At 35.2% G+C, this 139,486-nt stretch overlaps 20 protein-coding genes, 1 long non-coding RNA gene and 2 other non-coding genes across 26 annotated transcripts in view; 9 read left to right on the forward strand and 14 right to left on the reverse strand.

Moving 5' to 3' along the window:
• Nucleotides 1–4,082: 4,082 nt before the first annotated feature.
• On the reverse strand, nt 4,083–11,519 carry LOC110724851 (protein decapping 5-like). The gene is made up of 8 exons (XM_021904340.1): nt 11,114–11,519; nt 9,010–9,110; nt 8,362–8,433; nt 6,708–7,649; nt 6,471–6,542; nt 5,405–5,575; nt 5,204–5,314; nt 4,083–4,853 (listed from the first exon to the last, which is right to left on the reverse strand). The coding sequence occupies exons 1-8, from the start codon at nt 11,262–11,264 to the stop codon at nt 4,671–4,673; spliced, it is 1,803 nt and encodes a 600-aa protein (XP_021760032.1). The 5' UTR covers nt 11,265–11,519; the 3' UTR covers nt 4,083–4,670.
• A 2,426-nt stretch (nt 11,520–13,945) lies between these two features.
• On the forward strand, nt 13,946–23,512 carry LOC110724852 (histone acetyltransferase HAC1-like). The gene is made up of 16 exons (XM_021904341.1): nt 13,946–14,260; nt 14,910–15,012; nt 15,326–15,587; nt 15,673–15,867; nt 16,448–18,147; nt 18,934–19,233; nt 19,331–19,609; nt 19,756–19,884; nt 20,135–20,335; nt 20,467–20,609; nt 20,905–21,202; nt 21,502–21,641; nt 21,823–21,901; nt 22,079–22,414; nt 22,650–22,876; nt 22,964–23,512. The coding sequence occupies exons 1-16, from the start codon at nt 14,118–14,120 to the stop codon at nt 22,998–23,000; spliced, it is 4,572 nt and encodes a 1,523-aa protein (XP_021760033.1). The 5' UTR covers nt 13,946–14,117; the 3' UTR covers nt 23,001–23,512.
• A 298-nt stretch (nt 23,513–23,810) lies between these two features.
• Nucleotides 23,811–26,324, reverse strand: LOC110724853 (pentatricopeptide repeat-containing protein At3g29230-like). Its single transcript, XM_021904342.1, has one exon. It carries the CDS (start codon nt 26,087–26,089, stop codon nt 24,251–24,253), a length of 1,839 nt encoding a protein of 612 aa, XP_021760034.1. The 5' UTR covers nt 26,090–26,324; the 3' UTR covers nt 23,811–24,250.
• Nucleotides 26,325–33,116: 6,792 nt separating this feature from the next.
• LOC110724521 (putative disease resistance protein At3g14460) lies at nt 33,117–35,901 on the reverse strand. The gene is made up of 3 exons (XM_021903942.1): nt 35,710–35,901; nt 33,404–34,843; nt 33,117–33,290 (listed from the first exon to the last, which is right to left on the reverse strand). Exons 1-3 carry the CDS (start codon nt 35,899–35,901, stop codon nt 33,117–33,119), a joined length of 1,806 nt encoding a protein of 601 aa, XP_021759634.1.
• A 496-nt stretch (nt 35,902–36,397) lies between these two features.
• On the reverse strand, nt 36,398–38,243 carry LOC110724854 (protein CROWDED NUCLEI 1-like). Of its 2 annotated transcripts, none has more exons than XM_021904344.1 (4): nt 38,090–38,243; nt 37,588–37,726; nt 37,127–37,499; nt 36,398–37,007 (listed from the first exon to the last, which is right to left on the reverse strand). In XM_021904344.1, exons 3-4 carry the CDS (start codon nt 37,307–37,309, stop codon nt 36,777–36,779), a joined length of 414 nt encoding a protein of 137 aa, XP_021760036.1. In that variant the 5' UTR covers nt 37,310–37,499; nt 37,588–37,726; nt 38,090–38,243; the 3' UTR covers nt 36,398–36,776. The 2 variants fall into 2 exon arrangements, with proteins under 2 accessions (XP_021760036.1, XP_021760035.1); XM_021904343.1 differs by having other exon boundaries at nt 37,588–37,744.
• A 7,856-nt stretch (nt 38,244–46,099) lies between these two features.
• On the forward strand, nt 46,100–48,326 carry LOC110724855 (putative F-box/FBD/LRR-repeat protein At5g62970). 2 transcript variants are annotated; one of them, XM_021904345.1, is made up of 4 exons: nt 46,100–46,166; nt 46,315–47,172; nt 47,262–47,405; nt 47,850–48,326. In XM_021904345.1, exons 2-4 carry the CDS (start codon nt 46,429–46,431, stop codon nt 48,153–48,155), a joined length of 1,194 nt encoding a protein of 397 aa, XP_021760037.1. In that variant the 5' UTR covers nt 46,100–46,166; nt 46,315–46,428; the 3' UTR covers nt 48,156–48,326. The 2 variants fall into 2 exon arrangements, with proteins under 2 accessions (XP_021760037.1, XP_021760038.1); XM_021904346.1 differs by having other exon boundaries at nt 46,111–47,172.
• A 126-nt stretch (nt 48,327–48,452) lies between these two features.
• LOC110724856 (transmembrane protein 33 homolog) lies at nt 48,453–53,054 on the reverse strand. Its single transcript, XM_021904348.1, has 9 exons — nt 52,726–53,054; nt 51,125–51,242; nt 50,929–51,041; nt 50,389–50,514; nt 50,189–50,309; nt 50,012–50,096; nt 49,175–49,288; nt 49,034–49,073; nt 48,453–48,896 (listed from the first exon to the last, which is right to left on the reverse strand). Exons 1-9 carry the CDS (start codon nt 52,906–52,908, stop codon nt 48,744–48,746), a joined length of 1,053 nt encoding a protein of 350 aa, XP_021760040.1. The 5' UTR covers nt 52,909–53,054; the 3' UTR covers nt 48,453–48,743.
• Nucleotides 53,055–55,469: 2,415 nt separating this feature from the next.
• LOC110724858 (isoprenylcysteine alpha-carbonyl methylesterase ICME-like) lies at nt 55,470–61,302 on the forward strand. Its single transcript, XM_021904349.1, has 11 exons — nt 55,470–55,871; nt 57,009–57,085; nt 57,215–57,284; nt 57,545–57,625; nt 58,040–58,114; nt 58,241–58,342; nt 58,428–58,565; nt 59,222–59,287; nt 59,383–59,526; nt 59,622–59,712; nt 60,197–61,302. Exons 1-11 carry the CDS (start codon nt 55,603–55,605, stop codon nt 60,356–60,358), a joined length of 1,275 nt encoding a protein of 424 aa, XP_021760041.1. The 5' UTR covers nt 55,470–55,602; the 3' UTR covers nt 60,359–61,302.
• Nucleotides 61,303–61,343: 41 nt separating this feature from the next.
• On the forward strand, nt 61,344–64,499 carry LOC110724859 (protein GAMETE EXPRESSED 3-like). Its single transcript, XM_021904350.1, is given in 10 exon segments — nt 61,344–61,444; nt 61,662–61,846; nt 61,936–62,265; nt 62,345–62,591; nt 62,681–62,965; nt 63,054–63,140; nt 63,311–63,343; nt 63,424–63,474; nt 63,575–63,726; nt 63,850–64,499. Coding segments are annotated over 10 exon segments (2,007 nt in total). The 5' UTR covers nt 61,344–61,356; the 3' UTR covers nt 64,399–64,499.
• An 18,009-nt stretch (nt 64,500–82,508) lies between these two features.
• Nucleotides 82,509–87,546, reverse strand: LOC110724861 (proline-rich receptor-like protein kinase PERK8). The gene is made up of 9 exons (XM_021904353.1): nt 86,708–87,546; nt 85,258–86,155; nt 84,383–84,772; nt 84,062–84,148; nt 83,889–83,959; nt 83,608–83,690; nt 83,282–83,429; nt 83,030–83,191; nt 82,509–82,941 (listed from the first exon to the last, which is right to left on the reverse strand). The coding sequence occupies exons 2-9, from the start codon at nt 86,006–86,008 to the stop codon at nt 82,714–82,716; spliced, it is 1,920 nt and encodes a 639-aa protein (XP_021760045.1). The 5' UTR covers nt 86,009–86,155; nt 86,708–87,546; the 3' UTR covers nt 82,509–82,713.
• A 92-nt stretch (nt 87,547–87,638) lies between these two features.
• Nucleotides 87,639–90,395, reverse strand: LOC110724860 (probable endo-1,3(4)-beta-glucanase ARB_01444). The gene has a single exon (XM_021904351.1). The coding sequence runs from the start codon at nt 90,142–90,144 to the stop codon at nt 87,940–87,942; it is 2,205 nt and encodes a 734-aa protein (XP_021760043.1). The 5' UTR covers nt 90,145–90,395; the 3' UTR covers nt 87,639–87,939.
• Nucleotides 90,396–100,862: 10,467 nt separating this feature from the next.
• Nucleotides 100,863–104,382, forward strand: LOC110724864 (centrosomal protein of 164 kDa-like). Its single transcript, XM_021904356.1, has 6 exons — nt 100,863–101,288; nt 102,367–102,489; nt 102,942–103,121; nt 103,327–103,408; nt 103,614–103,678; nt 103,833–104,382. Exons 1-6 carry the CDS (start codon nt 100,998–101,000, stop codon nt 104,133–104,135), a joined length of 1,044 nt encoding a protein of 347 aa, XP_021760048.1. The 5' UTR covers nt 100,863–100,997; the 3' UTR covers nt 104,136–104,382.
• Nucleotides 104,220–106,593, reverse strand: LOC110724863 (protein trichome birefringence-like 19). Its single transcript, XM_021904355.1, has 2 exons — nt 105,976–106,593; nt 104,220–105,147 (listed from the first exon to the last, which is right to left on the reverse strand). The coding sequence occupies exons 1-2, from the start codon at nt 106,468–106,470 to the stop codon at nt 104,395–104,397; spliced, it is 1,248 nt and encodes a 415-aa protein (XP_021760047.1). The 5' UTR covers nt 106,471–106,593; the 3' UTR covers nt 104,220–104,394.
• Nucleotides 106,594–106,771: 178 nt separating this feature from the next.
• LOC110724862 (protein trichome birefringence-like 19) lies at nt 106,772–110,110 on the reverse strand. Its single transcript, XM_021904354.1, has 2 exons — nt 109,454–110,110; nt 106,772–107,927 (listed from the first exon to the last, which is right to left on the reverse strand). Exons 1-2 carry the CDS (start codon nt 110,021–110,023, stop codon nt 107,148–107,150), a joined length of 1,350 nt encoding a protein of 449 aa, XP_021760046.1. The 5' UTR covers nt 110,024–110,110; the 3' UTR covers nt 106,772–107,147.
• Nucleotides 110,111–111,620: 1,510 nt separating this feature from the next.
• LOC110724865 (protein trichome birefringence-like 19) lies at nt 111,621–118,157 on the reverse strand. Its single transcript, XM_021904357.1, has 2 exons — nt 117,364–118,157; nt 111,621–112,712 (listed from the first exon to the last, which is right to left on the reverse strand). Exons 1-2 carry the CDS (start codon nt 117,871–117,873, stop codon nt 111,891–111,893), a joined length of 1,332 nt encoding a protein of 443 aa, XP_021760049.1. The 5' UTR covers nt 117,874–118,157; the 3' UTR covers nt 111,621–111,890.
• A 4,780-nt stretch (nt 118,158–122,937) lies between these two features.
• Nucleotides 122,938–123,839, forward strand: LOC110724554. Its single transcript, XR_002512006.1, has 2 exons — nt 122,938–123,093; nt 123,309–123,839. It is a non-coding gene; the product is annotated as an uncharacterized LOC110724554 (long non-coding RNA).
• Nucleotides 123,840–126,528: 2,689 nt separating this feature from the next.
• Nucleotides 126,529–127,933, forward strand: LOC110724555 (probable endo-1,3(4)-beta-glucanase ARB_01444). Its single transcript, XM_021903969.1, has 3 exons — nt 126,529–126,601; nt 126,748–127,630; nt 127,675–127,933. Exons 1-3 carry the CDS (start codon nt 126,529–126,531, stop codon nt 127,931–127,933), a joined length of 1,215 nt encoding a protein of 404 aa, XP_021759661.1.
• A 470-nt stretch (nt 127,934–128,403) lies between these two features.
• TRNAN-GUU lies at nt 128,404–128,477 on the forward strand. The gene has a single exon. It is a non-coding gene; the product is annotated as a tRNA-Asn (tRNA).
• A 389-nt stretch (nt 128,478–128,866) lies between these two features.
• On the forward strand, nt 128,867–128,940 carry TRNAN-GUU. Its single transcript has one exon. It is a non-coding gene; the product is annotated as a tRNA-Asn (tRNA).
• A 156-nt stretch (nt 128,941–129,096) lies between these two features.
• LOC110724866 (tryptophan synthase beta chain 2-like) lies at nt 129,097–134,374 on the reverse strand. Of its 2 annotated transcripts, XR_002512077.1 has the most exons (8): nt 134,201–134,374; nt 133,269–133,593; nt 132,962–133,178; nt 131,944–132,481; nt 131,760–131,858; nt 131,322–131,597; nt 129,930–130,102; nt 129,097–129,607 (listed from the first exon to the last, which is right to left on the reverse strand). XR_002512077.1 is itself a non-coding variant. In XM_021904358.1 (7 exons), the coding sequence occupies exons 1-6, from the start codon at nt 134,259–134,261 to the stop codon at nt 131,341–131,343; spliced, it is 1,497 nt and encodes a 498-aa protein (XP_021760050.1). In that variant the 5' UTR covers nt 134,262–134,373; the 3' UTR covers nt 129,097–129,607; nt 131,322–131,340. The 2 variants fall into 2 exon arrangements, 1 of the variants encoding a protein (XP_021760050.1); XM_021904358.1 differs by lacking the exon at nt 129,930–130,102 and having other exon boundaries at nt 134,201–134,373.
• LOC110724556 (tetraspanin-9-like) lies at nt 129,320–130,187 on the reverse strand. The gene is made up of 2 exons (XM_021903970.1): nt 129,930–130,187; nt 129,320–129,607 (listed from the first exon to the last, which is right to left on the reverse strand). The coding sequence occupies exons 1-2, from the start codon at nt 130,185–130,187 to the stop codon at nt 129,320–129,322; spliced, it is 546 nt and encodes a 181-aa protein (XP_021759662.1).
• A 566-nt stretch (nt 134,375–134,940) lies between the features above and the next one.
• On the reverse strand, nt 134,941–137,269 carry LOC110724869. Its single transcript, XM_021904360.1, has 3 exons — nt 136,328–137,269; nt 135,706–136,077; nt 134,941–135,592 (listed from the first exon to the last, which is right to left on the reverse strand). Exons 1-3 carry the CDS (start codon nt 136,645–136,647, stop codon nt 135,085–135,087), a joined length of 1,200 nt encoding a protein of 399 aa, XP_021760052.1. The 5' UTR covers nt 136,648–137,269; the 3' UTR covers nt 134,941–135,084.
• Nucleotides 137,270–137,354: 85 nt separating this feature from the next.
• The window catches only part of LOC110724868 (probable 2,3-bisphosphoglycerate-independent phosphoglycerate mutase), a 4,182-nt gene continuing 2,050 nt past the window's right edge, over nt 137,355–139,486 (reverse strand). Inside the window, exons 4-6 of the mRNA XM_021904359.1 lie at nt 139,394–139,486; nt 138,621–138,893; nt 137,355–138,164 (exon numbers count right to left, since the gene is read on the reverse strand). The exon at nt 139,394–139,486 is cut by the window's right edge and continues 184 nt beyond it. Coding sequence (XP_021760051.1) covers nt 137,685–138,164; nt 138,621–138,893; nt 139,394–139,486 — 846 coding nt within the window. The 3' untranslated portion in view covers nt 137,355–137,684. The remainder of the gene's footprint in view (nt 138,165–138,620; nt 138,894–139,393) is intronic.

The raw sequence follows: 139,486 nt of genomic DNA on the forward strand, positions 1-139,486 counted from the left end.
TATAATATATTTGACAATATACTAGGGAAATATAGTCTATAATTTAGGAAGATAATTATCTCCTTTGACCATACATCAAATATATACTATATTTAACTCTTAAATTTGAGAATGATGCTCCTTTCTTTTGCTGGCCTGGACCGACTTGGTCTCCCTAGACAAAATGCTTTGATAAACAATTATAAGGTGGTCTAAGTTGCATTTAAGGTGATTTAAAATCGGGTGAGGAACAATTTGGGTTAAATTTAGGTCGGGTCAATAACAAGTCGAATTAATTTCGAGTCAGGTTAGTAACAGATCGAGTTGAATTTAAGGGTCGGGTAAATAATATGTTTGGTAAAATTCGGGTCGGGCCAATAACAAGTCGGGTTGAATTTGGGTCAGGTCAATAACAAGTCGGGTTGATTTCGGGTCGGGTTTGTAACAGATTGGGTTAAATTCAGGTCGGGTTAGGAACAGGTCGGGTTGAATTCAAGTTAGATTAGTGACAAGTCGGATTAAATTCGGGTTTTGACGGGTTAAAACGGGTTTGGGTCAATTTCGGTTCAAGTCGGGTTCGGTGCAAGTTAATTATTTTGGCCGTTGTAAACCGGTAAATTGGTTGTTTAAAAGCAAATTGGATGCTTCCACACACCCAATTGGACTCCCTGAAAGTATTAGGGACCATGGTAAACATTTTGGCAATTTTTATTTCCGTGAGAAAAAAAAGTCAAAAAATTCCAAAATTGTAGGCTAATATCCACGATTTTTGAGAAATTTTGGAGGTTTCGGGGCCCGGTGTCGAAATTTTTTGAAATTATTAGGGATACATCTCGGGGTCATATAATGTCGTTTGGAACCATATATGATCATTATTTGTTGTCATAAATGTTCGTGGTAGGCTTGAGTTAATTAAATCGGTGCAAGTTGTAAACCGGCAAATTGATCGTTTAAAGGCAAATTGGATGGTTCCACCCACCCAATTGGACTCCCGGAGGGTATTAGGGACCATGGTATACATTTCAGCAATTTTTATTTTTTGGCGAAAAAAGTCAAAAAATTTAAAAATTGAAGGCCAATATGCACGCTTTTTGTGAAATTTTAGAGGTTTCGGGGCCCGGTGTAGAAAGGTCTTGATATTTTAGGAGATACATATCGGGGTCATATTATTCCGTTTGAAACCATATATGATCACTATATGTTGTCATAAATGTTCGTAGTAGGCTTGAATTAATGAAATCCGTGCAAGTTATAAACCGGTAAATTGGTTGTTTAAAAGTAAATTGGATGGTTCCACCAATCCAATTGGACTCCTGGAGGATATTAGGGATCATATAATTCCGTTTGGAACCATATATGATCGTTATTTGTTGTCATAAATGTTCGTGGTAGGTTAGAGTTAATGAAATCGGTGCAAGTTGTAAACCGGTAGATTGGCCGTTTAAAGGCAAATTGGATGGTTTCAATCACCCAATTGGACTCTCGGAGGTCATTAGGAACCATGACAAACATTTCGGTAATTTTTATTTCTGGGCGAAAAAAGTCAAGAATTCCAAAATTAAAGGCTAATGTCCACGCTTTTGGAAAAAATATTGGAGGTTTCAGTGCCTGGTATCGAATAGCCTTGAGATTCTAGGGAATACATCTCGGGGTCATATAATGTCGTTTGGAACCATATATGATCATTATATGTTGTCATAAATTTTTGTGGTAGGCTTGAATTAATGAAATAGGTGCAAGTTGTAAACCGGTAAATTGGTCGTTTAAAAGCAAATTGGATGGTTCCACCCACCCAATTGGAATCCCGAAGGATATTAGGGACCATGGTAAATATTTTTGCAATTTTTATTTACGGGCGTAAAAAGGTCAAAAAATTTCAATATTGAAGGCTAATAATATGCACGCTTTTTGAGAAATTTTAGAGGTTTCGTGGCCCGGTGTAGAAAAGTCTTGATATTTTAGGGGATACATCTCGGGGTCATATAATGTCGTTTGGAACCATAAATGATCAGTATATGTTGTATAAATGTGTAGGCTTGAATTAATGAAATCCGTGCAAGTTGTAAAACGGTAAATTGGCCGTTTAAAGGCAAATGGGATGGTTCCACCAACCCAATTGGACTCCCAGAGAATATTAGGGACCATGGTAAATATTTCGGCAATTTTTATTTCCGAGCATAAAAAAGTCAAAAAAATACCAAAATTGAATACTAATATCCATGCTTTTTGAGAAATTTGGAGGTTTCGGGGTCCGGTTTCAAAAAGTTTTCAAATTCTTGGGGATACATCTCTAGGTTATAAAATGCCGATTGGAACCATATATGATCATCATTTGTTGTCATAAATGTTCGTGGTAGGCTTTAGTTAATGAAATCGGTGCAAGTTGTAAACCGGTAAATTGGTCGTTTAAAGGCAAATTGGATGGTTCCACCCACTCATTGGGACTCCCGGACGGTATTAGGGACCATGGTAAACATTTCGACAATTTTTATTTCCAGCCGAAAAAGAAAGTCAAAATTTTCAAAATTGAAGGCTAATATTCACGCTTGTTGAGAAATTTTGAAGGCTTTAGCGGCAGGTGTTGAAAAGTCTTGAAATTTTAGGGAATACATCTCAAGATCATATAATGTCGTTTGGAACCATATATGATCATTATTTGTTGTCATAAATTTTCGTGGTAGGCTTGAGTTAATGAAATTGATGCAGGTTGTAAACAGGTAAATTGGGTTGAATTTGGGGTCATGTTAATAGCAAGTCGGGTTGATTTCGGGTCGGGTTTGTAACAGGTTGGGTTAAATTCGGGTCAGGTTAGGAACGGGTCGGGTTGAATTCAGGTCTGGTTAGTAACAAGTTGGGTTAAATTCGGGTTTTGACGGGTTAAAACGGGTTTTTGTAAATTTCAATTCAAGTCGAGTTCGGTTCAGGTCAATAATTTATGGGTTACATTCAGATCGGGTCATCTCCTGGTCTGTTCATGTTCGGGTTCGGGTCTCACATACTCGGGTCTAGGGTTGTTTCAGGTCGGGTTTGAGTCACCATTTTTTCGAGTTCAGATGAGTCAGTTAATAATCGGGTTTGAGTCGGTATTTCGGGTCAGGTCAACTTTTGACAGCTCTAATCATAATAACAATGTAATCTATTTTGTACATTTAACTAGTAAATAAAAAGGAAAATTTTCACAAATAATTACTCGTAAAAAAATCCCTAGGCCGAGACTCTTAATTCAGACTCTACCACGTCAGCTTTCCACTAAGTTTAAATTATTTTTTAATTATAAGACTCATACCAGACTTTCTCCACTTTTAATACATTATCTCAAGACTCACTTTAGATTTACTATTTATATATCTATTTCTTTTATATAAATCAACAACTTTTTTGAGCTGGTGAGTTGCCAGCTCTTTATTGGCCAACAAAAAAAATCAGATTGCTTTTTGTAAATTTGTAGGGTCTTAAGATGAGTTTTAGAATTCAAAACTCATCTCAAGACTCTCCCTATAGTTTTGCACCACTTGATTGCAAAAACTATATAGTCTGGTATGTGAGTCTTGAGTTAAGACTCCACTCAAGACTCACCGATAAACTCACCCTTAGTCTAAATTGGTATAACGAAAGACATAAACAACATTGCCACTTTTAGATTTTATTTCTTTTCATTAATGTTTTTCGTCGTTTTAGTCTTCCATCGAATGTGAAGATGTTTAATCCATCAAAAGTTTGATAATTAAAATTAAAATGTTCAGATTAGATCTCTATCATACTTTCTTGCTTGTTGATTTCTTATTTATTATAAAAAAAAAAAAACCATGTATAATCAACGTCTTCTGCACCCTTTAAAATTTAACCACTACAATGCTTATACTTCGAAGTCTTCTTTTTTTTTTTTTACCAATTGTTGATAAGAATATGTAACACCCACATAATTTACTAGCTCAACGAGGTTGAATACATGTAAATATGTCATTGAACAGTGTAGATAAAGAAGAGGTTGAATTTCAAAGGTCGAAACGATGAAGAGAAAGGGTGGTAAAAAACTCAAAATAGGAGACGGTGAAATTGTAAATTATTGAATTGTCTTTGACACCAGCCAACACCAAAACTGATAAAACGGAAACTCATAAAACACTAATAAATGCAAACTTGTTTGAAACACAGAAATACAATACCAAAGCAATGGTCATCAAATTGCTCCCTTGACTAATGTACTCAATATCAAGTTCACAATTACTCAATTTACTCCAAGTACATGTCAATGACAACTGCAAACTACAGAGTTCAAAGTAACATAATTCATTGCCAGCATAAACGCATAACTTAGGTTTATTCTACTGCAGCAGATACTAAAATCATCTGCTGCTGAAGCCACCGCCAATTTTTGCCAGGAGTTACATAGAATCTACCTCAAACTAAACAGAATACATAAGATGTGAGCGATATGTGCCCATTAATTGCTCAGCTCATTACTCTAAAGAAGCAAGAGATTGTGAATCCTATGCCAGAATACCAACAATAAAGGAAAGTATCCTTCAATCTGCCAAACAAGGATATTGGGTTTAACCTAATTACGCCTATTGCCAAACCTCTAAATCTTGGTCTTGGGGTCTCTCTATAAACAAGCCAAACCACTATAACCACAAACGAGATCAGCAAACCTTAGCTTTTGCATCACTAGGATACTGTCAGTGTGCCAACTACATGGCACGGTACACATTATTCCCATAACCCTGCCCCTGCCCCTGCCCCTGCCCTTGCCCCCGCCCCCTTCCAACATAACCATAGCCATAACCCCTCCCGTAATAACCACCTCGTGATCTTCCACCACCGGGTCCTCGCCCACCTCGAAATCCCCTGTTTCTTGGGAAATTGCCAAACGTCTGCATGGATGAACACCGAGATTACAATTAGAAGTAAAACTCTGCATCAGAGAAGGAAAAAAAAAAAAAGAAAAAGAAAACCTAGTCGTCCAGCAAAACAACCACAAGCATATGAATTATACAAATACATCAACCTCAAGCAATTTAAAAAGCTGGGGAGTATCCAAAGGACTAACACCACCCAACAATGATCTGCCAAGGTTTGGGAAGGTCCAGATATATGCTTCCCTACAAGCCCCAACCAATACAGACTATACAATATAGATTATATACACCCCACCCTCCACCCCTCATGTTTTACAGCAATATGATCATTGTACAACAATAAACAAAGAGGGCAAGATCCATACCTCAGTATCTAGCCTCATTTGATCAGAAAACCGAGTCCTTCCATTACGAGATTCGCGATCAAGTGCATTGCAAGACAGGGTGTCAAAGAAATCGTCCTTCTTATAAACAGGCTACATCACAAAAATCAGTCAAGACATCAGAACTCGATATTAGTCATAGAAGGAAAACAGAATAAAATACGACACAGGAAGATAAAGCACCTTTGAATCATTTTGTAGCACATCAACATCATCTTCATCTTGATCCTCTAACCCATCATCAGCCTTCGATTTATTCTTACCCAGATGCCCCCACACCTCATCTTTCTTGAATTTCTCATTCATTGCCTCGAAATCAAAGTCTTCAGTGAAGTTGGCCACAGGACGAGAAAACTGCAAGAGCAGGCAAAGAATGGCAGTCAATTTACAAAGCTTTTGAATAATTAGCTATCTTGCTTGCTTTTCTCACCTTAATTAGGTATAGGAGCTAGGAAAGGCAGGATAATATTAGTAAAGAATAAAACATACATTTGATGAGGGAAGAAAGAAGATTTCAAAGCAAAAAATATCATACCCAACTATTAGATTAATAGTGCCCAAAAACTTAGTAATAGCCATTCTTTTCAATTACTTAAGAGAAAAATTTACAAGATAATCTCTCTACTGAACCATCACATGATAAAAAATTAATAAATGTAACTACTAAAAGTCTAAAAGCATACAGGATAAATCCAACTGCACTGGCTAAATAAGAACAAAACTGGGTTTAAAGTCATTTAACATGTACACATTAATAGTTGGGTTTAATATGATTTGGTGGCAAATCATGGGGGAATATTCCAATTAATTTTTCCTAAATTTAAATTTCTGACTGAGCCATCCCGACAATGGAGTTACACTACCAATTTACAGCCAAGGATATGTTCAATTCTGCTTATTTATAAATGCTTAATTAAGAAATGATCAGACCAGTGGAATTAATAAATCATCAAATTTCAGATATTTGGAAAGTACACATAGATACAAAAACCTAATGACATCTCATTAGATAATATTTAATGTTAAGGATTAGGGTATATATAAGGTCAAGTCAAATCCAGAGATCATATCAAATCAAAACTTCCTATGGAGGAAACAAAGATATAATTTCCAAACTTTACACACATACTTCTATTTCTCAAAAGACAAAAGGTGAAGTGTTAAACAAGCATACAGAATATGACCACCTTCACTCAAGTAGGATTCAAAAACAAAATGCATTGTAAGTGCTGTAAGAGGTAAGTGTTACCTCATTTCCTCCTCTTCTTCCTCCACGGCCACCCTGATTGACATAACGAGTTTGAGAAGGAAACCCATTTACCTATAGAAAAAGAGGCATCGAGCAGCTAAAGCATTAGCAAGTTTGCATACAAATCACAAGCACTTTTAAAGCAATATAGAGACTACTCTGCAGCTAATGATAAGAACGAAACAAGGAAAGAAAATTATGAACAGCGGTGAGAGTAACAGAACATCAAAAACTTACCTTTGAATTTGATGGTGAGGGAAGCGGCAAAAGTGGTGCCTGAGCTTCTGCTGTTCCTGGAGCATTCCCTGCTGTTGATGAAATTGTAGATGGTTGTGGTGATGACACCAAAGCAGGTACCTGAACCACTTCAACATCCTTCTGCTCTGTTTGTGCACTCTGGGATACGGTGGGTCCAGGTTGTAAAAATTGGCCTGGAGTCACCAGTGCAGGTGAAGTGGACTTCCCCCCAGCAGCAGATAGGGATTCAGAAAAGCTGTTGAAGGGCATAGTAGCAGTAGACATAGGTTTTGCCTGATTAGGGATCAACGGTCCAACAGTGCTTTTATCCAACACATTAGATGTGACAGGTGGCACAAGGGGCGAGTTAGTACTCTGGGATGATACAGCTTGAGCAGGAACCAAGGAGGGCATCCTATTAGTTGAGGAGTCTTGAGCTACCACAGAAGACTGATCAGGAAGCACATTGGATTGCATAGACACAGTGCTGCTAACAATAGGCTGTAGCAACAGAGGGGGAAAGTCCACGGATTGCGAATCTGGTATGTTGGAAGCTCCAGTGGGTATAGATGAATTCATTATTGGATACTGAATGGGTTGTTGAGCTCCAGCGGGTAGAGGCTGCATTGAGGGTGGCATTGAAAAACCTTGACCAGGTCGAACCAATGGCTGTTGTTGTGCCTGTTGGGAGCCTGAGGGTCCATAATATCCTTGATAATACATCGGCACAGAGATACCATTGACATTAGTTGTGGGTGGATTTGAAGGATTCCATTGAGCCAAAATTCCTCCAGGTGGATACATGGGGACACTGTTCTGATATGTAGTTATTGGAACTCCAGGCTGTGACATTTGGTTACTAAAATCTGACAAGGATCCAGCAGCAGAAGGAACGGAAGCAGTAGGAATACTTGAAGATGCAGTTGGAGTGGTATAGTGAGACTGTCCCAAGGAAGAAAATGTTATTCATAGCGTGTGCCATTTTAAGTATGTGCATGCTCAAATTTCAGTATAAGGAAAAATCTAGTTTTCAATTGAATTGCATGGAACTAACAATTTAAATATGTGCATGGTCAAATTTCAGTACAAGGAAATATCTATTTTTCAATTGAATTGCATGGAGTAGATGTCAATGTAGTGTCATCATTCGACAGCCATGCAAATTTGGAACATAGTAATAAAAGATCAAAAGGTGCAAAATGAGATGTCATCCAGAAATCATTTTCATATTTAACAGGAATCTCAGCATTAGAAGCAATTTGATTGAAGAAACTGACAGCAGGATGATGAACAGATATCAAGACAATCCAAAAAAGATTCAGATACCAAGGAATACCTTTCAGCAGATCACTTAGGAAATATAACCCATAGGAAACTACGATATTGCACATAATACATAATATATCTACAGTGAAGATTTCTAATTAGACAAAACTGAGAAAACAAGCAAAAAATAGCATTAACTTAGTATTAAGAGACAAGAAGATTCACAATAAATGTCAAACATTAACCCAACATACTCCTCTTCTTAATCTAGAACACAATACTTGATTAAAGCTTATAAAGGGATATCTTGACATAGTTCCTACTTCATTAAAATATGACCTGAGATTACTTGCGCTTGGACTTCTATAAGATTGTATTGACCAATTACCTGTATGATAGCTGGATCGCTATGAACTGGCGGAGCAGTCTGTACGGGTGGGGAAGATTTGACCTGCAAGTCCTGTACGAAAAGGAAAAAAAAAAGTAAAATTATTCAGCTTTACAATAATATCTTCGGAAATCTTTCCAACAATATTTATAAAAAAAAAAAAAAAAAAAAAAAAAAAAAAAAACAGTGCAAAATTACAAATGGCATGGTGCAAGGACAATGAGCTGAGGGGAAATTAAGGTGCCAAAAAAATTCAGTATAAGATGACTTGACTATACACTGGAGAATGTCTTACTAGAGTACAACATTGGAGAATAACTATACACTGTTTCCAATTCAGTATAAGATGACTTGACTGAAGGAAATGACAACTTAATGTATGCGTTACTTAATACCAGGCACCAAAAAGGAAAAATCTTTGCAATACAAGTAGTAGGTAAATGAAGTGCAATATAGTCAATGGATCAAGACTATAAGATGGCACATATTGATATATCATACAAATTACAAACTCAAAACACTCAGAAAGCAGCCAAAATATAACAAAGTATATAACATAATACGAGGTTGAAGGACAATTGTTGTTTACAAGATAATAGAATAGTTTCCCGTCCAAGAGTTTCAAGTTTCAAGCAAGGTTAAGTTTACCTTGATATCACTTCCTCTAAATACTATATATTCATAAACTTTGTCACTTGCAGGAACTTGTTGACCATCCTTTCTGCGACCTTCTGTTCCAAAAGATCGAACTGCAAAAATTATCATTATCAGGATCTTAATTTTTCAAGCAATGATAAACTTCTGTTAAGCACTAAGAAGCAAGTTATACTTAACTACATTCTAAAATGAACTCCAACTATTCATTGGACAACTTTTGGAAAAGAAACCGTACCAAATTAATGAGTAACATACCAAGATGAAGCACATTTGCAAAAATATCTGTCTATTTATTGAAGACATCTCAACAAGAAGATGAGCAACTTTAATTTACCATGTGGCAATTTGCAGGCATTGCAGCTGATAGACACGAGAAAAATGTCCATAATTGACAATAATTTCAATGAACAAGATTACTTGTAAGCAGAAAATTCTAAATCTCCAACTCCTTCCACCAATAAACCATTTTTCATTTGGTAACTAAAAAGAATCATAATGCAGCATAAAAAATTCTGACTTAGGTAGCTTTACGCAATTCCAGAGAAAACAGATATATAACCAACGATAAAACAGGTGGACATGGACAGTCACATGACATCACTCTTTTGCTCGACATCTCAGAGAGAATTTCTTACTTCTACTAATCACCAGAGTCATCCAATTAAACAAATCATTCAAGTCTAAAATCACACCGCATTACCTTTGAAGAAGCATCAACTTTAAAGCATGTTAAGAGGAATCAATTTTTAAATTTAAAGCACAAGCCTACAATATATAGCAAACTTTAACCAACACATGATCTACAACTCTACTACGTAACATCCCTGCTGGGCCAATAGGTTGTTATAACGGACATGAGGAGTGAGAAGACAGAAAAGCAACGAAACGCAAATTTCCGATAAATGATGCAGAAGCAGCTAACTACTCTGTCAAATCAAAGATACAAACAGCCAAGAGCCCAGGGCATCTAAAATCACGGTAAAGTAGTGAAAAACCCTCCATCTTTTTCCTTTTTTTTTTAAAAAAAAAAAACACGGAAATTTCAGTGTCAGGTCATAATTATTTTAAAATGGAAACAAACCTAGGAGAAAGCCCCATCCCAGATTCAATAGGTGAGCAATTCACAAGCCTTTCAAAGGTGCTAACCAAACTTCTTGTGTAAAGAGCAGCCTCTAGACCATTTCATCAGGAGTTATGGTAAGGAAAGGCATGGAAAGGAAGCCACTTTCTAGCTCTAGCTTTTGGTTTCATCAATTGTGTGGAGCAAGATGAAAATAAGAGAGCGGCAATCAAGTAATCTTTATAATAACTTCAATTCCTTCCCGAACTGATGCATTTTCTTATGGAAACAAAGCTAATAACTTAAATTCACTTAATTTATTCAAATTCTTTCAATTCCAAGATTTCCAACCATTTTAACCAACTAACATCGCTACCTCCCTTCCATTTATCTCTCCTCCGTTCTCTCCTTTCAAACTGACCAACCAACTTCTCTTCCTATCTTTCCCTCCCATCCCCTCCTCTTCCTTTCCTTTCTAATCTATTATCTTTTTAATCCAAATAAAAACTAGTTAAGCTAAGCTCTGTCAAAAGTTCCACCTAAACCAAAGCGAACGCCATATCAGACCGGAATAGTTGGAATGCCTCTCGAGGCTTACCATATCAGACCGAATAGGTGGAATGCTTCTAAAGTAAGCTTCGGAGACCTGGACCTTATAACAAAAGAATCTTATCCTTCAAATTAGAGGCGCAACCATCAAACAACAAATCCAAATAATCAAACTTTCGAATTTATGTAATCGTAACATTAAACACTTGAAAATCTTAGCAAAGAACAGAAACACAACAATTAAAAAAAAAAAAAAATCTACATCTTCAAATTTCCTCAAGTACAAAGAACTCATGTCCTATAACATTTAATCAAATCCTAGTATTCAACCTCAATATCAAAATATTCATCCTTAACCCTAACATCAAATAAACAAAACCTAACCAACTAACAATCAATCAATTCAACAAAAACAAATGAAAATCAACGCGAAAAAAAACCTAAAAAATCGACAAAACAATCGCAAGAAACTAAAGAGTTTAATACCATTGCGAAGACCGATGCTAGCTTCATCGGTATTGATATTGAAGAGAATGCCTTCGTATCGGATTTCAGACTTGGAAGTTAAGCTAATCAAACTGCCGAGATAAGAATCTGCGGAACCAGTAGCAGCAGATCTAGAAGCTTCGGCCGCCATTGTTGTTCGCTACTATCGAACACTGGAAGCGAGGAGAGAAAGTGAGAGAAAAAGATCGCTGATTGATTGATTGATTGATTGAATTAAATTTTTGATTTTCTGGATTTGTGAATTTTGTTTTCGGAGAAAAATGGGATGAGGGAGACAAACCCTATATGTCTCTTTCAATGTTTGGAAAATTAAGGACTATTTCTTCTTTGGGTTGAAGATTCATTTTATAAGGATTTTCTTGACTTTTTTATGATTTTTTTTAGAGTAATTAATAATTGCATGGATAATAGTTTTTTTTTTTTTTTTTTTTTTTTTTTTTTTTTTTTTTTTTTTTCTTTTTCTAAGAGCTTGTTTGGCATCAGTTTTGGTTTTCAGTTTTCTGTTTTTTTGAAAACCAAAAACAGGAAACAAGAAAAAGGTGTTTCCACTTTTTTGTTGTCAGTTTTCAAAATTATCATAATTTTAATAAGTTTATATAATTTTTTATTCATTATGAGACACATATCATATACTTTTAAATAACAAAAAACCAAAAAACAAAAAATCACAGCAATGCCAAACGAACAGTTAAGTCTTCAGCTTATTTTCAATTTAATTAAGCTCAAATCAATTTTGTTCCTAATTTCCTTCTCTCATAAAATATTCAATTCAGTTCCGTTCAGTTTACTGAACAAACCCTAAGTTTGTAACAATAACTTTTAAGCGCGTTATTTTGTCAGAAAATACTTTTTACAAAAAAATGACACATTAGGATCTCAAAATATATTTTTGTCGGGTGGAGTCTTTGCTCAGATTTACAACCATTGACTCACTTTCCGACGTTTACATGCAAAACATGTGTGTTATCAAACGTCTTAATTGTCTCCCTTTCTTCTTTGCGGCCACCATATTTGCCATCTCACTACCATTTCATTGCCATTCGATCATATTCCCAATTCCCATCACCATCTTACATAAAATCATGCATAAGGAATTAAACGTAGGGAAGGAATCAAGCAAGGAAGCTAAAGAGGGTTGTTTGGGACTTTGAGGTGTTGTCCTTACTAGGTCTATGTGGTAGAAATAACGGAGAAGATAGCACAAGAGGGAGAGTGATAGACTTATAGTGAAGAAATAAAAAGCAATAATGTAGCAGGTTATGGTGGTTTAACCGTTTAAGGAGTATGTAAGCATAATGGTAAGGTGATTGTGTGAGTTGGTAGCGTGGCTATCACAAACCCTTTGTGGTGGCTTGAGATCGATGGTGATGGTTAGGTGGTAAAAATGGTGGTTAGTGTTGGTATAGTAGCTATTAAATGGTGGGGGTACAAGGCTAGGGATGGCGGACATGGTGGATGACTGGATGGGGAAAGAAAAAGGAAAAATATGAAGTTATATGGTAAAACTATGATGGTTTTGGCCGGAAAGTATAGGTCAATGACAAAAAAAAAAAAAAAAAAAAACGACTTACGAGTATGGTATTTTTTGAGTCCTACAAAATTTTCTTTTAATTTATACTTTTACATTCCCTTCGTATTTAATTAATTATTTCCGTTCCTTTAACGATCATATTTAAATAGTTGCTCAATTTTCTTTTTTTGAAAACTTTTAACAATATTTACTATTTTCTTCTTCATTAGAGGTCGGTCATCTCATATCATATTTTAATGCGCGTATTTACACCCACTTTCGTTTTTTCAAATTTTTATATTTTTCAATCTACCACACTTTAATAATAAACTAACCTTCTGGCCCGTGCAATGCACGGGTTATTCATATAAAATTGTATTGAGAGATAAGTGAGGAAATATCAGTAAGTCATTATAGGGTATAATTATTAATATGTAATCGGAAAAATTATATTGAGAGATAAGTGAGGAAATGTTATTAAGTCATTATAGGGTGCATGTAATCGGAAACATGATTAAAGAAATTAAAATTTTGGACTTTAATCGAAAAAGAGGCTTAAATAGAAGGTGGAAGGACTGGAAGGGTTAAAATTAAAAAGAGAATAGAAAAGGGTTAAATTAAAGAGGAGAGATGAAGTGTGTACGAAAAATGAATTATAAGTTTAATGAAAGAATTTAAAAAATGGTGTAATAAAAAATTAATAGTGTAAGATGACATGTGACACTATGGTTAGAGAAGTGTAATAGAATGAATGGGGACATGTGTCTTTCTTAATTTTCTGGTTATACTTTTTAAATACTAAGTATAGATATAGATATAGATATAGATTAATGCTTTTCTATTATTCCTCTTTTAAGGCCCCGTTCTATTCACCTTATTTTTGCCGAATTGAAATTATTTTTACTGAAACAAAATTATATTGCTAAACTTAAATTATTTTTACTGAACTTAAATTAATATTATTGAACTGAAATTTTTTTGTTGAACTGAAATTATTTTTTTTTTACTGATTTTCTATTATAATTCATCTGTAAGAAAACTGAATTTTACTGAACTTATTTTTTCTGAACTGAAATTATTTCTACTAAACTGAACTTAATTTCACTGAACTGTACTTATTTTTACTTAACTGAAATTATTTTGGCTTAACACCGTGTTCAAAAGACTTGGATCAATTATTTAAACCCGAAGGAAATACTGTATACACCGTATAAAAAATCAACTTCTTGTTAGGTCAATACGAGTACACTTGTACTATAAGTATACAAGTACTTGTACACACTTTAGATTTGGCGGTCTTATTTGATACGGAGTACAATATCTTTTTGCCCTAGAATTTCCCCCAATTCCTCAAAACTTGGGTTTCAATTTTTTTTTCTTGATTTTAATTTCTCATCGCCTTTTCTTAATTCTTTCATGAATTGAAATTTTTATACCAATTTGATTTGTCGCTGTGCTTCGCGTTATGTGATCATGGCGAGTATTCACTATTCTCCCGCTTTCAATTTGTCGGAAGACGGAAAATTAGGGTTTTGTCGCCCCGAATCGGATCCCCAATTCAATTGGCGCAACAATCCAAATATTGATTCGTATCGTGAACTCGTTAGAAACAGAATGTTGGTGATGTTTCCCTTTTTTCTTTTTCCATTCCAATTTTTTGCTATAATTTTAACTCCAATTTAGGTATTATTATTATTATTGTTGAATTTCATTTATGATCATAGTTATGATATGATTATATATAAGCATATTGGAGATCAACTGGGTCTTTTTTTAATATTCTGAATTAATGAAAGTGATTGAATTACACTATTAATTAATTTTTTGTAAAGGTGCTGTTTTTATGTTAAGGTGTTAGATGGCATGTTTCTGGGATTTAGGCGGGAAATTTACATATTATTTTGTTCTTCACAAATTTCCATTACCATTTAAGGATGTTATTGGACATTTATGAAGTAAAACACAAGTTTGGATATGTGATTACATTACTATGGAGATTAGGATAAATCTTGCTGGCCTAATTACACGCAATCCTATTCCCATTACCGCTTTTTACAAATGGCTACCAAATGGGTCATGCAAGTAGTTTTTAGCACTGAGGTAATTGATCGTAAAACTTGAATTATCTCATACATAGTACTACAAGTAGTATATATGGTGTATTTGGAATAACTTAATCATCTTTGAGAGCTTTACCTTTCCTTTTAAACAGGGCTGTGAAATATTTCTTCTATTGATTTTTTTTTTTGTTTTCCATTTTTAAAGCCAGGTGTTTCTTGCCCAATATGCATTTCAGCAGTATGCGTTACAAATCCCTTTTGTTGCTGCCAGTCTGGAAAATCAAATCTTCATGGATGCTCTTTCCGAGGTCTACTGTCTTTATCTTTCTTTTTTCTTTTATTTTCTTGAACTTTTAATAGTTTACTGTGTTGATTGACTAGTATTGTAGTATTTGCACTACTTTTTTTCATGAAATTTAATCATCTTTGCATTGTGAACTGAGGATAGCTTGTGCTTTATTTTTCTTGCCCAAAAGTGTTCTTACGTATTGATCTTAAAAATTTACTGCATTTGGAAATTGGTTTTAGTGGATTAAATCTGAATGTCTGTCTTTTAGTGAAAATGTATTGATTTTTCCCCTTCCATTGTAGTTTATTAAGAGTAACATTTATTTGTTTCAGAATGACTACCTGGATCAACAGAATTTTCTTGATCGCCTTATGAAGGTAATTAAACGGAGTTGGGAGTCCGGTCAGCATGAAGCAATGCATACCACTACATCACTACCAAAAAATGTTTCTGCTTCAACCCTTGCAACGAAAAATATTTTTTGCAAAAACATTGATAAGCCACACCATGATAAATATGTTAGTGATGATGCTTGCTTTAAGTCGGATCATGCACCAGAGCTTTTAGCTGATGTACCCTGGAGTAGGATATATGGTAATGAATCTAGTTGTTGTATAGATTAAAAAAATAATAATATTATTTCTTTTATGTCTTAGTGTTGGGCATGTGTTTTTTGCAGGATCACAAAAATGTATATTGGATGCCAATGTGTGGCAACCTGAGCTGGTGCTACCTAATAATTATTCTTCTGGGATGGGTTTTTTTAATGCTGATTCTGGTGATAGTGAAATTACCTATACTGGAAGTGGGTTGCAGTATGATTCTGAGGCATCCTTTGAGAGTCATTGCAATCAATACCAGAACTCTGCCAAAGGTGTGCTTTCTTTTCTTTTCTTTTTTTTCCCCCTCTTTTTAATTTATTATTTATTTATTTTTTAACGTATCTACCTCAGTAGCTGTAAATCATCCTCTCTGTCGCTTGCAATCTTTTATAACGGGGCTTTTCATATTGGTTGTTGTCTTCACTACCCACAACTACTTTCTGAATTGTTCTCGCTCTCTCTTGCTGAAGTATTCACTTTGTTATACTACAAAGAAAGTGATGAGTTGTAGTAATATAGCATCAGTGTTCTTTAGCTAGATATATTGATAGACTGAACTAAACATCTTCATTTTTTGGCTGCATTGATATGGTATTGTTTGAGGTGATTTTGAAATCTTTCAGCACGGTGGTATCTTCATTCTTACCACCGTGCTGAGTGTTTTTTCTGGACAATTCTTGTCATAGGATTTTAATTAGCTTTACTCTTTTCCAAGTTGTGATTTGATCTTGCTCACGTGCTTCATCAAGAATAAGATAATGAGCATAGAAACTATGGGAAGAACTCTGTTCCTTTGTATGTAATGAATGAAATCGGTTTTTCTTTGTCTGACTTGTCTCTTTGGTTCATAAGGTGAAACGAATTTCAACATCTTTAGTGACCAGAATGATCCTTCTTTGTATTCACCTGCTACGGTGAGGGAGAACTTGAAATTTGAAGTGTCCACTGTCTCTGATGGTTTGCATATGCGACAGCCAGTTCTGGGACCCCTGCAGTTTAATCAACCGCTCCTACATTGTGATGGACACTTTACGGAGATTAAAACTGTTGGAAGCTTACCAGTGCAAAATAGAAATTTGTATACCTCTCCGCGCGCCACATCAACCCCTAGAGATACACAGCAGCTTTCTAAGCAGACGGAGAATCTCAACATCCTATACAGTTATATTAATTACAAAAAAGATGGGCATAAAGTTCCCTTTTTGGAATACATACATTCACTGAAGTGCAAAGATGGCTGTGAATGTGAGACATATAGGGGGTTGCTTACACATTACGACAGTTGTGGCTCTGCTGACTGTGATACTTGTGGATCTGCTGCAAGGGGTTTTATACAATCTGGATTAAGAAATCAAGGAAATGGCTTTGTTAGGCTGACACATGGTAATGATTCTGGCAAGAGAGTCCGTGCTAACACTTCTGAAGACTTTATATACTCTGCAAAATTAAGGAAGTTGGATTCGTCTCCTAGACGTGATTCACCATGTGATGTTTCTGCATTAAGTGAGGAGCCATTCAGTCCTTCAGGACCTTTGAACTTTGAGCAACTGTCTAAATCCCCAGTAATGGCTACTCCTGTTAACCCAGGGGAAAATGCTTATATTACCACTAGTCATACTGATGATGTTTTAAGAATTAGTGAATCTGACAACAGTCATCTGGACGATGCTCTGGGATTCAAATATGGGGATGCTATCATTCCTTCTGAAGGCCCGTCTTTTGATTGTTCGCAGAAGGTTGAAAGAGTCTCTTGTCATATTGATGATGCTGCAAGAATAAGTCTACAAGGTAATGTCACCATTTCCTTGTATGATACTCGTGGAAGTAACTCTGGTGATGCTACCAATTTTGCCGATCATCCATCTGCTGATTCCTGTCAGAAGGAGATTGAACCTGTAGTCAATGAACTCAAAGATACAGTTCCTGACCCTGGTTGTGATTTGCCATCTGATTATGTTCCATACCTGTTTGAAGACAAGTCTATTGCTCAAAGGGTAGAGTTTATACCACGGAGTGATTCAGAAGATATTCATCAGACAGCTGGTTCTAGGACTCGGATGAAGGGATTTAAGTCTGTGGATGCTATCATTCCTTCTGAAGACCCGTCTTCTAATTGTTCGCAGAAGGCTGAAAGAGCCTCTTGTCATATTGATGATGCTGCAAGAATTAGTCAACAAGGCAATGGTGCCACTGCCTTGTATGATACTTGTGGAAGTAAATCTGATAATGCTACCAATTTTGCCGACGATCCATCTGCTTATTCCTATCAGAAGGAGATCGAACCTGTAGTCGATGAACTCAAAGATACAGTTTCTGACCCTGGTTGTGATTTGCCATCTGATTATGTTCCAAACCTGTTTGAAGACAAGCCTATTGCTCAGAAGGTAGAGTTTATCCCACGGAGTGATTCAAAAGAAATTCATCAGATAGCTGGTCCTAGGACTCGGATGAAGTCAGAAAAACAAAAGGTGGATGGCATCAGTTTAATTGACTTTTTCACGCCTGAGGAAATCAAACGACATTTGTCTAGTCTCAAGCAGAGAGATGATCAGGTAATTCCCCTTTTTCATTAGATATATATCCAAAGTAGGCATTATAGCTGTAATCCAGGCTGTCTCTCAGTGAAAACCTTTTTGAAAAAAAAAAAAATTCTCGGAGGGGGAATTTTTTTGTACCTTCAAGAGGTTTTGCTGGTGTTGTGCTGTTGTCTAATTGATGGTATTTATATTTTATATTTTTGATATCCAAGTCCTTTGTTTTCGATGTATTATTAGGTGTAGCACAATAATCTGCAATTATAGTCCTTAATATTTGGACTAATTTGTTTGAAATGCTTCTCCAGGCTCAGCTATTACAACTTGGATTGAAAAGTTTTTGGTTCATGTTGTTTAAACAAAGGTTTTGGCCATCCCATAGTGGAACCAATTTAAAATTCTATGATGTTCTAGACTGTTTCTATTGATTATGTAATTTATCTTGAAACTCTCATGTAGGATAAAGATGCTCATATGTATGACTGATGATTGGAGTGCTATAAATTCTATTTTGATCCGTTTCCCATCATAATAAAGTATTTAATTTCATGGACATTAATAATCATGTTGCAGTGTATGGTTTTTTCCGTACAATTCTGGTAACTCCTTTTTTCTTTATCCAATGGGGTGCTTGACTAGATGAGTATTGGAGTTAAATGTACAATAGGAATCCCATTTCCATAAAATTTAATATTATTTAACTTTCCTCCTTTCTCTTTATATTGTTATTACCTCTTCAAGGTTTTTTCTTCTCTTGACCATTCAATTATGACTTTGCCAGCTGATGATGCACTTATTTTGTAGGGCATAGCTGGAAAAATGGCTGAAAATGGAGCAAGCTGTTCACTCAGTGAAAACTTCTGCCAGCTATGTGCTTTGCCTCAGCTTGCATTTTCACCAATGCCGCTGTATTGTTTATTCTGCGGGGCACGTATAAAGAACCATGCAACATATTACGCCACAATCGATAAAACCTCTGATCAATTATGCTTTTGCACCACATGCTATAACAAGTGTCACCGTGGTACTTTCACATTATATGGGTTGTCTATATCTAAGTCCAATCTCAAGACCCAAAAGAATGATTTGGTGACTGTAGAATCGGTGAGATATACTGCTTTATTGTGTTAACTATTTTTTGTTCTTGTTTTTTTTTTGTATTTTATTATTACAGCTCATGCATATGGCTTTGATCTTGTAGTGGGTTCAATGTGATAGATGTGAAGGATGGCAACACCAGATATGTGCCCTCTTTAATGATAAAAAAGACTTAGGAGGTGATTCAGAGTATCTTTGTCCAAAGTGCTACTTAGAAGACCTAGAATTTGAGGGGCTAATGCCTTTGCCACGTTCTTCTTCTTTGGATGCACATCACCTTCCTCAAACTTTGCTTAGTGATCATCTTGAGCAACGACTCTTTGGACGTCTTAAGCAAGAGAGAGAAAACAGGGCAAAAGCTGCAGGAAAGAATCCTGAAGAGGTAAGATGTTAGGCTTCGTTTATCTGACAATTTTAGTTTGCTGGTTGTCTATGTGGTGGGTTCTGTCTTTTGTTCATGTGTTCCACTTACACATATATATATGTATATTTAAAATTAACTGTCAACTTCTGTAATTTATATGATAGGTGCCATGTCCTGCTGATCTTGCTGTAAGGGTGGTATCATCTGTTGACAAAAGACTGAAAGTGAAGCAACAATTTTTGGACATATTTCCTGAAAATGGTTACCCTGCAGAGTTTCCTTACAGATCAAAAGTAAGCTTAATTGCATCTGAATTATCTGTTGTATAGGAGTGACGAGTGAACTTTCTTCTGGTGGATACTACTTTTGGAAATTATTGTTAGCTCTGGTAACAATTAGAGTTTGAAAGGTTTATGTTATGCATGTGCAGTCATGACTCTGAGCTTTTAATGAGTTTTAAGTATGAAGTGGCTCTTTCCAGTTCTCTACTAGGAGAGTTTATTCATTGAATCATGTGTGATTTTTATAATATTTCCATCCCAGGTTATTCTTTTATTTCAAAGGATTGAAGGTGTAGATGTGTGCCTTTTTGCCATGTATGTCCAAGAGTTTGGATCAGCCTGCAGCCTACCAAATCAAAGATGCGTCTATATATCATATCTTGATTCTGTCAAGTATTTTAGGCCTGAGACAAAAACTCTGAAAGGAGAAGCTCTTCGAACTTTTGTTTATCATGAAATTTTGGTATATTTCTACGACTGATTTTTTTTTATTTTTTTTTCCTTTCTAATCTTGTTGTCTTTTTTATAATCTAAAGAGAATAATAACTGGAGATAATTTCATAATTGTCTGGCATTGTCTATTCTTTTTCTTAGATTGGATACCTTGATTATTGCAAGAAACGAGGCTTTGCCACCTGCTATATATGGGCTTGTCCACCTGTGAAGGGAGAAGACTACATTCTATACTGTCATCCAGAGACGCAAAAAACCCCCAAACCTGACAAGCTGCGGCTATGGTATACCTTTAATATATATATTTTTTGACAATGACATGTGTTATGATATTATTAGCTTTCTCATTTTCTCATTTCTCATTCTAGCAATTCTACTACGTATATTTTTTTCCCCCCTCTACTTACAAAATTCATGATTATTTATTTTCATTCAATTTCATTATATCCTCATGTTCATACAATTCTTGTGCTGATTTTTGGGTTGATTTAACTATTGTTTTATTGTATTTCTTCTTTTTTTCAATAACTTTGATCATGGTTATAGGTACTTATTGAATTGATTTTTGTACCAAATCAGGTATCAGTCAATGCTAAAGAAAGCAACAGAAGAAAAGATTGTAGTGAATTTTTCAAATTTATATGAGAAGTTCTTTGTGCCTACTGGGGAAAGGAAGACCAAAGTTACAGCAGCCAGGTTGCCTTACTTTGATGGTGATTATTGGTCTAGTGTTGTTGAGAGTATGATTAAGAAGATTGATTTAGAAAGTGGAGGAGACCCTGAAAAGCAGCTCAAAAAGAAGTGGAGGAGCGTGAAAGCTTTTGGACATAGTAACCCTTCGGCTAATGATGTGAAAGACGTCTTGTTGATGCAAGCAGTAAGTTTGCTCTCTCAAATTTGTAATTTTATGTGAATGTAGCTTTCTGAATTAGCGGTGAAGGGGTGAAATTTATGTCATTTTGTGAGGACAGTAACCATATAAGATTGGTATCTCTTCCTGTGTTCTTCCTTTTCTTTCCCGGATGACAATATGTCATGTGTAACTTTCAGAAATTACGTGGGTGAGGATGTGTTGAGAGACTGAATTGATGTTCTTCGTAATAAATGAATTTTTACTGTTGTTCATCATCTTCTTCTACTGTCCTTTAATGAATTTTGTTTGCTATTTTCTCGCAGCTTGGACATATTATATCATCAGCAAAGGAAGACTTCATTATTGTGAACTTGCAATCCGTCTGTACAAACTGCCATGAAATCATATTATCAGGGCAAAGGTGGTTTTGTAATCAGTGCAAAAATTATCAGCTATGTGCAAGGTAATTATCGTTAAGTTTGGATGAAATATGCAATATATAGATAGAATTTTCATGCTGAGATTATGACATGGACATCCCTCTCTTTCTTGACTTGCTAATTGAGTTAGAAAATCGGCTACCTATTTTCTGTTAGACTTAAGAACTGTGGTGCGTTTTACATATCATAATTTTTGATTAGCAGATGCCATGATGTGACTGAATTAGTTGGACCAGGAGACACACACATATCTAGTGGTGGTCAGAGACATGCTCTCTCTCAGGTATCATTTTAGTTCATCTCCTACCTCATAGGCCTATAATACTCTCTTTTCAACAATCTAAACCAATTTTAAAGAAAAAATTGAATTATGCATTGAGTTTTACTAGAAACAGTACATTTGAAGTGAAAATTAAATCTTTAGGTAACTATGTAAATGTTATGGCTTTTGTTTTTTCAGGAAGTGGTGAATGATGTACCAACTGATACAGAAGACAATGATGCCATAATGGACAACTGTTTTCTAGAAAACAGACATGCTCTTTTGAGTTTCTGTCAAGGAAATCACTATCAGTTTGACTCACTTCGTCGTGCAAAGCACTCCTCTATGATGATTCTGTATTATCTCCACTATCCGAATGGGTCTGTTGCTGGGATTTCCTGCAATTTATGCCTCAAGGAGACAGGTGCTGATCAAAGATGGGTGTGTGAGACATGCCCAGAATTTAATGTTTGTAGCTCATGCTATGATAGACATGGTGCTAATTGTCACAATCATACATTGATTATTTGTTTGGTAAGAACTTAGAAGTGCTCACTCGTATTATTTTTTGTTCTATATTTCCAGTAGATGGGCAGCCTGTTGGTTTAATTTGTTTTAAGTTGTGCTGTAAAGTTGTACTTGTTGAATATACATGTTATAGATCAATCTTCAATAGGACCTGAATTTGGTAATGAATCTCTTGGGAACAAGTTTTTGTACATTTCATTCCTTTCCTACTATATGCTGACATTGCAAACTGGCAATGCAGGTCAAACAGCTGCTTGATGTTCTACTGCATGCATCTCAGTGTCATACTACAGTGAATCTTCCCTGTTCTTATCCAAATTGTTCGATTCTTAGGAGACTCTTTTCCCATGCACATGCATGTAATATTCGAATAGCTGGTGGGTGTCGGCATTGTAAGAAGACGTGGTTTATTCTGTTGATGCATTCTCGAAGGTGTAAAGATCCGAGTTGCAACATCCCTAGATGCATGTATGTTTCACTTCAGTTGTTATTTGTTATAAATTTCTCTTGAACTAGCAGGTCTGAAGTAAAACAATATTTTGACTGCTGTTTCAGGGATTTGAAGAATCATGAAAAAATGCTTGAATCATAACGTGTCTCCCAGTCAGTGTTATAAGCTGATTATAATTTCTCATGTACAGCACCTTTTTTAGATTTGTCGTCAGAGCAGAAAACTGGTTGTAGATTCTTTCAGTGAGAGGCAATTGTACAGGTAGATAGCAGCAGGAGTCTTTCAGAATCAAACTTTTTTTTTTCAGAATCAAACTTAGATAGTCATTCAGAAATAATGAGAATTCCGGGGCAAAAATTATTTCTGTTCCTAGGATGGGAAGCTTTGTATAGGATAAAGAAAAAAAAAAATATTTATGATTTTAGTGTTATCCCCATGCTCGGTGTAGCAAGTCCCTTTTGTGTTGCTATAATAAAATCCCAAGCTTAAATTTTTGAAGTGATTTTGTATTAGCTTAGAAATTCTTTTTGGTTAAGAGAATATTAGCATTTTGGTAACTACAATTGTAAGATTCACATTAAGGGTATTTGCCGTGTTATGTCTTATGTATCATGGTTTTCTGAGTAAATTTCATATGATTGCTACTTGTATTATTCTTGTGAGGCTCCAGCATTTTTGTGCACTAAAATGTATGGGGGGTTATTTCTATTTTATAAATATTTTTTAAATAATATGGTTAATTTTGATAAGAACCTCACATCTACTGACTTACTCTTAAATCTTTACCTAGTCCTACTCAATCGATCCTTGGTGTAATCTTTAGATGACTTGAGATATGTATATTCTGGAATAAGATGAATTATTTGGTCTAATATGGTGTCCTACTTTACCTTAATCCTAACTATAAATTCATGTTAATTTGCTAATGTGTATTTTTCAAATATCTAATTTTTGTAATTTTTATTGATTCGTAAATAATGTCAAAAATAAACATTTAGTGTTGACAGCCTAACAGGAATAAGAAATTCTATTCTAATCTCGACAATCTTAGTGTTGAGATATGGTAAAAATAGGTTCTTTATGGTAAGCCTTGGTCTCATTGATGTCAATAAAGTTACTCTAAACAATATTCAATGACGGAGTATTTGGAACGCTAGCGGCTAGTGTGATGCCATGCACAGCATACTTCCCTGAAATCTGTAATCAGTCTTATTTTATTACTCTTTCTGGCAAAGTATTGTTCTGTAGATACAGAGGGCGCCGCGGTGGAGAGAGAAAACGACTGTACATCATCTGCTCCACAGTTAAGCAACTTCGACCTCATGTATGGTACCCTACCAGTCTACCGCCACAGTACAAACAACTACGAAGGCCAGTGGCTTGATGGTTATTTAACCATATGTTGGCCTCGGGGCACAGCCAGATTCCTTAAGTTGTGGGCGTAATAAATGGATCATCTGATATATACCTTCTGAATTTGGGTGAGAATTGTCAAATACAGTAAATTCATGAACCTCACCATCCAGGTCAAGAGTACTAGCCCCAGAGGGTTTTTGCACTCCTATATTCTTCATAGTTCGTCTAACATTTGCAACGTTACCCCAATCCCCCGCAGCAGCATATATATTAGATAACATTGAGAAATTTCCGGCTTCTGTTGGATCAACTTTGACCAAATGCTTCAAAACCTCCTGTGCAATTTCCACAGGGTAATGCAACCGGCATGCTCCTAAGAGCGTACCCCAAATGACAGCATTTGGTTCCATTGGCATATTCTGCACAACCTCCAAAGCTTCCTTTAGACGCCCACCCCGACCTAATAGATCAACCAAGCAGCCATAATGCTCTATTTGGGGGACAATGTCATAATCCCTTTCCATAGAATAAAAATAATCAAGACCCTTGTCAACATAACCCATGTGAGTGCAAGCACATAAGATACCAATGAAAGTGAATTTATCAGGTCGAAAACCACTTTTTTTCATCCTTGAGAAAAGCTTGAGTGCTGTCACTCCATCTCCATGCATAGCTAAACCTTGGATAATGGTGTTCCAGGAAACTAAATCTCTTTCAGACATCCCCTGGAATACAACTAATGCTTTTTCTGCACATCCGCACTTGACATACATATCAATCAATGCATTATTCACTGCGACACTACATCTAAAACCAGTTGCCACAATTGAGGAACGAACTCTCTTCCCAAGTGTGAGCAAACCAGACTCGGCGCAAGCAGCTAGGATACTAATAATGGTCCCATCATCAAATTTCAATCCTAAACTTTCCATTTCATTATACAAAGATATAGCCTCCTTTGTGAATCCATTTCCAGCATACCCAGAAATTATTATTGTCCATGACACCAAATTCTTAACAGGCATCTTATCAAAGAGTAACCTAGCCATATCCAAATCCCCTGCTTTCGTATAACCCGAAACCATGGTAGACCAAGATACAACATTTCTCTCAGGCATCTTCTCAAACAATTGAAACGCAGCATCCATGTCTTTTGCTTTAACATACCCATCTAACATTATATTCCAGCTCACAGCATCTTTCTCAGGCATTTCATCAAACAGTTGGCGAGCATCTTTCAAATTACCCCCTTTAACCAACCCCCTAATCAATGAATTCCAAGAAACAATATCTCTATCCTCCATGAACACAAACAACTTCCTAGCAGAACTAACACCAATCACCCCACACTTACAGTAACTATCAATCAACGAATTGGGTACAAAAATATCACCAAAAAAACCTAACTTTATCATCTGGGTATGAACCATTTGAACAAATTGCAATGAACAGGGTCCACTACAAGCCTTAAGAAGAAAAGGGTATGTAAAATTATCAGGGAAAACGCCATTATTAAGCATATCAAGAAAAGTAATGAAAGCTTGAGAAGATTGAGAATTCTGGGTTTGAGCTCTAATAAGAGAATTATACAAATGAACATTGGGAAATTGAACTTGATTGAATACATTAATGGCTAACCCTAATTGATGGCAGAGAGAGAAAGCAGAGATTAATTTAGGTGCTATAAAAGGGTCATTATGAAGATTAGCTTTGAAAATTTGAGCATGAAGTTGTTTCAAATGTGATAAATTTGAACATTTGTGAAGTTCAGAAACTTTGAGTTCGAGTTGCCTTCTAGTGGAGAACCAAGTTGGAGCTCTAATGGGAGTTGTCATTGGTGGTCTGAAATTGGTGTGTGGTTGGAGTTTAGCCATATCATAATGTGTAGAATGTAGAAGATGATTGACTGCTCGTTATTTTGAAGTTTGGAATTAACTAATTAACTACTCTTTTCATTTTTTAAAAGTATATCCCGATTTTCGAGTTTTTGAGGTGGATTTTTTATTAATTGACACGGGATTACACAAATTTTTCGATATTTCTGTTTATTGATAGGAAAATGCTATACCTACCTCTAAGGGTTGCATATAAGCATTAAATTTACACTTGAAAATCGTAAAAAGTTAAGAAATCATAAAAATATAAACACTTATTACACTGATTTACGCGTGTTTTTGTCCTGAATTCCTAACTTTATTTAATTTTCAAAAATGCATTTAATGCTTATATATAGCCCTTAGGGCTACATATAGCATTACCCTTATTGAAATGGTAAATTGGGGTAGAAATTACTTTTGTAATTAAGAAACTATAGAGTATTATCTTCGAGAAGTTTTTTGACAATATTATCTTCGACAAGTTTAAATTTGTTTTTTTTTTTATCAAACTTCATACTTCCTCTTCTCATGTTCTTTTTTACTACTTATTTCTTTTATTACGCTTGCCAATGCAAAACTTTAGCGACCAATAACTTTAATTCTTCATAAGTAAAAATTATAAAAGTTGTATATTATGATAGTACTTATTGAAACGAATTAAAAAAATATCATATGAATATATTTTGCCTTACATAACATTCACAAAAGACGGCCAAAGGAGAGTAATGAATAGTATAAAAGTCAAAGCGGGTCAAGTAAAAAAGAACGGAGGAAGTATATCCTAATAATTACCTTGTTTTGATAGTTTGTTTCATTCATGTTTAAGGACTGTTATTTTGACCGTTACGAATATGTTTATTGTAACGGGCATAGCATTGCCCGTTACAAATAAACCGTTACGAATGACAATTTTTCCACTAGTGATGGTTCCAAACGACATTATATGACCCCGAGATGTATCCCCTATAATCTAAAGGCTTTTCGACACCGTGCCCCAAAACCCCTAAAATTTCTCAAAAAGCGTGGATATTAGACTTCACTTTTGGAATTTTTTTTAATTTTTTTGCCCGGAAATAAAAATTGACGAAATGTTTACCACGGTCCCTAATACCCTCCGAGAGTTTAATTGAGTGAGTGGAACCATCCAATTTGCCTTTAAACGTCCAATTTACCGGTTTACAACTTGCACCGATTTCATTAACTCAAGCCTACCAGAACATTTATGACAACAAATAATGATCATATATGGATCCAAACGGCATTATATGACCCCGACATATATCCCTTGAATTTCAAGACTTTTAGACACCGGGCCCCGAAACCTCTAAAATTTCTCAAAAAGTTGTGGATAATAAGCCTTCAATTTTGAAATTTTTTTGACTTTTTTCGCCCAGAAATAAAAATTGCCGAATTGTTTACCATGGTCCCTAATACCCTCTTGGAGTCCAATTGGGTGGATGAAACCATCCAATTTGCCTTAAATCGGCCAATTTACAGCTATACAACTTGCACCGATTTCATTCACTCAAGCCTACCACGAACATTTATGACAACATATAATGATTATTTATGATTCCAAACGGCGTTTTATGAGACCTAGATGTATCCCTTAAATTTTCAAGGCTTTTCAACACCGAGCCTTGAAATCTCAAAAATTTCTCAAAAATCGTGGATATTAGCCTTTAATTTTGGAAATTTTCGGCTTTTTTTCGCCTGGAAATAAAAATTTTCGAAGTGTTTACCATGGTCCTTAATACCCTCAGGCAGTCCAATTGGCTGGGTGGAACTATCCAATTTGCCTTTAAACACCCAATTTACCGGGTTACAACTTGCACCGGTTTCATCAACTCAAGCCTACCACGAACATTTATGACAAAAAATAATGATTATATATGATTCCAACCGACATTATATGACCCCGAGATATATCCCTTAAATTTTCGAGGCTTTTCGACACCGGGCCTTGAAATATCAGAAGATTCTCCAAAAGCGTGGATATTAGGCTTTTTTTGAATTTTTCAACTTTTTTTCGCCCGCAAATAAAAATTGCCGAAATGTTTTACCATGGTCACTAATACCCTCCGAGAGTCAAATTAAGTAGGTGGAACCACCAATTTTCCTTTAAACGGCTAATTTACCGATTTACAAATTACACCGATTTCATTAACTCAAGCCTACCACGAACATTTATGACAACATATAATGATCATATATGGTTCCAAACGTCATTATATGACCCCGAGATGTATTACCTAAAATCTCAAGGATTTTCGACACCGTGACCCGAAACTTCCAAAATTTCTCAAAAAGCGTGGATAATGCCTTCAATTTTTTATTTTTTTTTTGACTTTTTTTCGCTTGCAAATAAAAATTGCCAAATTTTTTACCATGGTTCCTAATATCCTCCGGGGGTCCAATTGGGTGGGTTGAACTACCCCATTTGCCTTTAAACGGCTAATTTACCTGGTTATAACTTGCACCGATTTCATTAACTCAAGCCCACCACGAACATTTATGACAACATATAATGATCATAAATGGCTCCAAACGGAATTATTACCCCGAGATATATCCCCTAGAATTTCAAGGATTTTCGACACCGGTCCCTGAATCCTACAAGATTTCTCAAAAAGCGAGGATATTAGCCTTCAATTTTGTAATTCTTGACTTTTTTAAGCTCGGAAATAAAAATTGCCGAAATGTTTATCATGGTCCCTAATATCCTCCGGCAGTCCAATTGGGTTGGTGGAACCATCCAATTTGCCTTTAAACGACCAAATTATCAGTTTACAACTTGCACGGGTTTCATTAATTCAAGCATACTATGAACATTAATGACAACATATAATGATCATATATGGTTCCAAACGGCATTATATGACCCTGAGATGTATCCCCTTAAATATCAAGACTTTTCTACACTAGGCCCCGAAGCCTCTAATTTTTTCAAAAAACGTGGATATTAGCATTCAATTTTGGAATTTTTTAACTTTTTCTTCTCCCGGAAATAAAAATTGCCGAAATATTTACCATGGTCCCTAATACATTCCGAGAGTCCAATTGGGTGTGTGGTACCATCCAATTTGACGTTAAACGACCAATATACCGATTTACAACTTGCACCGATTTCATTAATTCAGGCCTACCACGACCACTTCTGACAACAAATAATGATCATATATGGTTCCAAACGGCATTCTATGACCCCGATATGTATTTCCTAAAATTTCAAGGCTTTTCGACATCGTGACCTGAAACCTCCAAAATTTCTCAAAAGCGTGGATATTAGCCTTCAATTTTTGATTTTTTTTGACTTTTTTTCGCTTACCAATAAAAATTGCCGAAATTTTTACCATGGTTCCTAATATCCTCCGGGAATCCAATTAGGTGGGTTGAACTATCCAATTTGCCTTTAAACGGCTAATTTACCTGTTTACAACTTGTACCGATTTTATTAACTCAAGCCCACCACGAACATTTATGACAACATATGATGATCATAAATGGATCCAAACGATATTATATGACCCCGAGATATATTCCCTAGAATTTCAAGCCTTTTCGACACCGGTACCCGAATCCTCCAAAATTTCTCAAAAACCGTGGATATTAGCCTTCAATTTGTAATTTTTGACTTTTTTAAGCTCGGAAATAAAAATTGCCGAAATGTTTACCATGGTCCCTAATATCCTCTGGGAGTCCAATTGGGTTGCTGGAACCATCCAATTTGCCTTTAAACGGCCAATTTATAGGTTTACAACTTGCACGGATTTCATTAATTCAAGCATACTATGAACATTAATGACAACATATAATGATCACATATGGTTCCAAACTTCATTATATGACCATGAGATGTATCCCCTTAAATATCAAGACTTTTCTTCACTACACCCCGAAACCTCTAAAAATTTTCAAAAAACGTGGATATTAGCCTTCAATTTTGGATTTTTTTTACTTTTTCTTCGCCCGGAAATAAAAATTGCCGAAATGTTTACCATGGTCCCTAATACATTTCGGGAGTCCAATTGGGTGTGTGGAACCATCCAATTTGCCGTTAAACGACCAATATACCGATTTACAACTTGCACCGATTTCATTAATTCAGGCCTACCACGAACATTTATGACAACAAATAATGATCATATATGGTTCCAAACTGCATTCTATGACCCCGATATGTATTTCCTAAAATCTCAAGGCTTTTCGACACCATGACCCGAAACCTCCAAAATTTCTCAAAAGCGTGGATATTAGCCTTCAATTTTTGATTTTTTTGACTTTTTTTCGCTTGCAAATAAAAATTGCCAAAATTTTAACTATGGTTCCTAATACCCTCCGGGAGTCCAATTGGGTGGGTTGAACTATCCAATTTTCCTTTAAACGACTACTTTACCTGTTTACAACTTGCACCGATTTCATTAACTCAAGCCCACCACGAACATTTATGACGGCATATGATGATCATAAATGGCTCCAAACGGCATTACATGACCCCGAGATATATCCCCTATAATTTCAAGCCTTTTCGACACCGGTCCCCGAATCCTCCCAAATTTATCAAAAACCATGGATATTAGCCTTCAATTTTGTAATTTTTGACTTTTTTAAGCTCGGAAATAAAAATTTCTGAAATGTTTACCATGGTCCCTAATATCCTCCGGGATTCCAATTGGGTAGGTGGAACCATCCAATTTGCATTTAAACGACCAATTTATCTGTTTACAACTTGCACGGATTTCATTAATTCAAGCATACTATGAACATTAATGACAACATATAATGATCATATATGGTTCCTAACGGCATTATATGACCCTGAGATGTATCCCCTTAAATATCAAGACTTTTCTTCACTAGGCCCCGAAACCTCTAAAATTTTTCAAAAAACGTGGATTTTAGCCTTCAATTTTGGAATTTTTTTTAATTTTTTCTTCTTCTGGAAATAAAAATTACCGAAATGTTTACCATGATCCCTAATACATTCTGTGAGTCCAATTGGGTGTGTGGAACCATCCAATTTGCCGTTAAACAACCAATATACCGATTTACAACTTGCACCGATTTCATTAATTCAGGCCTACCACGAACATTTATGACAACAAATAATGATCATATATGGTTTCAAATGACATTATATGACCCTAAGATTTATCCCATTGAATTTCAAGACCGTTCGACACCAAGCCCTGAAACCTCCAAAATTACTCAAAAAGCGTGGATATTAGCTTTCAATTTTGGAATTTTTAGTCTTTTTTTTCCGGAAATAAAAATTGCCGAAATGTTTACCATGGTCCTTAATATCCTACGGGAGTCTAATTTGGTGTGTGGAACCATCCAATTTGCTGTTAAATGGCCAATTTACCGGTTTACAACGACCTATTTAATTAACTTGCACCGGACCCGACTTGAACCGAAATTGACCCTAACATGCATGTTTTAACCCGTCAAAACCCGAATTTAACCCGACTTGTTACTAACCTTACTTGAATTCAGCCCTACCCGTTCCTAATCCGACCTGAATTTAACCAACCTGTTACAATTACGACCCAAAATCAACCCGACTTGTTATTAACCCGACCCAAATTCAACCTGACTTGTTATTGACCGACCCAAATTTCACCAGACCTATTACTTACCCGACCAAACAAAATTCAACCCGATCTGTTACTAACTTGACTCGAAATTAACACGACTTCTTGTTGACCCGACCTAAATTCAAGTATTCAACCCAAATTGTTCCTAACCCGATTTCAAATCACCTTAAATGCAATTTAGACCACCTTATTATTGTTGATCAAAGCATTTTGTCTAGGGAGACCAAGTCGGTCCAGGCCAGCAAAGGAAAGGAGCATCATCCTCAACTTTAAGAGTTAAATATAGTATATATTTGTTGTATGGTCAAATGTGATAATTATCTTTCTAAATGATAGAATATAGTTCCCTAGTATAATGTCATATATATTATAGTTAAAGGAAATAATTAGCTTTATAAAAATGATAATTATCTACTCCCTTCGTGTTTTTTTAAGTGTTACACTTTCTTTTTTGGCAAAAAGCTACATTAAAATATTATATATCTCTCCTCTCATGGTCCCCACCCAAATCCACTACTACTTTTTTTTATTATATCTTTTCTCTCACATTCATTACTTTTCAATAAACTATTAACCCCATTATCTTTCTTTTACAATTTTTTAATACTCCAACTACTCCACTTACCTCTTATTTTATTTAAGTCAATTAAATTGCCTAAAACTATGTGACGTTCAGACTGTAACACTTAAAAAAACACGGAGGGAGTATTTATAGTTAATTGAACCCGAATATGAACTGACTTGGAAATGACCCGACCTGATTGTAATCTGCAAATTATTGACTTGAACATAACCCTTGAATCCGAGAATGACCCGACTTGGAAATGACCCAACCTGATTATAACCCGCAAATTATTGAATCGAACCTAATCCGACTTGAACCCGAGAATGACCCGACCTAATTATAATCCGCAAATTATTGACGTGAACCGAACCTGACTCAAACCCGAGAATGACCCGACCTGATTCTAACTCGTAAATTATTGACTTGAACCGAACCCGACTCGAACCCGAGAATTACCCTAACCCGTTTTAACCCGTGAAAACCCGACCCGAATATTATAACCCGACCTGTTATTAACCCGACCTAAACTCGACCCAAACCCGATAAGAAGTATGACCTGATGTGACCCGACTAAAGCATGACCCAACCCAAACCCGACCCGCATAGATTATGGAATTAATCCGAATTGACCCGACCCACTCTTACCCGACCCGTTTACCCGAATTTACAGCTCTACTCCGTAGTAAAATTGCTTTAAGATTCATGACATTCATAAAAAAAAAATTGGAAACCTTACGTAGCTTTATAAGGAACAAAAATGAAGTACTTCCACAATACGGTGTATGATCAAATGTGTATTTTAAAATACTGTTTTGGCAAATAAACTCTTTCATAGTAATTAATTTTAAAATTATTTAGACATTCACATAGGCATATCAGCCCAACTGTCAAAACTACTTTCATTGTAGGGATTAAGTTTCTTGAGGAGCTTGTTGCCAACTTCACACACATGTTCCTGACAATTCATAATTAACAGAGTCTTAAGCTTGGGAGGTAGGCAGCTTTCATCTCCCAAGGATTCGAGCTTCGGACAATGCTGAACATGAAGATCACTCAAGTTGGGGATATGGATTTCAAAGATTGGAAATGACTTATTTCCAACTTAGACAAGGATGAGGGTAGTTGAAGATCTGAACTAGGAATGCACACCACTAAAGCTGATGAGAAGCCTGTATCGCGAAGTCTAAGATCTTGGAGGGAATCGAGGAGGCCCAATCCCCACTCCTCGAGTGGCTGCTTTATGTTCATGTATTCGATGTGAAGTTCTTCAAGGGACCTAGGAAGACCCTCTCCTGGAAAAGACTGGATGTTGGGACACTTTTTAATGCTCAAGTATTTCAGAGAGGTAAAATTTTGTATCTGATTGGGAAGGCCACTAAAATTAGCATTGTCCTCGATCATAAGCTCTTTTATAGCAGGAAGAATTAGATCTTCTGGCAATGACAGAAGTTTAGGACATTCTGCTATTCTTAATACAGCTAGATGTGCAAGTTTCAAGGGAGTTTCAAGGTTTTTGTCAATCCTGTTAATCATCAGAGACTTGAGAGATTCGCAATTGTGTATCTTCAACCAGCTAATCTTCTCTGGAATATCAAGAGTTGTCAGAGACTTACAATCAGAAATGTAGATGTTCTGTACATTAGAGGTCGCGGAAGATGATTTCTTGAGTTCCACAGACTGTATGTCATCACAATTATAAATCTGCAACTGGGTAAGTGTGGCAGGTATCTGATGTAATTTCAAAAGGGAGTGACAATCTGATATGAAGACAGTCTGACAAGAATTTGGCAAAGGAAAGTCTGTGACTTCTGTGACATCAGGAAGGTCCATTGATTCTGAACAAACAATACTAGATGCAGTAGACATCTGCAGTGCTTTACATGTAATTATGGACAGATTCTCGAGCAAAGGGAGGCTTGTAAGTGTGACACTTAACTGATGGCAATATGAGACCGAAATCTTTTTTAATGAAAGGAGACAGGGAGGTAAGCACCCCTGCAGTGATTCACAATGCGAAAGTGAAAGCTGCTCGAGGTGTGGGAATGCCACCATACTATTGCTGTCAACTGATGCTGGGTAGCCTGGGTGCAACCACTTCTTCCAGGAACTCATATGAGAGAAGACTAGAGTTGTCAATGCCGGAAAAGGATTTAAAGACTGTCCATAAAATTCAGGACCAACCTTCTTTATATTGTCCATTCTTTCAACTCGAAGCTCCTTTAAAGAGGGTAGCAATCCTAGTGGTGGCAAGCTTTCACAGCTCACGCAATCCATCAAAATTACGCGGACCATGCATTTGAAAAATCTGTTTCCTACGCAAGCAGGGAATGCTAACCCCTGCTTGCATCCTTTAAACTCACAGACTTTCATGCAATTGTGAGGCTGCCGCCACTTCATACCTTTTTTGGTGTTGCCATCAACCTCAACACTAAAGATGATACAGTCGGAAAGACCCAAGTCGCTAGCTTGGGTTTGGGTCTGAATATCTTGCATGCGGCTGCTCATCTCTTCAATCCTGGATGAAAGGTCTCCGCCTAAGTGATGAAAACGTTGCACATCTCTAGAATCACCAGTTGAAACGCTCCTCAACTTATCAAAGAAACAGAAAAGTGAGGCATATATAATCAGTTGCTAAAGAAAGAATTTCATGAGCTATTTAACATAATGGCTTTGTACATAATACAAGTACATAGTATAATGATAAAAGAACATACAGGTATGAAGTATGATAAAATGCCATTATCCCAGATCATAGTCTACACTCTACAGTACTACAGTTATGATAGCTTTGTACATAGAACTGTGGTAAACAAGAGGATGTTTAAGGCTGTCACAAATCAATAAGGATCACAACGAGAAACTTGAGCTTACATGACCGAGGTAGTGTGGAACACGAATACACAGCCTACTCGGCTACTCATGTTAGTGAAATAAGTACCAATCTGCTCAAATCAGCTTAAGAAAGCCTTTCGTTTGTGAGGATGGTCTGTTTCTTTGCACCATTTTAGATTTTTAGGCTCTCTTATTAATGGCTGAAGTTCAGCAACTAATAATATGATTCTTAGTAAATTTCATTTATGAATACAAACGAATCTGATCTATATAAATACGAGGATATCAGATATAGTTTAAACTCCCCTAATCACAAGTAGAAAAATTCTTTTCATTATTTTCCTGTAGTACTCATCTTCTGTTTATAACACTTCAACAAGCAAAATAATTTACATGATTCGAAAATCCTTTTTTCTTCCCCATTAATACCTGACCGTCCATTAAAATTCGTAAATAAAAACAAAATCATAGAACAGGATAAAATAAAGGAAGAAAGAAAGAAGAAAGCTGAGATAGATCAATACACACTTTTTTTCTAATTGACCCAAGAACATTATTACATCCAATATCCTTGTTCAACTCATGAAGTTCTCGAGTTTGAGCAACAAAGTCATCCAAAATACCCTCCAAATCGTAAGCCAAGTCTTGTAAATCTGCAGTTCGATCATCCTTAGCATTTTCTCCCATTCTTGAAAGCAGTCTGTTTTGAGTTGTTTTACCCCACCTTCAACAACAAACTGACTCACCCCTACAGATGCCAGTTTTTCGATAACTAGTTGAACAGATGCCGCGACAAATACATCTCCGGTCTCCATGTTTGATTCTTCGACGATCAATAGCTGCTCAAATCAAGCAAATGAAAATGATTATGAGATCAGAATGTCAACTGTGGTGAAGAAGTGGCCTTTGGTAAGCTGTTTGGGTTACAGCACAAATCTGTATTATTCTGATTTATGGATTATATAACCATAAATCACAATTACTAAAGTCAACTTCATTGTTTTTTTAACACAGTTTGGAATAAATCAAAAATGGAGTAATAATTTCATGATTATCATTACATTAGCTTAAATTTTAGTGTCATTTTATCATAGTCCTTAATTTTAATTCGTACTTGTATAAATTAACCAGCTTCCTTGTATGCGTAAAATTTTCAAGTTACAGTTTTTCCCTACTCAATAACATCAAACTCCAAAGCTTTTAACTCGTAAACTTCTCCTAGGATAGCCAAGCTGGTAAAGAGGATAGAACACAGGTCAAGGTATCGACAATTAGAGCAAAAGTCTTCACATAGGGAGAATTAAGCAAGAGAATACAAAATGAGCAAAAGATTTCAATCATCTCCAAACCAATGATACAAACAAATTTGAAATTCACTAAAAAATGTGGTAAGCTAAGTCCTGCGTAAAAAAAACGCACAGGCCCACGACTACACTCGTCTAAGCTTCTGTAAATAATAGACAGAAGACATCCCATTACTCCTACCAGAAAGCACAAGACACAGACTAAACGGAACTCTTCCTAAAACTTTGTATAGAGATTCCGTGGCTCACAACTCTAGGTTCAATATGCTAATACACAAGTACATGGACATTCCCGAATGGAAGAATTGAGGGGATAATAATCAATGGTGACGAAATTGAAGAACAAACGCTGAATCAGCTGATAATTGATGCTTCTATATGTGCCATCATGTAGTCAAGAATTTCCACAGCTTCTTTCCTATTGAAGCTTCACCTGGATGCTCAGCCTCTTCATCATCATCGTCATCATCATCCTCTTCCTCCGCAATACTACCATCTTCATCACCATACTCACCATGTCTATCAGGAGTTCCATTTACCTCTTCACTCTGCACAATGCTTTTGACCTTCATTTTAGGTACAGGAGTAGTGTATATGTTTGTCTCCTCAACCTGAACCTGTCAGTGATGAAAAAAAATCACTAAGATGGTACAAATAGACATTCTTTGTCTGTACTTGAGATAAGAATTTGCTTAAGAAAAAGCAACAATACAAGATTGCAAACAATAGTCCTCACCTCCATCAAGTTTATACTCGTTGCACCATCTTCACTAGCGACTCCGGCTGAATGTGAGGGCCCAGGTTTTGAATTTCCATCTAGAATCTCCTTTTGTCCATCTTCTTCACCATTACCTTTACTTGCATCAGATGCTATTTTTACAGCTGCGCCTGTGGCAACTCTATAACCAGCATAAACCATATTAGCTTTATCTATCTTCTTTTGTACCTCAGCCAGTTCTAACTCTTTTTGGTTGCAGCCCTTATCAATTTCATTGGCTCTCTCTTCCCTTTGATTAAGGATTCTCCGAGCTTCTCCTTCTTGTAACTTCCTCTCCCATTCCAGCAAGTCTTCTCTTTGTTTAGACAAAGTAGCATCATGCGCGTCTTTCCTATTGAAAAGAACAATAATATATTAGTTAGGTTATATTGAGCACAAAACATTAGCATAGCCGTTTATATAAGAGATATAACACATACTCTGAGTTAAAAGACAATCGCTCCCTTCGAAGAGCACTTTCTCGACTTTCTAAATCTTGTAATTTTCTCTCTATTTCAGAGCTCTTTCTGCTTGCCTCTGCATACTTAACGTCAGCCGCACGCAGTTTCGCTTCAACTTCTAAAGATTTTGAATCAGCTGTAAATTTAATTTCAGCATATTCTGACCACCAAATGTCTGAAATCTAAATGTGTTTGTCTATGACAGACTGACAATAAGAGAGTTGTAAAAAAGCAGCCACTAACACCAAAGAAATTACAGGAGTCATAAGGTGGGACTGCAAACTCAGAAGCACGCACACAAATCTGAAATATGACTAGTTTGATATATGCCATTAAAGCTCCAATTGATAATTCATAATGCAAGTTTAAACTAAATGAACAATAAAGCAAATTTAGCACAAAAGGCAGAAAGCAAATTGATATCTGAAATGCATAGGCTCATCTTCGAAGGGTAAAATGAGTAATTGAGTGCAAATCTTACATCTTTAACACACTGTTTCTCCACACCCAATGCCTTCTTTAGATCTTCCTCCCTCTTCTCAAGATCAGATATTGCAATCAGATGAGCTGCCTGCTCTCGTTTAAGTGCATCCTTCTGCTCAGCTAATGCATGACTTTATGAGGATAAGAATCACTTTTATTATCCATTTTTTTAATTATTTAATTTAATTTATATACTATAGTTTTTTATTTGAGGGCCATCATTCATTATTCATTTATACAATTTGGCAAATTGCTCTTTACTCTTTGGGTAGGAGAATTTAGTTATTTATTGGTAAAAAAGGACAAAAGTGGTAAAAAAAAATGTGCAACAAAAATCTTACATGCATTTGGTGCCTTCTAAAGAATAGTAACTTTGAAGGCAATTCGTTAATAAATATACTATAAAATGTCATTTTGTATGTGTCATTGTCTTAAACTGTTTTCTCTATTAAGTACACTACTTAAACTTAATTAAGAGATATTTATTGAATGGGTTGTAAGATGTTTATGGTAGATTGGTAGGAGTCAACGACTCAATGCTAGGTTAAGGTCAATAAGAAGCGCGTAATATATAAGCAATTAGTCTTGTATGGATCCGGTCTACAATAAATTATTATAGACCTAAAATTTGACACTACTTTTTGTGAGTCATCTATATTATAATTGTAGAGTGGTTTTTCCAACTTTTAACCACAACACTCCAAAACCCAATCTCTCAATTCTCATTCACTCCCCCCCCCCCTTTTTTTTTTCCCTATAAATAACTTCCACCTGTCTTTTTTTTTTTTGAAAAAAAAAAATAAAAACCCTCCAAAAAAAACTACCTACGTTGTCTAATTTTTTTTTTAGAAACACCAATATTACCATAATTGCACATTTTTTTCCAAAAGTACCTGCACTTTTTTTTAAATAATATCGCCACCATAAGTTCCACTATTTTCCTTTTTAAAATTTTTTCTAATTGTTTATTTATATTTTTTAAAATCAACTAACTACCTTATTATTAATTCAATAATCATCGGAAAAAAAATATATACATAATTTTTTTTTTCCGACATCCCAGTAGTGGCACTGGAATAACCCATTATAATATTGACAGAGTAACCCCCTATAACACAAAACGCACAGTCCTTATAACACTAACAGGATAACAACTATATAGCTGAACGAGTAACCCTTAAAATATTGACTGAATAATCCCTATAACATTGACAAAATAACTTCCATAATAGTTAGCTACACGGTGTATTCAGCCACGTAAAAGAGCAAGTTACTATATCACAAATAACTTCACGTATTTAAAATATATTTTTGTTATTAGATCTTTGTAATATCTTTCTATAAAATATATATCCCGTGCATTTTGCACGGGTACACTCTAGTATTGTTAATAGTAATGTTTACATCTATACTACTTTTAATTATTTTTGAATAACACTACTAGAAATAGGCTGAATTCCGACGGAAAAATTTTGTCGCAAACACCCTGAAATCCGTTGGAAATAGGGTTTCCGTCGGAAGAGGTTGTCGGAAAATATGTTGTAGGAAAAATGAACTTTTCCGACGAAAATTCCGTCGGAAACACTATTCCGACGGAAAAATATTTTCAGGTACTGCAACAATCCGTCGTAAAATTCCGACGGATTCAATTCCGTCGAAAATTTCCGACGGAATTTCCGTCGGAAATTGCTTTTATGAAATTTTAAAAAAAATACGCCGCGCCACCACGGGCACGGCGTATCACCACCTCCAACCACCAAAAAACCCAACATCAGCAGTCCAGAACCACCCCACCACCCACAACCACCAGATCTAACACCGACAACCACCAGATCAACCACCCAAAACACCCCTGTCAACCCCAACCACACCCACTTCCTAACCCTAACCTATCCACATCACCACCCCCACCCACACCCAGATCCACAGCACCACCACCACAACCACCCTAACCTATCCACAGCACCACCACCACTTTACCCTCACCCTGACCGAACTCTAACCAAAACACCCATACCCCACCCTCACCCATACCCAGATCCACCCACCTAAACACGCAAACCCTAACCCGGACCCGACCGAACCCGACCCCACCTAAGCCCAGATCTCACAGCCACCATAAACCACTACAAATGCTAAACGCACGCACACAGCCACACCCACCACCACCACCGAAATCCATATTTAAAAAAAAAAAAAAATCGGAAACAAAAATCGAAAAATTAAAACATAAAACGTACCTGAAATTGAAATATGCTTCGAATTTCAACACGGAAACGGTTTAATAAGGCCAAATTCGGCCATGAAAAGTGTAGATCTAAACTTTTCATGGCCGAATTTGGCCTAAAAAACCTTTCAAGTAGTTGGTTGATGCCGTTTGCGTGTTGGTCGTTGATGACAGTGGTGTTTGATGACGGTGGTTGTGTTGTTGTTGATGCCGTGGTGTGGTGGTCGAAAGAGGGGAAAGTACGGAGAACGAGAGGAGAGAAAACAGAGAGAAGAGGAAAGAACGAGAGGAGAGAGAACAGAGAGAAGAGGAAAGACAGAGATCTAGAGAGGAGGAGAGGAGATCGAGAGAAGAACGAAGATAAGAGGGAGAAGAGAGAGGAGAACGAGAGGAGAGAGAAGCAGAGGAACATAAAGGGAGAAGAGAGAGAGTGGAGAGGAGAAGAGAAAAGAGGCGGGTTGCTTCTCAAGTTTGTTTAGGGTTTTTGTAGCGGAAATGGTTTTTTTTTTTTAAAAAATACTATGTTCCGACGGAATATTCTGTCGGAAACTTACGACGGACTATAAATCCGTCGGAAAAGGTAATTTCTGACGGAAAATTCCGTTGAAAAATACAAAAATTCTGACGGATATTTATTCCGTCGGAAATTTCTGACGGAATCGATGAATTCGTCGGAAATTTCCGACGAAAAAAAAATCCGTCGTAAATTTCCTTTTTTCCGACGGAATATTGGGTCCGTCGGAAGCAAGCTATTTTCTAGTAGTGTAATACAAATATGCTTTCAAGAAGATTCGAACTCATAACCTCCAATATATATAGATAATACTTTTACCATCTCAACTAACTATTATTAATGTTTTAAGTATCACATAATATTATAATATTCCTTTCATTTATTAAGTACTCCCTCCGTTTTTAAATACTTGCTCCACTTTCCCTTTTCGGCCATTTTTAAATACTTGCTCCATTTCCTTATTTAGAAAGTTTTTACAATATTTAACTAATTTCTCTCACCTAGTAGACCCAACACATATTTTCTCTCCTCCAATTCTCTCCACTACTTTTGCTTTTTACAATTTTATATTCTTCCACTTACCCCACTACATCCATATATTATTATTTTCTCCTAAAACTCCGCGCATGGAGAAATGAAGCAAGTTTTTAAAAACGGAGGGAGTAATATAATTCATTTATTTTCACAAGATTAAAATATTAATACATATGATTTAAAAAAAAAGGTGACATTCAAGGCAATGCCCGAACCACTACACACACTAACTACACAAATAGTCGAACATAATTGTTAAATTAAAGCAACAATTACACAAACTAGCAACCCGGGGCATCGCCCGGGGTACACACTAGTTTATGTATTAAAAAATGGTAAAATCGTATAATTATTATAATTAGCAACGGTATATATATATAGAGAAAGAAAGTTATTAGCAAATTACATCTTACGGAAAGTTAACATTTAATTCTTCATAATTCTCCATTGCGATTTGTAGATATTTAGGACTTTAATAATTTTTGCTTATAAGCAAGCTGCATTTATGGCTTACATTATTACATTACAATTACGAGTATAGTGATACTTTTTACCATCCTATAAGTTCTAACTAATTGCTAAATTATCATCCTATATGCGCTGAAATCAATAGGCGCTATGCACCAATTTCAAAGGCAAGCAATGTTACCTCCAAACGGTACTTCATTTTAGCATGTACACAATTTCTTAACTATTAACACTTAATTACCTTACGAGTCTTACGAGTTAGGACCCTAGTATCATAAAAACAATGCCTTGATACGCAAGCTAAAAAACCACAACAAGGCTGCTAATAATGGCTCTTCCAATAACGAAATTTCCATTCAATAATCCACTCCCAGAAACGAAGCTTTAATATGAACATAAGACAGAACGATATTCCTATAATATTTGAGCTTTGATATCCTAGTCAATATCAAGCCATAATCGAAAACAAATATTAAAATTCCCACCAATTCACAACAATCGCATACAAGACTTCCCAAGAACTTGCAACAAACTACAGTTCATATTCTTCTAACCAGTACAAGTAATTAAGATTAGTGTGATAAAGTAATTAACGACCATATCTCGTCACTGTTGGAACCCTTTATAACAAGTTTTGCACCATTTGGAAATTTATCTTCGAGCTTCCTAGCACGGATGGCGGCATCTTCATTCGGCTCAATAAGCCACAATGAGGTCACATCCAAAATTACTTCACTGAGAATAACAGAATTCTTCAACACATATGTGATAAGTTCATCATCAAGTCGACTTCCGTAGTAGCCAAAAACCTCTAAAGTCTGTAAGCATCGGAGAGGGCATCCTTCACGCTTATGAAATTCCAATGGGGCCGACCTGGACCCTCAAGCTACAATAAGAAAAAGAGGTGTATAGAGTTAATAAAATCACAGCATTTGACAAACGATCCAACAAGTTAATATTTTTGAAAGAAAAGAACATTTTTTACGCATGCAAGAAAATGGGGATACAAAGTACTTCATCAAAACACTGAATACTTTGTATGATATTATCAATATCTTAAGCTACAAAGAACAAACAAAAGAAGGCCAGTATTTTACAGCACATATTTAAGTTCAATGACAAGACAGCATAACAAAAGGTGGCTCTGATCACAAGCATATCCACAGCCGGAAGGTAGTACTCCATTTGTCTCTTAATGAACTTTGATGATCACATTCGTTTGACAAGGGGTTAGGAAAAGGTGAAGGAACCTTTTTCTCAAGGGTGGTCTGAAGTCAAGATTAACGAACATCACAAATTAACATATGAAAGAATCTAACCACATAGGATGACTATTGGAACACATTTTAGAGGCAAGTGTCCAAACGTAGACGAATAAAGGGAGTAATTTCATAAAAAAGGAGAAAGATCACATTCAATGCGTGTTGAACAACATAATAATGACAACAATGAAAATAAAGATTTGCGACTATTGCTCAAGGCAATACAATGGAAAATAAGCTAGAAGAAACTGATTATTCAAGCTGTATTAGATCAATATCACAACAAATAATTAAACTCTTAACATCACTAATCAAAAGCATTATATTTTCAACACTGTACTGGTGTTAAATGAATGAGAAGCATTATATTTTGATAGTAATAATTTCAGTATTTGGTAATTTATGTTACATATTTGGTGTGTTGATTGCCCTAGTTTAATCCTCTTAGAAATGAGCATTTTGTTTCATTTCAGCCGAATTATACACCTGAGTTATACTATGTAGCAAGGATTTTATGACTTGCAAATAACGCGAATTGCTGATTGTCATATAATTTCAGTGTTAAGGGTCAATTCTTTGACTGCTGGAACTTCTGAATGTTCTCATTTAGCTGTTCAACTTTTCTTTGGTATTGAATCAACAGGAGAAGGATTATATGAAATCCTTGGAATTTCTGCTAACATTTCTGTTTCCTTACATAAACATAACAAATAAAGGACTATTTGCGTATTTGTTGAGTTAGGACTGTTTGATTCCTGTAGTATGTGTTCTTTGGGTGTGTCATAGATTTTTCAAATGCACAAGTTTGAAGGGTTGTGTGAGCTGCGAAAGCTCGCTGGAGCTTTAATTTGAGTTGATTCAGTTGAAAGAATGGACAGTATTAACAAGGTAGAACCTGTTTTTGATGGACAGTCTTAGAATCCTTTTCCTGCAATAACAACTACTCTTCCTTTCTCTCTTTTTATTTCCTGGAACAAGTGGTTACATGGTGGCATTCCCACACCTCGAGCAGCTGTCACTTTCACATTGTCAATCACTGCAAGGGTGCTTACCTCCCTATCTCCTTTCTACTGCACCTCATATTGCCCTCAGCTTTGTATCATACTTACAAGCCTCGGCCTCCCTATGCTCAAGGGACTTGTGCATGATTAAATGTAAAGCATTGATATCTACTGCACCTAGTATCATTTGTTCAGAATCGTGAGGAATCATGGTGTCACAGATGTCAGGCTATGCTATGCCAATTTTTTTGTCAGACTGTCTTAATATCGCATTGCCACTCCCTTCTGAAAGTTCATCAGATGCCTGTCACACTTGCACCTTTGTTTTTTGCGATGAAACCCAAGCATGCCACTGAAGCTAAGCTTATTATTGGTTTAAAATGTATTATGGTTATCTGTGCACTTTAGACTTGCATTTTGAGAACTCTTTTCCAACTCCTTAATTCACTGTGTACATCACATAACACAGGTGAATTTACATCAAATCAATCAGGAAGTGACCTGAAAAGGCTTAGTCACTCTTTTGCTTACAAGAATTATTGCACAAAAGTAATCAATTGCCTTGAATTGATATGCATATGTATGGAACTTTCGCAGCACTTGATTCTTTCTAGACAACATTATCAGAATTCGATTTCCAAACACTTGTGGAAGACTTCCTGTTCTCTGCGTGTAGCTAAAGCTCTCACGCGGCTTGTTTTACTTCAGATTCTGATAGACATCCTAGAATGCTCTGAATGATAGTTTGCACTTCTATAATGTGATGATGCAGAGATTGGAAACCCACTTCCATGCAAAAGCACCAGCAGCTTGCATTTAGCTGAAGTTAAGGCCTAAGAGCATGAGTGTTTTATACATGTAGGTCAGCTGTATCTTCATTCAAAATGTATTTCAGGAGTGTAATTTGAGTAGTGTTTGGGATGTTAATTAGGAAGAGTAGGGACCGAAAGAGCCACTTTCAGCGATACCTCTGGATTCTGGGAATATGCAGTGATTATGACACGTTTTATTTCATCTAGCAATCACTGCGGTTTAACAAGAAAGAGTATGATCAGACGATATCAAAGCTAGAGCACAAGGCAGCCATGGCACGGAGGTAGCAACCAGAAAAGAGAAGCCATACGACATTGTTTTAAAGGCATGACTATGTTGCATCAACTATTTATTAATTTATATATATATTTATTACTTAGAAAAATACACATTAATAATCCCTTTTCTCCGAGTTTGAGTTACCCTCTCTCTATCATTGAAACGGCTTCTGAGGTAAATTTTTAATCATCGAAGTTCAATTTCACTAGGGTTTTGTTAATTTGATTTTGATTTTGATTTTGATTATAGTCAATTTAGGATTCTTTGAAGGTGGTTTGTTCAACTTTTGGTTATAATTTCTCAATTATGGAATTTTGTTGCTACCATTTTTCAATCACCAAATCACGTAGATATTCTTAAGCTCAGAAGAATTTTAAGGCTCCAATCTCCCAAATTAAAAAAAATTTAACTTTCAAGTATGAGTTCCTTAATTTTAAGTTTTCATGATAGGATTTGTAATATGAATAATGTAATTTTTTTTTTTATTGAATTACTTTAATATATTTTGCTGTGTTGGTACCCTGTTCCCCAAATTCATGATCCGCCACTAATTGTATGTAAACGAGCACCTTAGGGTATGAATTATTTTAATATTATAGCTCAATCATTCATATTTTTATTTCTCATTGAATTACTAATGATTTTTATGAACCAGCGTCAAATTTATTCTTTGATACAACTATTTAGTAGTTGGTTTTTGATAGTATAACTTACAAAGTAGCAGATTTAGTTTCTAAAGTCTTGTGAATATAATGGTGCTTTTGCTTCTAAAGTCTTATGAATATAATCATAATTTAGCTTCTAAAGGCTTTAATGTGTCTCTCAAGTATGATTTTAATCCGAATGGTTTTGATGGAGGACCTGTTTTATTGTGTGCATTCATAGGTTGTATTAACAGCACAATCTTACCTTGGTGGTGTTAGTTTCGTGTTTTGATGGACAAGTTTTAAGCAAGGCCAGTTTATGAATCCCAAAAGGTGCATTTTTTCCCCCTCATATCATGTACTTGTCTATAGTGCTACTTTGATGGCATTTGCGTGCAGCGTCTACTCGTTTGAAGTTATCCTTTCTTGTTTGATCTTGTGGTTTTGATTTTAATCTTATGTTTCAATTACAACCACTCAGGATTACGAGACAAATGATTGTCTGAGTAAGCTTCCCAATCAAGTTTTGGGGCTTATATTGTCGTTTCTGACAATAAAGGAAGCTGTTCAAACTTGTATTCTTTCCCACAGATGGATGTGCTTGCGGAAGTATGTTCCCAAGCTGAACTTCGAAGATTCAAGGGCGATGAAGAGGATCAAAGTTTCGATGAGCAAGGATGAGATAGTTGACTGGGAAAGATGTTGTTTTATTAGCTTTGTGAATCGTGTCTTGGAACAATCTCTGGGTGATATTGATGAAATGAGGATAAAATTTGATTTGGATAATCTTTGCAAATTTGATATTGATAAGTGGGTGAATTTTGCAACGGCTAGGGAACTCAATAAGCTCGAATTAGACTTTTTTCCTGCATTGTTGATCTACCGAAGACGTCCTGGTAATAAAAGCTTCTTACCTCCTAAGTATCTATACACAGTTGACTTTAAGCCTACCCTAAAATCTCTGCATCTAAATTATGTTAATGTTTCAAATGAAACTGTGACGCTTCTTTTGGATTCCTGCCAGCTCCTTGAGAATCTGTGGCTCGAGTTTTCAGAAATTTTAACTAGTGTAACCTCTGCTTCCTTGTCACTACCTTTGAAGCATTTAACAGTTTTATACTGCTTTAAAATGCAAACAATTGATGTATCTGCTCCAAAGCTCTTGTCGTTAACATATTTTGGTGACCCTATTGAGTTCAATATTCGAAGTGCCTCCTCATTTTTGGAGCTATCTGTTGGTGGTGATAGGCATGTCAAAGTAGCATATGCTTTTGAACCTTTGGCAATATATCTTTCACAATTGAAGTATCTACAACTGCGGATGCGCTTTATTCATGGGGTTAGCTTTGTTATTCTATTCAACATGTCTTGTGCTATTGCAGCTTCTGTGTTTATGTGTATGCTTACTGTTGACTTCTTTTTATGCAGAATAATCTAGCGATTGAGCACTCACCTGCCTTCCCAGATCTGAAGCATCTTGAGCTGTATGTTTTGGCTGATTTTAACGAATCCCTCCTCGGATGGATCCCTCTGATTAAGGCTTGTCCTATCCTGCAGAAACTGACTCTGAAGGCAAGTCACCCTTCCCTTCCCTTTGCTCATGCTTTTGGTTAGTGATGTTAAGAGTTTAATTATATGTTGTGACATTGATCTAATACAGCTTGAATAATCAGTTTCTTCTAGCTTATTATCCATTGTATTGCCTTGAGCAATATTCGCAAATCTTTACTTACATTGTTGCTGTCATTATCTTGTTCACCACACATCGAATATGATCTTTCTCTTTTTTGTGAAATTACTCCCTTTATCCATCTACGTTTGGACATTTTCCTATAAAATGTGTCCCAATAGTTGAACATTTCTGTTTTTGCTTTACTTACGACCTCTCTTTCCCCTTTTTTTTTTTTCTCCATTCGTTATATATGTATCTGACTACTTAGTCATTCATTAATTTGTTGGATCGTTTGTCAAATGCTGTGATTTTATTAACTCTATACACCTCTTTTTTTATTGTAGCTTGAGGGTTCAGGTCAGCCCTCATGGGAATTTCATAAGCGTGAAGGATGCCCTCTCCGATGCTTAAAGACTTTAGAGGTTTTTGGTTACTATGGAAGTCGCCTTGATGATGAACTTATCACATATGTGTTGGCGAATTCTGTTATTCTCAGTGAAGTAATTTTGGATGTGACCTCATTGTGGTCTATGGAGCTGAATGAAGATGCCGCCATCCGTGCTAGGAAGCTCGGAGATAAAGTTCCAAATGGTGCAAAACTTGTTATAAAGCGTTCCAGTAGTGAGGAGATATGGTCGTTAATTACTTGATCACACTAATCTTAATTACTTGTACTGGTTAGAAGAATATGATGCGTAGCTATAAATTGTAGTTTGTTGCAAGTACTTGGGAAGTCTTGTGTGGGATTTTTGTGAATCATTTTCCATTTTGGGTTGAAAATTGAAATTGACTAGATTATCAAAGCTCAAATTTTACAGAAATATCATTCTATCTTACAGGAATGAATTATTGGATGAACATCTTCTGTTGAGACTTTACAGCCATCGTAGAAACATGTAGGTTACAAAAAATTAATGCAAGGTGAAACCAACAAATGCTTCAATCAATGTCGTAAAATCTCAAGACTATTCTGTATGTTAAATTTCTCATCAAAGACTAGTACTCGTATTCCAAAACTTACCCAAAAATAGTACATCTAAAGTCAGTCAATCAAGGTAGGATAATGTAGTGTTAAGAAAGAGAAATTCTAGCCATTGATCCCTCAAAATTTTTTTAAAAAAAAAAATCCTTCACACGATCTAACTAGGTTGGCTCCTTCAATCCTCATCCTTGCATGTCATCAAGCCTCTGGAAGAACTTAAAATCTTTAGACGATATACTATCAACAATCATCAGGTCTACCTGAGCCACCATCTTTGAATGACAGAAATGGGTGTGTCAAGGAATGGAGCATAGCGATGAATGACAGGGGAGACGCTCCTTCCTATCTTAGTCCATACACTTTGATGATAACCAGCGGTAACAGGGGCATGATACATGAGCTTCAACAGCTGCATCAAGAATTCAGGCACATTGTTAGCTTCCATTACAAATTTACAAGTATGCGGAGGCAAGCTAAGCATGGCTCCCCACCCAAAGATATAAGTGTTTAAATGTTATACCAAGTACAATTACAAATTTAACATACCTGCCAGTACATGAAAATTTGGATGAAGTTGCGCTGCCATCTGCAAGGATATAAGCAAGGTTATTGGTTAACAGAATAGGATGAGAGATAGAATGGAGAAATTGACAAGGGGGAAAGTGATGAAAAGAAAAGCTAACTCACGAGAATAAGGAGATGATGAGAAGGAAACCAAGTCCAACCTCAGCATGTGAGGACAATATGCTGAGGGTGGTTACATTAGATTCCACCCATACGCAAAGCTCTTCCAAGTATTTTCTGTTAAGAAACAACAAATTTAAATGAGAAAAGTTTCATCCAAAAAACAATCAATTCAACTCTTTACACTCTAGAACCACCACAATCTACAAATGATTATGATTTGGTCCAGGAATACTAGAAAAGCAGTAATGATCCATGTAAAGTAAGTTAGATTGAACATAATACATAACCTATAAAATCAAGCTGATGATAAAGTTACTTCAATGCAGGCTACTTTTAGTGATTTAGATAAATTTCAATGAGGTGTTATCGCTTGTCAAGCAGCAATCACAAAAGCTTAAGCAATAAAAACTTGTCATGACCCCACAAATATACTTTGTATGTAACAATGCTACAAGAGAAAGCCTTGCACCACATCTAAGAAGGCAAAAACTAACACATAACCTCAGTTGAACTTCAGCATAAACAAATAAAATCATGCTTTTCCTCAAATAAGGGCTCAAAGTATCAAACAATAAAATGTATAAAACCACCAAACCATCCACAGATCAGATGACCTATTGCTTTGTTTTTGGTCTAGCATCCTTTAGTGAAAACCAATAACATGAATGCATGAATCAAACCTAAACTTAACTATAACCTTTGACGCTCTGAATCTTTATCAGCAAGATTAAGTGTCAATAAACTCAAGCTGCTTGGTTGTACCCAATCTTAAGCCATACAATTCAGATAAACTAGCACACATTCAATGAATCCAGTGCGAAGATGAAAATTCCCTACTTGTATAGAGTAGAACTGCTGAAATTACGCCTGAGAAACTTGGCAACATGTTCTAGCGATCGGCAGAGAATGGGAATTAAAGCAACTGCGAGATATTTTGACATTAGCACGTCAGGTGAAACTGTAATAGCAACATACATGTGTGCATTAATGAACAAACAATAAACAGACACTCACACCGGAGGCAATAGTTTGATGTAACAAACATGAGGGAGTAAATGAAGTAAATAAAGTCCTTCGTTGCAAGTATTGACTGCAACCACATTTGAACAGCCTGCATATTCCATGCCCTGGGGGTCTGCAGAGTAGTCAAACAGAGAATTAGATAGAGTAATTAAACAGATATAGTAAAGGAGAGGAAACTGAAATATGCTTACCCCATATAGTGAGTACAAAGAATATAATGATGAACATGCAGTGCCCAGTAAAGATAGGCGAAAAGCCCTGTTTGAAAGATTTGCAGGAATAAGGGGAAGGGTTGAAAGTAAGGCTAAGACAAACACCTGCAAAGAAAGGGCAAAATGTATATAATATTACCAAATAGACACTGCAATTAAAAATAGTTAAGCTTCATGTCAGAAAATAAAAGCACTGTATTACTGTTAAGTAATCTTTCTCAAATACAGATGCCTCCATGGTTTCAAATGTCAGGCAATATTTGATTTTTTTCAAAATTTGCAATGTATAAAGTATCATGCTAACTTTTATTTCTAGCATTAAGGACCAGCATATAATTAAGAGAAGCAGATATGGAACAAGATAACCAACAAATCAACTAAGTGAACGTATATAGCTGATCCCTTTTATAATTCTGACTTCAGAAGGGAAGATAATTAACATATTGGCAACATGAAGTAGCCTGATGTGTCTGTACACAAGGTACACACATTTTAATGACCTTTGAGTAATTTGCATACCCAGGCATTCACAGAAAATTGTATGGTTTGCTTATCCCAGCGCATTGCAGTTGGAGCTGGACCAGGACTGGGAGTTGTTGATGTTCCAGATCCAGAGGTTCTAGTACTAGTGCCTGAAAATGAAAGGAACTATCAGTGTATGTACATGACTTTTGATGGATGTAAAGTATCTACCAGTACTTCTTTCATAGCATACCAGAGCTACGAGATCTCACTTGATCGCTTGTAGGTGTTGATGCTGATGATGAAGATGATGGTTTCACTGGCTGAGAGGAACCAGTTGAAGACATTGGCTCAACAATAAGACCAGGATCCTGGCAATGCAGTAGCATCCAAAAAACATCAAGACTGGACAACAATAGGTAACTAAAGAATAATAAAAGACCATATACGCAAGATGCAGGAATATGACAGATTTTTCATGTATATAACAGATACAGTGTACATAGCAGCAGCAGAAAGAAAAAATTAAGTTCATATTTATTTAAAGCAAAAGTTATTTTTCTATAAGACAAAGCACCACAGATAGCAAAAAAACTCATCAAGCTTATCCTATATTGTTAGTACAACAACTCTACATTATGTAATTCATATACCTCCTTATTAGTAGGACCCATCATAGCGCAAAGAAAGAATTCATATACTTAACCAATGTCAAGCCCAAAAGCAAAGACAAAAAATAGATAAACTGCTAAATATTTTAATGGCCCAAAGTATACTCGACAATGTAACTAAGATATGGCATGATAGAATAAGACAACCTGAACAGCAATTCTATAATTTTTCTTGCTATGCCTTATTCACTGGGAGGCTCCTTGTATATATTTCCTTTAATTTTTCTTCATTAGGCAACTTTGACAATTGTTAAGAAAGCTTTAATATTAATCCCACTCTCTAAGCCCATTGTTCATGGCTATGCCAACAAGTTCAAGTCAAGATATAAATACCACGAATAATTGAAAACATTTGACCTTTTGACCCCCAAAATTAATACCACTCTTTAAACCCATTGTTCATGGCTATGCCAACAATTTCTAGTCAAGACATGAATCCCACGAACAATTGAAAACATTTGACCTCCATGATCACCAGTAATTTTCCAATTGAATATGATGTTATCATCAAGTGCTTTATTGGAACATCTAAACATAAAAAAGAATGTCATTTAAGTATAAAAGAGGTCGTCATACACCAAATAACCTAGCTCACAAGAAAGGATACAAATTGAGAATTACGCAAGTAGTTTCATCAAAAGCAACTCAAAAGTCGATTTCGAAGTTTGCTATGAACAATAGAAGGACAATTATGAGTAACTGAATGAACAAATCTACGCCATCTTTAACCCCTTACATGATTAAACTCAAGCTAATTATACATGTTGAAATTCAAAGGTTCACTAAAAACCCATGATTCTGCCAACTTCAACCAATCGATTTTTGAGTATGATCAGCATCCAAAAATAGTAAAAATAAAATCAGCACACAAACCACAAACGCCCCAAAAAATTAGGGATTACCAATAAACCAAAATCAAATTACAGAACACAATAGCATCCAAATCCAAACAAAGGCACAAACTTTAACCATAAAACCATCAAATTATGAAACTCCAGCAACCAAAAGCCAGTATATGAAACAAAACCCTTTAAATTAAGCAAACCCATCACCCAAAACATCAAATTGTACAATACCCACAAACTAAAAACTACTCTAATTGAAAATTAAACATAGTATAAAGAATCAAAAACATGAAAATTGAATAATTTGATTAAAATTGAAAAGGGGTATAAGTATATACGATGTAACGCTGGTAGAATTTGCGCTTGAAATGATCAACAACATCAGAACGCGAAGCCATATTAGGGGGGATGAGAATGTTGGACCAATAATCAGCCCATCTGGGATCTCTCTCATAATCGTATGAAGCTGCTGCGATTCTTTTCAACTTTTGCGCATCAACACCTTCATCTTCCTCTCCCATTATTATTAATTTTCCACAAAATTTGAGATTCTACTAGAAATTATGGTGAAAGAGTGATTTTTTTGCTGTTCGCAGTTGACTCACGACCTCTCTCTCTTTCTCTCTCTTCTGAGTTAAGGGAAAAGAAGAGATAAATAGAATAGAAGGGAACTGAATCTGAAATTTGGACTTTGAGCAACTTCGATGGGCTTGAGGGGTTGGACTCATGGATTCATGGAGGGGGTTGAATGGTTGATCCGTTCAAAGTGTGATTACTAGGTTATTAGGATTGTCAAACGGGTTGGTCCGGTGAGGTTTGATAAAAATTTTAAACTTTCGGATATAGATGGAGTTAAAATTTTTGAGATTAAATGACGGATTTTTATATGATATTTGATTATGATGATTTCGAGTTTGGATTTCTTTAACTTAAAATTAAACAACACTCATTGTGTAAAGATCTTAAACTTTCATGATTAGGTGGAGTCCAATATTTCACGAGTGAAAGACCTTTTTTCTATGCTCATTGTGTTTTCTGACATGTTTAGAACAAAATTAATAAAAGGCGATATTTCGATATACATTATAGGTAGCAAGTAATTATAGTAATTTAAACAGAATTTTTTTTCTTTATACCTTTGTAGACATTCATGTGTTAATTAGTATGTGTTTGAACATCTTTCTAAATTTGTTTCCTAAAAGCCTTTAACATATATATACTGGCATTAGATTTACTCATTATCTTATTTGATCCCTTAAACTTATGTATGAGTAGAACGTGTGTTTCTTCTTTTTTGAGTTTAGAAGGCCATTAAATTTTGATTACTTATAAAGTTAGACATGAGTCGAGCCTACGTAAAATAGCTTTTGATGAGCAAATGCGATGATCAAATTTCTACGGTCTCTCAAAACTCACCTCTAAGTAGTCTAAAAATTGGATTATATAATTGGGCTCTAATTTGAGCTCCAAATCACCCCACGGACTCTAAGTCTAACAATATCGCACTTGACTTAGACTCTTAGAGTATAGATCGATAACTACCGTACCATGCATCAAGGTACCATGTTACACTCACGAATTAGATCAACTTCAAAGTTGGCTACCTGACCTAGAGTATAGACCACTAACTACCATATCATTATGCATTTTAGAATCCAATTTCATCAACTTATTTTACATAAACATCCCGCAAGCTACTTTTCAATTATAGATTTTTTAGTAGCTTCAACAACAAATTCCAATACTTTTCAAGTTAGTGTACATAAAGTTTTTTCGAAGTTAATTACAAGTATGTCATAATAATATTAGGTATAGAAAACAAGAAATGGACATGGAGCGGTGGGATTTATAATGGGTGTCGTCAGTGGTCTGATTACTCCTCCTTTTCAGTAAATCTGCATGAGTTTTGTTTATGGAAGCATGCTACATTGGAACATTGCTAAAGCTACATACTATTTCGTTGTCATGCTTAACTTTTACTCCTTTTTATTTTTATTTTTTATTTTTTTTAAAAGCATCCTTTGAGAAACCAACCAAAGACCCCAAAGCCAATGCTGGAACCCCTATGTCTAAAATTTGTTATATACACTCGGATATATCATATATCCAACTAATTTAAGATTAGTTTAGTTCTTTAATTGATGATTAAATAAAAACAATTATCAAAATAAGAACAAAATACTTATTGGGTTTATGGTATACCCCTCTCCCTCTACCCAAAAAGTATATAGTGATTTAGGGCATGTTCTCTTACGTTGAAATTCAGTTCAGTTCAATTCAGCTCAGTTCAGTTCAGTTCAGCTCCTAATTTCCTTCTCTTATAAAATATTCATTTCAGTTCAGTTCAGCTTAGTTCAGTTCAGTTCAGTTCAGCTCCTAATTTCTGTCTCTTATAAAATATTCAGTTCAGTTCAGTTCAGTTCAGTTCAACTCAGTTCAGCTCAATTCAGTTCAGTTCAGTTTAGTTCAGCTGAGTTCAGTAAATGAGAACAAGCCCTTAGGTTTGCTTTTAACTAATACTCTTAAATCACTTCCTAAGTTTTGTAAATTAAAAGGCTTAATATAAAGTTATATGTATACAATTCTTGTTTTTTCTATATAATGATTTAGAGATCATAGATCAATCTGACTTAGATTAGTGCACAAGATTATTTGGGAGTGAAAGTGAAGAGTAAAAGAATCACATGCCCAATGAGTTTCCATTAAGGTTTATTTTCACAAGAAAAAACACACCAAACTTAATTGTATACAATACACGTGCAATTAACACAAATAGAAGTCCAACACAAATACAAAGCACATACAAGCTTATAACTTAATATAACTTTATAAAACTTGGCTACAAACAAATCTTCAAGATTCAAAAACTTTATGAGTGGTATGAATAGATTATAGATCACACCCTCAACTTCTCTAGAATTGCCTTCAACAATTTTGCTTTTGCTTTCAAGTTTTTTTTTTTTTTTGTTTTTTTTTTTTGGCTTGCAATGATCACACGTCTCCACACAATGGCCCCACCTCCACGTGCCCCACACAAAAACTCTCTCTCAAAAAACATACGAAGAATTTTTTTTTATTTTTTCACGAAAATTAATTTGGACCCACAAAAAAATACAGCTATTGATTCGCTCAAACAAGATTCGTCCTTTTTTTTTTTCCCTTCCTATAAAATCGATCCATTTTCCTGGGTTTCGTTTCTCTGCTAAACTTCGAAAATGGAGTCTGATACGGCGTCGTTTGAGGGGTCTGAAAAAGTTTCCATTTTTGGTAATAACAAAACAACCACCTTCGAAGAAAAAGAGGAGAGAGAAAGAAGCGAAATGGGTGACCGTGAACCGCTAATTGACCGTCACCGCCGGAGAATTTCCGGTATTGGGAACAAATCATTGTCAAGGCAATCGTCGTTTCGGCAGTATTTTGAGCATGCTGCTGCTGAGACTTACCTGATTACCGGTCTTAGTTTCAAGCTTCTTCGCTATCTTGGGTATTTTTTTTCCATATTTTTTAAATTTATTGATTTTGATGAATTGTTTGTTTTCTGTATTTAATTTAATGGGATTGTCTTAGATTACGTTTTACTATCTTGTAATGTCCGGAAAAAGTTGTCACGGGTTAGCATTTATAATGTTGCTATTATATTCACTTATTCTATTATTCAGTGTTAGTTGTGATTTTACGAGGGATTGTGACCATGTAAGTATGTAACATGTTATTGTGTGTATGTGGGTCCTGGACTACTCTTGCTAATAAGAGTTTTTTCAATTGCATGATTTTTGGGTAATTTTGTGAATATATGATTGATTTTTCCTGTGAAGTGGTTCAAATATTTGGTTGTGTATTGAGACAACAAGAGAATTATGGTTTTCATACTGGTAAATAAGGCTATGTGATATGCCTATGAGTATGTTTCAGTAAACATGTATTGGTGTGAAGTTGGTGAATGGAAGAGATACATAAGGCCATGGTTATGTGCTAACATAGGTATTTTAAGTGAATAGACATCTTGGTGTTCTTTGGATAAATTGTCGTGCTTTGGAGAATTGGGGAAATATGAAAGTTGGTACTTGTAGTGAAGGTAGTGTACAACTGAATGGAGAAAAGATGTGTGATAATGGAAAGTTTTCATTAGAGGCATGTTCAGTTGATCACTAATTCACTACCAGTGTGTGTGTGTGTTTCCTTTTCGATATAATAAGGCTTTTTAAATGGTGTGGTGTTTCACTTAGAAGCAATGATAACTTCACTTGCCCATTTACATAACCGATCGGATGGTTGGTCATAAATTAGGCGAATTTGCACTAACTCTAAAGTTCCAGGGACATGCAAAAAACGATAATAAGTCTCGTCGTTAAGTTTAACTTAAGCTAATTTGAAAGTCAAACAATGGTGCTTGATTGTCATGATTATTGGATATGGAATATAAAAAAATAGTTCAATGATAAATAAACTTCCGAGAGGATGCCTTCTTATTTGGGCTCGATTTGTTGTTTCAAGTTCTGGTTGTTACTATCTTGTACTTGGTATGACTTTCATGTTATTGATATGCATGTTTGAATTGAATTTTGAGCTTTTTTTCTTTACTTGAGTAGTTGTTTTGGTGTCTAATCATTTGCTCGTTCAGGGTAGGCTACCGCTGGATCACTAGACTACTTGCTCTTCTCTGTTATGCCATGCTACTCTTACCTGGTTTTCTTCAAGGTAAGTTGATTGTTTTGAGTAAATGCAGCAATCAGGTTATTTCTAGTAAATTGCAAGTGTTTACACTTAACATTACTTATTATATTTTTGTAATATTATTATAATGAACTTCAATCATTCTTTGTGCAGTGGTATATAGTTACTACTTTTCCAACCAAGTACATCGTAGTATTATTTATGGAGATCAACCAAGAAATAGGTATGTCTTCAGTCTCTTCACTTTGTGTTGTTGTTTGTCTTTGGTGGTGACTTGTGAGACTTTTGACTCTTGTAAGACACATGCCAACAATGTTAGGAATCATTTTGTTCTGTAAGTACAGTAGAGGTCATCTTAGATAAATGAAGCTTAGGACTGTGCTTTATTACTCTTTATCCTAATTAAATCTCTTTTTTATTCACCTATATATGTATAGGTTCTTACTACTCTGTTGTCATACGGATGTGATTGTCATAATGCAGGCTAGATCTTTATTTACCAATGGGTCCTGATGGAAAGAAACCAGTTGTGATATTTGTCACTGGGGGAGCCTGGATTATTGGGTGAGTAATTTGTCTAGAACTCACTTTGGGTTATATCTTTATTGTTATGATTATTTTTTGTTGGAAGAGGAATTTCTCTGTTGTTTTGGTAACAACATTAGTTCAAGTGTCTGTATCAGTAAAGGTTTGAATCGAAATTGCAGAAGGGTCATGATTTATGCTCTTATTGATAGCTCTTGTGTTTTCGTCTAACAAACAAATGGATCTTAGAAGTATTTCATGCGTACTAGCTCTATTACTATCCAATTTCATGAGATGGAACATTGAGACCCTGCTACAAAAATTTTTTAGTTTTTCAAAAAATTATATTGTTGTTTGAATCATTCAAGCTTGTCTAAAGTAATTACTGGTTGGGATATTTCACGTGTGCTTTCTTAAGTATTCTTTAATCTCTTTCTCTTCTTACCGATTTAGGTACAAAGCGTGGGGCTCCCTTCTTGGATTACAATTGGCAGAAAGAGACATCATAGTGGCCAGCCTTGACTATAGGTATTATAGCTTATTGCTCTTATGTGTTAACTTTGTGCATGTGTGTCTTTTTTTCATTTATTTTTTAGACGTTTCTAACATGATTGATGATCATGAGATATTCATACTACCAAACTTATTATGCAGAAATTTCCCTCAAGGAACCATCAGTGACATGATTAAAGATGTTTCCCAGGGCATCTCATTTGTTTGTAATAATATTGCCGCTGTTGGAGGTGATCCTGATAGGTATTTGACTTAAAATTCTATTTAAAATTTGTCAAGTTTTGCTTCTTGTCATATCATTAATTATTTCTTCCTTTTGTGGACACAGAATCTATCTCGTTGGGCAATCAGCTGGTGCACATATATCAGCTTGTGCTCTCTTGGAACAGGCAATCAGAGAGTCACAAGGAGAGAGCTGTTCTTGGAGTGTTTCACAGATAAAAACTTATTTTTCTTTATCTGGCGGGTATGCACTGATCTAAAATTTTACAATTTAGTGGTCATTTCTTGATCATTTTCAAGTCACTTCAATGCTTCTAATGTTCTGCTTCCTAAATGCTGATTACATTTTATTGAAATTGTGTTGGCCCATAGTGGTTGTTCTAACTAGCTCACTGGAATTGTTTTATGGCATATGTTGCATTATTGCAAATTTGTAAATATGACGATTCTAGATCACATGTATCCATCTTTAGTCTTAGATGTCTTGAGCATAAATAGGGTAGTAAACTTAGTAGTGAGATTAGGCAGAAATTAAAGTGAGGAAACTTAAGAGAGTTGCAACCTCAAGTTGCTAGGAGATTTGTAGCCTCCCTTATTATCGTTCAACCACAATCAAACATTCAAGCTTTCAGCCTTAATTTACTGTTATTTGTGCTTAATTTCGGGTAGAGCTATCTGGTCTATTACATGACATTTTGAACTCTACTAATTCCTTAGTTTAATTTTTAAGCAACTAGTTGGATTCACAGTAGACTAGTAGAGTATGTCTACCTGTTAATCTGGTTAGGAATAAAAATTGTGGTGATAGAATTCTTTTATTTTCACAGATTCATTTTTTTTGCCAGATAATATGAATGTCTTTCATTTTATCTAACAATCTCCTTTGAATCTTGGGAGTAGGTTTAACTTGGTGAATCTGGTTGATCACTTTAACAATCGAGGTCTCTATCGATCCATATTTTTGAGGTATTTATAATTTAAGCTTTCTATACTTTATTTAATTTATTTTTCTGTTTCTGTTTTGACATCAATAATGTAATGGATACTGGATGCCCTTTCAGCATTATGGAAGGAGAAAGTTCTCTGAAGAAGTATTCTCCTGAGCTTCGGGTACAGGATAAAAGCATTGCAAAGGCCGTTTCATTGTTGCCCCCTTTCATTCTTTTTCATGGAACTGAAGACAAGTCCATTCCTTCAGTAGCCAGGTCTATAATATCTTCAAGCATTATTAGTGTGATTTGTTGTTGACGACTGTACAATTGTACATTGACTCTTCGCTATTGATCGTCTTTGTGTGCAGTGAAAATTTTGCAGATACTCTCAAAAATGCTGGTGGTCATGCTGATCTGATTTTATATGAAGGGAAAACTCATACTGATATGTTTGTTCAGGTTGAAACTTTCAGTCCTTTTGTTTGTCATACTTAATGTACTGGCGCATTTTTTCCAAGTACATGGCATTTCCCTATCCAAATTGGAGGGCATTTTTGGGGGAAAATTGGCGCAGAGTGGATGTATGAGTCCACTCTGTGCATGGCTTATACTTATCCCCTGGTTTATACCAATCATACTGTATACGACTAAACTTTAATGAACACTAATATGAATAAACAATTGGAAGCTTTTTCTGAAGAATAAGCCCATTCTATTCAGTGTACCTGACCCAAATCTGGATCAACAACAAATCACTTTTTTCCCCATCTTTCAGTGTGTTCTCTGTTTCTCAATAAATTCCAGAAATCCTGTATAGCTTTAAACAAAAAGCATGGTAACAGAACCTATGCTTAGTCACAAAAAAATATTTTATAACGAGTCGTGTGTGTGTGAGTTTTAAGCAACCATGTGATTCCTTAACACGATACTATTAATGATGCAGGATCCATTAAGAGGCGGTAAAGATGAGCTGTTTGAGCATTTGGTTTCTGTCATACACGCAGATGATGAGGAAGCTCTGATGAGGGATGCAAATTCTTCACCCATGAGACGCCTAGTCCCTGAGATATTGGTGAAGTTAGCCGGTCAAATAAGCCCTTTCTAGACTTTCTTCTTCTCAAATCGGGCATCAACTTCCATGGCTTATTGGTGTGCCACATACCCATTCTTTGTTACTGTCAGTTATAATTTCTTCTGTACAGGATTAGGAGCTTATTGCATTCTTTATTTAGTCCATCATTTATTGGTAATGTAGTTTACAATTATTTGTTAGCTTAACGAAATTTTGTAAATTTTGGTGTCAGATGAATTGAGTATAATTATATTTCATGATCCAAGTTCAACATAATACTGATGGTTGATATATACTCTATACTGCTATACATCTTTATGGCTTTAAACACACTATGCTTGCCAAAGATATAGGCTCATAGGTTTGAGCCCTGGAACGAAGAAACTTAATAATTGGTACGCCTACAGGTAACATGTTACGACAATCATCAATCAATACTATAAGGTCTATAACCTGATAATTTTACAATAGCTGCAACAAAAGTGTTGTAATTACCTCTCATTTAGATTTAGACCGTTTATTTTTAACATTCAATCATAATATTGGCGGCAAACTATGATTTATATCCAACCGTTGTCTTCTAGTCCTCAATGCGGCAACTCGGCAAGCAAGCTTAAGAAAAAAACTTTTTATTTTTATTTTTATTTTGAGGAAAAACTTTTGACTGGATTTAAAATTTGTTTAATAGGCAAAAAGAACCAACGGTGAACATATATTATGGGTTAAAATGATTTTTTTTTTTTGTTTTTTTTTTTTTGTGTGTGTGTGTGTGTGTGTGAGGAGAGATGAAATCAGTTATTGACAAAATAGTAAAAATTTTATTTCCTCAAAAAAAAAAATTATTAATGATAAATTCAACTTAACTACCCAACAGTTAGTTTTGAAGAAAGAAACAACACTTCAACTTGTAACCGTTTCTTTCCTTGTTCATTTTTACTTTTGCATTCAATCTTCATTGTCTTTGGCATTTGTGTAAACAATAATATTCTTAAGACTGATTGTCAATAAATTCTGTTTTACTCGTTGATATTATGTGCAAGGTGGGCTGCTATTGGATTACTAGACTACTTGTACTTCCTTGGTTTGTCTTGCTTCTACTTCTGCCTGGTTGTATTCAAGGTATGATACGAAATCCCATCACAAATTAATTGCCATGTTCTCGTGTTGATATTGTAACTTGAACTAGTAATGTAACAAAAAAAGTCTCAAGTCTGGACGGAGTTAGTATTAGATGTAGTATATGCAAAGTGTTAGTTGCTATATGTTTATGTATCCTTTATAATTAGTGGATTTACTAAGAATTTTCTGAGAAATGTGCATTCTTTCTTTGTTGCAGCCGAACCATGGAAAAGTTTTACTTCTAGGCTAGGGAAACCTCTGATTGTAGATGATGGAATTGTATATTCTTGTTCTGAGAAATTTTTGTATGCTTTTAAAAGCAATGGGTCTATGGTTTCGAGTGTACACTTGAATTATACGTGCAATGGCGGCATTGCTCCGGTTTATGGTGGAAAAGGGAAGGTAAATTTTATCAGCCTTTTTTAGTGAGTATGCAAGGGGTTTATGAATTCATGACTAGCAATTACGCGAACTTATCAAATTGTTTGTAGGTGTACATCATTGCAGAAAACAAAGTGTTAAGGATCAATACTTTGACTGCTGGAACATCTGATCCAGCTGTTGAACTTTTCTTTGGTAATGAATCAACAGGAGAAAGATCAGATGAAATCCTTGGACTTTCTGCAAGTATGCTAACATCTTCTGTCTATATAAACATTAGAAATGAAGGACTTTTTGCATATTCGTTGAGAGGGAGGCTGCGTTGGAGTGCTTTACCGGTAATTAATCAGTTCGGGTATTTTCAAGGTTGCAAGAATAATGTTACAGACTGTTATTTCAAGTCACCTCCTATTATTGATAGTTGTGAGAGCAGTGTATATGTAAGTTATCTCAGATCAGTCTTTCAGTCATGTCATTTACAAGTTTTTGTTGAGTTTTTGTGTTTGATTTGGTGTGCAGATTTCAAATAATGAGGGAGAACTCTATTCTATATCAGCTCGTAGTCCTCATTTTAAATGGATTCAGAATTTGAGTTCATTTGACAAAGTATTTACTGCCACTCCAGGAAACAATGGCTTCCTGTATGTTACAGTTCCTGCTAAGGCCATTGTACTCGGTTTAGATGCTTTTACAGGTGATATTTCATGGGAGATTAATATTGGACCTCTAAGTTCTGCAGAGCTTTTACCTGTAGTTGATGCCAATGGTAATTTAATTTGTCATAAAACTTGTTTCTAACAGTTGATTATTTTTTGTATTTGATTTCTGTAATGTGTTCTTCTGTAAACATTGTAGGGTGGGTATCTATCGGTTCACTTGATGGATTCCTCTACTCCATCTCACCAACGGGGATCCTAAAAAAGTTCTCTAAGGCGTCTCCAGTGAACTCCGTGATTCAAGTCAGTCCTGTTCTTGATTGCTCTGGCTATGCAGTTTATATATCACAGACAGAAGTGGAGGGTAAAAGCAGCCGTGTGATTGATAATTACACATTTGTTTCTGCAATGAAACCCAAGAATGTTGTTTTTTCATTGTTGGTTCCTGCCACTGAAGCTTTCTATTGGTCGGACATGTATCCTGGTAAGCTTTTCACTATAGAACTTGCATTTTGAGAACTCTTTTCCAATCTTTTAATCACTATGTGTACTGTGTACATCACTTAACACAGGTGAATTTGCATCAAACCTATCACGAAGTGACCTGAATAAGTTTAATCTAAACGAGGAGATTGCCCTTGCTTTTATTGCTGCAGCAAGTAAGGATCATAATCACTCTTTTGCTTAAAAGAATTGTTGCGTAAAATTAACTAATGGCCTTGAGTTGATATACATACTAAAGCTCTCATGCTGCTTGTTTTACTTCAGATTCTGCTAGAAATCCTAGAATACTCTGAGTGATTGGTTGCACTTTTATATTGTGATGCAGAGATCGGAAACCCACTTCCATGCAGGAGCACCAGTATTTCATCTGAGACACTCATTCTTTATGCCCTTAAATTGCATATTTCCAACATAACTGGTTTATGTTTCTGGTTGCAGATCTGAAGCTAGCATTTAGTTGCTCCGAGTTGAGGCCCAAGAGCATCAGTGTTATACAGGTAGATCAGTTGTATTTTCATTCAGTATGTATTAGGAGTCTTAAGACTGGAAATTGATTAGTGTTTGACATTAATCGGGATATTTTACTCTCTTTTCCTAGGAAACGAAAGAGCTATACTTTTATTCTTGCTGTTTGAAACCATTATCTTGGTTGCGTTGGCTATAAGTGTACGATTCTGTTGTATATTTTGGAATAAGCAGAAGCTCCGAAATCAAGATCTTGGAAAATTCCTTGATAAACGAGTAAGTCTAGTATTAGTAACACCCTGGTTCTATTACTATTAGCCAATTTCAGAACTACAAGATTAAATCCTGGAAATATGAATATGCAGTGGAATTCTGACTTGCTGTTATATTTTTCTCTAGGAATCACTGCGGCTTAAAAAGAAAGAGTATGATCAGACGATTTCAGAGCTAGAGCAGAAGGCAGCCAAGGAGGCAACAACCAGCAATGTTTTGGAAAATTTGAGCAATCTAGTACGTTAAAGAGAAGGCATCGAAAGGAAACTCTCAACAACTTACAGCTTAGGAAAAGACAGCACAAGTTCACTGTCAAAACCTGTACTTCCAATATATGATAGGAAAGTAAGAAGCTATTCTTTTCAAGGGTCAAATACTGAAAATGTTACTATGTTTCACACATATAGCAGTACTTCAGGTGAAGAAAGTGATCAAGAAACAAATTCCGAGCATGATTTGCATACTGAAATAGAATTGGCTGCTAAAGATCTGAAGGGGAAAGCAAAGGCAGATGAAGCAATTGAAATAAGCTCTAGTGAATGGGAAGACTCGTATGACAGCTCCTCAAGAACAAGTTCGGGGTCTAGACGCCTTCATGATGTGAACAAGGTTCAAAGTAGGGGTGAAAAAGCATGGTTGTTCAGGAGAAGAAGGTCCTTGTCCTCTACTAATTAGGAGTGATGTTTTATGTATGTATTAATATGCTTTACAAATCAATATTTACATTTAATTATTCTATGAAAATAAAAAATGATGATAATACTAAGAAGAAAGCATTGGAGTAATTATCTAAATTGTTTCTGAAACAACATTGAAAGAGGTTAAATGGTCAATCATATTATTAGCAATATCATAAAAAATGCTTTGATAAAAAAGCTTTTTCTATTGAGCATTAAAAGTTTAATGTATTAATCCAACACACACAACCTAACCACATAGGAGATGATTGTAGTGAAGATAAGAGAATGAGGGATAACTCAAGTGGTTAGAGCTTTACTAATTAATTAGGAGTGATCGATCTATACATTTTTGTTTTTGAAACCAAGTGGCGAGCTAGCTAGTATTATAGAATAATAATAAATTAGGCAATACATAAGGTTGGACCTCGCGGATCGGAGGCAATGATCGACACATGAGACCAACTAACAAAAGAAAAGGAAGTACTAGTAGAACAAACTAATACAGTTAGGCTAGACATTACTTAACTATAATAAACAACATAATACGAAGTAGAACAAAGTAACATAGTTAAGCTAAGACATTTGAAGTACGTAGTTGTCGTAGCGAGCTAGCGTTGAAAGTTCCTGTTGGCAGCTTGAGCAGCATTCTGAATGGCATCAGCTTCGTCCGTCGGGGTGCCGTCAATGAGACGAAAGCGGACATTTGATCTGGCATAAGGAAGAGCAAATTGGAATTGTCTTAAACTACCAACCCAAAGAAGCTCAGAATTTCGAATTCTGTTGTGAAATTCTTCCAAGTCTTTTCTGTATCCACATGTTACGATGCGTATTGTACCTATCTCAAAAATACATGGCTTGAGACACAAGTGTTTCCGGGGGTGGAGGTTGCGCTTCCATACCTGCAAGTGCAACAGGATCCACATCATCTTCACCTACATTCATGACTTGAATACAAGCATCAAAGCTAAAACTAGTGTTACTGGTTTATTTGATGTAGTATTTCATAAGGCCAACTATGTATTTATGCATTGTATTGAAACCCGAGTACTATTGCTTCATCAATTCTTTCGGTACCTTCGAGTACAATTTCCACCTACTTGACAACTTATCTCATTGAATACTTGAGTACTTGACAAGAGTATAGCAAAGATGAACAAATAATGTTTAACAAGGGCTTATTTTAATTTACAACTACTACTAGCTAGTGTCTAATTATTTTAATTTGGTTGAGGTTGAGGTAAAAAAATTGTAGCAAATATATTGTGTGACGTACTGGTGTAGCAATATCATGAACAAGATTAACGTCATATACTTCCTCCGTTTCTATTTAGTTGACGCGTTTGATTTAGGCACATATATTAGAGAGTGAGAGAGAATGAAAAAGCAAGTGGGATAGCTTGTATATACATGGTAAAAAATTGTAGATCAAATACAACTGATTGAGCCATAGTAGTGATTGCACGTTTTAAGGTCTATGTAATATAAATAATTCCGCACTAGTTTCAATCATGTGAAATGAATTACGGAGTAGCTACAACCAAGTGACCAACAATCCAACATATATAATCCAATCAGGAAAAACCACTTCTAAAAATTATTAGCTAACATAATTGATCCATTAAAGTGATCTAATAATAATACCATATGTAAATATACTATAGTTAAGCTACATAGCATTAAACAAATAAACACCTACATACACAACAGAGATCACAAAAATGAGTGATTTCAAATTCGATTAAAAAGGGTATAAGATACAAGACCTTGGGAAAGTACAAATACATAGACTAATCGTTAGATCATTAAATATCCTATAAATCTACGATAGTAATAGTTTGATCAATTGACCTATAAATCTATAGGCAAAAGCTAATGAGCGCCCTCGGGGCGTTATATAAGAGAATTAAAAGTGGGAATATTAGAGTAAAATTAACATTAATTACACCGAACGATGCGTGATTTTGTCATACATTCCTAACTTAATACCATTTCAACCAATATAATTATTCCTTATCTGACGCCCCAGGGCGCTCGTTAGCAAGATCAAAATCTATAACAAACGAGTATAACTCATTTTAATAATGAAAAGACTTGCTCACAAATGATGCAAGGATAATAACAACATTTTCCCATAAGCATTAGTATTGGTGGTTGGGTGACAACTTAACTGCACAAAATATAGCTACTACAGTACTTCCTACTACGTAGTACGTACTACCTCTTGGATTGCATGGCTCTATCTTTATTTCTTTTGGCTCTTTTATCAACAACTCAACTGCAAAAAAAAACAAAAATATACTTTCTCTGTTTTTTTTACTTGACCTGTTTCTTTTATCACGTTTGTCAATGCAAAACTTTAACGATCAATAACTTAAATTCTCTATAAGTAAAAATTATAAAAGTTATATATTATGATAGTACTTATTGAGATGAATCCCAAAAGATCATACATGAATATATTTTTCCTTACATATTATTCACAAAAGACGGTCAAAGGAGGGATGATGAATAGTGTAAAAGTCAAAGTGGGTCAAGTAATAAAGAACGGGGAAGTAGCTAGTACAACTGTACAAGTGTACAACCTTGCATTGTAGGACTCTTTTTGTTCTTATATCCACAACTCAACTGAAAATAAATTTAGCTAGTACGACGTACTACCTTGCATTAATTGCATCATTTGCATGGCTCTTTAAATTTTTTTTGCTCTTTCATCTCCTCTTTCCCTAGTATATAAGCATTCTATATTTTAGGAAGATAATTATCTCCTTTGACCTACAACAAATATATACCAACAAATATATACTATATTTAACTCTTAAATTTGAGGATGATACTCTTTTTTTGTTGGCCTGGACCGACTTTGTCTCCCTATACAAAATGTTTTGATCAACAATAATAAGGTGGTCTAAATTGCATTTAAGGTGATTTGAAATCGGGTCAAGAACAATTTAGGTTGAATTTAGGTCGGGTCAATAACAAGTCGTGCTAATTTCGAGTCGGATTAGTAACAGATCGAGTTGAATTTTTCGAGTTAGTAATAGGTCAGGTCAATAAAAAGTCGGGTTGAATTTGGGTCTGGTCAATAACAAGTCAGGTTGATTTCGAGTCGGGTTTGTAACAGTTGGGTTAAATTCGAATCGGGTAAGGAACGAGTCGGGTTGAATTCAGGTCAGGTTAGTAATAAGTCGGGTTAAATTCAGGTTTTGACGGGTTAAAATGGGTTTGGGTCAATTTTATTTTAAGTCGGGTTTGGTTCAGGTCAATAATTTACGGGTAATATTCGGGTCAGGTCATCTCCAGGTCAGTTCATGTTCGAGTTCATGTCTCACATACTCGGGTCAACTCGGGTCTAGGGTTGGTTTCAGGTCGGGTCAGGTCGGGTTTAGGTCACCATTTTTTCGGGTTCAGATGGGTTGGTTAATAATCGGGTTTGAGTCGGTATTTCAAGTCGAGTCAACTTTTAATAGTTGTAGTTGCGGTGTTGACATTAGGAGGAATACGATACGGAGTATAAGAAACAAAGTACTGTTGAATTATTTTGAGAATTGGAGACAAAATTCATGTAATTAATTAATTTACTTAGGATATGGTGTTGTAGATTAATTAAACAAGATTATTAAAGCAAATAACAAGATTAATTAACCTTGGTAAAAAGGTTGAAGGTAGGCAAAACACTTCACGGTTTAGAGAAGTAATAACAGCTGGCCCGGTTCACCGCCCGATCTGGGTGGTGCTCGCCCGATAGGGCGCGAGGGTCAGTTCTGGAATCGTCTCTGCCGCCCGGTCGGGCGCGTGTCAGAGGAGTTTAGAAACTGAGGGTTTTCTCGTTAGTTTTGCTTGGTTGTTTGACAGTTACTTTGTGACTGTTGGTTTCTTTTGCTTTGTATATAAATATGTTCAGTATTGAGGAATGATTCACACACACCCTTTGTGGCTCTCTAAAACACCAAGAGATCATGGGATCGATTTTCAACCCCACCCTTTGTGGCTCTCTAATAACACACACACACAAAAAAAAAAAAAAAAAAAAAAGAAGATAAATAATGAAAAAAAAAGCTGTAAATGGGTTGATACAAAAGATGAAGATAAAATCAATCAATAACTATATACTAAAAGACACACCAACAATGACATGTGTCATTTTCTGGTGTGTCCTTTAGTTTTTTTTTTTTTTTTTTTAAATAATTTTTAGCAAACAAATCTTATACATAAATAGAAAATAGCAAAATAATACATAAATTAAAGATTTGACACATCTTACACGTAAATAAAAAGATAGCAAAAATAATAGATATATAAGAGATTTGATATGTCTTTCCATAACATATACAGAGTACATTGGCAAATATAGAAACTAAAGTACATAAAAATATAGTAAACCATATTTTTAATATAATTGTGCCATAATATTATGTACTACTTATTAAAACAATAATTTTATTTATTTATATTTTTAATTATGTGTTAAAAAAATCCAAGACAGTTTTTTGAATTTCAAATATTAAAAAATAGATTAAATTAAAAATTTGATGTATCCTTCTACAAATAAATATTAACAACTAAAAATCAATGAAAGAGAAAAAAAATCAAGTTCTTAACATAATTTGTGAATACATAGTGAGTATGGATGGGTCTCGGTTTGGCGGGTGGCGGGGCAGGGATGAGGATAAAAACCATACCCGCCATGGGTGATGGGGCAAGGGTGAATTTTAGGTTGTACCCGTCCCATCCCCGCTCCACCCCACCCGCCGCGCTTCATACTCGCCCCATCCCCACCCCATACCTATCTATATATTTTTTAAAAGATAATTATATACTTTTATGCTATTTCATATAAATAATAAATAATAATGTAAAATAAAGTAATAAATGTAATACATTATAATATATATATAAAAAAATTTAAAAAGCGTAATATAAACAATGAATTTTTTTTTGTTGTATTTTAAATTATGTATTGTTGTTGTATTTGGGAGGCGGGGATGGGTGGGGGTGGATATCCAAGTGGGGGGTGGGGTGGGTATGGTTTTAGCATTAGACTTGGCGGGGCGGGGATGGGGATGAGATTATTAGGCAGGGATGGGATTGAAAAGCCAAAATCCGCCCCACCCCATTGACATCCCTAAAAGTGACTATAGAAGTGTAATGTGCAACTTTTAAGAAACCCATTTGGTTAACGACAAGAAATTGTATCAATTTTTTTTATGAAATATAATATACATATTGTCAAATGCGTTTTAAAAATAACTATCGGGCTAATAGGCTCTTTTATAATAATTAATTATAGGGTATTTTATAATAAATTCATTACACCATATAATATTTTAGAAAAAATTCATTGTTAATTTAAAAATAATAATTAAAATTACCGTGCATGGCACGGGACCTAACAATCTGGTATGTCATTTGTATTTAAAAAAAAAACAATTAATTTAATAGAAAAATTATTTTAGGAAATTATTTGTAAAATATAATTAAAATATAAATAGCTATGATAATTACCTTTATTTTATATTGACATTCAATTAACTAATACGGAAAATATAATATTAGCATAATATTTTTAAAAAATATATGATCACTGATAAGTTTATATGTATGGATTTTTTAAACAAGACATTACAATATAAATATGATCACTGATAAGTGTATATGTATGGATTTTTGCCATAACTCACATCCTCTCCTTTTTTCCTTTAAAAAAAAAAATCTATTCTTCTTTCTGTGTTTTTTTTAGGAATTTATTTTAAATGATTTATTTTATTTTATTTTTTTATTCCGATAATAAATTTTTAATCTTTATCTTTATATATGTAGCTAATATAGATTTTCTTATATGGTTGAATCATTAGAATGTCAATTAAACATGTAATTCCATGTTTTATTATGTCAAAATGTCAAATACTTCATTATTTTTAATCAATTAAATATAACATTTAATCGATAATAAATAATTATAATAACCGTGCATGGCACGGGACCTAACTTAGTATTTGTAAAAGTAGAGTTAGCGTTTGTTCAACATTTACTGAATTGAATGGAATTGAACCGAAGTGAACTGAACCGAGTCCATTTCTTAAGAGAGTGAAATACTAAAATAATAGTACTCCATATGTCCTTATCAAATAAAAAGCGTAGCAAATATAATGGAAATAGTGTTGCGATTATAATGAAACGGAGGTGTAATTATATTTCGTGTTCCTACATCATCGCCTGATTTCATCCTTGTTTTATACCATGTGCTTCGTTCTTACTGTGGCAATTCAATTATGGCAACTAGTGTAAAAGAGTGAAATGATTCTGTATTTGAGCTATTATGTTTATGGCTAAACAATTTATCCCAATAGTGGTGGATATAAGAGATGCTTCTTCACCCTCCGAGTTGTTAGTAGGTGAGTTTTTTTTTGGTGAAATTGCTTTTGCATTTTCACTTGTCAAGTACTTTTCACAGTTGGAGTATCTATGTTTATAAATGCGCATGGACTTGGTTAGTTGCTTTGTACAAGTAATATTATTGTTGATGTAAAATTTGTTGTAATACCTCCGGTCCAAATCACTCGTAACTTTGAGGGTATTATTTGCGAGATATAAAATATTTTAAAGTTGCGAGTAATTTGGACCGGAGGTAGTATATGTTTGCAATAATGATGGAAGGACCTTTCTATTGCAGTACAATCTGGGGTTAAATTTCCTTCATTTGCTTGTGTTGTCTAAACTCAAGTATTTGGAATTTTTTTAACTACCTCCGTTATATATTATTTGCAATGATTAGACATTTTCCCTCTCTACTTTATGTTAAATCGTTGCAAATAATGTGTAACGGAGGTAGTATTACGTTTAAATATGGTCAAAGCTTCATTGAATGGATTCCCTTACTGGAGGCATGTTCGCTCTCGGAGAAACTAAGATTTAAGGCAAGATAACGACACTTTTAATTTGATTTCCTCTCTTAGCTTCTTTCGAATTATTATATGCTAGAACTGATAGAGATTTAAGAATGTAGTCCACAAAAGGCAGAAATCATTATCATCTTTCATGCCTTAATTAATGAAAAGCTTTGCTTCACGTCAAAAATACATCCAATATTGAGAATACGACTCTCATCTCATTTATTTGTTGCACAGTATCTCTTATCCACATCCAATTATTGTTACTATTGTAAGAAGTACTATCTAGTATCTACTACAGAATATGTATGACGTATGTACTATATAGTGCTTTTAATGTCTATGACAATTCAGTTTCATCCAATTACTTTATGTACTTAGTAGTTTGTACTATTCTGAAATATAACTTTCATTGGATATACATAATGCTATTAATGTTCAAAAACACACAATTCATACAAAACAATAAGGATGCCCCAATTCGCTAGTTTGTATACTTCTTTAATTTAATAATTAAGTTCAACTATTTGTATATGATAATATATAGGGTTGTTAGAATAACAACCCATTTAGGCTTGTAACAGAATTAGTTAAATATTTTGGACGATGTAATAAATGGGTGGTTGTGTCACAACTTAACTGCAAAAAAATATAGAGTAAATAAAATTTGTATGAATTTGTAATAATAGTGTGCCTAGACTAACATCTTTAATGAATATTTAAATTTGTATAAATTACAGTACAAAATCATTGATCAAAGAGCAAGAATGGAGTAGAAGATAGAGCAAGATGTGAGATTAGAATAGCTATTAATTAGCACGCCCTAATACAACCTCAAATAATATTATAGCCAAAGACATAGCTTCTCCACAGAAGGAAAAAATTGAGTGATACTTTAAACTTATGGTATGGAAACGTACAAATCTTTACTGAGCCTTTGAAGAGTCTAATCGCCGAGCCAAAGAACTAAGTCTACAAGCTCTTTGGCAATCTTTAAGCATCCTGTTGAGCCTTTTGATTTTGATGGACAAATTGACAAACTCGACTAATGAATGTTTTGAGTCTTTGGTGAATAAAGGATTCAAGCAAAGTTCGTTCCGGAGTAGGAACTTGGATGCGGAGTAGCATTCTTTAAAAAGCCTCGTGCAAATCTCACGTTCTAGTTTTAATTGTGAGCACTCAATAATATAAAGTCGGAAAGGAACTCAATGACTTATGTTAAAGACTACTGGAATAAAAGTTAGTTTTAAAAGATAATTTCTTAAAGAAAAGATAATTTGTAAAAGTTTTAATAAAGATAATTATCGAAGATAATTATCTAGTTGTTTTAATAAATAATAAATTTATCTTTTCAAATAAAATCTTTTTAAACAAACTTTTGATAATCTTTTAAATAAAATATTTGATAAAGTTAGCAAGTGGTTTTTCTGTGAGAAAATCTTTTATACGGCTAATGGTTATCAAGTTGTTAGGATAGTGGTTTAATTAGATAAGGCTAGGAAACCTCTTCATGATCACAATCTGTCAAGATAACTCCACAAGTTGTTAGTGGGTTGTTGACATGTGGACGTGATTATGGTGGAGGTTAATGACTAAGCCTTCTCTATAAATACTCATGCAAACTATCTCAGAAAGATATAACTCTTGAGCATAAAAATTCCAGTAGCCATCTAATAACATAAAGAGAGTTATTTTCCTTCATATATTCTTGAGTGCAATAGGTATTTGTAATCACAGATTGTATTCAAGTACTTAGGGGTTGGGATTGTGAGTTTGTAAAGTGAGGTCAAGGAAGCTTCGTTGCTGAAGTCTTCTGTGAGAGTTGGGAACAAGTTCCTAATTTGTGGAACTTGTTAACGGGTTTGAATCTTCACTTGTAAAGAGTTTGATTACTTAGTGGAAATTTAGAAAAGCCTATATCTTCTCTCGTCACTATTTCATTTAGTTAAATTCCGCAAAAAGTTTTTAGATTTCACCTCAAATACAATTCACCCCCCCTCTTGTATTAGCCAGTTAGACTTTCAGTTGGTATCAGAGCGGGAACTCAGAACACGCAGGCAACCCTGTTGAGTAAGTTCCTGGAAAATGGCTTACACAGAGGAAAAGGAATTCGGGAGTACATCCATTCAAAGGCCTCCATACTTCAACGGCAAATTTTATCCTTATTGGAAGGATAAGATGGAAATCTTTATCCAAGCAGAGAATTATCAGGTATGGCGGATTATACAAGTAGGAGATTACGAAATTACGAAAACAAATGCTAATAATGAGGTAATCCCTAAACCTATGGATGAGTATGAAAAAACTGATTTTGAAAAACTTGAAATGAATGCTACTGCCAAAAAATTTTTAATTTGGGGACTTGGACCCGATGAACATACTCGTGTCAAAGGGTGCAAGTCCGCAAAGGAAATTTGGGATCTTCTGGAAGTTACACATGAAGGAACGTCAGATGTTAAACGTTCCAAAATAGACATTCTTTTGTCTCAGTATGAGCGCTTTGAAATGGGAAACAAAGAATCCATTAAAGACATGTTTACTCGATTTAAAAGTATTACTAACGAACTAACGTGTCTTGGCAAGATAATTCCTATAGATGAGCAGGTCAGAAAAGTCTTAAGAAGTCTTCCAGACAATGACAGATGGAGAGCAAAGGTTGCAGCGGTGCAGGAATCAAAAGACTTCACCAAGTTCAATCTGGAACAACTTGCGGGTTCCCTCATTACTCACGAGATCCAGTCGAACAATCGGACTCAGGAGACTGTCAAAAGTCAAGGGCTAGCATTAAGAGCTAATGAAGAATCCGAAGAGAAGTCTGACATCGATGAAGAAGAAGCTGCAATGTTGGTGAGAAGGCTGAAAAAATTCTACCGTAACAACAAGTTTTTAGACAAGAAGAAAGGATACAGTAAAAGAAATCAGGAACCCAAAGCCAAGTCTTCTTGTCACAAATGTGGAAGCACCAACCACTTCATCAAAGAGTGTCCATTATGGGAATCTGAGAAAGGCAAGGGAAAAGAAGCTGATCAAAGCAGAAATTCCAAGCCTAACTTTTCTAAAACAAATTTCAGGAAAGCAATGATTTCCACGTGGGGAGAATCAAGTTCCGAAGAAGAGGAACAGGAACACACAGACGATGAAGTAGCCAATCTCTGTCTAATGGCAAAGCATGATGATGAGGTAGTCATTCAACCTAATTATTTGAAATCTCTCTCAAAGGATAAATTAATCTCTTTATTGTTAGAAACCTTAGATGAATATAAAGAATTATGTGCAAAACTAAGGCAAGCCGAAAAGGCAACTGGAATTTGTAGAGATCATGTTAAGTATCTGAATAGCTTAAGAAATGATGTTCAAGGCAGATTCTTTGAATTGTTAGATAAAAATATTATGCTAAAAGAATCCCTTGAAAGAGTCAAGAGTGAGAATATCATGCTGAATATTGAATTGACTCAATATAAAATGTTGTGTACTAACATTGATTCTTGCAGGTCTACTGAAGTTCCTTTAATCATGTTTAATAATGAACTAGAGCATGTTAAGAAAGAGATAAAGGAAACCAATGATAAAAATGAGAAACTAGAAAAGGACCTAGAAATTGCAAGAAAAAGTAAAAATACAGCAAGCACGGGTGTTCCCAAGTGGGTAAAGGAAGCTCAGACAAAAAGAACAGAAGGTCTAGGCTATGTTCATAAGAAGAAGTCCACTGGAAAGAAAAAGAAATATGTGAACTTACCTAGTGAGACCGTTTGTTCTTTCTGTGGTAAAAAGGAACATCGCAGTGAAGAATGTACTAAGAAAGCAAATCTGTACAATAAGAATGTGAATTATGTTTGGCAGAAGAAATCTGATTTAAATGTGTCAACACAGGAACCCATGAATGAAAGGGTTCCTACTACTAACTCTTAATTTCTTTTGCAGGTCGAAGTGAGGGGGAACAACCAGTGGTACCTCGATAGCGGTTGTTCTAAGCACATGACAGGAGATGAATCCAGATTTCTCTCACTGACGGCCTATACAGGGGGAACAGTGACCTTTGGAGACAATAAGAAAGGCAACATTGTTGCTGTTGGCAAAGTAGGAAGGTCAAGTTCCCATGCAATTGACAATGTATTTTTAGTCGAGGGTTTGAAGCATAATCTACTCAGTATTTCTCAGTTTTGTGATAAAGGAAACTTTGTAAGCTTTTCTTCTGAAAAATGCAAAATCATCAACAATAACACTGGTAAAATCGTTTTGGAAGGAACTCGTAAAGGGAACACATATACCGTGGACCTTAACAAAGTTCCAAAATACAATCTATCTTGTTTAAGTGTTATTGAGGATGATCCACTTCTATGGCATAAACGTTTTGGACATGCTAGTCTTTCATTGCTTGACAAATTAAGGTCAAAGGACTTGGTAATCGGATTACCTTCTATCAAATTCCTAAATGACAAAATTTGTGAAGCCTGCATCAAAGGAAAGCATGTTCGATCATCATTTAAATCAAAGAAAATGGTAAGCACCACAAAACCATTGGAACTCATTCATATGGATTTGTGTGGCCCCGTTAGAATTCAAAGTAGAAGTGGAAAAAGATATGTCTTAGTTCTTGTGGATGATTATTCTAGATTTACATGGGTCATATTCTTACATAGTAAAGATGAAACTTTTGATATGTTTATGACTTTCTTGAAAAAGACACAAAAATCAATAGGTAATCAACTTATTCATATGAGAACTGACCATGGTACGGAATTCGAAAATTCCAAGTTTGATGAATTTTGCAGAGAACAGGGAATAAGTCACAATTTCTCAGCGCCAAGAACACCACAACAAAATGGTGTGGTTGAGAGGAAGAACCGAACATTGGAAGACATGGCAAGAACAATGCTAATAGCAAGTGGGCTTCCAAGAAATTTTTGGGCAGAAGCCGTCAACACAGCATGCTATATCGTCAACCGAGCCATGCTCAGACCAATGTTGGACAAGACACCTTATGAACTGTTAAAAGGGAGAAAACCTAATATTGCTCATTTAAGAGCTTTTGGATGCAAATGTTTTGTTCACAATAATGATAAAAGAAATCTTGGAAAATTTGATGAAAGGAGTGATGAAGCAGTCTTTTTAGGATATGCATCTAATAGTAAAGCTTATAGAGTTTACAATAAGAGGACTATGTGTGTAGAAGAAAGTATACATGTGATTTTTGATGAAACTAATAATTATGGTTGTATACAGGAATATGAAGATGGAGATTTTGAAATTGGTCTCACTCGTTCAACAGACCAAGATGAAGAATTAATTCCCAGAAAGCAGCATGTTCGAATTACTGAAAATACTAATAAGGAACCTACTGAAGTTCCAAATAATACTGAAGCCTCTGATCAAAATACAGAAGAAACAGAAAATACAGAAGGCGAAGCAAATGCAGAAGCAGAACACCATGAAGAAATGGAAGAAAGAGCAACTCAAAATAACACTTTTATACCAGCTCAATCATTCCAACCAAAGCCATGGAAACATCAAAGGTCACACCCCCTGGATAAAATTATAAGTGACCTAAGCAAGGGAACTCAGACGAGATCCCAACTGAGAAACTTCTGTGCATTCAACGCCTTCTTATCAACACTGGAACCTCGAAATCACAAAGAAGCCTTGGAAGATGCTGATTGGATTGTTGCCATGCAAGAGGAATTAAATGAATTCGAAAGAAACAAAGTGTGGCACCTTGAACCCAAACCAACAAATCAAAAGGTTATTGGTCTCAAATGGGTATACAGGAATAAGCTAGATGAACATGGCACAATTGTAAGGAACAAGGCAAGATTAGTTGTTAAAGGCTACAATCAGCAGGAAGGTATCGATTTTGAGGAGACTTTTGCTCCTGTAGCTAGATTAGAAGCAATTCGTATTTTAATTGCATTTGCTGCATTTATGGGTTTTAAACTTTATCAAATGGACGTCAAATGTGCTTTTTTAAATGGTTTTTTAAAGGAAGACGTCTATGTTGAACAACCACCTGGATTTGAGGATCCAAACTTTCCTAACCATATTTTTAAACTTGATAAAGCACTGTATGGATTAAAACAAGCTCCAAGAGCATGGTATGAAAGACTTTCAAAATTCCTTTTACAAAATGATTTTAAAAGAGGAAAAGTTGACAAAACTTTGTTCTTAAAATCAAAAGGAACTCATTTATTAATTGTACAAATTTATGTTGATGATATTATTTTTGGTGCAACTAATGAATCCTTGTGCAAGTACTTTGCTGATTTAATGAGCAGTGAGTTTGAGATGAGCATGATGGGGGAACTCAACTTCTTCCTTGGGCTCCAAATTAAGCAAACTAACGAAGGAATAATGATCCATCAGCAGAAATATGTGAAGGAGTTATTAAAAAAATACGGTATGGAAAGCACAAAGATAAACCACACTCCCATGGGAACAACCACAAGGTTGGACCAAGACCCCAAGGGAACTCGTGTGGATCAAACAAAATACAGAGGTATGATTGGTTCCTTGTTATATTTAACTGCCAGCAGACCTGACATTTCGTTTAGTGTAGGTCTTTGTGCTAGATTTCAATCGGATCCAAAGGAATCGCATCTAACAGCCGTCAAAAGAATTCTACGATACTTGAAAGGGACGGAAGACTTGTGTCTGTTTTATCCAAAAAGTGACTCGTTTGACCTAAAAGGATATGCTGATGCTGACTATGCAGGAGATTTGGTCAATCGTAAAAGCACATCAGGTATAGTCCAATTCTTAGGCTCCTGCATGGTTTCTTGGAGTTCCAAGAAACAAAACACTGTTGCTCTATCCACTGCCGAAGCAGAATATGTGGCTGCTGCTGCATGTTGCTCTCAATTGCTATGGATAAAACAACAGTTGCGTGACTATGGCATTATTTTAGAGTGCGTTCCTATTCATTGTGATAACACAAGTGCCATTTGCATTTCTAAAGATCCAGTACAACACTCTAAAGTTAAGCATATACATATAAGGCATCACTTTTTGAAAGATAATGTTGAAAAGGGCTTAATTAAGCTAGATTTTATTTCTACTGAATTTCAAATTGCTGACATTTTAACTAAGCCTTTAAGCAGAGACAAGTTTGAAAAGATGCGTGTGGAATTGGGGATGCTACGGCTCAAGTGATTTTTGTTTGGAACCCCTAAGGTAAAATCGGATGTAACTAACAATGCTACGCTCAATCTTGTGTGAATAACACAGCTGAAATTACCCAGGGGAAAGATTTGTGAAGTATTGAAAAGTCACTTATACATACTTTTAATATGTTAAAAGTATTGAGCCATGTTGTTTCAAGTTCCTTTTTCATCATTCTTTACTCTCTGTATCATGATCACGTAAATTATCATCATAATTTACAATCAATCTGCTCTCATTTATCTTTTTCGTTTTTTTTTATTTTTCTTCTTGTTATTTTCTTTCTTATCTTTTATTTCTATCTTATTTTTTATTCTTATCTTTTTCCTTCCTTATTTTTTCATGATGAATTTTTCTATTCCTCATAGAATTCAAAAATACAAAAAGATCTTATTTGCTACGTAAGATAAGAAGCATGTATATCAACTTCTTAACTTACGATTTTATTTTATCAACATTGAATTAGATGAGTGCAATTATTTCACCAAATTAAATCCTACTACCTCTAAAACTACCCCACTACCTCACAGTTTAAACCGTCACTTTTCTTTCTCACTCCTCCCCATTAAACTCTTTTTCTTCTTTTCACTCCACCTTCACCTATCAAATCAATTAAATTCCCCATACACTCCCATAACCGGCCTCACTCTCTCTCCTTCCTATTCACACTATTCATCTTCTCCTTCCCTTCATTTTATCTTCAACACCATGAAAACCAACCGAAACACCACCCCAAAAACCCGATCACCACCATTCAAACCCTCCTCAAACACGGGGTCTCCACAACCGGTGCCAATTGCGGTGGTGCATCCATCTGCTCAGCCAAAGAGGAAGGCTAAGGCTGTGAAGGGCGGCGACAGGAAACGGCGCGCAACCACCAAATTCCCATCATGGAATTACACTCTCGGATATCACATCAACTATGATTGGTGTGTGGCGAGTAAGTTCACTGAATTTACTTCTTTAATTGATTATCAAAAATGGACTCACTTGTTCCAGAATTGTTCTCATTACCCTGTTTATCCTAAATTTATTTATGAGTTCAAAAATACCTTTCAATGTGATAATGGTGTGTGCTCGGCCGTAGTTAATGATATTCCAATTTCGTTTGATGCCAATTATCTTGGAAATCTATTTCAAGTTCCTGTTAAAGGCTATTGTTCTTATTTAAAGCACAAACAATCTGTAAACATTGGCCATAATGATGAATGCAAAATCCTTCAATTTATTGGAGGAAATCCGAAAGTGAAAACTACTCACCATCATGCCCTAACACCCCTTCATAAGCTACTGTTTACCTTCACCTGGAAGGGTATAGTACCCCGTTTACAAAAACGGAGTACCGTATCACTCTTGGATGCCTCCCTCATATTCTGTCTTGCATGCAAAATACAGATTAATTTCCCTGCTCTAATGATTGAACACTTGAATTTTTATGCTCAAAAGACCACAATTCCATATGGCTCTTTCCTTACTGTGTTGTTCAAATCTTTTGGTATTGATGTTGAATGTGAATCCCCAACATATCTCAAACCCGATAATATCCTCTCTGAACAATCATTACTTAGACTGAGTCTTAGGCTTACAAATGGCAAAGTATGTTTTGTGCCTCGGAAAGGAGGGGAGAAAAAGAAAGGGAAAGGGAAAGAAGCTAAGGAAGAATGTGATGCAAGCAGTGACCAGGGTAGTGAGGAGGCTAGTGAGGGTGCTACCACCTCCAGTGATTCTGAGGGAGATAAGGAAGAAGAAAAAAGTTCTAACGGAGAGAAAAACAAAGAAAAAATACTTGAGGGAGATGTGCAAGGAGAAAAACAGGAAGATTCTGAGGGGGAACATATGGAAGTTTCTGAGGGGGAAGCTCGACAATCTGACTTACATGAGGGGCAGGGAACTGATCAAAGTGAGAGGGAACATACCACAGACTCTGAGAGCACAGCTGGACCACCTGTCATTCCTGTGTTTACAGGGGGCCTTAGAAGGAGTAAGAGGAATGTGGTCAAGCCTGCCCTTTCTACTACACACCCTGTGACTGTAGAAACCATCAGCTCCTCAGACAAATCTGATTCCACCTTCAAACCTACCCAAGTTCCCTCTTCCACTGAACCCTCTTCTATTCCTGTCTCACCTACTAGGCAGCCTTCTCATTCACCTTCTCCTCCTCCATTTCAGCCTACTGGCTTTGCTGCTTTCTCTGGAACTCGTGTGTCTGTTTATGATTTTCAACAGGTTCAAGCAGATATGGAGAAGTTGACTACTCTGGTGAGCAAGAAACTGGAGGAAATGGCCTCGGAACTGCTTTCTCTTAAAGGCCAAGTGCAGGCTCTGGCAGAATCTCAAGCAACCGGATTTGCAGGCGTGGAGGCAAAGCTTGCACAGGCTGAAGGCAAGTTTAGTGAAGGCAACAAGGAGATCTTGGAAACTATCAACAAAGTAGCCTTTGAGGAAGTCGAGGAAGACTCTATTGATCCCACAAATCCAACCCTTGATCCTACCAATGCAGCCTCTTAAATCCTTGATTGCACTTATTCTAATTTCATATGTTGAACAATTTTATTTTGGTCTTGTTTAATCTCTCTGAACTTTGGTTTGTACGCCTTTATCCTTTGCTACATTCTCTATGTTCCTCTTCTATTTCCTAAATCGGAACTTGGCTCGTATTTTTCATATGATTGTGTGTGTTTGCTGATAATTTGGTACCTAACTTATTTTTGCCTTGCATTATTTGAGCTCACTATTCCCTACGTAGTCTAGTGGGAGTATAGCAAAATGTTTTTTTTCAATCTTTTGATAATGCCAAAAGGGGGAAAAGACAAACTTCATGGCGGCTAAAGTGTTTACCAAGGAACTCACACATCGAAGGTACAAACTTTTCTAAGTTAATAAAGTCCTAGTAATCTAAGTTTTTAAACTTTTTCTAAGATTTTAAAGTCTTTGTTAATTTTTTCTCTTTTGCTCAGTCTTTTTAAAATAAATACTTTTTAGCTTTTTTTTAAGTTCTTTAATTACTCTGTTTTTTTTTGTTTTCATGTCTTACTTTAAATTTCTGTTGCATGCCTGGATGATTTTATTTACTTAAGTTTGTCAATGTTTGTCATCATCAAAAAGGGGGAATTTGTTGAGCCTTTTGATTTTGATGGACAAATTGACAAACTCGACTAATGAATGTTTTGAGTCTTTGGTGAATAAAGGATTCAAGCAAAGTTCGTTCCGGAGTAGGAACTTGGATGCGGAGTAGCATTCTTTAAAAAGCCTCGTGCAAATCTCACGTTCTAGTTTTAATTGTGAGCACTCAATAATATAAAGTCGGAAAGGAACTCAATGACTTATGTTAAAGACTACTGGAATAAAAGTTAGTTTTAAAAGATAATTTCTTAAAGAAAAGATAATTTGTAAAAGTTTTAATAAAGATAATTATCGAAGATAATTATCTAGTTGTTTTAATAAATAATAAATTTATCTTTTCAAATAAAATCTTTTTAAACAAACTTTTGATAATCTTTTAAATAAAATATTTGATAAAGTTAGCAAGTGGTTTTTCTGTGAGAAAATCTTTTATACGGCTAATGGTTATCAAGTTGTTAGGATAGTGGTTTAATTAGATAAGGCTAGGAAACCTCTTCATGATCACAATCTGTCAAGATAACTCCACAAGTTGTTAGTGGGTTGTTGACATGTGGACGTGATTATGGTGGAGGTTAATGACTAAGCCTTCTCTATAAATACTCATGCAAACTATCTCAGAAAGATATAACTCTTGAGCATAAAAATTCCAGTAGCCATCTAATAACATAAAGAGAGTTATTTTCCTTCATATATTCTTGAGTGCAATAGGTATTTGTAATCACAGATTGTATTCAAGTACTTAGGGGTTGGGATTGTGAGTTTGTAAAGTGAGGTCAAGGAAGCTTCGTTGCTGAAGTCTTCTGTGAGAGTTGGGAACAAGTTCCTAATTTGTGGAACTTGTTAACGGGTTTGAATCTTCACTTGTAAAGAGTTTGATTACTTAGTGGAAATTTAGAAAAGCCTATATCTTCTCTCGTCACTATTTCATTTAGTTAAATTCCGCAAAAAGTTTTTAGATTTCACCTCAAATACAATTCACCCCCCCTCTTGTATTAGCCAGTTAGACTTTCACATCCTTTCGCCCCATCCCCATATGTTATCGAGTTCAAGGGGATAGACTCGCCGTTCCTTATAAGCATGCATCAAGTATCTATCTCCACCAGATACGAGATGATGATTTATAAACTAAACAATTTCACATTTGTAACTTAGACCTGTCCACTTCTGCCCCTAGCTATTCCACTTCTCCCTCCACTTGAACGGCTACTGTGGCTGTTATTCTGTTCTGAACTGAATTCTTGGCTTCCGAATGCCATCCTTTGGAACATTCTGATTTGTGCTGATTGCTCTCTTGAATCATATATCCCACTTTGGCCTGGTTTCATGCCATTCGATATATCTGATAGTTCGTTCATTGTATCCAATGCTCTTGCCACCTTATTTAGTTAACAAGGCAAAAATAAACAAAATCAGTTATCTAAGGAAAAAAAGTATCCTTTTTGGCATGTTTCCTTGAATCTTTACCTGGCTCATTTTTGGCCTCTTTACAGCCGAATGCCGTGCACATGCAGCTGCTGCTTCAATCATCCGAAACATCTCACCTCTATCATAGTTTCCTTGCAATCTTGGGTCAGCAAGTTCATCAAAGTTTTGGTTGTCCAACGCCTCAGTCATCAAAGGTCGAGCCTATATGGTCACATTCACATGTGAAGCAATTATTAGAACAGTGACTAAACGAAGAGGGATTTCTTACTACAAATTAGTACCCCAACTCACCCATTCAACTAAGCTCTCATCTCCTAGTGGCCTGGTTTCATCAACAGGCTTGCGTCCTGTTATAATCTCTAGAAGCACTACTCCGAATGAGAATACATCAGACTTTTCAGTCAACTTGCCACTCGATGCATATTCAGGTGCCATGTAGCTGCAAAGAAGCCATATATGACAAACAATTAGACATGTACAAAGCCGTAATATACTGCCAGATGATATTTGCAATGTTTCAGCTTATATATAGAGCAGAATATAGAGTAAAACTGGTCTTATGGAAACTACTGACTTGCTACCATGGCGAAAACAGAATAAACTGAAAAACTACCCACCCAAAAGTTCCCATGACACGAGTAGATACATGTGTGTTGCATTCCAACTCTTGTGCTATTTTTGCCAGCCCAAAGTCAGCTACCTGTTCGCATCAGTAAACCACTGTCAAAGACAAGGACTTTATTTGAACCAACAATTTGAGTATCAAAAGAGGCAAAATGTAAGAATATCAGCCTATGTTAATCTTAATTGATTAAATATGTAGTAAATACATTAGTGTAATTGTAAGTCACAGTGTTTCCTTTGAAATGTGACAGTCATTACACATGAAAGGGTGTACCTTAGCATCGAAGTTGTTGTCTATAAGGATGTTAGCAGTTTTAATATCCCTGTGAATGATCCTTGGATGACCTGGTGACAAAAGACAGGGAAAAATATAAGAGATTGCATTAGAAACATCAAGAATAAAGGTATAAGAACAAGTCAAAACAAAAAAAGATTTCCATGCATTACAATCTTCATGGAGATATGCAATTCCCTTAGCAGAACCACAAGCAACCCTGACTCGGAGGCTCCATGGCATAAATGGTTTATTAGAATCTGGAAAAGCCATAAGCAAGCAGATGTCAATTAACTGTCTTTACTTAAGAGATTGACGGAGTTAAGTATCAAACTGCAGACATGATTTTTAGTATCTTATTAGGTTCTGTGACGTTTTACCCACTACCTATGTATACTTGACATGCAGACAAGGAATGAGTGACAGTCAAGACACATTGGCATGTGTATTACATTTATAGAGCAAAGCGTCTCAATTCTTAATAATAAACTTACTGTGGAGGTGGTAATGAAGGGTGCCATTTGCAACAAATTCATAGACGAGCAATCTTTGAAAATCAGTGATGCAATAACCCACAAGAGAAACCAAATAGCGATGGTGCACACGGCTGATAATTTCAACCTCCGCTTTAAACTCACGATCTCCTTGCCCACTGTTATCTTTCAACTTTTTTATAGCTACTTCTGTGCCATCTTGCAAACAACCTTTATACACGCATCCAAATCCACCAGCCCCCAAAATATTTTGTGCAGCAAACCCATTCGAGGCAGCATGCAACTCCTCGTAAGAAAACCATGTTTTTGAGTTGCCTATTCCACCAGTATCTGGTGATGAATTTATATAATCACCACCACCACCATCACTTGGTTTCATAAAAGAGGTGCCTGGAAATACAAAGTAAGCTGTTCATTATGTATGCACATGCAGGCTAAAGCATACATAGTGTACGTTTTGGTTTCGAATTCATATTTTCAGTCAGGGGGTTGGGGGGTAAGGTATGGATGCTACTGATGATCAATACAGAGCAGTACACCAATTTTCAGGTTCATGTTTAATCAATACAGCACAGTACACCAATTTTCAGGTTCATGTTTTGACTAAGTTATAAACATAGGTGATATAATTGGGCAGGGGGTTTAAATTTGTATGTCAGTAATCATACAATTTCTTAAACCTCCATTATCAGGCTAATCAGCCACATGCAGTATCTGTATGAATGAAGTTGGTAAATTGCATAAACCAGATCAGGTTACCAGCTATAACAAGTGATTCATATTTGACTTAATGTTGGCAATTTGAAATTTTCTATGCAGCCAAGTTTATGATTTTAATCAGAATACAATTTTAAACATAACTACATAAGTGTTACCTGATGTTTGTGAAGAGGCATATGGGGATGGCAACATGTACACAGAATTATGTCGTATGTGTCTTTTTTTCCGCCTTCGCAAGCACACAATGGCCATAAAAAAGCCTATGATGAAAACAGCTGCCACAATCCCAATGGCTATTCCTGTCTTAACTGTTGCATCATTACCAGGAGAGGGACTAGCAGAGGAATTCACTGGAGAAATTGAGGCAGTACTTCCAGATTCTGTTGCTGGTCTTGGTACTGATCTAGAAGGCGTAGAAGAGTCACTTGGAGATACAGGTGGGGAAAGAGTGGACTCGGGTGGCACTGGAGGAGATGAAGAGTCCACAGGAGGAGGAGGAACAAAAGTATCTGGTGGAGAAGACTCTGAAGGTGAGCCAGGAGGAGCTGGGGGGGATGGAGAAGGTGGTGGTTGCAGAGCAACCGGGGGAGACTGTGCAGGAGTTACAATAGGAGGTGGGGAAGAGGCCGGTGGAGAAGAGTTAACAGGTGCGGATGAGGGCGGGGGAGAAGATGGTGGTGGAGACAAAGGCGGTGAGCCTGGTGCAGGGGGTGGTGAGCGTGGCGGTGTAGTGGCAACTGGTGGAGGGGAAGTTGGCGGCGATGGTGGTGGAGGATTATTGGCAGGAGGGGGAGCAGATGGAACAACATTCGGAGGTGATTCAACAGGTGGTAATAATTTTGTAAGGACAGGAGTTAGTGTAGTAGATGGAGGGCTTTCAGGTTGAGAATCTGGAGATGAAGCCATCTAATCTTTTCCTAGATTACTCCTTCCCTACAACATGTAAGCATGTAAATTCATACAAACATCCCAATTTTGCCTAACTTTACAAACCTCCAATATTCTCCTTCAAATTCCCACCAAAAATGCCAATTTTATGTGAAACCTAATGCACTGCAAATATCCAGAATTCTCATGCATTAATCAAATTGCCAAGATCCTCAAGAACCCTAATTTTTTTTTCCAAAAATTTAAAAATTCACTCAGCCACAAAAACTGAAAAAATTTTGCAGCAAGAAAGTCAATTCACTCAGCAAGAAATTCAATTCAACCAATTAAAAACCCTTTTTAATTCCCCTTAATTCAAATTCAATAATACAAAATCAACAAGATCAACCTTTTTTTTTCTTTTCTTTTTTTTTTTCTTCAAAGAAAAAACACAAAAATCCAATATTAGCAGAAATTGCTCAAAATGAGAAAAACCCGGATCACCAAACAGAGAATATTACCCCAAAATATAGCAAACCATAATCATAGGACAACACCCAGTTACCCACATTATAATTTTCCCAGAAGAACCCAATTTAACTGCATAAAACTAAACTCCCTAAAACAATAATAATTATAAAAAAAAAATTAAAAAAAAAAGAAGCCAACTTTAATTGAAAAAATAGCTCAAAGAACAAAATTAAGATACTCAGAAAAAAATACAAAAGAAATAATTACCTTGTTCTTTATTTAGAGGGTTTCTAAATAGAGAAAATGCAGAGTAAATACAGATGTATATTTTCACAATTCCCAATTGAAAGGAGCATTCTGAATGACAAAAATAAAATTGATTAGCCAAAATTAGCGCTAACAAACGTGGGAGCAACTTCATGAGTGTTAGGAGAGAGAAAATATAAATATAATTAGTTATTAATTAAGATAATGTTAGGACGATACAATATATGATTACATGATCATAGTATAAGAAAAATATATACATTACCCCGTCTTAGCTGGTGTAGGAATGTCTTCAAGTTGACGAAGATGATGATGATCAATTTCATCACCCATGTTCATGTGCTCTGTTCTTCCCATACTAAGACTTTGGTTTGTCAGCGCTTGAAATCAATTACAGGGTATAATGACTTATGAGTTTTGGCATAGATTGACTTAACGTGGTCTATTATACATTTGGGTGTACCACTCACACGACACTACATTCACATTGTTTTTTTGTTCAGTTTATTAGTCCATAACTCTGCTGCATACGTTATATACAAATGAATAAATCGAGCAAAAAATTGTGGTTGTCTGGTTGAATGGTACATCTAGATGTATATGAATATTGTCATGATTTTGCTCTACTTGGCTTTACGATTAACCAAATTACGTAATGCTATTATATACGTAGTATATATATTATTGTTGTTGTTATTGTTATTCATTATTTTTCATTTCCTTGTGTTGAGAAGAGTTTAAGTATGGATTCTAAATTCATTTCAGACTCAAAGAAATTTCATAGTATTGTCATATTCGTCGAGCATATGAGAAAGATTTTAAACTATCAAAATCAAAATATTGTGTTTTTTTAGCAATTACTCCGTAGCAAACAATGAGAATTGGGTAAAAAAAAACCAGGATAAGTATTACAGTGTGCAAATATTGGATACAGTAAAAACTTCGTATATTTTCTAATGTGTATAACTGTACACAATACATTCAAAGCACAGATGATAAGAAACTGCAAATGGCTCACAGGCAGCAAATACACGGCAACAAGTTTCAAGAGCGGTTTGCCTGGTGATCAAGCCTAAAATGATACATTATTATTGATTCAACAGAACACTATGCTACATTGCTACCAACATATCACCATTGCTCAAGTAAATATAAGATGTAAACAACCAACAGATGAAGCAATCCATCATAACTAATAGATATGCAGTTTAAACAGACCTGATATAACATAATTAGTGATAATAGTGGCCAAACCAACAATGACTTCCCATTCCAAGGTACCCATCTTCATCATCACCCCTGCTGTGAATCCACCAGAGAAGATTGGAGAGGGAGTTGCCATCATCGAAACCTTGCAAGTTTCTTATTTTCTCTAGGGCGCTCTCCTTATTGTATAGCCCTTCCAAAGTATAGACAAACCCCTTCCATCCTTCTCCCACTCCGTCCCTTTCTAAAGCCGGCAATGTCCAGTTCACAAGATCTTTCACAAAGCTCACATCAGGAAACAAAGCCTCAGTAATAGGCAGTATTGGAAGGACTTGAATTCCGAGTCTACATTCCTTCCATGCGGGTGGTGCAAACCAAAGTCCACTGTCCCTCTTATTAGCCCACAGAACACCCACCACCTTATTCTCACTGCAAAAGATGTCCTCATATATTCCCTCTCCTTCTCTTACATGCCACCATGTTTGCGCTGCTTGCATCTCCATTGCTACAAGAGATGAACCAACAGAAACAAGATGGGCATCCCCATAAGCCAACCCCATCAAAGCTGCAGAATAGTAGGCATTCACTGCCTCACTTGTGCTTTCCTGATTCCTCCCATCAGCAAATTCTGTCAGCCCACCAGCCCAAGAATGCAGCTTATACAAGTCAAAACATCTCAAACGAGTATATTGCGAATTTGCTCGTCTACTCAAACTCATAAAATCAGCCATCATTGAATAAGCCTGAGGCCTGTACTTCCTCCCCCAAGCAGGATCAATCTTAGCAAGAACAGCAATTCCATAAATAAAGTACCCCAAATGGTAATGATGATCATTAAAAATTCCAAACCCGAAATCAGCCCCAGAATCATTTGACCCTTGTTTAGTAACCATTCCACCCCATTTTCCATCATACAAAAACCCATTCCCATTAAAAGTCCCATCTAACCAAGGCTCAATTGTTTCCTTCAAGTACTTCCTAACCACAGGAATTGCATCAGGATAACAAACTTCCTCAGCAATCAAAGCCATTCTAGCAGCTCGAGCAACCAACTTCCCATAAAAATACGAGGAAGTTGTCGAAATTGAGCTCGAATTCAAACCCTTAACATCATTGGAAAGAGCTGAGATAATCTCATCATATGACTCCTCCTTAACACCATTAATTGAATGCCAAGTAACCGATACTGGTTGAGTCCTCATCAACCAGGAATCCCCAACAACACCAACAAGATCACCATCAATACTTTTATACTTCAAATCATCCAAAACAACAACATTATCCCTATTTAACAACTTAAGATGCAAAGGATGAGCAAGCATTAACAAATCACCCCTCCCTCTTTTTTCCCATCTATAATTCACACAAAATGGTTCATTCAACACAGCATCACCACTAACAGGATAACAAGAACTAAACCTATCAAGAATCGACTCGAATTTCGGGTTCGAATCGGGTAAAGCCGCAAACCGGATAATACCCGAAAACGAATCAGAAACAATATTAGACAAATCATGGGTTAGGTTAATAGGTGAAGAAGAGTAAATTGCCCAAGTTTGATTATTATTAAGCTTAACAATAAACTTAGTATTAGAATTATACGAATTAAACGATAAAATCGCATGAATTGTGGAGAATTTAAGAGATATACCTCCTGAAACAGAACAAGTAACAAAAGGGCTTCCTCGAACAAGGAAAAACCGGAGATTTGAAGAGGGGAAATCCACAGTTACACTAAGATCACTAAACGATGAAATTTTATGTGGGGTATTTGAATCTGGGTTATTTGCTGCAGAAACTGTGAAATCAGCGTTGAAAACCTGGTAAATGAAGGAATTGTTGGCGAATCGAGAAGGGTATGAGAGAGAAAGTGAGGAGAGAGAAAGACGGATGAGGTAAGGGTGGATGTATTCAGATTGATCGCCATTTTTGAGGACGAAGTTTTGGAAGAAAGAGTTTGTGGGAAGAGGGGAGGAGAGAAGTTCAGGGGAGAAGAAAGTGGAAGGGTCTGGAAGAACAGAGGACTCTGTTTTTGGGAATAGAAATGGTTGATTTCTGTGATGAACCGCCATTGTTGAAGATGACGAAGTTTGTACGGGTTGTACGGGTTGTTGAGGAGGAACGGGAAAGAAAAAGGGAGGTGGTGCAAATGAAAATGATGATTTTGGGGGGTTTTTAAAGGGTTTGGTGATCATTGATTTTATCTTCCTTGAAGCTTTCTTAAGTACCATGTGGGAATTGTTTATAGGTTTCGGTCTGATAGGACGTCTTTTGTTTATCGATAAAAAAATACAAAGTAAATGATTAGGTGTTACTTAAGTGGTAAGAGATGGAAAAATGGGAAGTTGATCCAACAATTGAGGGAAGTTTCTATCTTTGTATTATAGGGGTGGAGGGAGAGAATGAAAATGGCATGATTGAAAGAAGGTTGGATTCCAAGGTATGTGGGGAGAATGATAGAGTTTGATCATGGGAATGTTGATGTGATATGTGTGTATTTGTGGAATCATGTAAAGGGTGTTTTACTTTTGAGAGTTTGAAAGTGTGAAGCAAGGGATGGGGGGAATAAGTGAAATACCTTGGAAGCAATGTTAAGGGATTGGATATTCTTGTAGTATGGTTAAGGTTGACATTTAGCTTAGGATTCATATGATGACTTACCATTGGGCTTTTTACATTAGGTTTAAGTAATAATTTGGAATATTTTATTTCTTACAAATAATACCCTAAAGTTACACATAACAATTAACGGATGTAGTATAATGTAGCAAATCCATATTTTTTAATATCTATATTGCTACTAGTAATAAAAATGAACATTTGGACTATATTCAACCACCCGAAAGGCTCCAAGGAAATCGGTGTCCCCTGCACACTGGTTGGCTGGAAAGGCTTGTGTTCGGGAGTGTCTTTTTTTGTCCTTTTAAGTTGCTTGTTTTTTTATTTTCTTTCTTTATTCTCAATGTCAAAAAAAAAAAAAAAAACACCCGAAAAGGGTTATAAATTGGGATGGGAGAAGGCTGAGGAGGAGGGATTGGTGGTGGTTGATAGTGAAGGGTAGGGGTGGATTAATTGATGAGGCGATGGCAGTATGGTTGTGGTCTTCAATTGTTGAACTGTTGAGCTACAAGCCTACAAAGCTAGGGAAGTAGGAAGAATAAGAGATAGTGTGCGATGGCTTAGGGTCGAAATTATGGATGGTGGGTGGAATATAATTCAAATTATGAAATATGTCATGAGCGTATTTTAAATTTGCAATCAAATTATCTACTTAAAATTTTATAAGATGTTATCTAAGAGATTAAATGTTGTAAAATTTATATCACTTTTTATGCCCCAATTAACATAAATTAAGAAAGAAAGACATTATACATAGCTATTAGAGATGGAAAAGTATTGTGTAGAACGAATTCACGTGAGTCCGGTCATACAAACAATAAAAAAAATAAAATTCTTAATTGTCAGAATTTAGATAATAATGGTCATATATTAACTTATAAATATCAGATATTAGATTAAAAGTGTCAGGAATTAGATAAGTAGATAACAATGGTTGGATATGAGATTATAATTATCCTAGATTATATTATAAGTGTTAGATATTAGGTTTTAATTGTGAGAAATTAGATTATAATAATAATTATCAGATTTTAGATTAAAAGTGTCAGAAACCAGATTATTATAGTTAGATATTAGACAAAATTGATCAGAATATTTGAAAGAGGGGAACTCAAAGATCGAACTCCACCAACTTCCCTTGATCATCGGAAAATATATGTGTGATATATTTTCCGTATATATCATTTAAGAGAATAATATATTTAGGTTTATTTTATGTTAAGATATATTATTATCCTAAATATAATATCATAACATCTATATGGAAAATATATCACAATAATATATTTTCCTATATTCCTAACATTATCTGATCCTTGTTTCTCTCACCTCTCTCTCTTATATGATTATCTGAGCTCTACAACAATGGCGATCAAGAGAGTCCACCAACAATCGCTGCTCAGCATAAGTACGTTCTCTATCATTCATTGTTCTTCATCAATGTAATCCTAAATTAATGAATTTGAGTAATTGAAATCCTAAATTCAAACTGGGTCCATCAATTTATGACAATGACGTCATTGTCAAATATTTTAGCACCACCGGGGGAATATTGAGGTGGTGGTTTAGGGGGAAGAGGGACGGTGATGGGAGTGGGTAGGTCGAAAATGCGGTATCATCACCGGCGTGGAGGAGGGGTGGCTGATTCTGGGTTTTGCGTAGCCGCAGGTGTTGCGGTTTGTGATAAGGGGGCGCTATAAACTAGACTCATGTGAAACAGACTCACGTAAAACCTTCTGATTAGAGATATATAAAAAAAAGTCAAAAATGAAAAGAAAAAAAAAACACAATAAATTAGGAAGTACATAAAATGTTAATCCAATATTGGATGAAACTTCTTGGAAATATTCCAACATTTGACATAGGAAACCCTTCTTACTAAGTATACTTAATTGATAATCCATTGCACTTCGGTTTGTTCAACTACTCGTACTACTATTTTAAGTTAATGCCAAATTGTTAGTTGTCAATGCTTAAACTTTAGTCCTTGTGGCCATTGGCAACTAGGATGACTTAATACATACTCGTAAACTGTTTCATACTCATATATAAGTCCTAGTAGTTATATCAAATGTTTTTTAATGCTTGGCCATGCTCTTATACAAGTATGAAAACAATCAATATATTAAATCTGTTATAAACGGAACTGCGGGAACAAAAACAGTAAGAACAAAGTTACCGAAAAATAGACTGAGTCGCGGACTATGTCGCTTTCTTTAGAACATTCACGGCACTGCCCTGAAATGGTGCAAGCAGTTCGTACTAAACCGGATGTTCCCCAGGATAAAACAGCCTTTCTCTATTGAAATTATACCGGTGGAACTGCACAAAACCACCGGGCAACTAAACACCCAAAAAGAAAAGAAACTGCTCGAGGGTTTTGTTTTTGTGAGGAAAAATAGAGAGGAGAAGAAGATTGCTGTTCGTATTTTTTTGTGTATCAAAAACAGGAAATCAACACGCCTTTTATAGGAAAAATTGCAACGTAACTGCTGCTGTTTAATTAGGCACTAATCACGCAATTAAAACGGTCATAAGTTGAACGTTCAAAACGGTTACAGAAGATTAATGCGTGGCAAAACGTTTAGCAAAAAATCAGGTAAAACGTTTGCATGATTAACGCTCCATTAATCAGTTTTGAATAAAAACGGTCAAATGCAATCAGTCAAAAACGTTTAGCAAAAATCAAGGAACTAATCACGCAATTAGCCTTGTCCAAAAAATAAGTTTATTTAATAAACCCGACCCGACCCAACCCAACCCGGCCCGGCCCGCGTGTGTGTGATAGATGGTTTACCATATAGGTCCTCCCTCTCCACAAAATGTGGGTAGCCCAAGGGCCACACCCCTTTAGCCCACTCTCTATATTATAAAGAGAGTAAAACTCTCATTTCCCACCAATGTGGGACTTTGAGTTTTTTCACAAAATTCACACACTACACACTACACACTTGTTGTTCCAACAAAATCTACTTGTCAAAAAAAAAAAAAAAAAAAAAAAAAAAGTCATCCTTGGTTCCCAATGGCCAGAAGCCCTAATTTTTTTTTTTTTTTTTTTTTTTTTTGACAAAGTTTACGCTAGAGAAAACTAAAAACGTAAATGAATAAAATGACAACAACGAGCTAAACTAGCCAAACGATCAACATTGTTGCAAAACATTGCAATTGAAAATAAACAAAGGAAGTACTTTGTACATTATTATTTTATTTTATTTTTTGTTGGTAAGGAGAAGAGTCCTATCGGGTCGGAACCTCTCACATGTCCTTCCGACTCGAGTTACAGGGCTAGACACTTTGAAAGTGGGGGGAATGGGTAAGGGAATCCCCAAACCAAAGTGCCTCTAGTGGAGTTTGATCCCACAACTCATGGTTGTGAGATGCAAACCTTACCACTAGACCAAACATAGCTTAGTACTTTATATATTAGTATGGGTACGACTGTGATGTATAAAAATTCATTATACCCATATACAAGTACGGGATACAAATTAAAATCGGATTAGAATATTAGATAATATATAGTTGTGCGGCTAAAGACCAAAACGATCCAATACCATAGTGACTGAACCACGTAGCCTAAACAATCGAACCAAAAACACATGACTTGAATTGTCCTAACAACAAATTCAACTGTCACTGAATTTCACCAACAATACAACATCTTAAGAGAGAAACAGACACACACTGAGAGATGGCGGGACTGCTAGCATGGGCAGCCGATGTAGTAGGCGCAAATGAAAGTGGTTCCGATGTTTCCGACGACCCCAGTTCGATTCCCCTCATTCTAACCCCTCAACAGCAGCAGTATCTCAATGAATTGAACCAGAAATCAACTTCTCTCACTCGTTCGATCCAAGATCTACGGATTAGACTCCCTCCCTCTGACATCGCTCAACGTCTTCCTCATCTTCATGCTCATTCTCTTGCTTCCAATGCTGCTCTTACTCTTCAATTAAACTCCCATTCTTTCACTCGTGAACAGGTAATTTCTTCGATTTTTCCCTTTTATTTGATGATTTGAAATTGTTGTATTGCTTACTTTTTGTGTGGGGGTGCTTGTTTTTGGGTTAATTGTTTGATTAAATTTCTGGGTATTTGATTTTTGGTTGTTAATTGTGTTTTTTCGTGGGAAGTTTTGATTTTTTTTTTCCTAGGGGTTTTAGTTTAATCACGCAATTAGCCTTGTCCAAAAAATAAGTTTATTTAATAAACCCGACCCGACCCAACCCAACCCAACCCGGCCCGGCCCGGCTCGGCTCGGTTCGGTTCGGCGCGCGTGTGTGTGATAGATGGTTTACCATATAGGTCCTCCCTCTCCACAAAATGTGGGTAGCCCAAGGGCCACACCCCTTTAGCCCACTCTCTATATTATAAAGAGAGTAAAACTCTCATTTCCCACCAATGTGGGACTTTGAGTTTTTTCACAAAATTCACACACTACACACTACACACTTGTTGTTCCAACAATCCCCCACTTGAATTTTTTGAAAACATTTTCGAGCAGAATCCATACATATATAGGTTGCGCATAAACAGAAGTGTTTTTCAACTTGAACTTCGACGTAGTGAGTACGATTCAGATTCAACAAGGGTGACTCGAAGTTTTGAACCCTATCTCTGACAACGTACCCCACACAACCTACTCTTGGTGTTGTTCTAGACCCGTGCTATTTCGGCCATGCACGTCTATCCCAGTGTAGTGAATGCTCTAGAAATGCTGCCACACATTTCATAGGAAGCGGCCTAACTTCCACATTCACATAGGTGAATCTATCAAGAGTACTCCTGTAGCTTGGTACTCCACTCCAAATTGGAGTATAGATTTCATTAAGAGTTCCTATTAACTCATCCTTGATCGCTTCAGGAAATTATGTCTTTTGAACATATTCAACTCATAACACACCATAACTTGTTATTACCCTTTGAACCTATTTCTTGGGATCTCCAGTTCATAGGTTGGGTTACCATTATGTGTGGTTCATTTCAATGGCAATAGTCCCATTTTCTTAGAAGAAAAATGGACTTTCTCCCTAGCTAATCCTTTCGTCAAAGGATCAGCCAAGTTATTCTCAGTGCGTACGTGATCCACTCTAACAGCTCCGATAGAGAGATATTCTCTCACAGTGCTGTGCTTACGACGTATTTGTCGTCTCTTACCGTTGTAATAACGGTTCTGAACTTTTGCAATAGCCGCGGTACTATCGCAATGGATCAAGACAGCCGGTAATGGCTTTTCCCATAGGGGAACTTCACCTAGCAGGCCTCTTAACCAACCTGCTTCTTCACTAGCCGTAGCTAGTGCTATCATTTCTGACTCCATGGTGGACTGAGCCAAAATAGTCTGTTTCTTAGACTTCCAAGATACAGCTCCACCGGCTATAGAAAAAATATATCCACTAGTAGCCTTAGAGTCATCTGATAAGGTGTTCCAGTCAGCATCACTATAGCCTTCTAGTACAGCTGGAAACCTTTCATAATGCAACCCTAGGTTCATGGTCCTCTTAAGGTATCTCATGACCCTTTCAATAGCATGCCAATGCTCATTACCAGGACAACTAGTAAACCTGCCTAACAATCCCACGACATAGGCAATGTCGGGTCTAGTACAATCAGTGGCATACCGAAGGCTGCCAATGATGCTCGCATAATCCGATTGCCTTACGGCATCACCAGTGTTCTTAAATAATTTAACACTGGAATCATAAGGTGTACTAGCAGGTTTACAGTCAAAGTAACTATATTTCTTTAGGATCTTCTCAATGTAATGAGATTGATCCAAAGAAACTCCATTTTCTGTCCTAGTAATCTTAATTCCAAGGATTACATTAGCCTCTCCTAGGTCTTTCATATCAAACTCAGCATTCAACAATAGCTTTACATTATTCACAGCATGAATGTTCGAGCCAAAAATTAACAAGTCATCCACATATAGACAAATTATAGTGCATATGTCATTCTCAAATTTTACATATATGCATTTGTCACTACCATTTATCTTAAAACCATGTGAGATGACTAAGTTATCAAATTTTTCATGCCATTGTTTAGGTGCTTGTTTGAGACCATAAAGAGATTTATCTAGCTTACATACCAGATGCTCTTTTCCTTGAACAACGAATCCTTCCGGTTGATCCATGTAGATTTCTTCTTCCAATTCACCGTTCAAGAATGCAGTCTTCACATCCATTTGATGTACTACAAGATTAAAAACAGAAGCAAGAGATATTAATACTCTAATAGATGTTACTCTAGTTACAGGTGAATAGGTATCAAAGAAATCAACATTCTCCCTTTGTCTGTAGCCTTTAGCTACTAAACGGGCTTTGAACTTATCAATGGTCCCATCAACTTTCAGCTTTCTTTTTAGGACCCATTTGCAACCAATTGACTTGCAACCTGGTGGCAACTCAGTTAGATGCCAAGTTCGATTAGACTCAAGTGAGTCCATTTCGTCGTTCACGGCTTCTTGCCATAAATCTGCATCCACTGAGGTTAGAGCTTCTTGGAGGGTAGAAGGATCCTCCTCTACATTCAGAACTACAAAGTCTGGGCCGAAGTCTTTTGCTACTCTAGCCCGCTTGCTCTTTCTTAGTTCGGGTTCAGCATCCAAGTCTTGTGAGTTAGACCTGTCTTTAGGAATAATAGAGGAGGACGTGCCCCCACTATTTCTAGATTTAAAAGGAAACCTGTCCTCATAAAAATCAACATCATTAGATTCAATAATTACACGAGCATTTAAATCAAAGAATCTATATGCCTTACTGTTAATAGCATATCCAATGAATACGCATTCATAAGCTCTACTAGCTAATTTGACTCTTTTAGGATCAGGAATCCTAACATATGCTAGACAACCCCAAGTTCTGAAATAAGAAATGTTAGGTCGTTTATTACGAAGTATTTCATAGGGAGAAACCTTACTCTTAGTCTTTGGAATACGATTTAAGACATAACAAACAGTTAGTAGAATTTCACCCCACCAATGATCAGCAGCACCAGAATATAAGGAAATAGCAACTACTAATTCTGTAAAGGTCCTATTTTTCCTTTCAGCCTTTCCATTCATTTCTGGGGAATAAGGAGCTGTCCTTTCATGTATGATACCATGTGAATTATAAAATTCTACAAAAGCATCAGTACCATACTCAGTTCCACGATCACTTCGTAATCTTTTTATTTTCTTGTTAAACTGATTCTCAAATTCTGTTATAAACAACTTAAACATTTCAAAAGCATCACTCTTATTTTTCATCAAATAAATACAAGTATAATCAGAACAATCATCAATAAAGGTGATAAAGTATCGTTGTCCATTTCTGGTCAACGTCCCATTTAGTTCACAAATATCCGAATGAATTAAGTCTAATGGTTCTGAATTTCTAATCACTGATTTATGAGGAGTTTTTGTAATCTTAGCCTGACTACAAGAATCACATTTGTCAAAGTCATTGAGAGAGATATTTGGAATAAGGCCTAAATTGCTCATATTTTTTATGAGTCTTTTGTTCACATGACAAAGTCTAGTATGCCAAACATTAATAGTAGAACACAACATATAAGCAGAATTAGAAATTTTATTAACTTCAACATTCAGTTTGAACATGCCATCAGTAGCATATCCTTTTCCTACAAATATTCCATTCTTAGTTAAAGTAAACAAATCAGAACCTATGGTTTGTATAAAACCAGCCTTATTAAGCAAAAAACCAGAAACTAAATTCTTCCTCATTTCCGGAGTGTGTAACACATCTTTCAGAATGAGAGTCCTGCCAGAAGTAAACTTCAACTCAACATTTCCAACACCAGCAATGTTAGTGGAATGGGAATCACCCAACAGTACTTTCTTATCATCGGTCTTTTCAGTGTATGTTTTAAACATTCGACGATCATAACAGACATGGCGTGTGGCACCAGTGTCTATCCACCACCCATCTGATCCACCAGTAAGGTTGATCTCAGTAATCATAGCCACAAAAGGCTCTTCAATCATGCTAGCCTGCGCTGGCACAGGGTTAGGCATGTTCCTGCACTTTCGTGCCATATGGCCTGGTTTTCCACACCGATAGCACAGAAATTGACCAGTACCATTCTTAGGGGGTTGTGACTGTTGTCTTCCATTGTTCTTTTGAACATTCGGTTTATTGAAGTTATTCTTCCGGTTCTGAGGTTTGAAATTCTTACCAGCAGGTTTAAGTACTGCAGCAGATCGCCTAGGAGCATTATTAGCAGAGATTTGTAAAATCTCTTCCTTTAGATCCTGTTTTCTGGATTCTTCTTCTATACGTAGCCGAGTGATCAAACTCTCTAAGGAGAATTCCTTAGTCTTATGCCTGAGATTATTTTTGAAATCTTTCCAGGAAGGAGGCAACTTGTCAATAATAACAGCAATTTGAAATTGTTCATCAAGGGCCATACCTTCGGAAATTATCTCATGGGCAATTTTCTGAAGGTCGTGAGACTGCACTTCCACGGACTTATCATCAGTCATCTGGAATTTTAGGTACCTACTGACAGCATACTTTTTGGCACCTGCTTCTTCAGTATCATACTTTTTTTGTAGGGCATCCCACAAATCCTTAGCAGTGTTTTCCATATTATAATAGTCATAGAGGTTATCAGACAGACCATTAAGTATATAGTTTTTGCACACGAAGTCAGTTTCATTCCAGGTTTCGATTTCACTATTCAAGTAAGCTAATTCATCTTCAGGAGCATTATCAGGAATAAATGGCCGAGGGGCTGTTAAGGCAGAATTAACTTTTTTGACAGTTAAGAAAAATTGCATTTTTTGTTTCCATCTTTTAAAGTGAGCTCCTTCAAAACGGAAGGGCTTGTTAAGGTCAGCAGACATAGTAATATCTTCGGGAGACATATGGTTCTTACAGGCAGAAAAAGAATGTTCTAAAATTGTTATAAACGGAACTGCGGGAACAAAAACAGTAAGAACAAAGTTACCGAAAAATAGACTGAGTCGCGGACTATGTCGCTTTCTTTAGAACATTCACGGCACTGCCCTGAAATGGTGCAAGCAGTTCGTACTAAACCGGATGTTCCCCAGGATAAAACAGCCTTTCTCTATTGAAATTATACCGGTGGAACTGCACAAAACCACCGGGCAACTAAACACCCAAAAAGAAAAGAAACTGCTCGAGGGTTTTGTTTTTGTGAGGAAAAATAGAGAGGAGAAGAAGATTGCTGTTCGTATTTTTTTGTGTATCAAAAACAGGAAATCAACACGCCTTTTATAGGAAAAATTGCAACGTAACTGCTGCTGTTTAATTAGGCACTAATCACGCAATTAAAACGGTCATAAGTTGAACGTTCAAAACGGTTACAGAAGATTAATGCGTGGCAAAACGTTTAGCAAAAAATCAGGTAAAACGTTTGCATGATTAACGCTCCATTAATCAGTTTTGAATAAAAACGGTCAAATGCAATCAGTCAAAAACGTTTAGCAAAAATCAAGGAACTAATCACGCAATTAGCCTTGTCCAAAAAATAAGTTTATTTAATAAACCCGACCCGACCCAACCCAACCCGGCCCGGCCCGCGTGTGTGTGATAGATGGTTTACCATATAGGTCCTCCCTCTCCACAAAATGTGGGTAGCCCAAGGGCCACACCCCTTTAGCCCACTCTCTATATTATAAAGAGAGTAAAACTCTCATTTCCCACCAATGTGGGACTTTGAGTTTTTTCACAAAATTCACACACTACACACTACACACTTGTTGTTCCAACAAAATCTACTTGTCAAAAAAAAAAAAAAAAAAAAAAAAAGTCATCCTTGGTTCCCAATGGCCAGAAGCCCTAATTTTTTTTTTTTTTTTTTTTTTTTTTGACAAAGTTTACGCTAGAGAAAACTAAAAACGTAAATGAATAAAATGACAACAACGAGCTAAACTAGCCAAACGATCAACATTGTTGCAAAACATTGCAATTGAAAATAAACAAAGGAAGTACTTTGTACATTATTATTTTATTTTATTTTTTGTTGGTAAGGAGAAGAGTCCTATCGGGTCGGAACCTCTCACATGTCCTTCCGACTCGAGTTACAGGGCTAGACACTTTGAAAGTGGGGGGAATGGGTAAGGGAATCCCCAAACCAAAGTGCCTCTAGTGGAGTTTGATCCCACAACTCATGGTTGTGAGATGCAAACCTTACCACTAGACCAAACATAGCTTAGTACTTTATATATTAGTATGGGTACGACTGTGATGTATAAAAATTCATTATACCCATATACAAGTACGGGATACAAATTAAAATCGGATTAGAATATTAGATAATATATAGTTGTGCGGCTAAAGACCAAAACGATCCAATACCATAGTGACTGAACCACGTAGCCTAAACAATCGAACCAAAAACACATGACTTGAATTGTCCTAACAACAAATTCAACTGTCACTGAATTTCACCAACAATACAACATCTTAAGAGAGAAACAGACACACACTGAGAGATGGCGGGACTGCTAGCATGGGCAGCCGATGTAGTAGGCGCAAATGAAAGTGGTTCCGATGTTTCCGACGACCCCAGTTCGATTCCCCTCATTCTAACCCCTCAACAGCAGCAGTATCTCAATGAATTGAACCAGAAATCAACTTCTCTCACTCGTTCGATCCAAGATCTACGGATTAGACTCCCTCCCTCTGACATCGCTCAACGTCTTCCTCATCTTCATGCTCATTCTCTTGCTTCCAATGCTGCTCTTACTCTTCAATTAAACTCCCATTCTTTCACTCGTGAACAGGTAATTTCTTCGATTTTTCCCTTTTATTTGATGATTTGAAATTGTTGTATTGCTTACTTTTTGTGTGGGGGTGCTTGTTTTTGGGTTAATTGTTTGATTAAATTTCTGGGTATTTGATTTTTGGTTGTTAATTGTGTTTTTTCGTGGGAAGTTTTGATTTTTTTTTTCCTAGGGGTTTTAGTTTAATTGTCGTGCCCATTTTAATTTTTTCGGTGTTTTGTGGTAATTGCGCTTATAATTGTTATCGCGAATTTCCGAGAATGTGAATTTTGTTGCAAATTTATAATCTTTCTGATTTGCTATTCAAATGTTGGAGTTCTGATCATCTTTGTATCTGAAATTTCCATGGGTTACTGCAATCTCTTACTGTTTTTTTATTTTACCCTTTTCAGTGCTGCATTATTATGACCATAATGAAATCAGGTTTTTATGTCTGTATTTTCCTAGTCAGTAAGGCTATGGTTGAGGTCATTTGGCCGATTGAGTCAGTATTTCACAGGTTGATGCTTAGGCTGTGTTCTTCTCTCCTAAAACCACGAACTTCAATTTTTGAATCAAAGCTTTGCACTCCCTTCAGTACATTTTGATAGTTTGTGATTTGTTGCTTCAGCGCGAATTGCTCATTCCAGCTTCTATGATTTTGGAGCTTTTAGATTCAAATGATTCGATTTGGTAGGCATTGTTTCATTCTTGCATTCTGCTTGTGTGTCTGATCCGTGTTAGCAATTTTGTGATCTTAGGTTTGATTTCAACGTATTTATTGAACTCCTGAATTGAGTTGATTGCTTGAAAGAACTTAAAGGATATATGGGGTACCATGTCATCCCTTTTGCTATTTAAACACTAATACAGTTCTTGATAATCTGATCCATCTTTGTTATTGGAATCGGGGGGGTTTTCCTTTCAGTGACTGAATGTCTTTGATTGTGATTTCCTGCTTGCTAAATCAGGGATGTGATATCTGAAAGGACAAATATGACTTATGACCAGTAATTTGTGCAAAGTTTCAAAAAAGGATTATGGGTAATGGTGGAAGCTTTCTTCATGGCTTCATTTTGTGATTGACTTTGCTGACCAGGCACAACAAAGGGAGGCTAAATTGCTGGAAGAAAATGCTGCTTATGAAAAAGAAATCACAAAATGTGAAGCTAAGATTCAAGAGAAGTTGCAGGAGGCAGAACAGTTCCAGCAGAAGTTGAAGGTAGGCATGATTATTCAAGTATATGGTTTTATACATATTCCTTAATGTGGAAACAAGTCAAGAGAGAGTAAGAGTCCTTATCTGACCTCTGTCACAGCCCACGCCATTGTTTAGGGTAGTGAGCAAGCATATGATGTGGAGAATTAGCTTCATTTACCATTGCTTGACTGAAGTAGTAAATTTTTCCGATAACTAGTTTCCTGTTATGCCCATCAATCTGTTAAAATTACAGTCACAGTAGGATTAAGATTACCATGTTTTCGTAACTAATATCAGAGGAAAATCTGTCCTTGGAAGATACAAATTCTTCTAATTGTTTTGAGTTGGTCATTGATCTTAAGTTTGGTATTCTTATCAAAGTAAAGGTTTACCCAAACTACTCTTTACCCATATCTGCTGTTTTCCATTGGCCAATTTAATTCCTAAATCCTTTCCTTCTGCTGTTATGACAGGAGTTGGACTCGATTGAGGAAAATCTGAAAACTGAGTTGCAAAGAGTTCAAGCAGCTTCAAGTGCCAGTCAGTCTGAGAAATCTGTTGTTCAACATGAAAAAGAAGTGGACACTGCAGCTGAAGAAGATGCTTCCCGAACTGCTTTACTTGAGGAATTGGAGAACCAGAAGAAAGAAATGGTAATGCTTGCTTCTTCCGATATGCTTTATACCATTAAAATTAGAATATAAAGAACTAAGCTGCAGAAAGGGTTGCCAAAGGCAAGCATTTTTTATTTGATGGAAGATAGGACAAAGGATTCGAACTGTAGTTTTATGTACAATTCCTGTATGTTCATTTGACTGTTATTAATTTCCTATCTTCCCCTCTTCGTAATTCTTACAGCAATTAACAGAAGAAAAGATTCAAATGTTGGAGAAGAAGTGGGCAGATGTTCAAGAAAAGGCACTTAAGCAACCTTCACCAGGTCTGTACATTAAAACTATAACTCTTTAACCAGCTAGCCAGCTACTAGAGTTCTCTTATCACTGTCTGTGTAACATTTTCTCCAAGGTTTTAAAGCTGGTGCTTTAAGGTTATCTTGGCATAATAAAAGTACATGGTATTATTAATTTTTTGTTATCGACATATCCTTCAGCAACTCTCATTTTGGTGAAATTGATCTTCTACAGCTCAAAGAGAAAAGGCATTGGACAAGCAGCTTCATAGCTTGATGGAGCAACTGGCTGCAAAGCAGGTTAGTTGTCCATAAAAAGCCGAGGCATTAGTTTTGATATATTATTTGAGAACAAAAGACATGTCTACTGTTCTACTTGTGTTGAAAGTAATTGCTATACCCAACCACATTATTCGAGTCTTGTTGATGTCTGATCTAAGATTGTTTTTTCTAGGCTCAAGCAGAGGCTCTTATAAATGAGATACACATCAAGGAGAAGGAACTTGAAAGATTGAATGCATTGTGGAGAAGAGTTGAGAATACCAAGGAAGCTACTGCTGCTAGGAACCGCTTTGCAAAAAGCGGCCCAACCTATGGTTATGAAACTGACACTGACCTCGACAGTCAAAGCAACCTCCCGTATCACTCTGGTGGTCGTTCTGAATATCGGCAAAGACTCAGGATTTTAAGGTCCTCCTTTGTGCTTTATGTCTTTCTGCTGCACATAATAGTCTTCATCAGAATTTCATTCATTTGAGAATGCTGTTTCTAGGAGTTCTGGGTTTTAATATGAGGATCAACGTTGTGCATAGAATAAATGACGATTAGTGAATACCATGTATGAGTAAAATGCCTGATTTGTATTATCACCAATGTAATGATATTGATAGTTAGAATACATAGTATTACTTAAACTCTGATCTCAACAAATTTTCCCTATAAAATATTCTAGCAAGCTGTCAAAACCTTGAGTAATAAAAATACAATTTCCCTCATTTCTGCTGAATATCATCCCTTCAGTCTAGCATTAGAAGCAGGAAATCACTCCAACTGTCAATCGGCCCTGGCAAGCACCAGTGGACGCAATCACTGGGCCAGGTCAGATTGGCCGGACGCCCGTATGTACTCGGGTGTCCATCAGGCCGCAACAACATAATCTGGGTCATATCAAGGAGTTGTAAACTCAGCCCACGCTGCTGCGCCAATCTTTGGCCCTCCCTGAACTCCTCCATTTGGGCCGTGTACAGCTCCAAAGTCTCCCCTTCTACCTTGACCTCATTACTTTTATAGGGTCTTTTCCTCAAGCAATCTCCTCCATGATCCCACTCACCCCCTTCAAAGTGACCGGGAACAAAAGTCCTCATGTACACTTTGCCCTTGAAACTTTCCCTCTCCAAGATGGCCTTGAATGCTGTCCGAAATGCATTCCGGAACCCAAACGAAAGGGAATACTCTGTTAGGTTATCGATCTCACAATAACGACAACCCATAAACTGTCCTTTTTCATAGTATATAAGAGGTCGGAAGAACCATTGTCCTGCAGATACGATAACATACTCATACTTGTCAATTTCATCCTTCCAAACATCATCAGCCTCGTCGAGATGAAGTCCCCAGAAGGTCTTTCCTGTTCGGCCATTGGGATCATTTTCGATCGTTTTCACAAGGTATGGACTCCATAATATAACTAATGTAAAGTTGTACGATTGATAGTACCAGCGTTTGAAATTATCATCTTTGCTAGTCGAGACATCTAAAGGGTGTTCAACCTGTAAAATTTAAATAAACCAATAATGATTATGATTTTTATATTTCTCAAAATTAACAATTTCTAAAAAAAAAAAAAAAGTGGTGGGTGATGAAACCACATGATAAATGAGGATTGTTGCTGTCAGTCTGACAGTGAAATAAAATGTGCAACTGCACAACATTACATGAACCACTGTCACCAATTTGGGGAAAGGACCATGATCTATTCTTTATTACTCGTACCTGATTATGATTCAATTTGTCAAAACCCTTAATGACTTTTAACTTGTGTATAACATTCCATTGATTGATTTGGGTTGTTAGCTTGATTACAGTAATTCTCATATGATACGGAGTAAAAATCTAAATCTAATGTCACAATTAAGTGTCGATGAATTCAAGTACTACTCCATTCGTTTAAAATTAGTTGTCACGGAAATACATGATAAATCAATGAAATCTAAAGAAAAGAAAAGGTAATCATACTTTGATGTAGTCTACATTACACAATGGAATAACTTTAATATACCAATGTGAGTATGTGATCATTGAATGTTTGTTACTGGCAGTCAAACTATAGAATAAATAATTGAGACATTGTAATAAAGTGGTAAAAAAGAAAAAGTATACTCAAGTATAGTTTGTCACTGATAACACTGTCGGCAACGTATTCTAATACTAGCTGTATATCAACAATACTGAATTACGAACCTTTGAATTAACCAATTCAACTAGTTAACATCAACAAAAATACATAAGGAAATCTAAATCAAAACAGTTTCAATTCGATTCAAACTTTATCAACTAAACTAGCTCACGAAATCATAAAACAAAAAACGAAAACTTACCCGAGACAAGAGGCAGATCAAGGATTGCATTTGATTCCTAGCAACAGAATCACCAACAAAAGCCATAGACTTATTCTTAACAATCTCAAAAAACTTAATCGGATCAAAAACGGGTAACTCACAATCATTAGGCTTCCACCTCCACTTCATGAATTCAGTATCGGGTCTACCATACTTCATACAATTTTGATGTTCTTGAATCACCCAACAAGTTTCATTTGTATAATATGGAGCATCCATATTTGGGATCCAATCACCCGAATAAAGATCACATTTTTTAATTCTTGTATCACTTTCTGTCGGTGGAGCTCCTTGTTCTTCATTGTTGTTTATGTATGAAGTTGAAATTATTGGATTTGAAGGTGTTTTGATTGATATATTTTTGACTAATTGTAAAGTTATTATTGTAAAAAGAATTATTGGAAGTGTTATTTGGAATACTACTTTTTTGTTGAAGCTGCAATATTGAGTTTTGGTTAAGTGTATTTGTTCCATGATTTTTCTTTTCCTTTTGAAACTTTTGTGGTTTAGTTCCCCTTTTATTAAGTTTTTTTTTTTAAAGTACTCTTATCTGTGATGTATTCAGTGCACCCTTAATCATCTGACATGTGGCAGTAGAATTTACTTTTTTTGATACTATGATAGTGATAGTGAAAGGGGGACAAAGTGAAGCAAATGGAAATGGTGAGTATGTAGAAATTTCTTTGCCTTTATCCCGTTATAGCTTAATTGGCGCAGTCTTGACTCTTAAGTACACATAGCTCTGAATAATTTTCTAAGAATAAATTCATACTCGTATTAGTTTTCAAACCGTAATAAAACAAAGGCTTGCTATTGAGATGCCTCTCCTAATAAAGTAATTATAGCCATAATTCAAAATAGAAAGAAGAAAATGGTGCTTACAACACGTGAAAAACAAAACAAATGACATTTTTTTTTTCCAAATCTTTGAATAATACTCTATTTAATAATCTATCTTGTAACAAATAGATTATAGTGCGACAAAACAGAGAAAAAGAAAAATGAATCTTGTATGATGAATTGATCATGTATCAACCTCTTTTGTAACAAATTGGTCCTTTTTTTTTTTATACAATTAAATAAATTATACCAATTGCTAAACTTCTTCATGCATCATGATTAACAGTATATAACCCTCTTTTAATCTAATTTTAGTGAAGATTCTTCTCTTCACTCTTTAACATCTCAAGCAAAAAATCATTCCAACTATCAATGGGCCCGGGTAAGCACCAATGGACACAATCACTGGGCCATATCCCATTCATCTTAGCCGGACGCCCATATACACTCGGGTGCCCATCGGGCCTCACCAACATGAGCCGGGTCATATCGATGAGTTCGAACTTAAGCCCACGTTTTTGGGCCACACTTTGGGCCTCTTTGAAAGCTTCCAATTGGGCTGTATACACCTCCATATTTTGTCCATCTAAAGGCAATTCATAGCTTTTTATTGGACTAGTTCTTTTGCAGTCCCCCCCATGATCCCAATCTGCTCCTTCAAAGTGGGAGGGAGCAAAGGTTCTCAAAAACACCTTACCTTTGAAATTCTCCCTCTCCAAAATGGCCCGAAACGAGGTTTGAAACGCGTTTCGGTACCCATAGGAGAGGGAATATTCCATAAGATTATCTATCTCACAATAACGACATCCCATAAAATTACCCTTCTCGTAATAGATAAGGGGCCGGAAAAACCAATGCCCCGCGGATATGATAACATAGTCAAATTCATCGATTTGGGTCGTCCAAACATCGTTGGCCTCGTCGAGGTAGAGCCCAGTAAAGGTCTTTCCAGCTTTGCCATTTGGGTCATTTTCTTGGGTCTTGACTAAGAATGGGCTCCAAAATATAGCAAGTGTGAAGTTGGAAGATTGGAAGTACCAACGTTTAAAGTTATCATCTTTTGTAGGAGAAATATCCAAAGGATGTTCTACCTGTAATAAAATAGACATAACATTAACAAACAATCTTAATTGAATTGAAACATTGTTACCACTATTCTTTTGGCTCAACATTAGTAAGTTAAATGAGATTATTATAAAATATAGTAAATCATATTATTAAATGATTTTGAGTTTTTGACACAATTACCTACTTATGCATCCCTTTGGATGCTTTATTAGAGTGTTGTAGTTCAACTAACCTTGTCTTTTTACCAGAACTTTTGCATCTATTGTTTTGCTTTTTGTCAAGAAAATCCAACATATATACAAAATTACAGGGTGTGAATGTAAGATGTAATAACATTTCTAATGAAATTCTTATATACATCAGCGAGGTCACGAGGTCATTCCACCTCATAGTGTAATTTGAACTTATAATTAATATTAAGGCTATGTTTGTTTTTCATTTTGGCCTTGTTTGGTAGTAAGCTTATTAGGGGCATATTAGCTTATTTGACTAACTTTAGCTGATTGACTAGTCAAACAAACTAATACAAGTGTTTGGTAGTAAGCTTATTGAAAGAGCTTATTCCACTAAATAAGCTCTTTTTGAAAAAGCTCATTTTAGGAGCTTTTTCAATTAGCTTATTCATTAATTATTGTGAAATGACATTTATAACCTCATTTAATTTAAAATCCTATCTAAACTACCTACCCCACAACTAGCTTATTGGTCATTTCACATACTCAATCACCTTTAAGCTATCAGCTATTTACCAAACACTTTTATATAATCAGTTAATAAAATAAGTTAGTCAAATCAGTTAATAAAATTAGCTAGTCAAAATCAGCTAATTCAATCAGATTCAGCTTTCAGCTTTCTCCCAAACAGGGTCTTTCATGATTTTCCTTCATTTTTTCATTTTCCTTTGTTTGTAATTATAAGAGATAGAAAACAATATTTCTAAAGATGTAAAATTGCACTTTAGACAAGGAAAACCGTTTTCCTTTGAAAAAAAAGGTATTGCCACATTTTCCTCTTCACTCATTACTTCTCCGGCTTCTCCTTATACTATCCTCCCATCCTTCCTTTTTTTTTTTTTTTTTTCATTTTTCTTCTTCTCCTTAAGTTTTCCTCTAATCAAACAAAGGAAACTTTCTTTAAAATCATGTTTTTCATTAAAAATTATTTTCTTTAAAAAGTGATTTTTCATGACAATTGTTTTCATTCAAAACCAAATGGAGCCTAAATAAATAAACCTAAATGTCAGCTCAATGGTCAATCTAACTTCATAGTACAGAGCATATTAGTCAATATAGTTGGTAATCATATCTAACGTAATAACTAAATTCGAATGAAGTAGGTTATAAATCTTGTGTAGTATTAACTCTACAGGTATCCTTTTTGTTCATTATAAAGGCTATTTGATCATCAAGAACAATCATATGAGAAATTTAAATGCACTCTATACATACATTTTAGTAATCCTAAATAAAATGCAATTCCACATTATACATAGTAAATTAAAAAATAAAATAATTTTATTTAGTAAGCAAAAACTACGTGTAATAATTACCTGAGATAAGAGGCAAATCAAAGATTGCATATGATTCCTAGCAACAGAATCACCAACAAAAGCCAAAGATTTGCCCTTAACGATATCCAAGAACTCATTCGGGTTAAAAACGGGTAATTCACACCCGTTTGGCTTCCATTTCCACTTCATAAACTCGGTATCGGGTCTACCATATTTCATACAATTTTGATGTTCTTGGATCACCCTACAAGTATAATTTGTATAATATGGAGCCTCCATATTCGGGACCCATTCGCCCGAAAAAAGATCACATTTTGTAACCGGGCTAGGTTTAGGGCTTGTTTGGTAGCGTTTTGATTCGATCACAACTTGATCATCATCATCATTAGTAGGTGGTAATGATTCTTTTTGAGGTAAAGTTTGTAATAATTCAACATTATTAGCGTGTAATGACTCTAATGAAGTACGATTAGTAGGAGATTTCTTGAAAGAAATGTTCTTGGATAATTGTAATGTGATTATTGTAAATAAGATTATTGGTAATGAAATTTGTAGAATAAGTTTAGACTTGTAATTACGTTTTGGAATTTTGTGTATTGGCATTTCCATTGAGGAGAGAGAAAAAGTTTGAGTTTTTTGGGTGTTTCTATGGAGTTTTGATGTGATGGAAAAGAATGTGCATGTTTAATTTTGTCAACAAAATTTAAAAAATAATGAGTATCATGCTAAGTAGTCCTTATAATTGTTTATTTATAATTAGTAGCATGTTACTAGTTAATTAGCTTGATTTAGAATATTGTGGGAGATAGTCAATTGATTAATACGGATTAATGGAGTACTATTTTAATGATCTAATTTATTAAATTGACTTTTACTTGATTAATTAATGATGTAAAAAACTAACGTGCTAGTTTGATTATGATGTAATTGAAATTAACCGGATTCAGATTAGACTATGATGATTAAAGTAAATGAAATCAATTTTGCAACTTTAATCTAACTAAGTCAAATTGAAAGGGAGCTTTAGATGTCTGGCATCACTTTCATAAAACTTTATATACTATCTTCGTTTCATATTTTTTGCAACTTCGGTATATTTTATATCTCACAAATAATACCCCGAAATTGCAAAATAATATAAAACAAAGGTACTAGATATTTGTTCTTAAAAACTCACTTGCTTAACTTTGAAATCAAATCAAAAGAATCATGTAATTTAGTTTTTTTTTTTTTTTCAAATAAGCCAATAAAGCAATACAATGCAATTTACAATCAATGGTGTTGGGGATTTAGACATATTGTACACGAAACTTAAATCTTAACCAGTAGACCAAAACCTCATTAGTTAAATTATTTCATAATAAGTTGAACTAAAGCCAACTTAAATGATTATTTATCACTACCACGTTCAAATCTATCAACAATTCAACATAACACGTCTCTTAATAATTGAAAGATAGGAGATCCAATATACAATTATTATTCCATTTGTTGACATATACATACTACATAGTTGCCAAATTGGAATATATCAACCGGTGCCAATAATGGTAAATTAGTGGGCAATATTTTCCTATATAAAAAGTTGTAGTACATCACTACATGTGAGCTACTAAGAATAGAATCGTCGAATGAAGTTTCTGGGATATCTGCTTGCTTCCAATTTTCCAGCTCATAATGATGATGATATAAAGATTCAATTTTGTTTTAAATTTCAATTCAGATTTGAGAATCAGATTAAAACTACTGACAAATTACAAAATTTGGGAACACCGACTTCATGCTTAATTGTAAATCAAACAGAGCAAAAGTCTACTAATCTTAAAACTGAAGCATATTCAACTCCCTTTAAAAAAACATTAAAGGTTACAAACAGAAAAAGTAACAATGCTATTTTGCATTCTTTTATAAAAATTTACTTAAAAGTTAAAATATAGTACTTGGTTGCATAATTGCCTTCTTAACACGTCTAAAAATTTAAAATGGTATTCATATCAGTCACACACTAAATATTCTTTTTTTAGGACGTTCACCCAATTCAACGAAACTAAGCTCCAACTATATTCGAACCTAACTTGGTTCGCACATCTGACTTATGGTGGGTGATGAGTCTACCAATAAGCATTTCTGAATACATTAAAGCTCGAACCCAAAACTTCCCTTAAGGGACATCAAGTTGCTTATCATTTGATCCAACTCTTATTGGTACTAAAATACTCTTATTAAGTACTCTTTGTAATAATAGTTGTCTTCTTTGACTTTGGAACTAAAAACATCAAGAGGTAGAAAAGCCAAGAAAAATGAATATGATGTATCAAATATTGAAAAAACTCAATTATTTGACCCCTTAATTAGGGAACCCTCGTACTATACAAATAAAAATATTTTGAAAAATGCATACACTAAACCCCATTAATAAATTAAACTATATAAAAATATATATAATTCCAAAATTAATCAAATCATAAATCATTGTTTAACTCTTCAACTTTCTCTCCTTTGAATGAAGAACCATATCTTCTTTAGCCCTAACTCCTTCACTTTTTATCATCTCAAGTAGAAAATCATTCCAAGTGTCAATGGGCCCAGGCAAGCACCAATGGACACAATCATTATATAAAGTCACATTTTCATTGGGCCAATGCCCATACCTACTTGGGTGCCCATCGGGCCTCATCAATATGGGTTGTGTCATATCCATAAGCCTGAACCCCAGCCCACGTTGTCGGCCCAACTTTTGGGCCACTTTGAATTCTCCTAATTGGGCCATATACAAGTCCAAATCAACCCCTTGCAAACTAATTTCACTACTTTTGTAGGGCTTTTGCCTCAAGCAATTCCCACCTTTGTTCCACTCCCCCCCTTCAAAATGTGAGGGGGCAAAGGTCCTCAAATAGACTACTCCCTTGAAGCTTTCCCTCTCCAAAATGGCCTTAAACGCGGTGTGGAATGCCTTTCGATAACCATAAGCCATGGTATAGTCTGTCACGTTTGGAAGTTGGCAAAATCGACACCCCGTGAGAGTACCTTTTTCGTAGTACATAAGGGGTCGGAAGAACCAATGACCCGCTGATAGGATAATGTAATCAAACTCGTCGATTTTAGTTGTCCAAGTCTCATCTGGCTCGTCGAGGAATAGTCCAAACAAACCGTTTCCATTTGGACCATTTGGGTCATTCTCTTGGGCTTTCACCAAGAATGTACTCGTAAACATGGCTACCGTGAAATTGTAGTTATTGTAGTGCCAACGTTTAAAGTGTTCATCTTTAGTGTAGGAGACATCGTATGGATATTCCACCTAAGAAATGATCAAAGCGTAAAAATTAATTTGAAAAAAAAATAGAAAGATCCGATATTAAAAACAAAGATAATTAAGGAATTTGTGAATTTTATATAGACATTATTGGCTAGCTGAAATTTGATCAACTAGAAGTTAAGAAGACAGCTATATAATGCAAATCAAAGCAAATAATGGAGAATATATGCAAAGAAAATATAGTGATGTGACTCCATGCAAAAATAAAAAAAGATTGTGATATATTGAAATGTCCCACAAATATGGCAATTGTTCCAATTCCATATTTTCGTATGATTAATCTTAGTTAAGACATAAGTTTCAACTAATTGTACTTGAATGTTGAATTGCTCAAATTTTCTAAATTATCCTTTTAATAATTAATTAGGATGTGAAAGGATATCAACTACTTGCTATTTGTACACAATTATCATCAAATTAAGGACCCTAGTCATATATTTTAAAATTGTCAATACCGCAAATTAGGTAACAAGCAACAATCATATCTAGAAATTTGCCTTCTTTTCTATAGTTTTGGTATTATGTCATACTCGATCTAGTTAGCTTTTTTCCATTATAAGTTTATATTGGAAAAAAGTTGTTTATTACTCGTATGTAACTTTTACTTAAGAACCTATTAGACCGTGTTTTTAAAAAAATTATCCTCAATTATAACATGTTACATGAACTAAAGTGTCGATAAACACTTCTTTTACAATTTGAAAACCTATATAATTAACAAATTCACATTTTATTCCGTAAGAACCTCTCATAATCTTATACAAGTATTTGTAAACTTTGAATCCACTTATGAATCTACTAATCAAAACAAGACTAATTCTAGGAAATTGGATGACACCTCACCATGTCTTATCTTTGGATCATTTATCATATGAATAATACTTGACAAATAGCAAAGAGAGGGACATTTAAGTGATTGGACTATTGTATATCAAACTCGTGAATAGCTAGCTATTCATGAGTTGGAAAGATGAGGAAAAAAACACAAATTCTACTAATGAACAAAACATAAAACAACGAGTAATACGAGTAGATGAAAATGGAGCCTAGTAACTAAATTGTGGAGAAAAATACCATTTTAACCAAACATGCCACATGGGAGTATGTACATCTTTAGCCCCTATATACACTAAATTACAACGTTTCTAGTTTATGTACAAATCTATACACATAGAAGGTATCCTTTATGTCACTTAATTTAATTTAATTTAATTTCAACTCCCAAAAAAAATATAAAATAAAAATCAAGAATTTTTCGACAGGGGTGATGTGTAAAAAGAAGATCAATTTAGATGTTTTGCTAATTTTAAAATAATGCTTGTATTATAAAGCATATCTTTTGGATCTGAATCTATTCTTAACATGGAAAGTATAGTTTGATTATGATTTGATCAAATTACACAATTTACACATATGATAAGGTATAAATCACTATGTTTTCCTATTTCAAATAAATAAATAAATAAATAAATCACTATGTTTTCCTAGATAAATAAAGAAAGATTTTGTTAACCTAAAAAAAAATCTAAATATAGAATTCACCTTAATCTACTTAAAAATTGTAATTAAATCAACTCAACCAAAAACTTAAGATTGGTTTGGATAGCATCCGTCATCAAGAAAGAGAGTCTACTACACAAGTCTAAATGAGGTTCCACCCCAAAACCATATGGCAATAAGTGAAGTAGCCCCTTAGCCTTATAAAGTATTTAAGTCTTTCATCTATTTTTAATGTAGGACACTTACCTATATTATTTTGTAGGATATACTTCAATAATTCTATACTCTGTATATGTATTCAAAATATTATGCATTTTTTTCTTCTAAAATTAAGTAAAAATTTTAAATAATAATAATAATAATAATAATAAAAATTAGAGTAATTATTTTATATACAGTTCACCTAAAAGCTACCAACATTAGTTGCTCGTTTTGGATGATTATTTTGAAGATATGAAGTAGAAATATTTTGGATAAAATAAGGTTAAATCTTTATCGACTATATGACATGTATAAAGTGGATAAAATGGAAAATTAATGGAAGTACACATACTTTATAGCATTGGAAATTGAAGACCTTTTGCGTTCAACTTTAACGGTGCACTATAATCTAACACGCCGCATGTGACTGGATTTTAAAACAAGTGATCTCACAGTCTCACTTGTAGTTTGTAGAATCCAAAATAATGTGCTCCTCCATCCCCTAAATTATATTTCTAATTCTACTCATTCCTCACATAATAAAATAAAAAAAATAGAATATAATTTAAGAATGAAAGGAATATTAATTAGTTATCTGAATTTAATAGATTATTTTAAAATTATTTTAATTATAGGTAATTCTTGTCAAAACTTATTTTTTTAATTATTTTTTGAAATTATTGTAGTTATAAGATCATAAATAAGTGAAAACAACTAAAACAAAACATAAATCCTGTCTATAAAAAGTTGTATTATATGTACGGGCCTGTTCTCATATATTGAATTGAGCTGAACAAAATTGAACTGAATTGAACTAAACTAAATATTTTATAAGAGAAAGAAATTAGGAGCTGAACTAAAATGAGCTGAGATGAATTGAAATGAAAATAAATATATGAGAATAGCCCCGTAGCCTTTACCACTATTAACTCATACTTTCATACTTGCCTCCAAAATAGTACTCCAATAACCTATTTCTTGGAGTGCGTGAATGTGACAAATTAAGTGGGAAAAATTACCTAAAAAAAAAATTAAAAAATGGAGACGATGGTGAAGGAGCGCATGTGACTATGTGACATTACCATTATCATGAAACCGGAGCTTGTGACTCTGAAGCCCCATTTGACAATGGCCCATCGAATGTTTTTCCTTTTTCTTCTTTGTTTTGAGCATAAAATGATCAAATGTTTTATTTTAGCAACACTGTCACTACTTTAATGAAAAAACTAATCAAATCTTATTTTCTTGCTTTTTCCTTTCCAAAAGTTTATTCCAAGAGTGACAGCATAACCTTTCCGAATATTAAACTTATTTTTAAGATAAATTAGCTTAATTTAGTAAAAATCATTAGATGATTATCTTAAGAGACCGACACAATACTTTTAATTTTTATAACAACATTGTAACTCAATAATATTTTGTCATTGCTAGAGTTAGCAAATTATAATATAACCTACCAATCAAGCCAATTACAATATAATGTAATATGTACTCCATAATCGACATTATTTATACACAATATTAATTTGTCCGTACTTAAATTTAAAACAACAATAGTTTATACGAGTATTATTTTACAGAGTACGGAGTATTTTATAATTTATATTTTTTCCGTTACATATTACTCGCAACAAAGGGGTATTATTTTTAAGACATAAAATATTCTTTTATTGCGAGTAATATGTGACAAAGAGAGTAATTAAAATAGAGAGCATAGTCGGTAAATTATACCTTACATTCTAACAGTAAAGCAATGTATACTTTATCACCCTTTAAATTTCTTTACCCCCCACACTCTTTTTTTTCTACTTCTACTATTTTTCTAACAGTCAATGCATTAATATCTTATTCTGACACATTTTACCTAAACTTTCTACCATTTTGTATTAGTTCAACTAATCTAAATATATATTGGACCAAAATTTCTTAGATCCACAAATTATTTATTTATATTTTGACCACCTAAGATCTAAAATTATTGCATTAATCTTATTTTACACTATTATTACTCCGAGATGTACAAATTAACACTCACACTAATTTCTAAAAGTTTATGTATCTTACCATGACGTACAAGTCAAGTCTTTAAGTAGGACCTCACTTAACTTTTTTTAATGATTCATATTGACACCTTAGAATTTGCAATTATTTTTGAAACATCTTATCAATTCATCTATCCTTTATATTTTTTCGCTTATAACATCAATGCACATCAAATTAACTTTAGATTCAAGTTTGATATACGATGTGATCGAAAGTGTGAAACTAATAATAGTGTGATTTATTAGTAAGCGTTCTTTCTTTCTATGAAGAGTCAATCACAAGTTGTAGTGATATAGACAAGATTTAATCTTTAAACTTGAACATTGCCAGCGTTTAAGACGACTTTAAAACATATATAAATTGAACCGAAAAAGACGGATATACGTGCTTCCAAAAGAAGTTTTCCTATGTGCTACGAGTTCTACTCTTAACACTTTGTAAGACACAAACCGCTAATGCTAGCTGAGCTAACGCTGTTACCAGTAATAATATACTTAATTAAATAATACTTCGTATTTTTTGTGTTGAATTTTCATTGTAAGAAAAGAGTTCGTTAAATCCGATAGATGACATATTGAATTATTGACATGATATATGATATTTTAATCACCATATAAGAAAAAATAAAAATAAAAAGAAATATACTTATAAATTAGTTTTATGACAAATGTAATGAATCACACACCATATATGCAAACTTGTCAAGAATTCTAAAACATGGCATAAAACAAGGAAAAAACACTAACCAACTTTTGTATATGCTACGTAACCCATGCATTTTTTTCAGGCATCAAAATAACAGAATACTTTATAATATAAGATTCAAACTATGACATAAAAACTTAGATATATAAATATAAATTAATAAAAAAAAAAAAAAAAAACTTACCCGAGACAAGAGGCATATCAAGGATTGCATTTGATTTCTTGCAACAGAATCACCAATAAAAGCCAAAGATTTACCTCTAACAATCTCAAAAAATTGTCTAGGGTTAAAAATTGGTAAGTCACAACCATCCGGTTTCCACTTCCATTTCATGAACTCACTATCCGGTCTACCATACTTGATACAATTTTGATGTTCATGAATAGCCCAACATGTTGTGTTTGTGTAATATGGACCCTCCGGATTTGGAACCCATTCGCCCGAAAAGATATCACATTTCCTTGTTGTAGGAGGCAATGATCCATGCTTAGGAGGAGCGCGAATTTGGGTATGATCATCTTCATTGTTAATGTATAGTTTAGGAGTAGTAATTGGTTTAGGTGCACTCTTAAAATAAATGTTCTTGGCTAATTGTAGGGGAATAATGGTTAGTAGGATTAATGGGAAAACTATTTGTAGGAATAGTTTTAGGTTGAGTTTAAGTTTTTGGTTTTTTGGTAAGGAGACTTCCATGTTTTGTGAGATAGAGAGGAAAGAGGGATAGATGAGAGAGAAAGAGAAAGAAATAGAGGGAGAAAAATAAGCTAAAGTGAGTGAATGAGAAAAGTTTGAAAGTTTCTAAGAGAGTTGTTTGGGATTTTGTGATGAACAAGGAATGGAGTTGTTAAAATAATTGTTGGATTTGGTGGTATTGTATATGATATGAGTATGACCCAATCTTTTATCATTTTTCTCAAAAAGAGGGCTATCATTTATGTGTAGTTTTTATTATTCTTATTATATAATAGTTGTACTTATGGTTATAAACTTATAATTAAGTGCATTGTAGCTATATTAAGTTGATTATGATTTGGAATTTTGCATCGCCCACACAAATGTTAATTGATAAATGGAAAAATAACTCCCATCAAAAAAAAAAAAAAAAAAACACATAAATGGAATAATAACATTAGAATAATTTGTAAATAACTACTACTACATTCATCTTTTGTTCTACTAATATATTTTAAGACAATAAATAAACACTTTTATTTATCTTTAAGTTTTCAAGATGAACTTAGACTAGTACGGTATTTCTCTTACTTATTGTATACTTCATATGTTTGATAAAAGTTATAAGAGTTATCAACTTTTAAGTGTTACTCCTACATACTATTTTCACCAAGATGCACATTCATGAAATCTTGTTATATTCATCTCAATGTGTACTTAAAATTCTCTGAGAATTTAATTGACCATCAATGGTGAATGGTCATACATGTATATATCTTAACGCAAGTTCAAAAAAACATTTTTAACATGTGGCCAGGCCAGCCATCTCTTTCTTTTACAAATTAGTGTACATATATCATTAATTCGATCGTATGCAAAGTTTATATATTCCGTATATTTTTTGATGGAGTATCGGTTGTATATCTACGTACTTCGTATATCTTAATATGACATATATATACAAGACACGATCAATATATGCAAGCAACATCATGTATAGTATAGTATTTAGTCTGATGTATACTCAGTAATCAATACTCATATTATGTTATAAAATGAAATTTTTAACTCTTAATTTTCAATCAGATACTACTGATCATTTCCTGATTGGTATAGTTCTTAATCTATGCCATATTGGTATGTATTTAAAATTGTATCAATGCAATTAAGAGTGCCAAATTGGTCAACTATAGATTACAAAATTGTCATCAAATCGAAATATATTATGCGTAATTAACGGTACTTATATAATATCCTAGTACTTCGTATTATTGCATTGGGTAGATCTAATGTATGACCTCAATTATAATTTAGTAATTTACTGAACCAAAATTTGGAATATAATTTATTTTATAAAATGTTTTATGTACATAAAAACGTATTTTAATATGCAAAACATCTGACATACTTTCCTTGTTAAATTTCAAATCTGATTAAGTATTGATATATATACCATTTGTCTAATAAAGTTAGGTACTTGATCACGTGGTTACATTCATCATTAGGTATCAGCAATCGGTCTTTCGGAGAAAATAACCACTCCAATATCATGTTGTGCTTTCTTTTCATTTGGTATGAGATTTAATTTGTCTTTCCAACATTATTATGCACGATTAATTTTGAGTATTTGATTATTGAAACTCAGGACTTGTTTATCTAAACTGAACTGATTGGAGCTGTATAATACGACTTAAAGGCTAAAGTTAAGGGCAGAAAGTTGGGAACTGAACCAACTCCACTTTGTTGTTATGTTAAACTCCTTGATTGACAAGCCATTCGGTTGCTTTATTTCCTTGGCGATAAATATGCATCACCTCCACTAACCATCTTTCATCTTCTAATAGCTTCTTGCAATCTGTAATATGCATCACCTTCACTAACCATATTTGTGTTCTAGTTAATTGTTATGACCACAACTATGAAAATGTAGTTAACTAGCTAAAACAATTAAAACAATTCTCAACTCTAGCGTGTTGATTTTAGTCTTTTAGATTGTTAATGGGTATCGTACGAGAACCTAGGAAGGTAGTTACGTTACTAATGTCATTCTTGAGGCAGTGGGTCTTTCTTGGGCAATCGGCCCAATAAAAATTTGGGCCAAAAATAGATAAGGCCCATATCACGTAGATTAAGATTAATGAGGGCTTGTTTATCTAATGTTTCGAATAACGGCCCAACTCCAATTCTATCATACCATTCATTCGTGGACAGAAGCTCAATCTTCCAGGGAATGCTGATACAATAACGTGTACTACTACTACCACCCCACATTACACTCGTGACTCCGTTTTATTTTATATACAGAGTAACGTTCAAGTATTACCAATTAATATCTTTTCCCGTCATATAGAAAATCTACTCATTATCATATTCGATATTTCCAACCTTAATGTATCAGATTGAGTACTCTATACTTATTTGTATTACTCCGTAACAAAGAGAATCACACGGACTAGTTGTTGTTGGTGAAATACAATGACTTGAGAATTACATTAAGTATGTTTTACATTTGTACTATCATAAAACTAGTACTTAGATTTTTAGGTTTTTTCTCCCTTGAAAATTCTTGAATTGAAAGGACAAAAACATTTCCAGATAAGTGAAGAGTCGTGATTGGTAACGCATAACGACTATTGCCACATATTATTACAAGTATCTGTTATCGGAATCTAAATAAGTGAATCATGAATAATATATCCAAGAGCTAAAAACCAAATATGTTAATCTCAAAAGAAATACGACATCAAACAGATTGTCACTTTCTCCAAAGTAATAAAAGATAATTTTCCGATTTTTGTACACATCTAATTAGAATATAAAAAAAATAATAAAAATATATATAAAATGACAATTCATGTTTTTTGAGGGGGCAAAAGTAACAACACTTGGTGAAGTTTGTAACATGCATGCATCATCTTCTTTAATTTCATTCAGTTGCAATAAAGCTGTTAAAACAGAAGGTGATGATTTAATTTGGATTCGGTTTTAACATTATTTTTAATTATGTCATATAATTCATATTATATAAATATATGCATGCATGTAGTACCATATACGTAATGGTCCACAAATTAAACATAACACATGAGAGATCGATCGAGAGAGATGGGGAGTAGATATATGGATGATGCATGGAAGCATGGGATGAGTGTGGATTTGTGCATGCATTTTCACATTTTATAATTGATTTATCTCTTAAATTTGCTTAGCAAATGTAATGTAATTGTACAAATAAAAGCGTTTTTAGTAAGTTTAAAATTATAGTATGTGTTATGATCTGGAAAGGCGATACGTATCTAAAACATGCAATAATTAAGTTTCGTTTATGTTAATTATTATGCATGGCTCTCTGAACAAAGAAAAATTAAATTATCCGTACATTGTATGAGTAATAAGTACTCTGTATAATAATTTCTATTCCCTCTAACATAGAGTTAATTGATCTAACTATTAAGTATTTTTATTTATTTATTTTTATGAATAATGTGGCCCTCTTAAATTAATTTTTCTTAATGGAAACGAAAAACTAATTCTAAAATAAAATAACTTAAAGGAAACAAAGCTGAAAATTTAACGGGGAAAATTGTCCCATTTTTTCTATATTAAATCCAACCATAAAATGTCCAAAAATATATAATTAATTAATCAATCTGCCCAACCCTACTAAAATGGCGTAAATGGGTGGTCCTAAGGGGACTGAAATGGCAAGGAGTCTAGGGAGGGGTCATATACTTTTGACTCTTTAGCATGAGATGGATCTAATTTGTGTTCCAACTAATTAGGGCGCAATTAGATCCTATTTTAGATTGAAATAATATAAATCTTAAGTCACCCACATCCAACGCATCCATCCATCACTTACTCAACTCATCACTACGATCCATTCTATTTACGTACAGTATAATAAATTAGATAGTTGATAGGTGATTGCCAAAATTCACATAATTTTACAACTAATTTACTTTTAGTCTTGTAACTACTCTTTGATCATAAAACTTGTGGTTAAATATTACTTGTATGTGAAGTATATACATATATACCGATCACATGAATAATTTATTTCGTTTGTATAATCTTATAAACTAATGCACAATCGTAACTCAAACCTAAATCATTAAATGTGAGTGGTAGATTAGTAAGTGATAGACTTGGTGGTGATCATGGACTATTGTATAATCTAAATTAGACCTAATTTCTTCAATTTCTAACCTAATTCACGAATAGAGCTCATAAATGTAGTGGAATTGGAGTTGGGAGTCATTATACTATTTATAAATCAGAATCAAAGTGAGTGAAATCGTTTATTTAGTGGAGTACTCTTGTCTTAGTCACATCCATCATATATCAATAATACAGATTAATTGTTAATGACGCCGAAAAATTATTAGTGGGTTCTAATTTGTTATTTGTGTAGCCCACTTAATTAGTAGCTACACTCTATGCTCTATCCCTATTTTTTTTGCCCTAAATCTAATACGAATTATATTGGTCAACTTTTAATAATTTTGACCGTACGTACCATGAATTCCCATTAATCTATAAGAGGTCGTTTATCCACATTAAATAATGAGAACAAACTTATATAAACAAATTTAATTAAGAGGTTTTTGGTTGAATATAAGAAACTTATTGTTAGATCAAGTAAATTTAGATCATTGAAAAATATCAAATATTGATTGTATGTACTATGTAGGCTATATACTTTGTATTTCTCAACAAAAATGAACAATGGCGAATCTTGATTAGTCTTTCAATCTCTTTTCATAATATTTTACAAGAAACTACGTACTATATATTACGTATTTACGTATGAGAAAGGACGTGGTACCCTGTGTATAATTATAATCTAATAATTATACTTTCACATCATTAATATACATCTTGAGAAATTATTAATAGTTAAAATTAAGAAATCTAATAATCGAGCACATTACAATCATGAATAATTTAATAAGCTACAAGTTAAGGATGCATTGTATGGTCCTACAATCAATCTATATTGTAATTTGTAAATTGTAAATGTACCACAATTGTGTGGTCGTCCTTCTACACGTAACTTATTTTTGCCCTTCCTATTAAATGTATTTATCGTGACCTTTCAACTGCTTATTTCATTTCATATACATCATCTCTCTCACTTGTTTCCTCTCTTTCTCACCATTTCATACATTATATTATCAACTACTTGCTTGTATATAGCAATTAAAGGTTTATATACAAATATAGTCATTATTCTCTCAGGTATGTTACTTTAATTTTATCTCCGTTCATATGTTTTTCACTCTCATGATCTTAAGGTTACACTACACGTTCAAATTTATCCTAAGGGTTCTCGAGGATATCACTCAATCAACAATCACTTAGAGTCTTTCATCATGAAATCGTTATAAAAAGTATATGTTTGGGGTTTATTGTCAAATAATAATGTTCATTTAATTTGAATTTATATCTTGCAGGGTCGTCCAAAAGATTACAATGGTGACAATTGGGTTGGAGAGATTGATGGAGACATTGAAGACAAAGTTGGCTAGGTCTTTCAAGGGGAAAAAGTTTTATGAATATAATGAGATTGAGAAGAGTGAAAGTATGAGAATAGAGATAAGAAGTAAAAAAGCACGAAAGTTGATTGAAGAGACTCTCAAAGTTGCCGATTCTCCAACTAAGAGAAGTGTTTCCATTTGACATAAAATCAAGAAGCTAAGGTCGTGTATTATTTTAAATTCAGGATAGTCATGCAAAGCATCTACATGGAAGCAAATTGTGTAGCCGATTATTTGACCTCATTCAAGATTAAGACTAGAGTACACCGGCTTTTCTACTAAGAGAGGCAATTTAATTTTTAAGGAGTACGTACTAATAATTTAATATGTATGGTTTTAATAAACCTTCATCATCTTTGTATTTTTCCAAAAAAAAAAAATTAAAAAAAAAAAAGCTACACTTTGTATGAATTTTTATGGTAACGTTTAAGTTGTGTATTATGATCATATTGTGGTTTTTGTTGTGCATGCTTTCTGTTTCTACTTGAACAAAGTTTTGTTTTTATCTTCTTGATTTTAATAACAGAAAAGTGACTTTTAAGCTAACTAATTTATACGAAGTATTATAGGAGCTTCCTATTTTATTTTTTAGCTAGTACTCGTATTATTGATCTGAAGCTAAAAATTTACAACTAAAAGCTACCTAAATGATTCCAAATACAGCCATAGACAAGTAGCAAAAGCCAATAAGTATAAATATTACAATTTCGTTATGAATATTGTTGTCCTACAAACTACAAAGGGTACCATTTCATTATTTCTTTTGTTGTTATAGTTGTTGGAAAGATTATATTGATGTCACTAGTACTCCTTAACTTATATAGGAAACAATTTGTAGCATACTAGCTAGAGCTATTAAGTATTTATAGATTGACGATTACTCTGTATTATTTATAGATTCTCGAGATTCATTATCAAAGATTTAAAAGTTTGACCCATATATTTGTAATGGGGCAAAAAATAAAGGACGTAGGAAGTATCAATTAATCATATTAGAAGTACGTTTAATTTGTACATAACAATATAATTATCACTTGTGTCAACTAGAACCCTTCTTCTTGACCCATTTGGGTTTGGCCTGAGCTTGAGGTAATTCCACCTTAAACTTAGGTACCCATTTGTGTCAACTAGTGATATAATGACGTTATAGTTGGGTTTAATGGGGGTTTGGTAGTAATCGCAACATCTTAAAATTTTTTGCGGTAGTAATTCACAACTTTTTTAATTTGCGGTAGTAATTTACAAAGCGGCATTAACTTGCGGTAGTAATTGACAAATTATCCTTATTCTTTTACTCACATAAATTAAACTTGATCATACAACTATAAAAGTACAATTAGGCTTGTGTTGAGCCCGTGAGAAAACCCACATGTGAGTGGAAGTGTTGCCTCACATTAATTGAGTGTATAAGTGAGAGTTTGCATTGGAATTTGGGGTGGCAATTCGGGTCAGCAGGTCGGATTCGACGTCAGATTTCGGGTTGTGCTTAGAAACCATCAAAAATAGTTTAAACTTAATATTATTACGATACATGAAATTTTGGTCAAATCGGGTCGAATTCGGGTTGTTCGGGTTGGATCAGGTTCGGGTTTCTCTCAATAACTTTAGGTCGGGTCAGGAATTGTCAGCCCTAATTGGAATGTGTATCTTACATTGAAGAAAGCAAAAAATTATGTCCACTTTATAAGGCTAAGGGACTACTTCCTTTTTGTTACGAAGTATATGATTTTGAAACCTCCTTAAACTTGTACAATGGTCACTCGCGACGGGTGTGATCTAGGCTCGAGGCCCATTTATTAGCGCTTATAAACTTGGTAAAAACATCAAGTTGTTTTTAACATTGGGTTGATTTTTTATTTATTTTTTGTAAAAAAAATAGTGTCATAGAAATGATAATCAATTACATAGTACTCTATTGTCAACATTAATTTGTTCTTGAATTTAAATGAGTAAAGAAACAAATATCATCACATCATCACTACTAGTCTGTTTTGATTTATTGAACTGAACTGATGGAGCATAACTAAATTGAATTAAATTGTTTACGAGAAAAATAAATTAAAAGCTGAACTACAGTGAAATAAACCCTCCTACCCTCCATATACAACAATACCAGCTAAACTTTAATACAAGTAGCCAATTTTGATGGTACTCAACATTTCCCCACAACAAGTAATAAAACACACAATCCAACAAGTGTCAATTACTTGTAAAACGAAGTATCTTCTTTTTGCATGGAACCAAGCAGCATGCATGAGCATGACGATTGACGAACCCCCAAAATACCTAAAAAATGTTGCATATTTATCTTCCCAAACACCATTCATTATTCATCATAATGCTTAAACCCCTTCATTCACTCTTTTAAACCCCAATCAATTCTCCACGCCACTTTCCCCATCTTCTTGCATTCTTCATCCCTCAAATTTCCATAAACTTTGTTGCACCATCATACATTCATACTCCATCTAACAACAAAAATGACCATAGTCAAACTCGACGACAACGACGACAAAAACGACGACGACATCGCAATTTCTATTCCCAACATCAAATTCCAAACAAATTCCCGACTCATCTAAATACTTCTCCTCACCCCTCCTATCCTCACCACTTTCTTCCACATCATTTTTCACTAACTTTATCGTGGAAAACGCCGACCAACCATCTTTCATACACCCATACCTTATAAAACTTTCTCACTCCTCACTTTCTCTCTCCTACTCATCAACCACCTCATCTTCCTCTTCCATCTCCCACTCTTTCTCCCCTGATCTCACCATCTCAACTCCTCAATCTTCCCGCCATTTTGTCTCCGCCTTCAGTGACCTCACTGTAACCCTAGATTTCCCCTCTTCTGATTTTCGATTCATTTTAGCTAGAGGATGTCCCTACATTACTCTAGAAGTTTCTAGAACTTTACCCCTCTCTTTTTCCACCAAATCCGCCATTAATTCTCTCTCTTCTTTAACCCCCAGAAAACAGAGAGTCGAGCTACAAAACAAGCAAATCTGGGTAATTTACTCTTCTTCTGATTTGAATCTCGAGAAAAAAGATGATACCCATTTTGTTAGTTCAGAATTGTTTTCTGGGGTTGTTAGAATTGCAATTTTACCAGATGAAAAAACCCAGAAAAATGAAGAAATTCTCGATTTATACAGTACTTGTTACCCTGTTAATGGAGAAGCAATTTTTGAAACCCCATTTAAGTTAGATTATAAATGGGAGAAAAAAGGGTGGGGAGATGAATTGTTATTGCTTGCTCATCCATTACATCTTAAGCTGATTTCTGCTTATAATTCTGGGATTAGGGTTCTTGATAATTTTAAGTAAAAATCAATTGATGGAGATTTAGTTGCTGTAATTGGAAATCAATGGAGTTTGAGGGTTAATAATGTTCCAATTTCATGGCACTCTAATCGAGGAATTTGTGAAGAAAATTACCCAGAAATTGCTAGTGCACTTTGGAAAGATGTTGGTGGTTTAAATTCATCCCCAATTTCAGCCACCAATTCTTATCATTATGCAACGCAGGTTGTTAAAATTGCTAGATTGGGTTTAATTGCGGAGGAAATTAATTGCATGGAGTTAATCCCAGCAATTAAGATGTTTTTAAGGGAATATATTGAGCCTTGGTTAGTTGGTAATTTTGAGAAAAATGGGTTTTTTTATGATGAAAAATGGGGTGGTATTGTTTCTGAATCAGCCGATTATGGGTTTTGTATGTACAATAATCATCATTTTACATTGGGTTATTTTGTGTTTAGTATTGCTGTTTTGGCAAAATTTGATGTTGAATGGGGTATGAAGTTTAAGGGTCATGCATATGCATTGGTTGCATCTTATATAAGTTTAGAGAAGAATAAGGAGAAATCTAAGTATACAAAACTTAGATCATTTGATCCTTATAAGTTACATTCATTGACAAATCCTTTACATGATGAGCATACTCGGAATTCCGAGATTCCGAGTGTTTCAATCAATGCTTATTACTCGGCTTCACTATTGGGTATGGTGTATGGTGATGATCATCTAGTGAGTGTTGGGTCGACACTAGCCTCGTTCGAGCTCGAGGCTGTTAAGACATGGTGGCATGTTAAGGAGGGTGGTGTGTACAATGGGGAGTTTTGTAACAAGAATAAGATGGTTGGTTTATGTTGGGAGTATAAGCTGTGGTTTACAGCAGCTGAGAATAAGGAGTGTAGGGTTGATATTCAGGTTCTTCCTATAATGCCTGTGTTATCAGAGATTTTATTTTCCGATATGATGTTGGGTTTGTTAGGGATGTTGTTGAGTGGGCGGCGCCGTCTTTGGCGAGGAAGGAAGCTACTGATGGTTGGAAGGGTTTCGTTTATGCATTGGAAGCATTATATGATCACAAGAATGCGTTGAAGAAGATCAGGGATTTGAAAGGTTTTCATGAAGGAAACTCGCTTTCGAATATGTTGTGGTGGGTTCATAATAGGATTGGGAAGAAGAATGTGTGTTGTAGGTTTAAGAAGGAAGCGAATGATTGTTGGTTTTGCACCTATTGCTGCTGATTTCATCTTGTTAATGGCTTAATGCTGCCCTATTTTTGCTTGAGCTCTTGCACTAGTCTCCGCTTGTTTAGTTTATTGAACTCTTGTGCTAGTTTTTGCTACCAAACCTATGGTCTTGTTCGGTAATTAACGGCTTGATGCCGTAAACTTAGTCTTTTGTAAGTTCAAGTTGCTTGAGCTATTTTTGGTCTTTGCTTGTTTAAGTTAATTGAGCTCTTGTATTAGTTTTTGCTACCACTGAGCACATTTTAGACTATGGCCTTGTTTGGTGGTAGCGGATAGTGTTTTGACTTTTGAATCGGTTGTTAAATCCAATTTCTATGTACGTAGTACTAATAATCTAGTGAAGAAGCTTGGTAAATTTGTCTCGTTTTTCATGAATTTGGGTATTTTCATTTTTCAGCAACTAGAGCAACAATCTACCTATATGGAAAGGTTATTTTTATGAGTATTGATAAATGAGCAACAAAGCTGGAATAGCTCAGTTGGTTAGAGCGTGTGGCTGTTAACCACAAGGTCGGAGGTTCGACCCCTCCTTCTAGCGATGTTTTTACAATACGTTTTGTTTTTGACAAATGTTTATTTCGAGATCGAATGAGGCCAAATTTGTAAACAACTTGACAGATGTTTTTATTTGGAGATCATATGAAGCCAAATTTAATAAACTGCTTAAGAGCAAGATTGCCTGCAATTTTACACAACACACACTCATATGGATATGAAGTATCTACAAATGCAGAATTTTGATTCCCTTGATCATGGCATTTGCTCATTGCTGTGTCGCGATTAATCCTTTGACTCTTGCCAATTCAATACTTAGAGCAAATTCAGTGAATAGTTTAGTGCCAAAGACCATATGTATTTCACCATAATTTTAATTTATAGGTGAGAACTTCAGTACTAATTCTATTTTTTATGAAATCTAACCAACAAGCTGGAATAGCTCAGTTGGTTAGAGCGTGTGGCTGTTAACCACAAGGTCGGAGGTTCGACCCCTCCTTCTAGCGCAACATTTTTAATTTATTTTTTATTTAAATTTCAAGGTCAAATTATTTAGGATACTGTTTTGGGTGTAAAGTTTAATGTGAATTTATTTTGAGCCGGAAGGAATATCCTGTGTATTAAAACTCGTCGAGTTTTTTGATACATTAGCAACATCCACCTTATCTTGGAGATCTCTGTGGTTGCAAATTACACATCTTACAGGCATAGATGTAAAACATTGCTGCTAGCTTGCTAGCAGCCAATATAAGTGTTGTAGTAAAAACTTGAAAGGGGCAATTTTAAAAAACACCCAAAATTACAATGTGTTTCTAAGGTAAAATGCACTTCCAAATGAGAGTATCTAAAAGTGTTCTACAGCTCTAAAATTATCTGATTTGAAGTTCAAGTCCTAGCAGCAGTTTGATCATTTTGATGGAGTCTTCTATAATGATCTGCCTTATTCTGCCTGAAAGCCCGGCATCCAATAATAAAAACTATAATGAGGACAACGAGGAGTACGACAATCCCCGGAAACAACCTTTTCCACAATACGGCGAGTTGGCTAACAAACCCCTCTGCACAAGTACTGCAGTAGTAGCACATTATTTTGGTGTCCCTATTCCAAACATCACAGTCGTGTTTTGTCAAAAAGTTTACAGTGCAGTTGGCAGGTTGGCGGCAGCAACCTTGCTGTGTAAAACATAAACAAAATTATTGTCAGGCTTGTTATAAGGAGTCACAAATGACAATGATGTAGACGTGTTTTTAATCATGAGTGTTATGAACACTGACACACCATACATCATCAAGTCTAAAGGATCCTAATGCAAATGGTCTAAGACGAGTTTTCATATGCTTAAGTTTATACATACATTGTCTTGGAACAAGCTGATTTTAAACAAGAAATTTTCTTTTAATCAACTACGAAGTACTACATTATTTAGGGGCAGGGTGAATTTAAGTTCATATTATTTTCACATCCTACGAACGTTAAAAATATAGTGTAACAAACCTTAAGATTGTTTGAAAAGAAGAAGTTATCCTTTAAGCCATGACAACAAATATCCTTGCGGATTAAGCACTTCCTGACTATGGACCAGTCAGCTATACCCATCGCTTGATCTTGGAACCAGAAAGTGAAGTCATTAAGATTGTGAGGCTTCCCAACATCAAGACGGACAGCACCTTTGGCAATAACAACAATCCAAAGCAGAACAGTAATCGTCACCACCAAAATGAGGATCAAATAGACGAGCAAGTAGAGCCACATAATGAAAGGGGAGCGGCTGCAACTCCCAATTAGTCCTAAGAATGATATGACCACAAGCACGATACCTATTCTAAGGCAAGGCGAACTCAGGAGAGAAAAGCAGATCATGTCCTTATGGGTGGCCAAGAATATCCTAAGGAATAAAAGGAAGAATCCAATTAGGAGAGTTATCAAATTTATGCAGGCTGTGATGCCATTGCTTCGACGTGCCATTGCAAGGGATCTCTTGAATTATAATCTGATAGTCGGAAAGAAATGGAAGTTGGAAAGGTTTGGGGAAGGAAATAAAGGTTTTTGTGGGTGTTTAGCAAAGAAAGGCGGTACCTAAATTATATTCAAGCAGGAGCTGGGGAAAGATACATTTAGCTAGGAAGGAATCTGTCATTGCATGGAATATTAGATGTTTTCAATACAAAGTCATGCAATGAATTCGCATATTTTCTTGTTCTTAATTTGATTTAGGGGTGACAATAGAGTAGGCATCCGAATTTAGTTAATGTAATGCCAACACCCAACCAACCCTGCCCCATTCAAAAATAAAGGCTGTAAAATAGAATTCTGTATTTAGCTATAACAATTGTTCATTCTATTTAATGACCAACTCCTCTTTAACCCATTTTTGGCAAGTAATGTCAAAAACAAAATCCAAAATTTTATGGCATTACATTTGCGATTTTCTCAATGCAGTGCATAATCAAAACAAAACAGAAATTGAAGATTATCAATCCATCATTTCAGATTCATACGAAATTGGGATCAGATGTAGATTCATTTTATAGAGAGCTTATCTTTGATGGATCTAATCAACAAACAACACCGACAATTACGAAAATCTTACATGAACATCACAGAGCAAGGGGAAGATTACATAAGTCTAGAAGCCAAATGAAAGACATATTATTTTGTAGAAAAGTTGGTTTCATAGTATGAGGTTAGTGAACATATAATATGCATTAGTATCTAACCGAAAATAAAATAAAATTCTAATGCATATTGATAGACTGATAAGTTTTTCTTAACTTTTTTCAATCTGAAAACATTGAGCACACACACCAAAGAACAATCTTTAAGACTCAAGCAACAATCTAACCGAAAATATATTACTGAAAGTAAAGAAGTCCTGAACATGCATACCTTTTAAGGATTCAGCTCTTCAAGACACACGTTGGGGGATTTTGGCAAGTGATTCCCGTATCTTCTCCTCGGAAAAGGACAGATCGACCAATTTTCCTTGCAAAAAGCTGTCATACGCTGGCAAGTCAAAGTGGCCATGTCCACACATTGCCATTAGAATCACTTTAGATTCTCCTGTCTCTTTGCAATGGAGAGCCTCCCTGATAACGGCTGCTAAGGCGTGGGTTGGTTCAGGTGCAGGGATCAGTCCTTCAGACCTTGCAAATTGTATAGCACCTGATGTATATCAAAGGAGGTTCAGATCATACTAAAGTTTCATTCAGTTGAGCCAAACAAATTCACTATCATGGAATTTCTTGCTAAGCCATTGCGTGCTAGCTAATTAACAGGAAGATTATCAGAAATACAAGCTTGAAGATTACAAGGGAGTAAGATTACCTTGGAAACATTCAGTTTGTGGAATAGCCACTGCTTCCATCAAACCCAATTCATATGCATGTGAAATCAATGGTGCCATACCATGGTAACGCAGTCCACCTACACAATCAAACCAACATTATAACAATACTGAGGTTAATAGGGGATTTCTGAAGTATATAGACAAGGAACAATGAGAGAATACCGGAATGGATAGGGTCTGGAATGAAGTCATGACCAAGAGTGTGCATCTTCAGCAACGGAGTCATCCCAGCAGTATCACCGTAATCATAAGTAAACACCCCTTTGGTCAAGGAAGGGCAAGCAGCAGGCTCAACAGCTCTTATGAGAGGATTCATTTTACCACTCAGTTTTTCCCTAATAAAAGGGAAACATAGCCCTCCAAAATTGGACCCTCCACCAGTACACCCAATTATCACATCAGGGGTCTCACCAAATGCTTCCATCTGTTTTATACATTCCTCGCCTATAATAGTCTGATGTAACAGGACATGGTTAAGCACACTTCCTAGACAGTATTTTGTATCAGGATTTGTTGCAGCAACCTCTACGGCTTCTGATATTGCTATTCCTAGACTGCCAGGGCTCAATGGATCTGATTGAAGGATTTTCCGGCCTGCCTCAGTTAAGTCAGATGGTGATGGATGAACCTTGGCACCCCAAGTCTGCATCATCAGTTTCCTATAAGGTTTCTGATCATACGACGCACGAACTTGCCACACCTGCAAAATTATCAGCACAGAACAGAATCATAGTGAATTGTGATAATATGCACATACAATAAGAAACATGCAAACCGAAAAAGGTACTCATATAGTCAATGCAAGAAAAGCTTTATGTTTGGGCACTCTTGTTTCAAGACACAGTCATTAATGCATAGAACAAGTTTTCTGCTTTATGCATCTATAAGAAAGCTTTAACTGACATAACTCGTGCACCAAAACTGAGGTTAAGAACATGAAAAAGAAAGGAACAAATTTCTCGAAAGAATATGAGAGCCTTTGATGATTTTCAAAAGGAAAAATATGCTACATAGAAGAACTAGAAAAACAAAACAAGTAGCCTAGCATGTATATGCTGAGAATAACCAAAAGTAAGCAATTTGTCATCATTTCTTCCTGGTAAAAGAAAGTTCAATCAAAGAGATCAGACCGAATAAGTGAAACAAAAGCTGAAATAACACACAAACAAGTAACTCTTACTTCGCATTCTAGGTTGAATATGCTGCAAGCAAAGGCAAGGGCACTACCCCATTGTCCAGCTCCAGTTTCAGTCACAATCTTTTTGACACCTGCCTGCGCGTTGTACCATGCTTGCGGTACAGAACTGTTAGGCTTATGTGATCCTGCAGGGCTAACACCTTCATACTTGTAATAAATCCTCGCAGGAGTTCCAAGGAGCTTCTCCAATCTCTTGGCTCTACATTCATTTATGAAGAACAAATTTTAATGTACATTCTTATATGGATTACAATTTACAAACATTACACAATCGAAACATATACAGAACCTGATTAGAGGAGTTGGTCTCCATAGACTATAAATATCAATAACCTCCTCCGGTATTTCAATGAATCTTTCATTGCTCACTTCCTGCTTGATCAACTCTTCAGGGAAGAGAGGTTCCAAATCTTCCGGTTTAACAGGCTCAAAAGTCCGAGGATTCAGTGGTGGGGCGGGTTTAACAGAAAGATCAGCAGTTATATTGTACCAATGTTTTGGGATTTCGATTCCTCTCGAATCAGCTTGTGCTCTTACTTTAAAACCAGTGGAAACCTTCACAAATTTCAATGGCTTAGTATTCAATGATGAATCCCTTAAGCCATGTTTATCACCTAAACAAAATGATTTATAGTGTCAGAATTTAACTAAAACAATTCTGCATGAAATGGTTTACAATTATTGCTACAAACTATCAAATTTTATATTCAAAACCAATCTAGATTCAACCCAGAAAAAATAACAAAGTTGCCTCATACTTCAATTTATTTCCAATTTAATGGTTACATTTATGATCTAGAAATTTTTAACATAAACCCAGATCACAAGAGACAGGGTTAGGCCTACCTCATGGCCCATAAACAAGTAACAATCTAAGTATGAAAACAATCCAGTAGTTTGACTATCTTATTGTAATGGTGCAAACTAACATTAACAGTATTAAATTGCCCAAATCTAGATAATTTGATCCAAAATCATGCAGTGGAAAGGTGTAATACTCCTTTGGTATCTAAATGTTTGTTCTTACTTTTTGAAACAAGGAATAACTTTTAGAAAGAAGGGAGTACTGTCAGACTAATAACACAGTAAAAACAAAATTGGCACTAAATGATCCAAACCCAGAAAAACCCAAAAACAATTAGTTAACATAAAGATTGCACCAAAAATATTGTAGAAAATTAGTAAAAATACAAGAAAATACAGAGAAAAAAGGAAGATTACCCTTGAAGTTGAAGCTTGGACAAACAGTGAGAGAAGAAGAAAGAAGAGCTTGAGTTGCCATTATTTTAGTTGAGTTTACTGAAATCAGTAAAACTTTGTACTATAGTAGTATAGTCTATAATATAATTATTATAATTTATAAACAAGAAAGGAAAGAAATTTAAGTTGTTTCGTTAGCATTAAATTAGAATTGTTGGACTTTTAAATGATTCATGTAATCTTGGTAGAAAACTACACATTCAACATTAAGCGCAGCCCATTAAGAAATGTGCCCACTTCATTAATGATTGGGTTTTTATTTTTAATGACGTTGTGACAAGTCTTGGTAGTTGGTTCTAGATTTCTAGTGATACTCTTTGCCTTCATTAGAAGAGAGGTGATAAATCGAGTCGTAATTCTAATATAGTTTAGGATAATCATTAATTTGGGTCACATATTTGGTGCTAAAATATCACAGAGTAGAAAATTGAATGCATAAGCTAGATAGTACCTTAAGTGCCTGGAGGTTATGGAGTTTGCTATTCAAGGAGTGATAAGGAGAGCGGCTCACGGTTTGGTTCAATCGACATTATATGCGGAGATAATGTCTGTCTTGAAGGTCTACGATGGGAAGCAAAGCGTTTACTACATGTTACAAATTTACAATTTATAATCTAATACGGTAAGTATTGTCTGAATCTTATAACTAAATTATATTGTGATGATGAATCAAATTTTTATTGGAAAAATAAGTTTTAGTATCAAAGGTAAATAGAGCTTATTATAAGAATGAAAGTAACCAAGTACGAGAAATATAGTTTAAAACACCACGCATACATGTTTTTTGTATACATTATTAATCAAACTCTATGCACAATTTTGACATTTTTACAAAAGATTACAAGTCAATCCCATTTACATTGTATCTTATGTGTATGCTTGAAGTTATACTTCATTATCAAAATCCCATCAATCCTCCTAACCAAAAAGCTCTCCACCAAAACATAACACCCAAACCTTTTCCATTTCATATTCTCTCTTCTCCTCCTTCCAATCTCTTCAACTCTCTCCACTCTCACATCATCTTCTTGATTTTCCATCCACCCCCTTTCCATTTGTATCCCTCTCATGGCATCGAACACCGCCAATCCCATCCCCAACCTCACCTTATTTCCATTGCCTGAATTGTTAGGCACTGTGAAACAAACAAATCCTAGCATAGGTTTCACTTCTATTGTGGCTTCCGAGCCATAGAGTAATACCTCTTCTCTTTTAACCATCGCGTCTATGACAATGGTGTCATCCTCTTCATTACCCCTATTTGGCTGCGAGTATATCTCTTCCCAATATTGCTCGAGAGTGATCTCATAGAACATCGATTTCTTCATATGTCGCCACAACTTTGCCTCTTCCCTACATTAAAGTAGCAATAACAATCATAAACAAGACTATGCATATAAATGTTGATGCATAAAGGCAGTCCAAAACTATAAACACCCAAATTTTGCTTATTGTTTGTTGCTTACCTAAGAAACAAGAAGGGGCTATACCATCGTCCTACAATAACTGCAGCATGTTGATTCTGAGGTGGCAGAGGATAAGATGGAGGAGGAGGAAGAGATGCTTGGACAGACTCATCAAGGCCTAATGCATCGTGTATTTTTCCTCGAATAGAACGATAAACTCTTACCTCCCACCCTTTTTTCCGTAAGAATCGTGGAGGAACTCCATCATAAGCTACAGACTTAGCATAGAAGCCACCACCATGGTAACGACGGATCTCAAACTGTTGGTATATGTCTCTGTAATCAAATGGCCTCGGTTTTATATCGTTTATAAAGTCAGAGTAGCAGCAGCATGAGCATATGTCTGACTTTTTTGAGCTTGTGCATGCTTTCCTAATAAACAAATAAACAATGATAGAATTAGGAAAATTATTAGATTAGAAGAAAGAATATACAAGGATTTGCTCCAAAGTACCAATATAGGATCCCCTTCACATGATTTAAGTTCAACTTTGTACTATACCATGATCAAATAATATAATAACTTAAGGAACTATTAATGCTTTTATAAGATAAATTATGTATAATCACCAATTCAGTATCAGATAACTTAGCCTCGAAAAGAAAGAGTTAGAGAGAGTACCCTTTGTGATGGCCTTTAGCGCGTATAATGTAGTACCTATGAGCAGACAGCGGCTCACCAACAACCGGGAGGAACCAAACCTTAGTGACAGTAGGATCTCTGATGTCTGACGAATGAACAATTGACAGCATCTTGTTCTGAGGGAAGGGTAAAGTCTTAACCCTCTTATAATCACAAACACCCCAACAGTAAGTATCCTGTTCTTCTGTTAAATCATCAGTAATAACTAACACACCAGTATTTGGTGCATAATCTGGTGGCCTAATAGACAAGGAGCTTGGGTCTTTCCTGTATAATGACAGACCCCTTGTAACATACATTATTCTATGATCAAATATACTCTTAACAACTTTGATTTCTTTGTGATTTGTGAATTTAATTTCTTAATCTTATTGTATATGGGTTTATGCATATATATACAAGTATAGTCCACATTTTTTAAGTATCATATCAACTTTAAATTGAGTGGTGGTTTTTCAGTACTTTAATGTAGAATGATGTGGAGCTTTACTCTGTTTTTCATGCAAAGTGATTTCAATTATTGAATTTGTTAAATTTTTAGGTGAAGGAAGTATTATTCCTTACAGATGAAGATATAAAGATAGTGCATCTTTAAAGCTGAAAGCAGTCATTGTTTTTTCTTTTATGTACCTTAGTGGGTCATACTATATTTTAGTACAAGCTGAAAGAGTGGTGTAAAGAAAGCAAAATAAGACAAACCCAAAAATCTGCATGCATATCCTGTAGTGACCAATAGTTTCATCCTCGGAAAAAAGCTGAAATTAAAATTTTAAAATAATAAGCCACACTTGACTCATTGCTTAAGCCGTTAAGATAACATGACAACTAATTCTAGATAGAGAGGTAGGATGTTACTTACAGCAAGGTCTATAATAACACCTCGAACTCTGGCTAAAAGTAGAAATATTAAAGATGTAACACATACTAATACGAAGGGCTAGCAGGCCATAAATTCCCGAATTAAGGCCATTTTAAGAAACATGTATTACTTGCAATTATTGTAAAATAACAAAATTAATACCACTAAGTCTTCATTCCTTTATAAAAGTGGTACAAGAGAATCAGATTCTTATGACAAAATACTCTGGAATGATACAAGTATCTGAATTCTCAGAAGGTGAATGCAGTATGTACATATCAAAACTTTGGTCAGTATATGAACCATCAGAATGTGAATGCAGTAGATACAACAACAACATCAGCAGGAAATTTGATAGCAGAACATGATATCATAAAGTTTATACTGAGAGTAATTCAGCCGAAATCATGACAGTCAGTGAATTTCAATCAGTGCCCTGTAATCAGTCAGTTACCTTCCTTTTCCTGTGAGAGAAGATTAAAATTTCAGCTTAAGAAATGCTTTAATGATTCCCATCATCTCACTCCCTGGAAAACGGCCCAGACAACCCCTTGCAGCAGCAATCTCGCTCAATTCAGAAACCGAATCACCACAGAAAGCCTTCACTGAGGCTCTTATTTCATCATCACATATGCACTCTTCCGCTAGATCTTCCCCAGCAGTCACAGTTGGAAGAGGAAAAGGTTCAAGGGAAGTTTCCATCAGGATTGATTCACCGCCTATTGCACCCACAAAGTCTCTCAATCGACACAGTGCAAAAGGAACAGGTTCAAAGCTGTGGTCCCCATATTCGACTGGTGTAGAGTGGTCACCCGTTACACAGAGGAAGTATTCAAACTTTCCTGTCGATTCAGCTTGCCAAAGGAGTTTAGCTAGCTGCCTTATAGCTCTATCAACAGCTTCTAATCCTTTGACTTTTAAAACACTTGCTTTATCATGGCCTGCATCATCTATCGCCTGCAAGAATAAATCAGCTTGACATCACAAGAGAATATGAAAAATGGACTTGGAAAAAGTTGTCATGAATATGATCAAACCATCAAATACACTATGCTATCTCAAATGGTGGAAACTCTAAAACTTAAGTAAAATTTGTGCTTCAGAAATCCTTCACAAAAAAATAAGCAAATACCAATCACAAAAGCTAAAAAGAGCTGATTAAAGGAAAAAAGAAAAGGATCGAAAATTTTCAGCAAATCTGCACAAACATATTGAAAAATGATACATGTGTGGAACTGATGCAAAAAAAACTGAATACAGGGAGTTCTTCTTGCCCTTGCTCTAGTTTGAAGTGTCAAACAGTCCAAAGTTTACATTTTATCCAGGTGTCCAAGGGTGGGAACCAGGTTTGGTAGAAGCTAAAGGTACTAAGTATCGAAGTAGGGAATATATCAACGTTTAGAAGTTGAATACCTTGATGTGCAGAAACCCAAAATCGTATCCATCAGAATGGCCAGGCTTGTGATCATCCTCCCCAGGAACAAAAACATTTGGGCAAGAGTTTAAAGGAGCTGAAAGAGCCCTGGCTATTGCAGTTGCTTTGGAAGTTAGCAGGGTTCGATAGTCTCCTGTTGCTCCAGGAGCTTCAAGAATATCAATGCCAAGAGACATCCCAAGACCAGCAATGATCTTAGTAGGAGCAACCATGCACGGTCGTAGGTTGTGTTGCTTTTCAAATGGTGGTACCTGCAATAAGTGAAGTCTAAGAAAAGACACTGGATGAAAACAGAAACAATAAACAAACATAATAACATTCAAAGCTAAAATATCCAACTTACTAAAGAAATTGACTAATATAATCTTTTTCCATGAGGCAATTTTAGAACTTTTTGTACATTCATAATTATTTCCTTCTAATAGTTTGAATTTTAATTTCAATGAACTATGAAACTAGACTAAACCACGTGACAGGTTATATGGCTTATACGACACAAACATGACAAACTAGTGAAAAGGCATGGATCATAGTTAAAACCAGATATGGCATAGAGCAATAAAATGATCATGCAATTAGCTAATTACACAAGTTTTAACTGTACAAGATTGGGAACTCGAGTAGGGAGATGAGTCCATTTCCCAAGGATCACAAAATAAGTCCAGTCCATATAATATTACACCAACTTATTCTCTATGAGGCACACATGAGCAAAACGATAGTATAGGAAGTGGAGTAAGGAAGAACAGACCTCAATTCGGATACCACAACCTCGTAACAAGACAAGATTAGCAATGCTCTTTCCCTCTGCTACTCTCTTTGCATTCACAGGGTGCGACACAAG

The sequence above is a fragment of the Chenopodium quinoa genome, unplaced genomic scaffold (assembly GCF_001683475.1).
Source record: "Chenopodium quinoa cultivar QQ74 unplaced genomic scaffold, ASM168347v1, whole genome shotgun sequence".
NCBI classification, from domain to species: Eukaryota; Viridiplantae; Streptophyta; class Magnoliopsida; order Caryophyllales; family Amaranthaceae; genus Chenopodium; species Chenopodium quinoa.

Bases quoted from the DNA above. Each gene is read 5' to 3' on its own strand.
- LOC110724851 (XM_021904340.1), bottom strand. From the start codon at position 11,264: ATGGCGGCCGAAGCTTCTAGATCTGCTGCTACTGGTTCCGCAGATTCT. The intron at 7,650-8,361 runs GTAATTGGTCAA...TCCTTGGGACAG, and splicing joins GCGATCCAGCTATCATACAG to TCTCACTATACCACTCCAAC. The intron at 5,576-6,470 runs GTAACACTTACC...CTGCTCTTGCAG, and splicing joins GAAGAAGAGGAGGAAATGAG to TTTTCTCGTCCTGTGGCCAA.
- LOC110724852 (XM_021904341.1), top strand. From the start codon at position 14,118: ATGGCGAGTATTCACTATTCTCCCGCTTTCAATTTGTCGGAAGACGGA. The intron at 19,234-19,330 runs GTGAGATATACT...TTGATCTTGTAG, and splicing joins ATTTGGTGACTGTAGAATCG to TGGGTTCAATGTGATAGATG. The intron at 19,610-19,755 runs GTAAGATGTTAG...TTTATATGATAG, and splicing joins CAGGAAAGAATCCTGAAGAG to GTGCCATGTCCTGCTGATCT.
- LOC110724853 (XM_021904342.1), bottom strand. From the start codon at position 26,089: ATGGCTAAACTCCAACCACACACCAATTTCAGACCACCAATGACAACT.
- LOC110724521 (XM_021903942.1), bottom strand. From the start codon at position 35,901: ATGGAGACCGGAGATGTATTTGTCGCGGCATCTGTTCAACTAGTTATC. The intron at 34,844-35,709 runs GTATTTTGGATG...TTCTTTGATAAG, and splicing joins CTTGGCTTACGATTTGGAGG to TTGAGGAGCGTTTCAACTGG. The intron at 33,291-33,403 runs GTGTGCATTCCT...CTTCATGTTCAG, and splicing joins GCTTCTCATCAGCTTTAGTG to CATTGTCCGAAGCTCGAATC.
- LOC110724854 (XM_021904344.1), bottom strand. From the start codon at position 37,309: ATGGTTTATGCTGGTTATAGAGTTGCCACAGGCGCAGCTGTAAAAATA. The intron at 37,008-37,126 runs GTGAGGACTATT...CATCACTGACAG, and splicing joins CGAGTATAAACTTGATGGAG to GTTCAGGTTGAGGAGACAAA.
- LOC110724855 (XM_021904345.1), top strand. From the start codon at position 46,429: ATGTGCTTGCGGAAGTATGTTCCCAAGCTGAACTTCGAAGATTCAAGG. The intron at 47,173-47,261 runs GTTAGCTTTGTT...CTTTTTATGCAG, and splicing joins GGATGCGCTTTATTCATGGG to AATAATCTAGCGATTGAGCA. The intron at 47,406-47,849 runs GCAAGTCACCCT...TTTTTATTGTAG, and splicing joins TGCAGAAACTGACTCTGAAG to CTTGAGGGTTCAGGTCAGCC.
- LOC110724856 (XM_021904348.1), bottom strand. From the start codon at position 52,908: ATGGGAGAGGAAGATGAAGGTGTTGATGCGCAAAAGTTGAAAAGAATC. The intron at 51,042-51,124 runs GTATGCTATGAA...TTTCATTTTCAG, and splicing joins AGTGAGATCTCGTAGCTCTG to GCACTAGTACTAGAACCTCT. The intron at 50,097-50,188 runs GTGAGTGTCTGT...AATATCTCGCAG, and splicing joins ATCAAACTATTGCCTCCGGT to TTGCTTTAATTCCCATTCTC.
- LOC110724858 (XM_021904349.1), top strand. From the start codon at position 55,603: ATGGAGTCTGATACGGCGTCGTTTGAGGGGTCTGAAAAAGTTTCCATT. The intron at 58,115-58,240 runs GTATTATAGCTT...CTTATTATGCAG, and splicing joins GTGGCCAGCCTTGACTATAG to AAATTTCCCTCAAGGAACCA. The intron at 59,527-59,621 runs GTCTATAATATC...CTTTGTGTGCAG, and splicing joins TCCATTCCTTCAGTAGCCAG to TGAAAATTTTGCAGATACTC.
- LOC110724861 (XM_021904353.1), bottom strand. From the start codon at position 86,008: ATGGCTTCATCTCCAGATTCTCAACCTGAAAGCCCTCCATCTACTACA. The intron at 83,960-84,061 runs GTAATGCATGGA...TTTTGTCACCAG, and splicing joins TGCATATCTCCATGAAGATT to GTCATCCAAGGATCATTCAC. The intron at 83,430-83,607 runs GTGGGTAGTTTT...GCTTCTTTGCAG, and splicing joins CGTGTCATGGGAACTTTTGG to CTACATGGCACCTGAATATG.
- LOC110724860 (XM_021904351.1), bottom strand. From the start codon at position 90,144: ATGGTACTTAAGAAAGCTTCAAGGAAGATAAAATCAATGATCACCAAA.
- LOC110724864 (XM_021904356.1), top strand. From the start codon at position 100,998: ATGGCGGGACTGCTAGCATGGGCAGCCGATGTAGTAGGCGCAAATGAA. The intron at 103,122-103,326 runs GTAATGCTTGCT...TAATTCTTACAG, and splicing joins AGAACCAGAAGAAAGAAATG to CAATTAACAGAAGAAAAGAT. The intron at 103,409-103,613 runs GTCTGTACATTA...GATCTTCTACAG, and splicing joins ACTTAAGCAACCTTCACCAG to CTCAAAGAGAAAAGGCATTG.
- LOC110724863 (XM_021904355.1), bottom strand. From the start codon at position 106,470: ATGGAACAAATACACTTAACCAAAACTCAATATTGCAGCTTCAACAAA. The intron at 105,148-105,975 runs GTAAGTTTTCGT...TAAATTTTACAG, and splicing joins TGATCTGCCTCTTGTCTCGG to GTTGAACACCCTTTAGATGT.
- LOC110724862 (XM_021904354.1), bottom strand. From the start codon at position 110,023: ATGGAAATGCCAATACACAAAATTCCAAAACGTAATTACAAGTCTAAA. The intron at 107,928-109,453 runs GTAATTATTACA...ATTTTATTACAG, and splicing joins TGATTTGCCTCTTATCTCAG to GTAGAACATCCTTTGGATAT.
- LOC110724865 (XM_021904357.1), bottom strand. From the start codon at position 117,873: ATGGAAGTCTCCTTACCAAAAAACCAAAAACTTAAACTCAACCTAAAA. The intron at 112,713-117,363 runs GTAAGTTTTTTT...ATCATTTCTTAG, and splicing joins TGATATGCCTCTTGTCTCGG to GTGGAATATCCATACGATGT.
- LOC110724555 (XM_021903969.1), top strand. From the start codon at position 126,529: ATGAAGAAATTCTCGATTTATACAGTACTTGTTACCCTGTTAATGGAG. The intron at 126,602-126,747 runs GTTAGATTATAA...ATGGAGATTTAG, and splicing joins ATTTTTGAAACCCCATTTAA to TTGCTGTAATTGGAAATCAA. The intron at 127,631-127,674 runs GTTATCAGAGAT...TGGGTTTGTTAG, and splicing joins GTTCTTCCTATAATGCCTGT to GGATGTTGTTGAGTGGGCGG.
- LOC110724556 (XM_021903970.1), bottom strand. From the start codon at position 130,187: ATGTGGCTCTACTTGCTCGTCTATTTGATCCTCATTTTGGTGGTGACG. The intron at 129,608-129,929 runs GTTTGTTACACT...TGTTTTACACAG, and splicing joins TCTTTTCAAACAATCTTAAG to CAAGGTTGCTGCCGCCAACC.
- LOC110724866 (XM_021904358.1), bottom strand. From the start codon at position 134,261: ATGGCAACTCAAGCTCTTCTTTCTTCTTCTCTCACTGTTTGTCCAAGC. The intron at 131,859-131,943 runs GTATTCTCTCAT...TTGATTGTGTAG, and splicing joins TCCAGACCCTATCCATTCCG to GTGGACTGCGTTACCATGGT. The intron at 131,598-131,759 runs GTAATCTTACTC...GATATACATCAG, and splicing joins ACAAACTGAATGTTTCCAAG to GTGCTATACAATTTGCAAGG.
- LOC110724869 (XM_021904360.1), bottom strand. From the start codon at position 136,647: ATGTATGTTACAAGGGGTCTGTCATTATACAGGAAAGACCCAAGCTCC. The intron at 136,078-136,327 runs GTACTCTCTCTA...TTTGTTTATTAG, and splicing joins GCTAAAGGCCATCACAAAGG to GAAAGCATGCACAAGCTCAA. The intron at 135,593-135,705 runs GTAAGCAACAAA...ACTTTAATGTAG, and splicing joins AGCCCCTTCTTGTTTCTTAG to GGAAGAGGCAAAGTTGTGGC.